This window comes from Polyodon spathula, chromosome 5 (assembly GCF_017654505.1).
Source record: "Polyodon spathula isolate WHYD16114869_AA chromosome 5, ASM1765450v1, whole genome shotgun sequence".
NCBI lineage: Eukaryota > Metazoa > Chordata > Actinopteri > Acipenseriformes > Polyodontidae > Polyodon > Polyodon spathula.
The window spans coordinates 74,648,241-74,762,784 of record NC_054538.1 but is presented as its reverse complement, the minus strand read 5'-3'; the positions used below and the strand labels follow the sequence as shown (position 1 = coordinate 74,762,784).

The 114,544-nt window shown below is 37.0% G+C and overlaps 1 protein-coding gene across 2 annotated transcripts; it reads left to right on the top strand.

Moving 5' to 3' along the window:
- The first annotated feature begins 33,323 nt into the window (after nucleotides 1-33,323).
- LOC121316309 (SPARC-related modular calcium-binding protein 2-like) lies at nucleotides 33,324-96,998 on the top strand. 2 transcript variants are annotated; one of them, XM_041251324.1, is made up of 13 exons: nucleotides 33,324-33,712; nucleotides 43,954-44,119; nucleotides 55,119-55,225; nucleotides 55,809-55,908; nucleotides 58,961-59,005; nucleotides 62,307-62,390; nucleotides 62,898-62,972; nucleotides 70,764-70,950; nucleotides 74,734-74,816; nucleotides 85,777-85,876; nucleotides 88,289-88,536; nucleotides 95,182-95,222; nucleotides 96,484-96,998. In XM_041251324.1, exons 1-13 carry the CDS (start codon nucleotides 33,635-33,637, stop codon nucleotides 96,505-96,507), a joined length of 1,338 nt encoding a protein of 445 aa, XP_041107258.1. In that variant the 5' UTR covers nucleotides 33,324-33,634; the 3' UTR covers nucleotides 96,508-96,998. The 2 variants fall into 2 exon arrangements, with proteins under 2 accessions (XP_041107258.1, XP_041107259.1); XM_041251325.1 differs by having other exon boundaries at nucleotides 33,325-33,712; nucleotides 62,340-62,390.
- Nucleotides 96,999-114,544: the final 17,546 nt, after the last annotated feature.

The window sequence follows — 114,544 nt, the reverse complement described above, 5'->3', positions numbered from 1 at the left end:
CTCCTTTACCAAGCTTGTCACTCACCACTCCACTCACAGCTCACCCTCTCAGGGAGGGCCTCTGTCGTCCAATACTAACAGCCATGTCTCTTTCATCTTCCAGCTCATCAGCACTAAATTAAAGTTGTTCAACGACAAATGAGCAACTATTCAAAGAACCACTGTACAGCATAGCACATAAATAATGGTTCTCTGTTGCCGTTGTTTGGGATTATACTGCACGCATATAAATTAATCTGTCCAACTATATCCTAAGGGACTCATGGGAAGAGTCTGTTTTTTCAATTTACTCTACCCAGAGCCAGTGTAATATAAAACCTATTCATTTTAGTCTCAAAATAATGAAATTCGTTTTTTGTGTTTGTGTAAGCAGTTGCTGTTTTTTAGCCCTTTGCAGTCCATTTATTGAGAGCTTGTCAGGCGCGTCAGGTCCAATTAATTATCACACACGATATTTATTTTACATTTTTTTTTTCTGAGTAAAACAGGTTTAAAAGGTCCAGTCCCACCCCTTGTTCACTGTATTTTTGGACTACTAAATTTGGAGCACCTACATCACCTGTACCCCTAAGCACTGCAAACCACACATTCTCAGCTCCACAGTAATAAACAAACAAACAAAAAATAAAATCACTGTAGTATGCTCTACAAAAAGTTAAATATTCTGTTTAGCAGTGGATATTATATATTATCTGAATATCGGATATTAGTTTAATTCTAAAGGCATTAAAATATTGAGAAGGTAATAAAACCCCTGCCATTTGTTTACACAGTTTGGTCTTCAATTTGCAAACTAGTGTATATGTAGAGATCCTATACTTTTCTTTCTTACTTTCGTTTCGCTTTCCCCCTGTGACAAAGTGCCCGCCCCTGTGTATATTTTCTGTTATGTTGTGTGTTTAATGTTGGTGTATAGTCATTGGTACATGGGATATAAACAGGTTTGTGTTTCACGTGTGTTTAAAATGTATATTTGTATTTAGGCACGAGGATTGCACAGCACTTCACGTGCAAGTAAAATGTAATAATATATGAGCACGGGGAATTGCACTTTATTAATTCACGTGCAGTTCTACTGAGACTCCAATTGAATGATTGATTAGCAATCGAGTCTTGGTACAGCTGCATAAAAACAACATGTTTTCACCCACTCACGGTTGGGTGTTCGGTGAGTGGAGAATGGGAGAGAGAGGAGGAGAAATCGTTTACAATTGATATTGTGTGCTGGTGGGACCAGCACGATACTTGTGTGTTCAAAACTCACTGTGTTTGTCAGTGTGTCTGTCCGTGCACCGTTTTGTTAAGTATAGCCCGTTTTTGTTTGTCTATTTACTTTGGCGTAATGTGCCGTGTCCTGTTTTCTGTTTGTTTAAACCTGTTTTATTTTTCAATAAACCGGCGCCTGCAGGCGTCCCCATCATTTAATTTCATCCGTCCTGTTTTGTGTATTTATTTCCTGGTTCTGACTCCTCCCACTTCGGCCATCTCTGTGACACCCCCCCATCTTTCTCACGCACGTTTCTCCTTCCAAACACCCACCCCTAACAGGAGAAGCTGCAGGCTTTTATCCTTGTGACCATCTCTTAATTAACACTTCATTAGTCAATTCTGGAGATGGTCACATTCTACATCAGTTTTTGTTTGCATGGCCGACAGTCAATCACAGACTGCTGACCATGCTGCATGCAAGCTATCTGGCAGAGTCAAACTATTAACACCGCCTCTGCCAGACCACATTCAAACCAAATAATAACAAAACATTGTATTTTAAATCAAAGTACAAAAATACATTGTGTTTTTACCGAAACACAACATTCCTTTCAAATAACACAAAATACTACAAAAGCTACAAGCATAAGTGTTACTTGCAAAGAACTCTGTATTAGTTTTTAAAATGTTTAAAAAAAACTGTAAGTTGAAATATTACTGCAGAAATCTGCGTTAGCCTAAATGACTCAGTGAACTATAAAACACTGACCTAATTCAATAACCTTAATGAGGCCTCTTGGAACATACATGCAGCTATATTTCTTATTAGCAGTTGCAACTTAAGACTTCTAAGAGCCTCTTATTCTTATCTTGTGGGAGTACTAGGTTTCTCATTGTACCAGAAAAAAATGTTTTAACCCTTTGCGGTCCATTTACTCAGTGCCTATCAGGCACGTCAGGTCCAATTTATTTTCGCACGCACTGTTTATTTTACATGCGCTGTTTAAAATATTTTTTTTCTGAGTAAAACTGGTTTAAAGGGCATTGCAATGCTAAGCGACATCAGTACTGCATCTCCAGCCAAGCCCCACCCCGTGTTCGCTTTATTTTTCACATACCTCTTTATGGACGTGCATACTAATAAATCCTCTCCTGATCATTCATTTTATCACCAAACTCCTCAATAATGCGATCCAAGTCATTATTTTATTATTGTAACATCTCAAAAAGCTTTGCAAATGTCTGTGATATTCTTTGAGCGCTGGATGCGGAAGCAGCTACCTCCTTTGTTTATGTTTGCTTATCTCTGTGTGGTGCAGCTGCTAGGGCTATTGTTCACACGTCCCTTTTTTCAGTTTCATTTGGCTCCTATTAGTCTCACTCGGCCATTGAATGGTTCTCTCAGATTTTTCTGGAGAAAAAACGACTAGAGACCTGTACTTTACGTCTTTTTGATGATGTTGGACAGGGTCTGACATTGGACCAGAAAGGAAAAATCGTAATGTTGGACCTGGTCAGACATAGAACCACAAAGGGTTAACAACTTAATATACCCTTCTCTTAGAAAAGTGGGAAAAGCCTGAAACTGCATGTGGCAGGGCAAAGCTCTGCCCTTTTTAAATTGGCAAGGATGGGGTTAATTTCCCCTACCTGCCTGGGATTATTATGTTCAGGTGGCTGGGGTTGATTAGGTTAATTAACGATCAATCAGCGCCCAGCCACCTGACATAAAAGGAGGCCTCTGCTTCTCATTTGGGAAGAGGGAGCTGAGGAAGTAGGTTGGTGTTTGTGGGTTTTGTATTTGTGAATCCAGTGAAGGCATTGCCCAGACTGGAAACCTTAATTTTGCAAGTTTTGTTTTTGTATTGCTTTGTTTGTGCTTAAATCCCTTTATTTTGCCCTTGTGCACGTTTATTTATAATAAAAGTATATTTGGTTGAACTGCAGTCTGTCTCTGGGCCTCTATCCACTCACCTGCCTGCCACACTGCATATTATTATTTTTTTAGGAGTAGCCTGGCACCAGAAAGTATATTATTAATTTTAGAGATAATGGCTGTCAGTATCAGTTGAGTTTGTTCACACAGACTTAGCTGGTTCATCTTTTGAAGACCTCTCTGACTGCTGGTGTTGTATTTAGAGCCTCTAGTTTGGACAACCTGTCCTTTCTTTTTTCTGTTTTATATTTTAAGACATACTTCTCTGTGGATGGTAAGAGTAATCTTAAATGTATATCTCATCTATATTCAAGCATGATGCTATAGGATACGATTATCATTAGCTTTAGAGATGTTGTTATATTGTATGCATTAGTGTAAATGGATGCCTTAGACTGCCAGAGGATGCGTAATGTAACCATATTGCTTTATATATTATTAATGCTGTTAGTTTGTAAAGACACCAGAGTGCCTGGACTGTCTATGAGCTAGGATTCGAAGTAGATCTGTGACCACTCAATCTATTTAAGCTTTAATAATCCGAAGGAGTAAATATATACTCTGATTTGTTAACACGAACAACGCACTATAGGAGTTTGTGCAATCAAATTTTCCTCCTGTTTGCCTCCCCTGATTCTATTAGAGAATAAAAGAAGTGCATGAACGTGACAGCCGGTTACTAGAATACCTGTGTAAGAAATGTAAGACGTGCAAGTAATGAACTCTTATAACCTCAAGCATTCTAACTACCTATTGTGCAGATGTTAGATCACAGCTCGTAAGAACCAAAGGATGTGTACGTTCTGAAGGATTTATAATATAAGCAAAGCTGTTTTTTTTACCATTGTTTGTCATGAAAGCAACTGGTTGATAGGAGTACCATATGTAGTGTCTATTGTGCTAAAACATTAATAACTAGGTAAGACACCTAGAGATTTTATTAATATTGCATTTCAGTTTAATCTCACAAATTGTTACTGACTAGGGCCCACATGTTTGGTCCTTGTAAAAAGGCTATTTAGGTATCTTGAAAAATGTAATATTAAGATTGTAACAATAAATCTGTGGGCAAACTTACTGGTGTGTGTTTTTAACTGATTTATTTTAGTTATAATTTGGTACTGAAAGACTGTGATACATGTCTCGCTAAGGTCTATCTGATTGTTTATTGCAGTGTATTTCATTTTATGATGTAGTGCATTGTGATCAAATTAAAAGCAATCCAGTTCCTGGGACCTTTCTTATAAGTATAACTACAGTACTATATGTTCATGTGTGATGCCAATGGAAAAATATGATCATAACATATACTATATGTTCATGTGCGGTGCCAATGGAAAAATATGATCATAACATATCCCTTTACCTCCTGATGGCTTTTGCAGTAATCTAACATTGTGTTGTAATGGAACTATATATTGTTATGGCAGTGGTTTCAAAAGATATGAACATTTGTGTAGCCTATTATAGAGAACGTTGGAAAACCTGATACAGATTTCCAAAGAGAGTGGCAGAGCTGTTGTTGTTTAAAATATCAGTCAATCTGTCGTTTTTCAAAGATTATCAACACTTTCTAAGTACAAGTGTCCCAATCTCACAGTTTCCTTGTTTCATTGTGTACCAGTGTATGTACAAGTTAGGATAATTACATCTGTTAAAGTCAATGCCTGTGGTTCTGGAGCTGCTTAGACAAGTCACAATTCCATAATGCAGCACATTCTATTTTGCCTATTGAGTTATATCAGTCTGTTAGTGTTTTTTCCGCAAACCATGGAAAACAGTCCCAGAAGACACTAGCAAATTTTTCAGTGTTACACTTTCTAGAAGGAGAGAGAGAGAGAGAGAGAGAGAGAGAGAGAGAGAGAGAGAGAGAGAGAGAGAGAGAGAGAACAGAAAAACTAGGCACATTTAGACAGGCGAGATCTGGGAGCCATTTCATGTCACTTTGAACTTTTTTGACCGAATTCCTGTGCAGTCTATCTTTCTGTGATATACTGGTGAGTTATATCCTTAAATTGGCAAGATTATCAGTGCAGTACTGCAATTCTCCAAAGAGATGAAACACATATTTGCTTAATTAGCTAACACAGTCATGTGTACATTGTAGCTCAGTTATAAGTTAATTTTTGCTGATGGCAGATGATTTAACATATAAATGATTTCATTATGTGGTCTATGTGGTCTTTTGTTAACCTGAAAAAAAAGGTACAACTACTGTTGGTTTGAGGACTGATTGATTTTGTAAAAGCAATGACCAGGTCCACAGCTTAAAGTTTCTAATGAGTAAGTAGCTTCACATTAGTTTGTCTGCCATAGACATTATGAAGCATAGGTTTGATCAGCAAAATACTCTATGCAAGCGCCAACACCCTCTAGTGGATGAGTTTATTGTCAAACAGAAGGAAACTTGATCCAATGTGACATATCATTAGATGGTGCTAAATCTTCCTTCTATAAAGACACTTTGTTACATATATCTATGGCAGGCAACTAGAATGAAAGAATAGCTCCTGAACTTTTTTTACAAACGTCTTTGTTTAGGTGCTTTGAACTAAAATTTGTATTTATTTTTAAAAAAATTGGTTATGTTTTTAAGAACAGAATCTATGTTAATATTTATCTAGATCGATATTTATGGAATACAAACCTTTTTAAAAGGTTACTTTTAGATGCATGATAAATATAGTTTTTCATTTGTAAAACAGTGTCAAGGTAGAATAGCAATGACACAAAACAATTATTTCTAACCATGGAAAACACATATCCCTTCGTGTTAGGCCATGTTATGGTTAATCAAACATTTATCTGTAGTATTCATCTTTTGTCTTTCCTTGCTTTTTGAAGAATGACAAATTTATGCAACATGTGTTGCAGATTATATTTGTTTCCTTACCAAATTTCTACATGTTAGACTAGAATACATGGTTAAAATGCCATGGTGAAGTTTCTATTTGTGTAGCATTGTTTAGCGCAATAGAATAGACTCCTTGAATCAATGTCTCTGCAGAGAGGGAGAAAACCCTCTGGGGATCCAGATTTGTTCCTGCTCCTCTTAATAGGCTTGTTCAATTTAAAATTCAAATATCTTTCAACGAACACAAAGCTCCTGCTCTCATCAATATTAGTGATGGAGACCAATATCAATATTTTGATATGATATCATTTGATAACGATAATAATTTACATATCGTGGAATTTAAAAGAAAATTCTCTTAAGGAAAGTTCGCAGAGACACAGTTTTTCTTCCTAATATTGCTAAAATACAAACACAGTTTAATCAGTTTTTTTTATTTTTTATATTAAGATACAATCCACTGTAAACATACCAACCATTGTCAGTCTCATAGGCAAAGAAGAAACACACACTGATGAATTATTTTAGCATTTTATTACATTGATTTGCATTTAGGTACCAAATCCTGTTTGCATGCTGCATTAAGTTTAACCAACCATAAAATGTTGACAGGGTCGTGCCGAGTTTTTCATCCTGCCTTATTTTAAGATATGCGTCAGCGTTTCATTTAATTTTGTCTGTGTGTTTACTTAGGCTATTATTCATTAATTCACCGCTGTGAACTTTCAGTATTATAAGCGAGATATACTTTTAGACATCAAAACACATCTCAAAATAATGCAAAATCCTGCATGACACTATACTTAATACTTAGTTTAGAGGTGTTGTGAGTCAGCATTTGCATGCAAAGCAGCTGAAGATTCAATTACCTCAGAATAGCTAGAACAACTTTGAAGTCTGTGCACAGTGAAGTGTAGAAGTATTACAATTTTGTGATGAATGATAATGGAATTATAAAAGATAACAAGACCTTGTTTTTCTCCATGGATAGTATGAAACACAGTACTGCTAAGATAAGGTAAGTTAGTACTTTTCATGTGTAAATATCTGTTAACATCTGTGTTATGTTACTGTATATTGATATTGCAAGTGTGTGATTATAACTCTGTGTTTTTCAAGACTTTGATATTATCGATATCGAAATACATGCACGATATCAATATAAAATGTTCATATCATTGCCCACCACTAATAAATGTTCACATGCTCTAAAATGTCCAACCGCTAGTTTAACATGAAAAAAGATTTTGTAGGGATTTTTTCTACAATTTGGCTGCACTCCAGTTCATTCTAAATTCATACTTTTATCTTATGTCAGCAGACTGAAAATCAATATGTTGCTCAACTAATATAAATACAGTAGCTTAGCTTATTGGGAGACACTATTTTAAAGCTGCTGCAAAAACAGTGGATGAAAGCTTCAATTCAGAGAGGCTGGAAAGGAGTATTTCATATTATAAGAGATAAACATGATTTGTTAATTATATTTTTATTAACAAATAGAGTATAATGTAAAAACAGAAAAGCATACTACTTTACATACCAGGGGTGTGAGTAATGTCATGTAAGCACACCCAGCTGTGACCCAAAACAGAAACAGCAATAATTATAACAATCCAGATCTCTTGTTCTGTATTGTTCCTGGAAAATATTTTGAGGATATAAAGGGGAAAACATTTCTAATGATTGTACATTTTGACAAAACATGCCTGTATCTGTCTTTTGTAATGTTGGTGGTGCTACGCAAGTTGCATTAAACCAACGTTTTCTAAAGTGGGGGTCACTTATTTTGAATGGTCCAGGTCAAGTCGCGATTCGACGAGATGTTAAATTGGTCAAAAAGTGGTGGAAGAAAGTGTACAGAGGAAAATTCATCGAAACGTTTAACACTAGATACTAACCCTGAAACCGCCTTTTTCTAAATCAATGTTAGTTGATTGACGAGGCAGCTTGCCTCCGCTCCACATGCCATGCAGATTCAACATGCAAGCCTATGTTCTTATGGAAATTATTCTGACAGACAGCCTTATTCTGTAAGTAGGCTACTGATTTTTATGTTTCAGTTTTAATTATGTTATTTATTTATAATTACCGTAATTAATATATAATATATATATATATATTATAATATATATATATATAGTATATATTTATATATATATATATTTACAAGAGTATATTTTCCTAATTCCCAGTGTCATTAATTAGTTGAGAGTAATTATTTTTATTTTTTCCCAATGTGACTTTAGTTTAAATTAATATCAATATGTTATCGATACCATAACACGCGTTTGTAAAAAATTCCAATTATTACAAAGTTTAAATAAGTAATACGAAGTATATGTTATCGATAGCGTGGGTTGTGACCAGGTTTTGAACACACATTCCAATGTGAACCTGGAGCCTTATGGTCACCTTTGATATCAATACCAGGCAGCAAGGGAAGTCTACTGTATAAAGAAGAGTCAATTTCATAAGCCTGACAGCAGAGATGGTCAAGTTTTCCATTTCATCAATGTCATGAGGACATTATGTTCTGAATTCTGTAGCCCATTCATTAATATACTGGGTGGGAACCTCAAGTGGGAATAGTGCCCATACAAATATCAACTGTTAAAAAAAACAAAACAAAACAAAAAACTGCAGGAATACAGCTGCTTCGTAAGTATATAAGCAGTCATGGATAAAATATTCCAGTAAGTACGTGTTGATGATTCAAAATGCAAATGGCGCTTAGCATTTATTAATGCATCCATGTCAATAAAAGTATCATACAAGCGTAACACATGTTTGGCTAAGGGCTGCACTGTTACAATTACATTTAAACCACCTGCTTTTTGTTCTGGTAATGTTATACCACTACAGTACAGTATTGTGCTGGTCAGACTAACAATGGCACAGCATTACAGTAAACTGCACAGAGTGTGAGACACAAGGAGTATTCTGGGACACACAGCTTAAGTCTATATACATTTGCAACGCATTACCCAGTTGGTTTGTTTTCAGTATTATATGGATAGCTAGTTGATTTTAGAAGTAGACTTGTTAAATGTATTCATTTTCATTGTATAAATATTTGCGAACAATAAAATCCTTATGGTATTTAAATTCTCATACTAAAACTGTTTCTAACTAAGGTAAAAGGCCAGCTGTTTTTCAAAGCCAATTGTATAGTTCTCAAAAATGATCTTCATTGAAATGCAGTCACACTGCAAGCGTATTGCAATGGATCTATTCTAAGAGCCAAATGTAAGAGTAGGTGCAGAAGCTGCCTAGCACTACTCCCTGGTTAGTTATGGATCTGGATCCAAAATCTCTTGCCTGGCACATTTCTTCAAGTAGAAAGAGCAACAGCATTAGCAATGCTGCCTAAGTGTGGAATGTAAAGACATATGAAAAGGAATCAATCATGTAATCTTATGGAGTCTGCAGTTATACCTTCATCTACATTATGTTGGGGTTTGAGTTTAAAAACTTGTGTCTGAAATGAATGTAAAAAAGTTGTTTAATACTCCAGGATATGTAATAGTAAAAATGCATTCAGACAAACATTTAGATGAATAGTGTTTGACAATGTCTTTCCTGTTAAAATTGTGTTGCAAATAAATCCTGTGGTCTTTAATTAAAATGACAATAAATTATGAAAGTGTCTGAGTGTAAACAACTTAATTATAATACTTTGTGATAACCTGAAGCAGGAAAAGCCTGTTATGACTTCCAGTTTGATTCATAATAAAAAGGGATAACAATGATAAATCCTATTCCTTCCTTCACTCTAAGGGACCCCATTATGGCAAAGGATCACGCTTGACCTTAAAAGATAAGTAATACAGTACAATACAATGCAGTTCTTTAAAAAAAAATAACATAACGTGAGTGGTCTAACAAATTATTATAGTTCTTGAGTGGTCTTTAGTTTTTGGCCAATATTGCAGTTCAAGATACTGTTTATTACTTACAATACTGAGGGTTTGTTTATTTTTAAACTGAGGTTTAATATATTACATAATTTCTAGGTGACATTTTAAACCAAATTCAGAAAGTCAATTTAGCAATGTGTTTGAGAAAACAATGAGGTACTGTAGGAACAGAATTACTACGCTTGAGTCTAGCTACCTTATTTTCTATGGTTCACTGGAATGCAGAAAGAAACTGGTAACCTTCAGCCATCTTCTCAACAGGTCTAGTGAAAGCAGTTAACTTAATAATTGTATCTAATACAGAAAATTATGTATACATGTTAGTATACAGATTAGGAAAAATAACCATCATCCTTGTTAGTCAAGGCAATACAGTATATCTTCTCATCTAGAGTAACAAAAAATTCCATTCTAAGCTCACAGACTCAAACATTGGCACAGGACAGGGCAGATGCATATGAATGTGGGCAAAATCTTTCAATGAATTTGTTAAAAAAAGCAACATATAGTTAATAAAGCAGGATTATTATAGCAATTATATCCTTATATTAGCTTTAAAGAAATATCAAATTTTAATAGCAATAAATATAACCACAATTATATTATTGTTTGTTTCATGGTAGGGCTGAAAGTTTGCATTTATCAATGATCTTCGATGCATTGACATTTTATTTTTCAAAATAAAGACCGAACATTGATAGTTTTTTTTTTTAAGAGATCTAATAATTAAAAACTCTGCTTAACTATAGTACTAAATTCATCTTCTTTTTATGTAATATTGCCATATAATCCAAACACAACATGCTTTGAAACAAAAGGAGGTAATTGGTAGATTTAATAGATTAAAAAAATATATATATTGCCTTCATTTTTAAATCAAGAAAACAGATTTTCACATGACGTCATTGGCTGCTGAGATGACATGTTGGCAGTTTTTTTTTAAATCTTTTTTATTGATGCAGTTCAGTGAAGAGACACAGAAGCACAAACTGGCTAAAAAGGTCCTGGCATTTCTTTGTCAATAGGTTAGGAAAGATTCCATTAAATTAAAATCAACATATTTTGGTTTTAATGTAATTACAGTGAGCATTTTTAGCAGCAATGTAATTGTTTCCTAATGTAATTGACTTGTTTGTAATAAGACACACAAGACTTTTGGACTTTTTCATGCATTACGTTATCTTTCAAATCCATTTCAACATCAGCACCTCTGCATGTTTGTTTTTGGCTTTCCAGTGAGGCTTCTGTGTAGTTATGTTCCTATCCCCTAGAGACCGTATTTATAAAGTGTGCTGCCTGTAAATTTCAGTTTGGTGTAAAAAAATATGTTCTAGTCTGGCTTTACATTAAAAGATAAAGAAGAATGAGGTCAACAGCCAGTTTCGTAAGGACATTTGCCAGCTACAGTTGCAGGGGAATGTGAAGCCATAAAATGGCATTTTTCCAGTGACAAGAAAGTAAAGATAAATATATAAAGTAAACATGTTCAAATCAGAGCATTGATGAAAGTAATATGGTACAGTATAATATCTCTTTGTGGTGTCTATAGAGTGCATCCTGTGCTTTTCGGGCAAGATATACTAAAACAAACAAAGATTCAACGGACAATAAAAACAGCGTCCATTTGTTTTGCTTCCAATACACACATATTTATGAACCTGGTGCATGATCATCTTGGCAGTGGATATTACCAGGAGGTACTGGAAAAGGAGGCAGCCTCCGTATAGATAGGTATAATATGCTTTACCCTAAGAGACTGTGCTGCACTCAACCTGTTTGCAAGAAGGGCATTTACTGGACAATAGAACGTGTGCAACTCTCATTTGCTATACACACGGAAGCCTCAGTTGATTGGTTAATGTATGCAGTGACATCACTTTGTATTGTGGACTCTCATTGGCTTCCAGCTATATTGAATCATTACACCAGAAATAGGGAGGGGGCATTCCTATTATACACAATGTCTGGCAGTATATGCGTTAATTAATCACACTCATGTGCACTGTAATGAACTATAAAAGAAGCTGGGCAGACTTTTGCTACATACATTGGGCATGCATTATAAATTAAAAATGTTTTCCTTGGATAAAACGTTCATTAGTTCTGAAACGTGTTGCAGATCTCTATATTCAGTTGTGTCCATTAATCATAGACTTTGACAATGAATTGTGCCTTTCACTTCCCTCTTTCACTTGAGCTGCATGCCAATATATGATTCCTCCAATACTTACAGGGCTAACTTCATCCACATATGGGTGTCCAACATGTAGCAACCCCTTTAAAATGTCATCCCAAAAGACTAACGTAGACAGCGTATGCTTCTAAATAATAAGAATTGCACTGACTACTGGGTAAATGTCCTCTTGTCCGAACAGGTAGTGTGTTTTTCAACATTTCGAAGTAGGAAACCTGGTGAGCCATGAGCACCCCTTTATCTGGACACCTGTTTATACAGACGACTTTGTGGAACAGTACAGCTAAAGTGTGCTCTATTTTGAATAAAAATAAAGATAAACTTGTTATAGAAGCACAGCATGCTGTTCCAGGTACTCATTTTTTTTTTTTTCTAAAATACACTTATGCCTTGTTTCCAATGCCTTTCCCCAGACAAAACTGAGCTGGCAGGTTTGGGAGAGGTGAAGCTAGAAGGTGTTTCCACCGATGTTCAGCTATACCTCAGGCAGTAGGGTTTCATATCTCATATTCTGAATTTTACCACAAAATTACAGGATTTTTTTTTTAACTGGGCTTCGGTTTTTACTGATTTATACCCATTTTTGTCTATTCAGTATTTTCCTGGTACTATTTTCTACGGAATACACAATATTTTGGTTAAAATGCTGTTTATTTTGACTCTAATATTGTAGTAAGCAGCTCTACACTGTATATCCTAGGATACAGCAGATATTTAGATGTCAGAGGATAAATAAGATTCAAATGTGGTTCTCTCACTTCACACATTATCACCTGATCATGTTGGCCAACCAAAGTCTGATTATTGTGGCAATTGCTGGGTATAGTAACTACTAGTTTGATCTTTGAACTAAGTTGAAATACTTTACACGAAAACATAATATTTTTAGTGGATGAGGAATGGGGAGAAAACATAAATCAGTTTATGAATATTCAAAAGAAAATGAATGTTTCGAAGTATATAAAAAGCTAAATAGCAGAAGTGGATCAGGTGAGGCAGAGGATGCACAACGCTGCAAATACTGCTGCATTGAGGTACATGTTCACACTGACAATAAAAGAACATACTGAAAAATAAGCAAAACATTAAATTAAAAGACTTGAACTGAGAGACAACAATCCATTTATGCTGCTTTTACACATGCTTTAATAAAGGAGCGCAGAGTGATTGTGTTAATGAGTTTGTCAGAGCGCTGTGCTTTGCTGGACAGCCACTGTTTATTGCAGAGAGGTATGTATTGGTGACTTTGTGCGAAAGTACTACCTCTAGTAAAACAATGCCTAATGCTGACAGTCTTAATTGTAAATATTTGACAGAAAATGATGATGCTTTAGTTGTCAATTTCCCTTTTCAGTGATTTGAAGGTGAATAAACCTGACTTGCTTTGTGCTGATGTCGTGTTCATACCTCTGTAGATACTATTTCTGTCAGCACAGCAATTGCCCAGAACATTCGCAAAGTACCAGCTAACTTGGGAAAATGTGACTTCAGCTTGCACAGATTCTGCTTCGTCATACATGCCATGGACATTATTAATCAGAAACCAGAACTGCTCCTCATCATATTCCACATGTAAACTGTTTTTCGATCTTTACCGATTTTTCAATTAAAAACTATTTTAGTTTTTTAAAAAACAATTTTTTTACGATTTTTTCCCTATTTTAATAATACGTAAAATAAACTCACTCAGAAAAATTCTTTGAATTTTTTTTTAAAGATAAAAAACGAAAACACGGAACACTACTCATACACAACGGGGCCAAACTGTGCTGTACGGAAGTAGTCCTCAAAAGGTGTGTGCTAAAGAGACAAACTGTTTTGAACGATGGTGGCTGTTGTCCACCACTTTTTGTTATTGTGTTAAAAAACCTAATTAATAAGACTACTAACAGCTATGTAAAGACCGAAAATAAAAACAGCCACAATTGTTCATTCAACTTTGTCCATCTTTGTTTGTGACCTTTTACAACATGACCTTGTACTATGATCTTTACTGCAAACAGCAATCTTTAACTACACCTCGTCCAGACCAGCCAGCTCAGCTATACCTGACAAAATGACACTGGAACACAGACAGCAATCTTTAACTACACCTCGTCCAGACCAGCCAGCTCAGCTACACCTGACAAAATTACACTGGAACACAGACAGCAATCTTTAACTACACCTTGTCCAGACCAGCCAGCTCAGCTACACCTGACAAAATTACACTAGAACACAGACAGCAATCTTTAACTACACCTCGTCCAGACCAGCCAGCTCAGCTACACCTGACAAAATTACACTGGAACACAGACAGCAATCTTTAACTACACCTTGTCCAGACCAGCCAGCTCAGCTACACCTGACAAAATTACACTAGAACACAGACAGCAATCTTTAACTACACCTCGTCCAGACCAGCCAGCTCAGCTACACCTGACAAAATTACACTGGAACACAGACAGCAATCTTTAACTACACCTCGCCCAGATCGGCCAGCTCAGCTATACCTGACACAATGACACTGGAACGCAGACAGCAATCTTTAACTACACCTCACCCAGACCAGCCAGCTCAGCTACACCTGGAAACAAGGTATAAGTCCAACCTTTAACCCTTTGCAGTCCATTTACTCAGCACTTGTCTGGCGCATCAGGTCTGTAGTGTCAGAGTGGGTCAAAGTATCATTTTGTGTATGAAATTAACAGAATTAAAATATACAAATTGGAGTCTTAAACCATTCTCTGTGTCTTCTTGGTTTCTGGTGAATAAACTCTGCCACTGACAAAGAATGCTTTTAGAAAAAGTCATAAACTAACTGGTGGACAAGTGTTTTATTAGACAGTTTTAAGTATGCTTTGACACTTCGGAAATTGAGCAGTACCCCTCAAACAGAGCCATCAGGGGTCGAAACCACTGACCAATTGAGAACAATGGACTGTCTCTGAACTAGAACAACCAATGAGAAACACCCCACGCTGACTTGGGCACAGCCCAAAATAACCAAGCTAACCAATCACAGGGTGGAAGTAAGGATAACAAAATCAGCTGAGTGGCTTTCAAAATAAGGGCTCGAAGTGTGTGTTCCGCAAACGAAAGACGTGCTTGAGGACTGTTCACCTGCTGGAAGTGGCTTGAGGCTCTGAGGAACAAAATGGAAGCTAAACTGCTCTGAAGAGAGTTGCGGAAATTGGAGCATACATACTCGAATTCACGAAAGGCAAGGAAGAAGCAATGTTCTGAAGAATGGCTAAAATCAGCTTTGAAGAGGGCCGTTGCTCTTTGCCCTAAAAGAGATTGAAATGGTAAACGGAAGCATAGCCAGCCGTACAGAAGAATTGCAACAAGAATACTTCTAAGAACTACATAACTTTTCAACTGCAACGCATTATCTGAACTGAGTTACAACTGGTCAACGGAACTACTTACAGTTGGAAAACTGCTAACAACAACTGTAATTCTTTATATGGAAATTGATAAGTAGTCAACATGTCTAATATTAAATACTTTATGACTCGAGAAAGTAAGTGGATAAACGGTTCTAAAAATAGAATACAAATGTATTTTGTTTGTTGAAATGTGCAACTCAAAGGAGTTGCCTCGTAAAAGCAAATGTTGCCTCGTCATTGTCCCATTTCTGAGTTAATTTGAAAATAGAATCAACTGAGGCTGATAACATATTATTAGTTTGGTACATCATGTCTAAACTAAGTTAACATAGTAAAACTAATTTGCTAAATTAGGTACTGGAATGTTGGATTCCGTTCTGAATGGGAAGTTGAAGTAATTCTCATGCATATTGGCATGATCAATTACAACGAGAAACGGGTATTGAAAATACTAATGCAAAGTAGACACTTTGTGTGATAAGCCATATTAAATATTAATATATTAACCATGTATGCTAATGTTGTTACCGTCATTGTAATCGTTTGACTATGGAATCAATGAACTATACATTAAGTAACCAATAGCCTTTCCTTTCTGCAATATTAGATAAGCTGTGCACCCCTTTTTATTCTTAAATAAACTATTGTTTTATATTTCTGACACGTGTTAATGTCAATTATTGTCAAGGGAATTTATATATAATTTATATATAAATAAATTGTATACCAATTAACTATAGGTCAAATTTATTTTCACAAGCACTGTTTAATTGACATGCATTTTTTTAATTTTTATTTTCAGAGTAAAACAGATTTAAAAGGCATTGAATCACAAAAGGACACTCAGTACTGTATCTCCAACCAAGCCCCACCCCTTGTTTGCAATATTTTTCACATACCTCTTTATAGACCTGCATACTGATAAATCCTCTCCTGATCACTCGTTTTATCACCAAACTCCTCAATAATGCGATCCAAGTCATTATTTTATAACTATAACATCTAAAAAACTCTGCAAATGTCCATGATATTCTTTGAACACTGGATGCTGAAGCAGCTACTGCCTTTGCTTATGTCCATGTTATCTCTGTAGTGTATTGGGCTATGAGATACACCTTTTTTTCGGCTTCATTCAGCTCCTATCGGTCTCACTCGGCCATTGAAAGGTTTTCTTGGATTTTTCTGGAGAAAAAAACAACTAGAGACCTGTGCTTTACGTGTTTTTTATGATGTCGGACCTGGTCCAACATTGGACCGCAAAGGGTTAATGGTAGCTTGCATGATAATTGAGTGGCAGATGCAAAGGCTCACATTCTTATTGGGTTAACTGGTGATTTAGTGCATTTTTAATTCAACAGCAGATGTCACAACAAGGCCATCTTTATGGTCCAGAAAGAGTTTAAAATAGAATTGTTGCAATGATTTGTGAATTGGTCCCACGAGTGCCACGACGTAATATTAGAAGTATCTTAGTCAAGATTTTTGTTTCTTTAATATGCATAAATTCTGCCAAAATGACATTTCAAAGTGCTTACTGTAATCCTCTTGACTGTAAAACAGATGGTTATGCTTTTCGCTTTCCAACCCCTGTGGCATTTGCAGTGTTCATATCGTGTCTAAATTTGAGTTTGAAAACCATATGGTAGCTAAGATCTGCCCCTTTATATATGAACATATGAACAACATGACAGGATTGTGCACGAGAAGTGGACTCCTTCTATTGTAATTAAAATGGTATGCAAATCACAGCACTGATATGGAAACCATGTGTTCCCAGTCCACAATACCAAGTCCACATGTGGATTACTTCCAGGGAACATTATTGACAATCCTGAAATGCATAATGGTAAAATGACAATTAAAACACAATCCTAGCTATAGCATGGAGAAAAGGTTTTGAAACGTAACTAATTGTTCTGTCCTACACATGCATTCATTTTGATGGGCTAGAATTGTGTAATCACTTTCCAGTAATTACTGCAATAAATAAAATAAAATAAATGTTGTTTTTACACATCTCCAATTCAAAATAATTTCTGAAGGGTAAACCTGGAGCGCTTTCATGTGACATGTGACTCCTGGATATTATTTAGAATGTGTTGGCAAAGGGAGCACATAAACTGAACCCAGTGGATCCACTCCCAAGCCTTTCATGAATGAGGAAGCAAGGTTTAACAGACAGGAGATTTATACCCTTGAGAAAACATGTAGTTTCAATATATTCCACTATTGGTCAGGCTTGATAAATGTTGATCATTTTTGTAAACAATTAGTTAATATATAGTAACCTATTTTAAACACAAAAAAATGGTCAGTTAATAAAAAGCAGACATCACGCCTCTACTTAGGGTAACAGCAATGTACTTTTCCCATATGGAAATACTTAACCAATATGGAGTGTTTAGACAGTGATACATGATACAGCTGATAAGTGAAGAGCTTTCAAAATTAAGACCCGAATCAGCAAGAACAAAATTTTCTGTGCTGTTATTTTGGGAAGAGCAGACTGACTACTGTCACAGAGTTGTAGAGAGCTAGGATTGAGAGTTTGAGCTAGACATTTGCTTAGCCTGTATAACTGATTGAATAGTTTTTATACAAATGCATTCTACAATAATCTTAATGAGTTTCATGTTTTAATACCATTAATCTTTTATCCATTTTTCTCCCCTTGTTGTTTGTTGAATGCTTGTTTTGGCTTTCTTGGCGCTCTCTGGCAGTAAAAGAAACCCATGAGGGTGAGAGTGAGGCCGAGTCCCCTAGATGTTCAGGAGTGGCATTTCAAGGCTGCCTTAGAAACTAAATGTCCAGGGCTTGGGCTTCAGGTTCATGCACACCCTATGTGCTTTATGTTAATCTATCCCGTAGAGCCAGAAAAAAAGAAAACAAAATGTCTGTCAAAGTATGCTGTGAATTACATGTTATTTTATTCTCTGGACATATAAACAGCTTCTGTATTACCACAACTCACATGATACGTGTTATTTGTTGGACATCTGCAGTAGTTACATCACTTGTTGCTATTCTCAGTATCCTGTCCCCTCGCTCGCTCAAGCATTAGGAGGGTAAAGGATGTTAAGTATAGTTTAAAAGTGGGATTTTTGCTAATCAGTGTGATATTTTCCTTTGAATTGAAAGCTAAAACATAATGATAGTTATGAAGGGTGCTCCAAGGTATTGGTGCATGGAAACCCTTAAGCCTTGTGGTGATTTTTTTCTCTGCATTTTTTATTTAATGATACTATTCTTTCCAGAACTTGTCACAACTGTTTTCCAGTGGTGGTTTTTCTTTTTCAAAAGAAAAAATAATGTAATAGTATGTAATGCGTCCAACAAGTAATAGGCAGCTGTGTGGCTAAAAACACCAATGTGCTGAAGTACTTCCATGAATTAAAATGAACCTAAAACCCCAGAATGCTCATATTACTCCGATGAACAAAACAACATCCAAACAAGTCTTTCTAATGCACAGAATGTAACTAAAGGTGGCCAATATAAAAAGCATACCAGCTTCTAACTAGGAACGAAGGGCTTCAGGCTCGAAGAGATTTTCTAGAACTGTCCTGTCTTTCTTATCTGATATCTACAGTATTTAGAAAGGCATAAAAAATAAATAAATAAATAATCATCATAATAATAATAATCATACTAACAATAGGCCTAAACACACAAAAATGCACAAACCTTTTTTTTTTCTATCTACAGCATATCTTTTTTATTTTGTTTATTTATTTATGTATTGTTTTACTTGAGTAAACATTTCAAAAAACGAGAATGACTATTCCATAGCTCAGAATAAATTGTGCTGGATATTTTAAGACTTATCTTAGTGTTACTTTATTGGGTGTTATTAGAAACATAGAAAACTGTAACAACACAATTGCAATATACTTTATAAGATCTATATATATATATATATAAATATATATATATTATATATATATATATATTATATATTATATATATATATAATACGGCAGGGAAGGGGTTAAGTTTCCCTGCCCAAAAACACGTACGAATGCACATTTGTGTTTAGTTGTTTATTTTATTGTTTAATTATCACCCTGTGGCAAAGTGCCCTTCTCCTGTGTGTATTTTGTGTTGTATGTTGTGTGTTAATGTTGGTGTATAGTCATTGGTACATGGGATATAAACGGGTCTGTGTAACAAGAGTGTTTAAAATGTATATTTGTATTTAGGCACGAGGATTGCACAGCACTTCATGTGCATGTAAAATGTAATAATATGTGAGCACAGGGAATTGCACTTTATTAATTCACATGCAGTTGTACCGCGACTCCAATTGAATGACTGACTACCAATCAAGTCTCGGTACAGCTGCATAAAAGCAACATGTTTTCACATACTCGGGGTTGTGGAGTATAACGGGTGTGGAGAGGAGAAAATAATAACGTAAAGTAAATCATAAATTCAGCTCGCTGTGTTTGTCTGTGTAGCTTGTTTATGTTTGTCTCTTTGTTTTGGCTGCCAGTGCAGTGTCCTGTTTTTGTAATAATAAACCACGCAGCAGCGCATCCATTTATTATTTCATCTCACAGTACTATATGTTTCTTCTAGTCTGACGTCCCCACTACAGCCGTCTTTGCCACATGTGGTGTCAGAACCGGGACAACAGCGCCTCAGACCAACTCAGGCCAGGAGGAGTACTGCAGAGGAATAATCTGTATTGAAGGGCAATGGCAGAAGATGCCATCAGGCTGAGGGACTGGATCCAGGACAATGCTGGGTTGTAGGCCCAGTCCATGCCCATAGTCATCTGGTCCTGTGGCTGATGGACAGGGAGTGATGGGAGGCGTATGAGAGGGAACACACCCCAAACTCCCTGGAGGAAGGTGCAGAGTTGGTCCTCTGCTACCTGGAGGCAGCTATAAACAGAACAGCAGCCCAGGTAGCAGGGTCTCCAGCGTTCAGGCGGGGGGACCGCGAGAGCCCAGCACCCAGACGGGTGGACCACGAGAGTCCAGCGCCCAGATGGGGGAACCGCAGGAATCCAAAGCCCAAGAGGGAGCTGTTCCCACTTCCACCAACAGAGGAAGAATGGCTGCTGACCCCATCTCCACCAGCAGAGGAAGAATGCCTGCTGTCCCCATCTCCACCAGCAGAGGGTGAGTGCCTGCTGGTATAACTTCCCCCACCATCACCATCTGGAGGAGATTAGCAAGTGATTCCTCTGCCTCCATCACCTTCCCCTGACAGTGAGGGAGAGCCGCACCAGTCCCCTGCCAGAGAGGGAGAGCCGCAACAGTCCCCTGCCAGAGAGGGAGAGCCTCACCAGTCCCCTGAAGTGAGGGAGAACATCACCAGTCCCCTCTACTAAGGGTAGACTACACACCGCTCCCACCTCCGCCACCAGGAGACTACATGCCTCTCCCACCTCCGCCTCCAGGAGACTACACACCACTCCCACCTCCGTCGTCAGGAGACTACATGCCTCCGCTACCACCACCACCAGGAGCAGAGCAGCAGGAGCTGCCTCTGCCTCCGACACCTCCACCACCAGGAGCAGAGCAGCAGGAGCTTCCTCTGCCTCCGCCACCTCCACCAGCAGAGGGTGAATGCCTGCTGAGTCCCTGTCCACCAGTAGAGGGTGAACACCTGCTGGGTCCCTGTCCACCAGCAGAGGGTAAATGCCTGCTGGCTCCCTTTCCACCAGCAGAGGATGAATACCTGCTGGTATCACTTCCCTCAGCATCATAAGGAGAGGAGCTGGAGCTGTCTCTGCCTCCATCACCATCAGGGGGATTGGAGCAGGAGCTGCCTCTCCCTTCACCAGAAGGACCAGGACTAGATGCTGGCAGTCCTCAGCAGCCCGTGCATAGGCTGCTGAGGGAAGTACTGGGAAGAACTGCCCGGCAGCAGTGGCAAAGAAGTGGGCTAAAACCCACACCCAAGCTTATCCTGACTCCCCACACATCTTCGCCCAAGGATGCCTGCCTCGCTTTGCCCAAGGATGCATGCCTCGCTTCGTCCAAGGATGGCTGTCTCGCTTTGTCCAAGAATACCTGCCTGGCATCACCTGGGGTTGCCAGTTGCTCCTCATCGCCTGGGGCTGCCAGTTGCTCCGCATCGCCTGGGGTTGCCTGCTGCTCTGCCTCGCCTTTGGTTGCCTGCCGCTCCACCTCATCTTTGGTTGCCTGTTGCTCCACATCACCTGGGGTTGCCTGCCGCTCCGCCTCGCCTGGGGTTGCCTGCCGCTCCACCTCATCTTTGGTTGCCTGTTGCTCCACATCACCTGGGGTTGCCTGCCGCTCCACCTCGCCTGGGGTTGCCTGCCGCTCCACCTCGCCTGGGGTTGCCTGCCGCTCCGCATCGCCTGGGGTTGCCTGCCGCTCCGCATCGCCTGGGGTTGCCTGCCGCTCCGCATCGCCTGGGGTTGCCTGCCGCTCCGCATCGCCTGGGGTTGCCTGCCGCTCCACCTCACCTTTGGTTGCCTGTCGCTCCACATCACCTGGGGTTGCCTGCCACTCCACCTCGCCTGGGGTTGCCTGCCGCTCCGCATCTCCTGGGGTTGCCAGCAGCTCCACATCGCCTTGGGTTGCTGGAACTGCTTCGCCAGGGGTCGCAGTCAGCTCTGCTTTGCCACAGGGGTCAGTGTGGCTGGAGCCCCACCAGAGGGAGCTGCCGGCAATGAAAAAGGGGGGAGAAGTCAGGAGACCACCTTTCCCCATAGCAATTTCGCTGCAGGAGTTTTGGGGGCTGGAGTCGCCCCAGAGGGAGCTGCCGGTTATGAAGGGGGGAGAGGTCAGGAGACCACCTTTCCAAGCAGCAATTTCGCTGCAGGAGTTTTGGGGGCTGGAGTCCCCCAGAGGGAGCTACCGGCTATGAAGGGGCGAGAGTAACAGGTAGAAGAGTACATCTTTCCTTAATCACTTAAATACCAATGTGTTTAGTTAAGAACCTGGAGCATGCAACATGGAAGGAATTCTTGGACCAGTCAACAAGTTCTGAAAGATTATACGGTGTAGACAGGTTTCATAATCATGTGAGAGTCATATAAAATAAACTTTACAACACATCTGTGGCACAAGCTGCTCTGTACATATAACTTGCCAGGAAAAACAAAGTGAGAGACGACCAGGGTGCATTGCAAACCAATGATCCCCCCACAACTAATTCCCCCGACTCCATCCAAGGAGATACTGCCTTCATTTTGACATTCAACAATTCACCTCAGAACTTTTTTATCTGTTTTCAGACAAGATTTTACAGAGTTTAAATGTGACTTGGTTTAATGCCACATCTTAGGATTTTCGACTGCTGGAACCTTGGTTTTATTATTGGCATCTTGCAATACAACATGTCAACAATTATAACTTCTAGTTAACGTCATGGTAATGGAACTTGTGAAGCAGTATAAAAACCTGCCTGTAGCAATTATGATTGGCATCCTGTTTAGAGGGGGTGGGAAAGGGGAGGGACATATTACAATAAATAGAAAACATAACTGCATTAAGTATAAAGTGTTCAAATCTTAAATGTGTTGTAAATGCATTTTAATTCCTCTCTAATTAGCTTTATTACTGTTGTCACTTCTGGTACTGAAGCTTATCTCTCTTAATTATTAAAAACCTTAAGAGGAATCAAATCATATAAAATACTCCCATGTGTTGCTTTTAATTACTGCCATTCTGTAATATATAGAGCATGCTTTCAGATAATTAATAGCTAAACGGGTCGACTTAATCATTAATATCAACTCAGCAGTCATTGTCTCTTAGTTAACTGCCAACGGAGGCAGTTCAAACAAGAGGATCTACTCAGAACCTGATTGGTACGGTGACCGAGAAGTGCAAAAAGGTAACAGATCTACCCGAGACATGCAGTAGCTGCAACCAGGTGACTGAAACAGGCGGTGACATCAGAGAAAGGGGTGGTATCATGAAAAAATTGGATGATGACATCAGAGAGGGGCGGTGACATCAGAGAAAGGGGTGGAGACTTCTAAAGAAACTGCAACCACATAAAAAAAGAGGCAGGTGATTCATTCATTTTTTTTGGGGGGGGGGCTTTTATTGGTAGAAATGTCATGTGAGAAATGTCAATGAGGATTGTCATTTATTTTCATAGTGAATGGGTGTCATCAGACATACTAAGAATCTACAAGGCATTAAAGTTAAAAAAAAACCAACAACAAAAAAAACATTAGGGTTAAATATCTGAGCATATCTGAGCTCTGAGACTCATAAATATATATAGATATATATATATATATAGGGAGGGTTTTGATAGTACTCCTATATATATATATATATATATATATATATATATCTATATCGACATCTAATTTAATTATCAAATATTGCAACCAATTAATCTCCTCCCAAAACTAGCATGAGGTGTCATTCACAGTCGAATGATGGAATCTCCGGGAACAGGTTTTATTTTTGGAAACCTCCATTGGACAGCTAATTCCCTTTTGTAAATTGCTGTGGCTTTTTACTGATGCATGTGAAAGCCATTATTCAGGAATGATCTGTGGTCAGACACTGACAGTTGGCTATTTCTGGAAATTTCAAGCTGGTGTGAAAACTGGCACCAGGAGATGTAATAAGTATGGATGTGCTGACAATCGCATTTTCCGAGTAACTGCCTTAAAATCGGATTAAAAACAAGAAAAGCTACACTTCCCTCACTTTTACAATTGATTACGAATCAATGGCAATTGAAGCCGTAAACTGACTTTGAAAATATGTTGCAAACCTTGCAAATGCAACTGATTGGTTGTGTAAACCTGACCTTTCCTTACACCTAACATGGGCTACTGCTGTGGAAACTGGGAATTGTATGCCTTTGTGGAGTTTAATCAAAGATAACACCTTGCCCAGGACTGCAATCCCACAATTAACTGCAGAGATGACTTATTTCTGAGGAAACAAAGGAAAGATAAAATAAAATTGCTTATAAAATAAAAAGGAGTTTTAGTTATTTTGATCACAGCAGGTTCTGTGTTAAATAACACAGTCAGATTGGTATTGATTGCTACTCAATAATTGTGTAAAAAAGGGAAACTGAGGGATAAAATTGTTTTCTGTTGAATAATGAACACGTTTTAGTCTATTTAATCAACACTGAACCACTTCAGATTGCTAAAGGCAATTACTCAGAAAGCAGGAGTATCAGTGCACCCCTAGTAATAAGAGCTTCTTTTATATATATATATATATATATATATATATATATATATATATATATATATATATATATTATATATATATATGTTAACTTTGCTGAGTTTGCACAGTAATGTTGCAGTTCATGATGCATTTGCTTTGATTATATTTGCTTCATGGGAATTATTCTGTATTCTATATGGGTGTCACAGATTCTACAGAGTTTCCACTGGGCTACATTTTAATATTTACAGTTGTTTTGGTCAAAGATTTGAACTGTTTAGGAAACTTGATTACTGTGTTTGGAATACTTGCTTATTTATTTACTTTAGTGGATGTACTTATTCCTTAAAATATATTTGCCACTCTTGTTGGGTCTATTTGTGGCTGTATTGCAGTGAATAATTGACACTTGCACTCTACCCATTTCATTTACCTGACTAATCTTGTACTTTTTTTAAACTTTTTTTTTTTTTTTTATAAAAGCCAGTTTGGCATCTGAAATATGATTAAAATTGAATTAAACTCCAAAGTAATTGGGGACTATGTCTCTATATAGATACTCTCATGGTGTTCTGGCATACGTTTGTAATTCTGGATGTATCCAAATAAACTGCAAACTGGCATTGTGTGGATAAAACTAGCCCATCTAACGACAGCAAGCACTAGCCAACTCAGCTGTCCAGCAAATGTGCTTGGGTGTCTTCCAACCTCTAATGACAGGAACTGGTGTTCTCCAGTACAGTATGCCATCATAACATCTTTCTGCAACAGCAAAGCAGAACCTATATGAAGAATACTAATGACTGTTAGTGTAGCCACTCCATCAAACTCTCTGTCCACAGCCACTCTGCATGTCGTATTCACACTTGAAGCATGCAAGGAAAAAGCAGAGCTTAGCTTGCCATATTGACATCTGGGTAATGTACTAAATTCATGCCAGCAAGCTTTGTGACTACAAGGCCCTCTAGTGGCCATGTAACAAATGATTGTCTGGTCTGAAAGGTACTGTAACCATGATAACCTGATATTTTAGACGTAAGTCAAGTGTATATTACAATAAAACACTGTTTAAGCAACACGCTGGGACTAAATTCCATTATGAGGTATAGAGCAGAGCTATGTTATAATGTTATGCATGTAAAAAAAAAGTATATGCAACAATGTATATCTAATGAGTCAAATGGATAAATCGTTTTGATTTGCACACCACGTAATTCTTCCTTAACCAGGTGAGAAATGTTAACCACAATATTATAATTTTTATATAAGAATATCTCCCAGTAATTAACTTGGGTAGCCTAAAACTTTTTTTTTTGTATATAAATACATACAACTGCTTGGTAGGTGGATTATAGTTCTTTAGTTTGTGCTCTGATGCTCTGACATTGATCCATAACTATTAAACAGTCAATAGTGCTAAAAACTAAATATTAGAAATACTAAAAGAAACTAAATAAACTTTCAATTGTTTCGGCTGGAAGTCGCTCTCAAGTCTTGCTCTGATATGTACTTTGGCCCTGGCTGTTATTTTTCTTCACAGCATTGTCTAACACCTGTATGAAAGTTTGAAAGCTGTGGCTGCCAATAGGTCTCGCCAGGGCTTCGTTTGCATCTCTCATTTTGCTCTGACAGTTACCTTCCTGTGTCTGACACCACATCTCCCCAGACTCTGCTGCTCTTGATTTAGCATTTCAGTGCTCAGTTTGTCTGGCCAACAAAAATAGAAGAGCTGGAGCAAATGGATTGCTGTAAAGTGTTTCAGCCAATCAGAGTGCTGCATTCTGTTCTGTCCTGAGTTTGACAGCACCTACACTGTCACATTATAAAACTGCAATCAAATTGCATCACTGTTTCCCTTTCTAAAAATTAATGAACACAGCGCACTGCCATCAAGACAGAACAGCAATTACACTGACAGCAGCCAAATAGAGACAACAATAAAAGGCACAAATAAACCAATCTGAAATACAGACTTAAACCAATGGTACCCATAAGAGTGTGTGCGCCAATGGGTATAATAACCAAAACAATGGCCAAGCTCTCCACTCTTCTTTGAATCAATGTGTAGTCACTAACTTAGGTGAATTCAGACAAAGTACTGGACAATACTTGTGTATATAATAGGATGGAGGCTGGGCAAGAACTAGCAACCCATCTCAGACAGGAGACATGGCAGTGTATCACACAACATCTCATAAAAATAGAAAGCAATCTGGCAAAACAAGTAAGAATAACTACTAAGCTTTTGGCCTTGAACTTTTTGTTAGACCTCTGACTGACAAGGTCATCCCTTTAGTTCTTGTTTTGGTTTCACATAAAATGCAATCCTCCTGCTATATACTAGAATTAAAGTGGTTTGTCTTCTAAAAATAAGAGAATTGAAGGTCCTCAAATGTTACAATTGTAAATTTGACTTATTAACTTTTTGTTGGAGACTGGCTGACAGGTCATAATTTACTTAATATGAAAAACACAAAAAGATGAAGCCAATGCTAACAAGCCTCTTGCCCATAGCATTTAAATCTATAAATTATTAAAGACTGTTTTCAAAGTCTGCTTTGATGAATTAAGCACAATTATATATTTTGGAAACAGTAGCTATGGTCACAAAATTTGCATCACCCATAATAATAAAAAAAACAACTACAGGAACACAGTTTAACATCATGTAATCAAAGAAACTACAAAATGATATTGCAAAAATCTATCAGAATCCTTAATAGTAGTACAGTATTTCATGTCAGATTTAATAATCTCACATTTTTTCAATGCTGTAAACCTTATCTTGGATTTTAAATCAGTACATATGTCTTCTCATTCCCAACAGTTCCAATACTCATCAGGGAAATGAAAATTATATATTGGCTATTACTAAAACTCACTGACACATTTAAATGGATAATCAGTGCTTTAAAAAAAACCTTTTAGTTTCTCCCCATTGACTGCATGGGGCAGATGCAATTTGTAGCATAGGATTGAAATGGGGTCCTAACACAGACAGTGAACAAGGTAAGGAAAGGGTTTCTTCTTGTGCAGATCTAACTTGCACTGTTGTTGAGGAAATGTGTCCGGTTTAATAAAACATTACTTTTTAAAATTAGTTTATTAAAATTAAACTTTTTTAGGGGGATTAATAGCAATATCACAAGTAACATACTTGCGTAAAGGAAAGGATACAGCACATGTAGAATCTACTTTTTTTCACAGATGAAAGTGTTTTTGTGCGTGCCATGCTTCTTTATCATTCATTATTCTGACCAAGATATTTTCTTAGACCTCCACACTGCTCTCTACATCCCTGGTAAGTGCAAGACTATATGAAAGTAGGTCAAGTTCTTTGGTATATATATATATAATTCTAATTGTATATGATCAATCACAGTGTCCTAAAAATATAATGCCTTCTTATTTTTCATTGTCTAATTAATACATTAATTTCTTTCCAAACATTCATCTTCCAAATTACCTCATCACATTTTCAGCCATGTGAAAAGTTCTAAAGTTGTATTCTTTCCCAAAACTCATAAATTACTAAAAAATTTGTCTGTTTGCTTGGTTCTTGTTTTCCAGTGATTTGGGTTGTGCAAGAAACACAAATATTTCCCATCCGTTTAAGGATAAATGTGTTCCTTCAATTGAAATTGAACAGTTAATCAAAAATGTCAAAAGTTCTTATGCTAATTACAGTACAATCTGTCTGTGTCAACAGTCGGATCAAGTGACTTGCCACCTGCTTTTGCCAGCCAGTAAAGCACAGAACCCCAGGGTGAGTTTTCAATCCAAGTGCATGAGAGTGGAACCGTCAATAAGCAACCTCCTGTCATTAGCAGCCGCCAGAGGTCAGGTGCTGTGGTGACCAGTTGATTCAGATTTCACTGCACTTTGAATGTCTTTCAATATTTGTTTATTTACTCAGGGAGGATGTGAGTAAATCTATGACTTTTCCCATTTTGGTCACGTGTTTAGTCTTCAATGTGACCATACTGTTAGAGAGGTGTTGATGATATCTGTGCTTTGATTGCCTTGGTATTTATAAACTACTGAACCTCATCAGGTGGTCTACCCCTATATACACTGTCAGCCTTTTTTCAAGTTCTATATTTTATCTCCTAGGGTAATATGAATCCATATTAACATGTATTTATACTAAATACAAAAATGACTACAAAAGATTTAGAAGTGAGTAGTTTTTCGAGATTTACGATTATACTGTAAGTTTACAGTGGACCTGTTAACAAAGTATTGGCTGCTGCCAAATCAGCCACCTACAACTACAATACATTAAGAACCACGAGAGGCCAAGAGGGAATTTGATTGTGAAGCATGGCATGGTTGTTTTTCTGTTTGATATTTTTTCTTTTTAAAAGCAATATTAAAAGGAGCACTGTATTGCAGTATATCAATTTACCAAGTAATACAGTGGATTAGTTGTTTGCCTTTGTCTTATGTAGGTATTCACTTCAGGCTACTAAGATCTCATTTTACAAAATCTCCTTTTATTTTGAAAACCCAGTGTTGACAGGTGTGTAAGCATAAAATAGTAGAAAACAACACACTAAACTTTAAACAATCTTTGGTAGCGTTATTATCCTTGACATGGAAATAATGTTGACGAGATAAAATTATGTAGTACCAAATGCCCTCTTGCTTTTTTTTGTTATGTTTTTTACTTTTTTTATTATGCCTCCTTGGTACTTACTAAAGACACTTTACAAGCACTTAAAAACAGGCTTATCAAAGAATGTAAAATACAATTGGATTTCTCAGCTGAAAGAGCAGCTGGTTTTAGTGCCACAGTGCAGTTTAAGCACATTCCCATGCTCAACACATTGTATATGTGTATATTTTTTATTGTATTACAATTATATATATATATGTGTGTGTGTGTGTGTGTGTGTGTGTGTGTGTGTGTGTGTGTGTGTGTGTGTGTGTGTTTGTGTGGGGCTGTATTTCTTCTTTTGGTTTCTTAGCACCATCAATATTCAATTTTAAATGGCAACTCAGACACCAGATATTCTATTTACTTTTAACACTGGTAAAGTTACTACAATAACTAGAATAAAAGTTCACAAAACAAACTGAAAAGACAGAGACAGCTAAGGTCCAGAACCTCACTTAAAAACACTCACAGCAACTATCTGTCAGTGGCAACTTGATGCATTTTAGTAGGCAGTTTAAAAAAAACCCAATCAGCATTCACTCTTGAGTTTAAAGATATTTTGAGAAATATACATGTTGATACATAATCTGTAATTGGTTACTTTAAACTGTAACGCCCTTCTGTACCCAGATATTTATCACATTTATATCTATGTGCACCTCAGTCCAGCTAGGATAGAATGTAGGTTTTTATCCACAAACCTTCCACAAACTGCTAATGAAATAGAAGCTGAACTAAGTACAGCTGCCATGTTTGCGTTTTGCAATCACTGCACCCTGTTTTATGGATCCCTATATCTTTAAGGGATAGATAGGAGTGGATACGAGTCCCTGGGCTTGCGCCACCCACTGTTCATAAGAGAGATAGAGAGACAGTGCATTTATATTTGCTACATATCAGAGTAGGTGAAAGCTCACGTTTTCACGTGATTTAAATGGAATAGGGAAGGATGTTCAGTCCTTGCATCTCCAGACAACCTCAAAACAGCTCAAATCCAGGTAAGGAGAGATATAGAGGCAAGATGATAATACACAATATTGGAGCTAGAAGCACTCGGGATGATTGCAAACACCATAACATAGCAAAGAAAATTAAAAATAAAAAAACCATTCAAATGACATTTGAAGCTACTTTAATATGGGCACATCTCACATTGGAGTGGGGTCTGTCATCAAGATAAGAGTGACATGCAGAATTTAGCATTTTGGAACACAAAAAACGCTTTCTGACATGATCTCTATCAAATTGGAATAAGTTAAGTGCTTAACCACCCTGTACAAGTATGAGTCCTTTTTTTAAATGACCAGCAGATGGCACTAAATACCTATAATTAAACTAAATCAGAACGTACAAATAAGCTATATATACATGACACTGACGGATAGAAATAATTTGTTGGCTACATTATGTAAGTGAATGAATGAAATTCTTACTAAAACAAACAGTTTTATGCTGATGTACGCATGTTTACGTTACCCTAATCCAGAAAAGAGATGCTTGTCTTTGTCACGCAAATAATAAGCCAAACCACAATGCTGATGTAGTCTTGTCTGTTCTGCACTATTGTATGTGTGCACTAAAATGCACAGTACAATGTCACAACATTTAATGGGTTACCATGCTTCCACATGCTTTACCATACCTTATCAATTTCTATGTTTATTACACCTTGGTATACTTTTACTGCAGTAGTTTTCATAAAGGGTGAAAACATTTTTATTTCCTAAGACAGTGATAAAAAAAATCATGTGTATGATGCACAGAGATACACACACACACACACACACACACACACACACACACACACACACACACACACACACACACACACACACAGACACACAAACGTAAAAGCAATTGTTGTCCATAGGATTGCTTTGGCTGCACAGCTTCTTATCTGAATAGTAACATTTAAGACAGAACTAAAGCCTGTCTCCGTAGAAGGACCGCCTCTCTGTTGTATCCTCTCTGAGAAATCCCAGGTATACATTGTACATGTTAAATCACCTGTAAATAAAAGCCACTGTCTCTGTATTGCGACCACTTCAGCTGCCTTCACATCGGGTTTGACTAATTCAGGTAGACAGCCCTTCTGGCTAACACCTACATCATTTTAACAGTGATGGAGCCTTTAGATTAAATGTTTTGGCATTTCACAAAGGTTTAAATAAGCCCACAGACATTTTTAGTAGTTATATATAATTGATATTAGTAACATAAACAAGCAGTTAAAGGTTCAATTCTATATTTTCCTTTTCAAGCTTCCTTCTAAAAGGGTCACCAATGTTATATTTCTGGTTATATTAGTAAAGTGAAATTTATTTTTTGTGGTCAATTTTTTGGTTTTGTGCAAAACAATTTATTGTATCATTTAAACAAACAATTACAGGAATGTTTCAATACCTTGCCATACCCATATTAAATGATTACCTTGAGGGTACTAAAAACAAATATGAGGGTCTGTTTGGGAGTAGAATTTTTTCATGTGACGCTCATTTTTATGTTGTATCGAAATCTATTAAGCTAAAGTATAGAGCCTATAACAGGGATGTCCAATCATGGTCCTGAAGGGCTATTCCACTCCAGGTTTAACAGGTACAATGATATAATTAACTACTTCAAGGTCTAGAATGGAGATTTAATGGGTTCAATTAAACAATTCCGAACAGGGTTGGAACAAAGACCAGGAGTGGAAGGCTCAGCTTTGGACAGGCATGGCCTATAGGCCTGTCTGTGGAAGTGACATGTGTTAAACTAGCCATGGATTAGGTTCATGGATATAAGGAATTGGAGACAACTACAAAAAGTTAACTTTCATTTAAATCTGCCATATCTAATACCACAACAGTTCAGAAAGAGGTTACAGATATTCATTCTACTGAAAACAAATTACTTTGTTTGCTTTGAACAAAAGCTGCATCTTTTTATAGATGATATGTCTTCAAACCGGACACTTGTTTATAGTATTTAGCCGTGAGGTAAAAGTGATTTTGATTGTTTTCGCTCGGGGGGAAAAAAATCAGATACTGTTTACCTACTGCTAGGATTCTCCATGTTGCCAATTTCACAGTTGGATAGACTGATTTGCCATGGGTCATACAGCAAGCTGGCAGTTGTGCTGGGATTTTAAACAAGAAAGCTGTATCCCAAACTTTCACCACTAGGTTACACTGCCTCCCTCTCAAACACAAGCACACAAATTGGAAAATAAAGTGTGTTCATCTTCTCTGTACATTGATAAATACAGATAAAGTTTCATTAAAGGAATGTCACCTTTGTTATTTCATACAAATAAGATGTTATGTAATATGATAGCAACAATAAATGAAACATGAGAAGTTACTATAACTTGAATTTTATATGTTAAGTACAAGTTGTCACTAGTACAGTACAAACTTTCCTGTGGATCACTTTCTCTTCTTCTTATGTTTTCTTTTTATTATTTATTATTTTCTTTATTCTTTCTAGAAGGCAGACCAGTCTTGGGTTGTATATCTTTCTCATCTTTTTTTTCTTTTTCTTTTCAGCATTTTTGGAGAGTAAATCTAGTGTCAAGAGGTTAATCAATCAATCAGCAGAGTATCAGCAAGCCTGGGAGGAGAAACGCTTTGGAGGCTGGCTGGAATGAAAGAGCTTGGAGAGAGTGAGTGAGTAGGGCAATGAAACAGAGAAAGACTTCAGTCAATGCTTGGAGATTCTGTGGCATGCACTTCATTTTTACAAAAACACATACTCAAACAAGTGCACGCCATGGAACTCTCATACCTACCTTTCCTTTTATTTTTCTTTAAAGTATATGTGTGTGTGTGAAAAAACAACCATTGCCTTTTGTAATTAATCACCACACACACACACACACACACACACACACACACACACACATACATCCTTTAAACTAGCTAACAGCAGATGAGAGATCTCTACAAAACCTACCTACCTAGAAGAGAGGGGAGAGCCAGCATCTGATAAGAGATCTGACTGACACATAGGGGGGGGGTGGGGATGGGGGGGGTGGGTGGGAGAGAAGAAGAAAGGGGTCACAGAGAAGCTCAGAAAAGTCAGAAGAGCAGAGGGTGGGGGAGCAATCTGAAGTGACACGCCAAAGAAGAAGAAGCTGGAAGAGAGAAAAAAAGAAGTTGATTTTGGCAGAGCAAGAAGGAAGAGAGCCTAATTATTTTATTTTGAGTTTCTGAGAGCTACCTACCACCAACAAAAATACTATAAAGTAGCAGCCAACGGATCTGAGGATTTAGGGACTCTCTCTGAGAAAGGAAAGCTCACAGAGGAAAACTAATCAGGGGAAAAAAAAAAAAACTAGAGAAACCAGACACGTTTAGCAGTTCTAGTGCTATCAGGATGCTACTTCAGTGTCTTTTCCTGCTAATGATTCTGCATTCCCCCACAGTATATCCACAGAAATTCTCAGCACTCACGGTAAGAAAACATACTGATATTTATTATTGCACACATGTATATGTGTTTGTTAATGTATAGTACAACTGCTTTAGTGTGGTTTTTTATGGGTGTGTGTGTGTGTGTGGGGCAGTACTATTTACACTGTTTACTTTATTCTGTGGGCTAAACAACTTGTTTGTTTGATTTTTGTGCTACTTTATGTTTCTTATATAAGATTTCTTTTAAAAGCTGACGCATTTAAAATGATACATCGAAAGAAGAGCAGGCAGAGTGAGGGATTTATGTAGAGTCTAAATCAAGAATACAATTGGAAAGCTGACACATTCTTCAGTAGAACGGAGAGAGGAGAAGGAATAGGAGGGAGATTGGTGTTGAAAAAGTCAGCCAGAAAGGATTATTCGATTATGATTTTGGGAGATTGAACTTTTTATGTATTTTATGTGATATGCAACCCCATTTTTGATATTTTTAAACTATCCCACACATATGAGATGTACAGTTTTGTCCAACACAGAAGGGTTTGGTGTTATACATTTTATATAATGATCCAATACTCAGAGAATACAGAGAATTAAGAATGAAAGATGAAGGTGAAAATAGAAAGATGTTTTGGGCTAGGCAGTTAAAACACTTCCTTATTGTCATTATTCTGCATGGCAGGGATCTTTAGGTTGTGAAAACAACATCAATAAAATACAGTTTGTCCAATGAGAAAACTGTCCTAAAACATTTGTGAATGCTCTATTTTTTGGCATAGATTTTAACACTGACAACATGATATCATGTTATATTAAATAATATCGCGAAACCATAACCTATATGGATAAAAAACAAATACAAAATACTGTAATACGGTTTGCATTTTTGGGAGGATTCATTACTATGCGTTGTGACTCTAATTTGATTTAAGTCTAGTGGTCTACCTTTATAGACCATCATTTATACTCCTAAATAAGTTATTATTTAGCTTGTGCTCCAGTTAAAAGCTCGGTGTGGAGGCTGGGGTATGTCAAATATTTTAAGAGCAGCATAAAACTTGAATACATATGCTTGTGATGATTTATTTAACCTACAATAAGGCAAAGCATAATGTCAGGTATACAAAAACAAAATGTGTTCATTTGTACCCCGGGCTAAACTCCACAGTCACTAAGCTGCAGTGACATATTTGGTTTATTCATTCCGTAGTGCTTGCTGAAGCTATAATTCCACCAAGTGCTAAATGCATCAGAAAAATAGACTAGAGGATTATAGAGCATGGTGTGGAAGCCAGTGAGTCTTGTGCACTCTCACTCTGGAAAGATCAAGTGTGCTGCACACGTCTGTCCTCCTATTTCAACTTGAATACTATTACACTGAGTCCGATTTCTTTTATTGTTTTTTTAATCATTGACATTATTCTTTTTTCGCATGCTTTTTATTAATCTATGAGTTTAAAATTGTATGTACCCATGACTGACCCACTAACAGCCAAAGTATATTTAAAAGCCTGCTGTTCAGATTATTAGTCATACAGAAGGTCTTTGGTTTTTGTTATGTGTTGTTTTTGCACTACTGTCACTACAAATTGGTGGCAAACCAACTTGTAAAGATTGTTTTGTGGAATTCAGTTTATGAGTGCCTTTGATGATTTGGTAGCGAGAGTGACAGCTGCCATAGTCATGGATGTTATTTTTGTGATGATCCAGAAGTCTTGAAACCTAAATGGGAACCAAATGCTGAAGTTGTTAACTCAAGGTGAAGGTGGTTTTTAACGCTGATGCTATGAAATGCAGGAACTATTGAAAAGAGTTACCCTAATGGCAATAGATCATATATACTTTTTTTGAGACCTCTTAATTCAGTTATGAAATAGTTGTTCTATACTATGCCTTGTTATCAAGTCCGATAACCAACTTTAAATTTCACTATACATGAATTAACTTTTTTTTTTTCTCTATATACAATAACGTGGGGAAAGACAGGACTACATATACAAACCATTGATGACTGAAACTGTTTATATTTTGTATTTTAACGGCTGTCTTTCCCCATATTACCATCACAGTCACAATAAAACTTAAAAAGTTACTGCCTGTTGGTTTTACAAAACTAAAACCAAGCAACCAAGTAATATAATCCAAGTTCTCTTAAGCACCATCAAGGTGTTTGTTTCTCATTGGTAAAATTAACATCATTTTTTTTTCTTTAAAGACCTTAGGTAATGCTTTGAAAATATTCTAGGAAGCACATTTATTCACTTTTATGTTACTTTGTTTTCAATCTAACCATGCTCTTGGTAGCAGAAAGACCATAGCCTCCATCCTGCATTTGTTAGATGACACAACTCTGATCTTGCATAAGTATGACAGGGTAATGAAGTCCAGTAGAGCAATCAACAAGTGGATCTACAGTAAGTCCTTATTTGTCTTTAAAAATAAGTGCAAGGCCTGTTCTTATCTTTAATATTTAAACTGTGACAGCATTTAGATTTACGACTGTTTAGATCCTGTGAATCAGCATATTTGTGCACATATTTGCCGTTAAATGTTTTAAACAAGCATTGGAGCATGATGTGATTTCATTGACAGTATTTGGACTTCTTCCCTTTTGGTTTCCCAGATTAAGAGTTGGGATCCGTCCTAAACTTTGGTTTACTGTACACTAACAGAGCCTCTATTCTCAAATGAGCCCACTCCACTCAATGTTTCTAAGGTAATGTGAATCTAAACATTGGTACCATGGTCTGGACGGAAATTAAATCCAACACATGGCAATACAACACAAAAAGAATTGTGTAGCACCAGCCTGTGAAACATCTCAAATATTGTCCTTTATTCATTATGCATTAGTTTGTCCTTTGGAGGAGATGTTTAAACTGTTTGCCAAGTTTAAAACATTGCTTCTAGTACTTGTAAATTAAAGTCCAGTGTATTTTCATTTAATTAATGACTGTCTGATCAAGGAAGCTGATAGCTTGAAACATAACACACATTAATATATTGGATTTTATGCTGGGCAGTAGAAATGTCTTAATTACCTCAGAAAAAACATTTCATACCAATCAGGCAATAGAAACGCTAGATGTATTATTATTTATTAGGGTGTGTTTCAAACATTCCCATCCTTCCCAAACACATTTCATTCAAGCAAGAAAAACACCATACACACTTAAAATAATAGCAGACTCCCAGACCATTAATGCTGCACCTGTTATTTCCTCACACAAATCCCAAAGTTCAGTCCCATTATGCAAAGCAATTATTCATTATGCTTCTCCCTTTGATTGAGTTAATAGCTTGGTTAAGGCCTGTCAATGTCTTCCGTGCATCAAGCTGGAAACCAACGAATCACACAGCCACAGCAGGAAATTCACGGGGTGAGAATTTCATGCTGCTTCTCGCCAGCTCCACTGGTGTGCTATTGAAAGGTTCACTATTATTCCTACCCCTATACTCATATCATGGCTTTTTCTTTGCATTTTTATAATACAACACAATATGGTCCCAGATTTTAATCAATATGGCAGAAGCTTAAAAGCTGATGTAAGAGAATTTGATTAGCATGTCTGAAAGTAACAGGCCTGTGAAAGAAGAAAGAAGGTCGTTTAATTATGCATGGCCCTGGGTCCTCTGTGAATATATTGATGCTTGAGCGAAGCTTAACAATTGTGCCATACTGTGTTGAGGCTTTATGATATAGACAATGCTTCATTAAAGGCAATGTGGTAAGTGCAGTGACTAATGACTGGCTACTGAAATTCAAGAATCATTATGTTTTATTTCTACTTTTTAGTGTCCTTCTAACTTCATTTCCATAAAAAAATATTTTCTTTGTTTACTACTTAAAAAAACAATTGCAAAATCATGGTCCTTGGATCCCAGAGAATGTACCAAAGAAATAAAAATCAAAATAAATCTGGATATTAATTTTAAAAAATCACTGACACATATTCTTAAAACATTGCTATGCATTGCAATATTCGTACATGCATGCTTTATAAATACAGAGCCTGTTTTTCTGGGATTGCTAGCCAAGTACTTAAGTCTATATACATCACCATCTAATACTTGGAAACTTTTAATGTCAACTGGTTAGTTGTTTACCTGTTAGTAGTTCCACTGAACACCTTAATCCTGATCGGATTCTGTTAGGAATTCCTTACAGTTTCCTAACACCTCAAGAATTCCATATAAAAATGGGGGTGGTACAATTAATCTCCTCAAGGAGGTTCCACATCCTTTCATAGAGTTAGTAGGCACTGATGTGGAATTGTTTAATAGCTCTTATTTAGGGTTTTCAGCTGAATCCCTGAAGGGAAGGGAAAAAGGTGATATGAAAGACAGAAGGACAGATGTCTCTTGATCAAGTTTCAATTGAAACACAGGAAGTATTGTATTGCATTGTTTTGTGCACAAGTTGTGTGTCTGAAAATGCCTCAGTGTGCAACAACTTGGGGTTCGCCGTTGAGGAATGGAATGGAATTATTTTGTGAAATCTAGGAGCTACAAACCCACTAATTGAATTTAATTCAATAATTCTTTTGAAATTTCTTCAATTCAAAGGTTGTCTCGACTTCTAATTATTTGCCACTTTGAGAGTTGAAGTAAGCCAAGTTTTAAGTTAAGGGTGAATTCTGAACCCAGATGTTGCGATTCTATTGGGAATAAACTCATTAAAGGTAATCCCCACACATTCTTCCTGAAACTTGAGTTACCATTAAAATAACAGAGTTTGTAGAGACTGACATAAGATAAAGCGAAAAGAAAGGTTGGGAGCTTAGGATAGGGCTTTAATAACAGTCCTCTACCTATCATAAAATGTAATCTGTCTTAAGACGGTCTTCAGAAACTACTAAATTGTGCTTTTTTTATCTTGTCTTTCAAATAGTACCTTATTTAGACATTTTAAAGAAGAGTAGATGTTCTCCACTCATATGTACTTAAAAAAAAACATGAATGAATAACAAACATAGTGTCTATTTTACCTTACCTGCCCCCCCCCCCTCTAAAAACCACAAACTTCAGACTTAGTATAGATAAGATAGCTTAGTATGGATTTGCTGGGCTCTGCAGCCGGTGAAGTGAATGAGTTTGGCCTGACAAGGTGGTGGCCCAGTTAGGTTGAGCTGAGCCCCAGATTTCTGATAGGTCTTTCATTCCTTTCAAAGCAAGTTGTGAATGAAGAAGGGTGTGAGCTCAGAGGTCACAGCTGCAGAAGAGGATTGCAGTCCTGTGGACTTCAGAGGACATCGGTGGCCAGTGACCCAGAACTAAGGAATTCATAGAAAATGTAACACACTTCAAAATGGTCAATTAACACAGGGTTGTGCTTCAGCTAGACCATGTCTTCATTTAACAACAGCAGTTTGGCTTTCTCTTGGATTGAAACCTTGTCATTACCACCTGCCAAATATTAATGACTAATAACTACCTTGTATTGTTTTATTGTATTACAGTCTGATACATTTTTTTTAGGAGTAGTAATAGATAAAGAACTATTGAAGCTTTCCAACACTGGATGGTCTCTTATACCAATCTATTCAACTTTGCAACTTGCATTTTGCAGTTTGTAAATTTGAAATATAGTTTATTTACAACAACAGTCTATAATATGAGAACAAAAAGCAAAACAAAACAATGTCTATTCAGGTATAAAGAATATCTAATCTGTTTAGTTGTCCTGCTGCAGCATTCTGAAAGTAAATCTTGAAATATTAAAATAAAGGAAGTAAAGTCTGAATAGTGAATAGTCTTGACATCAACACATTCTCTTTTTACTTCATACCCTTTTACCCAAAAATGTGTACTTCCTGCACGATTTTATCAGCTGCTTTACAGAGAATGCTTTCTTCTTTTGAATTATTAATATAAAGGCAGGTGTGCAATTTATGTATTCCTAAATTTTTTTGTTTATTCTAATACTGTTTTTAACAAATAAACACTGCAATTCGTTAAAAAAAAAAAAATAGATTTTTAAAAATTCAGTTTTTTATTCATTCCATAAGAAATGTTGATTATGAGAAGAGGCTATTCAGCCTATCAAGACTTGTCTCTAGCAAGCTGCCCCAGGCAGTATTTCATTGTTTTTTTGATCCCTGTTGTAGCTGTAGCAACATCACCCGTTAAACTAATCCAACTTATATTTATCACGTTATTACTGTGGATTACATGTTTTAATTACAATATAAGAGAGAGAGAGAGACAGAGAGAGAGAGAGAGAGAGAGAGAGAGAGAGAGAGAGAAAAGGATGGATAGAACATTGTTATAGCTATGTAATCTCAGAATCGTAAAATAATGCATCAAAAGTGAAACTCTAACTTGAGTATTGCATTCATAAAAAAAAAAAGATAGAGATGTAACTTGTTATGCTTAGCTTTTCTCCAGTAATTGGATTTATGCTTACTACAAGAGTTTATCATAAAAACGTGAGTTTTAAAAGGATATATCCACAGATAACACATATACAGTACTGCATTATTTTTATGGGTATGCATGAAGACAAAACCTTGAACTATACCGAATTTGGGGCTTATTCTTGGTTCAAGTGGATAGCCAAAAAAACAATGTGCCCAAGTTTATAGAATTAAATGGTAACCCCAAAATTAGTCAGACAAGATCTTTCCTTACAATTTATAGTATTATAGGTTTTAAAGACTGACTGAGATAGACCGCTAATTTTTCTTGGTACTTACTTTCTCCTACCAGGATCAATACAAATACAACAACCTTCAGGCTAATGAGAAAGCGGATATGTTCTGATGTGCTTCGTAGGAAGCTAGAGGGGTATTTCCTATAGGAAACAATTTTGTCCCCCGGGCAGAGGAGTAAAGCCTCACCGAGCTTCCATGCCCAGAAAATCCACTGTGTGAAAATATATTTCATTAGTGTTTTTACTTTAAAGTCAAATTCAAGGCCATTAGTTCAACAAATTTCCCTGCTGGCTACATCCCTTTTATATGTTCCATATTAAAGATGTATGATGAAAGTTGACAAGAAGGTTTTGTTTTGGCAGCTGATCATTTGTTTGCCTTTTAAAGACCTTTGTAATTTTGTACAATTGCTTTTCTAATTTTATACAGCAAAACATACTTTACCAGGGGAAAACACATCCATAAATGAATGCTCCTTATTATATAATAGGCTTGATGAAGTAGTATTATCATGTAATAACATACCTTAAGAAAGTACAGAACTTCAATGTTTTTCAAGCTCTAAAGTTAATTTGGAAATTTTTTGTTCATCTACTTTATTTATTATAATTCCACAAGTAATTATAATTATACATTTTTTAATTGAACAAAAATCATAAGAGTCTGTATATTACCTGAAAACTACGTGGAGCTCCCAACCTTTAGGGTATCCTAAATGGGCAACACGAAGAGTCTCTTAAAGGGGTAGCTGCAATAAACAGTACAATAAGGCTTGCTAAACATAGTTAAGGTTTACCCTTAATTCAGCCCCCGCATTTCAAATGTCGATTTATATGTTTTTATCATAAAAAAAAACCAAAACAAAAAAAAAAACCTCTGTAAATAAATAAAACCACTAATTTAGAGGGAGGGAAATAAAGATATAATTAATAGATTTAAAAAGGGACTTTCCTATTTTACTCATTTTAATTGGGTAATATACATTACCAAGTGTCTGATGTACTGCAATCCAGGTAGAGAGATAAATAATAAATGTCTTTATCCTTGTGCGTTGTAAAGCTATGTTGTAAGCATGCTATTTTGATGCTATTATACATTACCAAAAGAATGGAAACAAGGGATTGCAATGTCCGGGTCTTGAAACGATGGATGGAAATGTTTTAGATTATACAGAAATGTATTTCTTTTTTTAGAATAGGTTACACATTGTATTGTTTAAATTCTCCATAATAAACAATAGATGGAAATAGAAAGTGGTGAAATAATAGCGTTCAGGAAAATGACCAGAATGAGAATGTGTTTGGTAATACCAAATTTAACAGTTGTCATTTAGACATCTTTATTGAGATGGAGACATGTTCAGAAAGCACTGAAAACATATTTTGGCCTATATCCTGGCATGGGATCCATCTAAAAAAATGTGTTTGGTGGTATTCTAAAAGCATACTGTAGCGTGTCGATTGGTTTTTTTTTATATATTCCTTGGTTCCTAAACAAAATCTTAATGGGCCATCTCAAAGTGACTCAGGAACAAACAAATCTTTTGTAAGACTCATATCTTATAGTATGTTGAATGACTATTTAAAAAATGTAAGACTTAGTATGTTGACTTTTCTGGACTACAATGCGATGGAAAACAATTATTATAAAGAAATAATATATAGTTTTTACTCTACAGATTGCAGAATTGCCCTGTATCTCTGGTGTTTATTTTGAATGTATTAATAATAAAATCATTTGGAAATACATTTAGTGTTTTCATTTACTTCTTAGATGTCGTGGGAAGTGTCTTATCAAAGGCATATGTTTATCTCTAGTAAAAAAAAAAAAAAAAAAAAAGCCAGCTTTTGTCAGGCAAAAATCCATTCCATATGGTCACCATCTGGAAATGCCTGCTGCAGCAGTACCATTGATATTTATAATAAAAGCTAGCACTGGAGATAAAAAGACACTGATATTTGACACCAGCCTTTATTATATACTGTAATGCAAATTCCATTGAATAACCTTATTGAATGCATCGATACATAGGTAGAAAACGCTAGCAAAAATCAGGGAGAGTGGCTAGATGGTTGAAGCCCAAGACAAGGTTAAGATAAACGTTTTTTTTTTTTTTTTAATACTCTTCTAAGTTTGCTTTATGTTCTTTTGGAATGCCATTGTAATATATAACGGCACTGTCCAGAATTTAGCTTAACAATGTTATGGTACAGCAGCAGTGGCGGAGGAGGAGAAAGGTCGGCCTTATTGTAGACCCTGACCTTTATGTAATACTTTTATAAACATAAAACACACCAAGTCAAGTGTTCAGTATTTAACAGTACTTTATTCTCAGAATGTTAGCATGTATGAAACAGCATGCAACTACATTAATAAGAAGCTTTTCTACTCACCTATTTGTGTTTTGCATGCATCTTTACTTCCAATACTACACTCTTTTTAATCACAAGCTAACAGGATTTCACAGAAATTCACAAAAATGTTCTTGTACAGAAAATCATTTTTTCCAATTAGAAATACAAGCATGCTCATTTGCTTGCATTTATTTTGGTACCCAGCTGCACCTGTTGACAGCTTCTGCCTAAACTACAGGATGAATCATGCACACAGAATATAATTGCAAAAGACTGCTGAACAGCACCCCAAAACCTTCCATGAAGACAGTAGGAAATGGTTTTGCAATATTGAGAGACCACTAGACTAAAGGACAAGTGGTTTGAAAAAGAACGGCCAACGAAACATAAAACAGTGCCTCATACCAGCCTCCAAGCAAAAGCAGTTAGGAGGGAAGAAAAACAAGTTAGGAAGCTCATTTTAATTCAGTCATTTTTAAAAAAACGTAATTAATAGAATAGCAGTAATTGATGAAACGAGGGAGAATAAAAACTTAATTACTAGCGCTGGTAGGTACAATGATATGAATATAAAGGAAACAGCTGCAAATATAAATGTGAAGGATATTATCACTGTTAAGTTTTTTCTTCCAAACCTTTCGGACCCCTCTAGGGCCCACTGAGTGCATGGGACCCTGTGCAGTTGCCCTGGCTGCACTGACTATTCATCTGCCACTGTAAAGTAGTTACTATTCCAGTAGCAACTCTTTACTCATGAGCTTGACTTGTCATTCACTCCACAGAGCGAATTACATTCTTGTGGAAAATGTATATCTAGTTGAGGTTTCAGAGACAGTATAAATAATGATGTGTGTGCTTATTTTCAAATCTGTTTTTAAACAAACATGTTACTCATGTTCCAGAACACTGTTTTGATTTGCCTTGTAGACATGACCTTTATGTTATTGTGACAACAACTATTAGCCAAAATTTGTTAGACTGGTGCTTAGTAGTTGCTAAGTTTTACACTTAATGTGACTTGCTTTCCTACACAATTGAGTTGCTGGCAGAATAGATCCTGCTCCTAAAGCTACACCATCACTATAATATCATTGCAGTTTTTTTTGTTTACTTCTGTTTATGAAACAAGGGGGCAATGAAACACACCATGCTATGCATTTAACAGCTGACAAATCGTAATAAACACTGTTCGATTATGGTAGGATTATGGTTTGTTGTTTACGTTTTCAGCTTAACTCAACAAATGATTTCTCCACCTCCACCTCCCTTCACAGTTTTTACGAGTTGACCAAGATAAGGAATGCAACGTGGAGTGCACGGGCTCACCACAGAAGACACTGTGCGCCTCGGATGGGAGAACATTCATGACTCGGTGTGAATTTCAAAGAGCCAAGTGCAGAGACCCTCAGCTAGAGATAGCATATAGAGGCAGCTGCAAAGGTAAGAGTGTCTAGAGACAAGCATTTCATACATTGGATTTACTTGCAATGTATTTATTTTTCTGTTGAGGTACTGTTGTTGGTATATCTCTGTAAATTGTTGCAGCTGCCCAGTTAAGTGCTTTTTTGCAATTAGGGATTCTGACACATCATTGGTCATGACAGAAAACATAAATACAACTATAAAAGACTGATTTAAAACTGTAAAAAGTAAAATTTACTGGATTTAAAAAATAAAGTTACAGAGTTAAAAGCCTGGATAAAAGTGGAAGCCTAAAAAGGGGGAAACCCCATCCTCCACATCATTGGACTCGTTTTCTTTACTCGGACACATCCACAAGCTTGGCCAGAGAAAGCTCTGTGTTTACTAACCAACAAATGTTAAACTTTGGAATCTACACAGACAGTAAGTCATCTGTGCTTTTGTCCTCCTTTTTTTCCTTATTGGGTTTGAACGCTGCAGATCCCAGTGACAGTTAATCGCTATTTCAGTTGTATCGTTTAACTTGTCATTTCCATTTGATGTGCCTGGAGGCATGAGTGGAGCATATTTAAACTTGTCAGCTCTCAGAGATGAAGCAAAGTTGAGTCTAGTCAGTAGGTGGACTCATAACCCTCTATGGAATGAAGTGGCATTAGTGGCTATGTAGGTGTTGGGGGGGGGGGATTCCTTCGCCTATCTTAGATTGTTATGGGAGTGTTCAATGTACCTACAACTGTGGGTTACAAATATATGCCAAGAGTCAAACAAAGCTAGTTTTACCACGGAGTCTGGTGAAGGTTAATATGGTAACTTTAACCTTAACCACAGTGTTGCCAGGACCACCTTGAAATGGAAAACTATTTATTAGTTAGAAAAAAAACCAAAAACATTATGAATATTGTAATGCAATATGGAACGCTAGTGGTCTTTTTTGATATTCAGATGAAATTTCGGATAACAGATAATTGTTGGCACACTGTACATTAGTGGGATCAGCTTTTCAGTGAATACCAAACAAAACTGTCTGAAACTTTCCATTGAAAACCTTTTTAATGCATTTGAATTAATGAATACAGTGGTACCTTCTCAACACTAATGTTCCGCTTTCAACACAATAACCTCCTATGGGTGTTATTGAGCACTTCTGATCTGAAGAATTATAGGCTAAACTAATGTGTCTGAATGTTTTTTGCTTCACCTTAATAAAAGATGAATCCGAAAACACACCCATCCCGATGGCCATGAAATAGCTTTTTCATGGGCAATTAAGTAACAATTAAGCTAATTATAATACTTCTGCTGCATCTGCAATGGTACTAACAGGACTCTAAGGAGTTTTCCCTAAAAAGCTGGGATGGAAGAAGCAAGTTCTGTTTTAACCAATAAACTGCTGTTTGGTAAATACAGTTCTTCCACTTGCCAAAAAAACCTAAAGAGAATCAAAACCACAGACTTCCTCCTTTGAGTCTGATGTTTTAAATGATAATTACATATCTGTGTGGGGTCTTAAATAAACTGATAAACATTTGAGATGACAGTGGATCTTGCTGAGGTAAAGAAGTACTAGCAAACAAAAACACACTCACCACCATGGAGATACTTTTAAGTCTGCTAATGACAGACAGGAGCCCCATCCAAATACGCATTCAGAATTATTACTCCGGTTTGTCATATAAATATGAGGCACGTTTAACTGGCTGCCTGAGTAAGTCTAGAGCAGAACATTTGCATTTACCTATATAATCATTTTCCTCCACTTCTTCCCATGGCTCACTGGGTTGGCCACTGTTGTGTTTGCACTGTTTAGTTATGCACCTGTTTACGTTACTTTTATGACAGTGTGGTGAAACGTCAGGCAGTGTGTTTGAGGAAGTCAGATGTGTTAGTATTGTGACTGTTAAGAATAAAAAATAAAGAAACCTGTGGTTAAACAATATGTAACAGCCACCAGTAGCACATACACTGCAACTATACGGTAATGACTGCAGGCAGACAAAAACTAATCTCTAAAACATGAACATGAAGCACAGATTTTACCTGCCAAAGAATGTTACCAGCGCCCTGTGAGTTCAGATATAGTGACATCTATTATATTGTATTTGGTCACATAATTGTTTGTTAAATATTGGCAAGATTGAAATTGGGATCAAAAGTATCTGTTGTATCTATTGTATCTATTAAAGTATCTATTGGGATCTATGCTGATAATCTAGGAATCTTTGTCTGTCAAGCCATGCATGGATTTCACCATATTGGTAGCAATCTCCTTAATGACTGCTCTTGATATGCTGTTAATAACTGATTCCTAAAGTCCTGAAGGCTTTTAGTAACATAGGCAAGCTTTTGGAGGCTTTTGGTATAATGTTCTCACAGGGCAGCAGCCAATAACTTATTTTAATCAATGTCTCAATATTAGAAGTATCTGGAAGGCACCTGGATTGAAGTTCAGATTGAGATTAAGATTGTCTACTCTTTGCATGGACTATAAAAGGCCTACAGTATCATGGACACTAATTGTGTTGTGGAGATATGAAATAGACACGCAAAGAAATTAATCTGCAACTTTCAGTGCTGTTTGAACATCCTTCGATACAGCACAAGGATAAGTTAATTTCTTTCATATCAATAGCTTGGTCCAGTGGTTAAAGAAAAGGGCTTGAGATCCCTGGTTCAAATCCTGGCTGATTCACTGTGTGACCCTGAGCAAGTCACTTAGCCTCCTTGTGCTCTGTCTTTCGACTGAAACGTTGTTGTAAATGCCTCTGCAGCTGATACACAGTTCGCACATCCGTCTCTGTAAGTTGTCTTGGATAAAGGCATCTGCTAAATAAACAAATAGCATTTTGGAATTCAAAACAAAACCAGGGTTAGACCAAACCAAAGTTTACAGAATTTGCTTTAACCTATTTTATATTTCAGTTGCTTTTTGTTTAATCCTAAGGCAAAATACCACAAATGTGTTTTATTTCTCCTCAATGTTGTATTATACAAAATATAATGAGTGAGATCTTGTCTTTTTTTTTTTTTTGAGCTCAGGGAGGTGTTCTATGTGCTTGAGGTTTTTCTTTGTGAGGATCTCATCTGTTTTGCCTCCCACAAGTATTTATTAAATGTATGACTATAACTGAGCTATAAGAGGTAATGAGAAAGGATATAGAAACTGTTATGGTTTTCTAATGTTATGATTATGTTATTGGGGTTATGTGATTTTTAGCCAGATATATAAAATGTATGTTCTCTGAGTCTTTGTGAAAACTCACATATGTATATATATATATATATATATATATATATATATTTTGATTATATATATATATATATAATATATATCACTTTAATATATAGTATAAATATAGAACTCATATCTTTACTGAAATGACTTTTAGGGAAGTTTTTTGTTTGTGCATATGGCTTTTAGACTGGTTTGACTAAATGTTGGATTTTTATATTTGGGGCAACCCATTTGTAATACACATGCAGATTGGGTCTAAACCCAGGTTACAAGGGAATGGGATTTAATACTAGATCATTCCTCTGCGTCTTTAACGACTTTCTCAGGCGTCATATTTCATAAAGTATTTGACTATGAAGAAGGGTCAGTGTGTGTGTTAATACCACACACACACACACACACACACACACACACACACACACACACACACACACACACACATACTGTACAAATGTAATACAATGGGCCAGTGCCCAGTGTTATGACATTTCTCAGTTTTGAAATCACATACAATCTAAGTGTAAAAAGCATCCAGAAAGCCATCTCTTCTGTTGCAAACCATGATCTGTGTGTGTTCAGTTGAATTTGTGTGTGTCTTAAAGACACAGGTTTTGTGTAAAATGCTAGTGTTTCAGAGAAGACTGTTGACATAATAAAGGCACTATCTTCTGTCACTGTCAAAGTTAGGCACAGAAACGCATTTAAATATGCCAAGAATCCCACATGACAACTACTCTGTTGATTGCACACAAAAGAACTGCGTAGGACTTAATAATGTTCTGTGCAAAGAAAAATCTCTTTCTGTTTTTGCATTTATTTTCATGCTTCCAGAAATGTTCATTGTTTAATGTGGTTCATTGCTCAAGGGAGCGAGTTGGCATGACCAGTGCTTTCAGACTGTACAAAAGAAAGTTGGAAACCTTAACTTTAGTTCTTCAGTCGGCGCAATCAGAGCAAGTGAACTTTTTAATCTGTCGATATTCACTAAAAAGGCCTGCAGAAAGGCAAAAACGTCAGGGATGGGCTTTGATTCAAATAAATCCCTAGAGCCCTGGATAGCTCTCTTCATCTGATCTAAGCAGGGACAGATAAACAATCAAATGAGAGGACTTGTAACCAACATCTATAATAGTGTGTGTAGTATAATTGTGTCTTTAAAAGCAAGTACAATGCCTATTTTAATATCTAAACATCGCCGATATTTGGATCCTCCAAGACAAATTTAATAGACCCCACATTTTATTAACAATGGTTCTTAAAGGGCCACTCCCAGATTTTCAAGTCAAATGCTTTCCCCTAGCTCCCCTTATCATTGTGAACTTTCTAGTCCAGTACATTTTCTTTTCTTTGAAAAGTCCCCCATACTTTCTTTGCTGGTCATAGAGAGTACCTTTCTAACTTCATGCTTTGGCCATTATGTGATAACATGCTTTACAGGTAAATGGAGCAGAGCTCTTATACTGTATCTAGGTTGTCATCAGTGATCTAAGTCATGCTATGAGGTATGCCAGCTGTCCCAGTTGAAGGCACAGTACTAGGGAAAGAATGCAATAGCCAGTAAGTAATGGGGGCTACATACAACCTATAATTCTGCCTTTTAGCATTAGCAGCTAATTCTTCTGACCCTTTTGACTACCTGAGGCATAATTCCCACAGAACATCTGCTTTAAGCTCTATAAATCAACATACATTTTTATTATACAACATGTTGGATGACTCTAGAGACATGGCAGATTTTTCTTTTATTTCTCCATCGCTACAGCCCAGGCTTTAATGCTGGTAAATAATGATCGAAGCATAAACTAAAATTGAGAATGATAGAGAACACACATCGTAGGATAATAACCAAGTAAAACATTAACAATTTCAGATGATATAAAGAATCCCTTGAATGTTTGTCAAGTATGAATTAAAGTGCTAGTGAACAGGCTACAGGGTTTAAAACACAATGTGTTACTTTCCACAGCTCTGTGCTTTGTTGTATGTATTCCTGCAATATCTGTCTTCATGGAAAAAAAATAAAAACATATTTTTAATATATGGTAGAAAAGTATGATCCTTATATTTTTCATGTATAGAAATTGGCCCCTTTTTATATATTTAAAATATATGGGATATATTTAAAATCCATTTTAGTCTGTAATCCATATATTTATATTATATATATATATATATATATATATATATATATGTATTATATGTTGAAATATATGGTACACTATATATTTTAACATAATCAGTCTGTAATTTTATATAAAATATATACCTATGTCTGAGACTTAATAAAATTTTATATATGAAAAGGGCTAAAGATATATACGTTCTCATATATGCCTAGTATAGGAAAGATACTTATATAATATTTATATAAATAAACAAGGTATCCCTGTGGGACAATTAGTACTACAAATTGTAATTGTGCAAATAATTGTAATACAGTAAATTCAGAATTCTGTAAATACCTCTTTTGGATTGGCTTCATCATTAATAATTTTGAAAGTGTTTTTTTTTTTTTTTTTTTTTTTTTTTATTCCATCCATTGGGATTTCCCTTATAAAACACAAAATAGCCTGACTGATTTTAAAGTATGACCCTGGCTCTAATAATATATAACTAGCAGTCCTTGTTATTGCAGATAACGTCTACTGTCTTTTTTCAGACTGTAGTTCCAATTCCAATAACATTTGCAGTACTGTAAATATGAACATTTTACATGGGATTTTTTTTTTACATGGCAGAATATAGGTTTGCAATTTCACAATATGTACTATTATTATTATTATTATTATTATTATTATTATTATTATTATTATTATTATTAATATAATAATAATAATAATAATAATAATAATAATAATAATAATAATAATAATAATAAGTTTCCTCTATTAAAACCATGTGACTTTAAGCCATATGTCAAACCTAGAAGACATCCAAGTTTAAAAAAAAAAAAAAAATAGAAAGCTTTGCTGACTCTTGAAAAATTAAAATCCATCCTCTTCAAATAGTTCTGTGCCTTCAAGATTCGTGGAAAGCCCTTCACTAGGGTTCAGACCTGAACACGAAGAGCAAGTCAATGCTAAATGAATTATGCAGTGTGTTACTTTGTGTGAATTGCTTTGTCAAATAACTAAAATCTTGTTAACGACAGGCTACAGAACAGTGGACCATTGATTAAATCGTTACTTTATGCTGAGACTGTATTTGTGTACTGCTGCAGCTTAAGAAATGTCTTGGCCATGCCACCACTAAATGAGAACTTGTCCTCAATGCTTTTAATTGACTAAATAGACAAATTGATTGAAAATAGGGCAATCATATAATTAAAAAAATCTCTCACGAAAATATATATTAAATAGAATACAAATAACTTCCCTTTTGGAAGTTATTGTTTACCTTCATATTAATGTTATATTTTAGTGAATCAATTGCATAATTTCTAGTCAAACTATTATATTTAAAGGGAATATCTTGAATAGTCTCAGTACAGCTCTATTATCCAAAAGTTCCATTAGCACACCATTCCCACCCTCTACAGCCGCTGTGATTTCTACCTCACATCATTGTATTATTTACAAAAAATCCATTATTACTGCAAAACGCCATCACACATGCATTTCACACAATAGAAGGGACAATGAACAGAAGGGCTTGGGAGCTGTGAAATTGTCAACAATGTTGTCAAATTCCATCCGGCTGCTTGTTTTATATTTTTTGAAAAATGTCGACCTTGTTAATAAAGAAAGGTCAGGAAATTCAATGATTCAGGGAATTCAGTGAACCGAGACTGTTGGGAGATGCTTTGGTTTGTATCTGCCCAGAAACACCACTGAGCTCTATCACCCAGTTAACATATTGAAATATTCTTTTAAAAACAATGAATAGTTGTTCGTGAAAAATGTCTTTGGTAGAAAACTAAAATTACATGCCTTAATAAAGCACCATAGCGACAACGGAACACCCGCATGTCAGCTGGCACTTGTACTTACTAGTTCTGAAGATTCCAGCTAAGAAGCTGTAGAGGAAGGAATACAAGTTTCTTTGTCTATTGGAGGCTGCTAATCCAATAATGGATTTTGAGTGCACACACAAGTCCTCGGAAAATGGGAGTTTTGCAAGCCCTCAGTAAAATTAGTTGCAACTGTTACTGTGGTTGAAAGCATACAGAAGGTTTGTTTTGTAGTCAGCTGATCCATGAAGCTGCTTGCCTAAAAATGACAAGCAGGCATCACATTTGTTTTCTATAAGTCAGATGATTCAACTTTTTGTAACTTTTTCCACTGATGTGTGAGGATTCCGAAGGAAGTGGACACTTTTACTTTCCACTGAAGCTGGAAGTCCAGCCTTGCAATAAAAAAGACCTTGCCTATATTTTCCCCTGTGGGTAAATCATAGGCAAACGGCTCTCTCCTTAGTAAATGTATTACAAAGCAATTTGCCCACAGTGGAAAACCAGACCATAGTGTATATTGATGTTGAGTTTGCCTGAAATCCAAGATAGGATCTATGAAAGAAAGTACTTTTCCAAATATCCCACAAAGTGACAGTGGACAGTGGACATTGATTAAAGCTTTACTTTATGTGAGGTATCTATCTATAAAGGTGGTCTACAGGTAGGACTGTGGTGCAAGTTAAAAAAAAAATGAAACCAATTCAATTTAAGTATTGTGCTAAATGACAAACAACATTATTCATATTTTAGAAAAAAAGTATTCCTCTGCTCCTACATTAAAGTAGCAATCTGCTCCAAACTAAGAAGCTTGCTTCTGCCAGTATACTTAAATAAAATAAGCAAAGCTGTGGTTCTGGCAGGGAGCTCACTTTAAATGACAGCTATGGCTGCAAGTTTTGCATCACTCTATAGAATTAACAAATTTTACCTAATAAAGTCGAACGAAACCTGCTGAATAATGTCGCTTTAACATATTGACTTATATACAGCTTTGTAGTTTCCTATATACTTCATGAAAAACTGACAAGAATTGAAAAATGTGACATTTTGAAATCTAACTTGAAATACTGTACTGCTATTATGGTTTCCGGTACATGTTTATTTGATTACATGGTGTTAAGTAAAATATCTAAATTATGTTTCATATAGTTTGTTTTTTTAATTAGGTCTTAATCCTAAAATTCTAGGTGGTGCAAAACTTTTGTCCAGAGCTGTAGATCAAATTGCGTAACCGGCAAGGAAAGGATTTATATCTTACCTCAATCCATTATATCCCTGCTGTGTGCCAGAGTTTGTCTCCTCCTCCCCAGCCACCTGCTTTTTGGCTTTGTCTAACAGGGGAGGGTAACTATCTGATAGCCCTGCCCATGGCTTTCCTGCGGTCAGTCTCTCCATTTATCTGCAGGCTCATTGACGGGCAAGGCTACCTCGAAAGGCAAGGCCAAAGAATGGTGTGTTAAATAAGTACAAAGTAGTAGTGTTGTCGAGTCTGTGTTTTAATACATAATCGAGCACAAGAGTTTTGTGAATAAATATAGAAAACACCTTAAACTGCAAACCTTGACATCCAAGTGATGTCTGGGTTGTTTAGTCCAGAGATACACAATGTATCTTTTCATTTTAAGATCATGGAAATTCTAAAAAGGCAGCTCAAACTTAAGTATTAAGTAACACTAATATTTCGTCTTTAAACTAGAAATACAAGATGTATAAAAAAAATCATTAAATACAGTTATTGTAGCATAACTTAAAATGGAAATAAGGGTGAAACTATGCTTTACTGTAAGTAGTAAAAAAAAAAAAAAAAAAAAAGGTAAAACCAGAGTAATATTTTTCCAACTTTTTATGATCCAGATTTTAGTGTCTCAATCCAAACCAAATGACATGCAAAAACACATGCTACTTTGTAGTCATCTCCAGTCTTGTTTGACTTAGCAATCACAAAGGATGTGACTGTTTGCCTGTGGGAATAAGGAAAGTTGTTTTGAAAGAAATTGTTAACATGCACATGATGGGGGACATAAACGGAAAGCAAACCCATTGGTTGTTCGTTGTGTGGTGTGCAGGGTGAGTCATACAAGCAGGTTTCATCCTGGCTGGGGATTTCACTGGGTTAGGGAGACAAAATTGTCCTAAATGTGCTACAGCAGCCCCTACTGGCCAGGTTCCAAGAGAACTCAAAGCAGAGAGCTGCAGAGCTGTCTTTTATCCTTCAGAGGACAGTCGCTGTCTAAGATCTGATGTAGAGTTCCTGGGTGTAAAGAGCAGTGGTGTAGCCCTAAATCCAAAAGTAACGAAAAGCCAATTAAAATACTGATTTTCTTAGACAAAAATTCAAGTTTAATTTGAACTTTAGGTAACATTTAATAGGTTATGTCTCGCATGCAACGTTTATATTCTCCTTCCCCTTGATCAATGTTGCCAGATTGGTGGTTTTCCAGCCAAATTTGGCTTGTTTTAAAAACATCTACCAGGTAAATATTATCTTTGGTGGATTGGTTATTTGTTAGCTATTTTTATCATGCATGGGTTTTTTTTTCTATTCTGTTTGATTATGAGGTCATCACCTGGGGAGAACTTCAATCACCATGATGCCCTGTATAGTATATCAGAAACAAAAACACATTGGAAATGTGAAAAACCACCTAGATAGCAAAAGTTCCTAGCCATTTAAAGTGGAGATATCAAAAACACAAGATAAGTTTCAAGAAATCATTAGGGCAACCTTGCCCAGCACAAAGCAAATAGGCACAACTTTAAAAGCAGTGGGGGTCAAGGTTTCCCCAATTGTTTCTATTAACTTGGCTTGTGTTTTTGATGCAAGTTTGATCTGCTTTTATTGTGCCTGAAAAACACAAGCCAAGTTGGTAGAAACAACGGGGGCAACCTTGACCCCTGACCGGTTTTACAGTTGTGTCTAGTTGCTTTGTGCTTTTACATTATGCCTATTTGCTAGACATGGGGAAAAACATGGACACAAATTCCAACCCACCATTGAATCGCAAGGACAACTGACTGAATCAGACTATTGCACGGGAGATGTTTGTGACTCTTGACTCTGCAAACATTTAAAATATGCACAGGTTATCAGAGACTCCGATTCGGGGTGTACCATCAAAAGTGGCACCTGGGGAATTCATGGCAAGACACAGAAAGACTAATTTGATTTCCCCATGGAAAAGAGATCACTCCATCTGTGCCTAGGATCCTACATTAGAGTGGCCAGGAGCCATGTAAGCATGGTCATAACAAATCTGTAAATGTTCTTAGTTAATCCTTAAGTCAGGGTTCTGCCTTTAGAAAAAGTACCGGAACAATGTTCCGGCTCGACTACACTGGTGGTAAAGAGACAATTGGCTTGGTCATGGGATTAAAGGATGCCCATTGACCTTCAATTCTCCTGAGCTGTTGTAGAGATTGTTGTGGAGAGGGAATGAATAAATTGCTTGATTTGTTTTTTTGTGCCAAACATCCATCTATTACTGGTATTCTACTATAGAGCAATTGCTGGGATTTGTGTGCGTGCGTGCGCGTGCGTGTGCGTGTGTGCGTGTGCGTGTGCGCGGGTGTGTGCGTGTGCGCGCGTGCGCGTGGGTGCGTGGGTGCGTGAGTGTGTGTGTGTGTGTGTGTGTGTGTGTGTGCGTGTGCGTGTGCGTGTGTGTGTCCTAATTGTTTAATCACTCAGCAGTTAACATCATACTGCTGTTCAGTTTACTGTGCAAATAAGAACAGGGTGTTTGGGTATTTTCCACTTCCAAAACATTTTGGATTGTTCCGAGTTGTTCATAGAATATTAACCTGAGCTGCATCTTATAATTTTGTTTTGCTTTTAGAGGTTTCCAGATGTGTGGCAGAGAGGAAGTACACCCAACAGCAGGCAAGGAAAGTCTTCCCACAAGTGTTTGTCCCCGAGTGCAACGAAGATGGCACATACAGTCAGGTATCTGCATTACACATTCATTATTCGATGTAAGATGATAGCTTCTTTAAGAACGTTAAAGTTATTAACAACAATTGTTTAGATAAAAAAAAAAAGTTGTTCAATATTCTTTTCAGTTTGTTTGTTTTTGTTTTTTTAATAGATCATGCGTGCCAATAGAACTATCTTACCCCAGCTTGAACAATTTGAGAGACAGGGTGTGTTTTGTTGTATTTAGAGTAAAGGAACAGCTTATTATACAGATATTCAATTAGGATGCTGCTTTATGGTTGCTGTTTTGATTGCAATGGTATGTGTCACGTGTAATTCAAGATACCAGGTCAACTTCACAGCTGTGTGGTCTGAATCATGGGAGCATGTACTACACTGGACTATACATATATACTTACTAATCCAACAGCCACAGTCCCCAAATTAGCCTGAGCTGCCCAAAGTCAATATAGGGCGTTCGACACAGCTCTGTTTGATATGTAACTATAGTACATGTCTAACTAATGACATTTAAAAAGCTTTAGGAAATAAAACACAATTAAAACATACTTACTGTGCATGCAATGCATTTTCAAATATGTCCTTTTTCCAGGTTCAGTGCCACAGTTACACTGGTTACTGCTGGTGCGTCACTCCCAATGGAAGACCCATCAGCGGCACAGCAGTAGCCAATAAAACACCTCGATGCCCAGGTAGGGAGACCCTTTACAACCACCCCCCCTCACTAAAAACATTATATCTATATCTATATATTAGGTAGGTGTCAAAAAAATGCTGTAAAGTAAGAATGCTTCCAAAAATAGACATCTTAATAGTTTATATTTATCAATTAACTAAATGCAAAGTGAGTGAACAGAAGAAAAATCTACATCAAATCCATATTTGGTGTGACCACCCTTTGCCTTCAAAACAACATCAATTCTTCTAGGTACACTTGCACATAGTCAGGGATTTTGTAGGCATATAGTCATGTGTATGATTAAACAATTATACCTAACAGGTGCTAATGATCATCAATTCAATTATAATGAGGTTGAAATACAATCATTAACTGAAACAGAAACAGCTGTGTAGGAGGAATAAAATTGGGTGAGGAACAGTCAAACTCAGCTAACAATGTGAGGTTGCTGAAGACAGTTTACTGTCAAAAGTCATACACCATGGCAAGACTGAGCACAGCAACAAGACACAAGGTAGTTATACTGCATCAGCAAGGTCTCTCCCAGGCAGAAATTTCAAGGCAGACAGGGGTTTCCAGATGTGCTGTCCAACTCTTTTGAAGAAGCAGAAAGAAACTGGCAATGTTGAGGACCGTAGACCCAGTGGTTGGCCAAGGAAACTTACTGCAGCAGATGAAAGACACATCATGCTTACTTCCCTTCACAATAGGAAGATGTCCAGCAATGCCATCAGCTCAGAATTGGCAGAAAACATTGGGACCCTGGTACACCCATCTACTGTCTGGAGAAGTCTGGTCAGAAGTGGCCTTCATGGAAGACTTGCGGCCAAAAAGCCATACCTCCGATGTGGAAACAAGGCCAAGTAACTCAACTATGCACGAAAACGCAGGAACTGGGGTGCAGAAAAACGACAGCAGGTGCTCTAGACTGATAAGTCAAAATTTGAAATAACTGGCTGTAGCAGAAGGTAGTTTGTTCGCCGAAGGGTTGGAGAGCAGTTGAATGAGTGTCTGCAGGCAACAATGAAGCATGGTGAAGGTTCCTTGCAAGTTTGGGGCTGTATTTATGCAAATGGAGTTGGGGATTTGGTCAGAATTAATGGTCTCCTCAACGCTGAGAAGTACAGGCAGATAATTATCTATCATGCAATACCATCAGGAAGGCATCTGATTGGCCTAAAATTTATTCTGCAGCATGACAACCACCCCAAACATACAGCAAAAGTCATTAAAAACTATCTTCAGTGTAAAGAAGAACAAGGAGTCCTGGAAGTGATTGTGTTGCCCCCACAGAGCCCTGATCTCAACATCATCGAGTCTGTCTGGGATTACATGAAAAGAGAGAAGCAACAAAGGCTGCCTAAATCCACAGAAGAACTATGGTTAGTTCTCCAAGATGTTTGGGCCAACCTACCTGCCGAGTTCCTTCAAAAACTGTGTGCAAGTGTACATAGAAGAATTGATGCTGTTTTGAAGGCAAAGGGTTGTCACACCAAATATTGATTTGATGTAGATTTTTCTTCTGTTCACTCACTTTGCATTTTGTTAATTGATAAATATAAACTATTAACATGTCTGTTTTTGAAAGCATTCTTCCTTTACAGCATTTTTTCACACCTGCCTAAAACTTTTGCACAGTACTGTATATATTTTTCCTGTAACAGATTTATCCTAGTATGTCCAATCTGAGAACACAGACGTGTTTGATGTAATGAACATCAGCTTAGAGAATCCTATCTGTTCAAACAGTGGTCCAAAAAATAATATCACAAGTTGAGGCATTTTTCAAACATAAACTGGAGAAAATGATTATGCTGATTGTGGAGGATCACAGGCCTGCTATAAATACAAATGTATTCCTAGTTGCGTAAACTTGTGGGAACACAATACTGTAAATCCATAAATATTTGCAAGCCTTTTATTATGTTTTTTGTGTAAGAAAAAAAAGTAAATATTTTTGGCATGAATATCAAATTCCAATAACAATACATACTTTGTATACAGGTCAGCAACTTTTCATGAAGAAAATGGGAGTATTTCGCCAAATATTTTGGTCACAAATATTTATAGATTTGCATATTATAATAATTGCTCAAACTCTCCTATAGTTCAGATTCTTTTTTTTTTTTTTTTTTTTTTTTTTTCAAATTGCAGGTGTTAACTGTTTATTTTATTTTATTGTTTGGGTTAGCACAACTTTACAACATGCAAATTAGAATACATACAGAAGTGATGGCTGAATGTCTTTGTTCAGTTGTGTAGTTCTAAATGGAAACTGTAGACTACAGTATATTAACTAAAAACACATCGCCAGATCTACCAAAGAAAATTATACATATATAAACAATCGGTAACACTTTGCATTGTGTCACTAATTACTGTGTATTTACATAGTAGTTACTTAGTAAATAAATGTGTACTTACACATACGTACAATGCTATTATGCATTGCATAATATTTTTCTGATACAATTGTATACTTGCATATATTGTGCAAAAAGATGTACACATTAAGTACATTGTAACTAGGCATAATACCATTGTAATTATGTTTAAATACACACGTATTTACCAAGTAACTACTATGTAAATACACAGTAATTAGAGACACTTAATGTAAAGTGCTACCAGACAATCTACCTTTTGGAAAATATGAACGTTTCAGTGCAAGTGTTAGTCCAGCGCTTGTCTATTGTTTGCATTCTGAAACATGAAGCTAAACTAACTAACAACTTTATTTACAACTTTGCTTTTAAGACTGAGAGTTGCCCAGAGTAAGCCTTGCTTTAATAGCACACCCCTGCAGGTCTGTGCACATACTTGTCATGTACAGAATTGCTGTTTGCTGTGTTTTCCCTTATTCGATAACCTTGATGTAGGTGTTACACATTATTGATGGACAGTGGATCCTGGCATATTCACTGCTGTAATAAAGACAAATAATAAAGAAATGTAAGTTAATTTGTGGCTGTGCATTACTTTTTATTTTTCTCATTCTGCAAGTGACAAAAGTCTTATGTACTAGTTTCTGTTCCTATACAGTTCTGAATTATTTTTTTCTTCAGGGGCAATACCTGAAAAGTTACCCCGCAGAGAAGCTGGAAAAACAGGTAAATATGTAAATCATGCATATTTTTCCTTTTTTTCTTTTTTTTTAAAAGTAAGATCATCTGTTTGGACCTTTTCTTTCGTCAATAGTTACATACAGTACAGAGTCAATTATTTCTAATGTGTGTTAGATGTTATTTGGGATTTTGCAGACCACAGGCGTTCATAGCTAGCAGTGTTCTGCTTTTAAAATACTCAAAGCTAGCTGCTTAGGTCTGGTAGTTACAAGGAAAGTATGTTAAAATATAATTATTTATTAATGATTATAAATAATGTGTAGCAAAACTTATAAGAAATGTATAGTTTGTAAATAACCATTGATCCCTAAACTAAAGCCTGCTGCTGTGACATGAAGTGTTCATGTAATCACCCATTGCCCATCCATTCTGAAATGAAAATTACAGATCAAACCTGACTTATCACAAAAAAGAGATTAAAATAGGACAAAACAATAGTGATATTTTCTTAATACTTCCAACAAAGCATGGTAAGTAATATGTTTTGTAGTAAACTATATAGCCTGTTCATTAGTAATTAAACATAGAATGTTCAATGTTTAAAAAATAAACGGTTTATTGTTTTAGCATTTAACAAAATTGTGTGGACAGAAACTTTTCAATTGCTGCCAATATTCATCTAGAGTGTCTATGCTTGTTTGATTGCTTTGTTGCATGGTGTTTGCAAGAATTGTAAAGTGATGTGTCTTGCCTTGGGAAGGTACTGTGAGTACCATATTCCTTCCAATTTAAGACACACTTTTTAAACATATTTGTTTTTCTTAATTCGAGTATAGTGATGTGTATATTAAAATCAGCAACAAAAGATGTGAATACCCGAGTACACAAACAGCAATGTGACTGGCTGCCAAGAAAAGACAACAAAGACATGACTGCCGGATTTTGAATCATCCATGACATAGAAGCAGCCATTTTCAAAAAAGCATCATTAGCTTTCTGAGGAAATCGAAGAGAAATTTTTACAATTTCAGAGTTTCGTTATTAGGCTCCATTCTAACAAACAGTACCAGCTTGGACAGATCTGAAATGCTGACCAGACCCCCGTGTTTTTTCGACATGTCAAGAAATACCACAGTTCACAAATTGGGAGAAAAGCAGGTGTGAGTAATCCCGACTGGGAATGAGAAGCAGCTCTTAACTGTAATGCTCTGTGTGACAGCAGACTGCTGCAAACTGCCTCCTATACGTTTTCTTATATGTATAATTGAGGTTGTATCTTTGTTAATTCAGCTTTATTTTATGTTTTTTTTTTTTTTTTTCTCAAATTGTGGATATGAAATTTGGACTGCATCTTAAATTCTTGGGTGGCTTAAATTTGAAGGAATACGGTAAATATTCCTGATTAAAAAAAACAAACAAATAAAACAGTCAATTGCTATGGGGTTCTGACAAATCACACGACTGACAGTTCAGTATTGCAGGTTGGTATCCATACGTTGTCAATAGTCCCAAATTTGGGCAAAGTAAAAAAAAAAATTAATAAAAAAGAGAATGGGTATATTGTATTTCTTGATAAAATTCCATTTAAATGTGGTTTTGCTTGCAACATTCTTTTTCTCTTATTGAATTATATCCATAGTTACCAGATATGTTATGTTGCTGCACATAGCAACAGCTACAATACAAAATCCAATTAAGCAGATTTATCTATTTTGGTACTGTGTAAAGGGGCATTTTTACAGCGTTGTCTTTTTTCTTTTCTTTGAAATTTAGAAACTTGTTGACCATGTGCGGGATTCCTTTTCTTCAGACAATTAAACTTTATCACATCTTTATTTCTTGAAGATTTCCTTAAAAACTCTGATCTGTTTCTTGGTGCCTTTTCACATATGAAAGAGATTCCTGTGATTCATCCGTCTGAGAGCAATGCTGTCCTTTTTTTTTATAGATACTTCCTGGGGACAAACTTGTGTTTGAACATTTCAGATTGCAGCCAATTACTCCTAAGTGAAGTTATTTATATTCAATCTTAAAGTAACACTGAAGCACACACGCAATGTTATTACAAATAAAGTACCATTTTATATTTATGCAACTGTTCTTTTCTTTTCTTTGTTTGTTTAAATTACCTTGGCATGACGGATTCAAATAAAATACATTTGCAGGCCCTTTCTTGATAATACTGAAGCAAAATTGAATTATTTTTCCAAGAAAACATTCTCTTAGCGTCTTTCTTTTTCAGGTACTGTTAATTTTCTCTTTTACCTTTTTTCCCCCTCTCATCTAGGTTTCTCTTTTATTTTTAAACCACTGATTTCTATTGTTTCAGAATAAGCTTTCCTTTTTCTCACCTTCCCCAAAGCTGCAAGCTGGAGAAGCAGAAAACTTTTTTACTGCTTAGTAAAGCATGAAAACTCATGGAAGACTTTGGGTGTACTTGATTTACCTCTCATATGTTTCCAATCATTTAATCTCTAACCATGGTTTATATAATAATCTATACATCTTAATATAGCCTTGTAAGTATAGTTAAAGTAGCTCAATATATGTAAATAGAGTAGTTTGTAAATGGTATTAGAACAACTCAAAATTTGTCATTTATATCCTTTATATACCAACCTACATGAAAACCCGTGGGTGAGAGAATTTCAATTGTTCGGTCAGAGATCAGCGATATAGAAACAGTAGGCACTAATGTGTGAACATGTTAGACCACTATATGCTTTAATTAGCCATTTTAAACAACTTCTAAGAAGTCTCCATTTGTTACCATTTGTGGCTCTGTGTTCCTTTTCAATTGCTATCAGAAACGAATTGCATGTTTAGCCTAATAAAGTCATCAATTAAATTACACAATCATTAATTTGCCTATTTTGACAATTTTCCAAGATGTTCAGTTACAGGTGTTTGCTTTCATGTACACAACAAATCAAAACTACAGAAGCAGCGGGGTGTTCTAATAAATGTATAATGTTTGTGCTTATCACCATATTCAGAATGGCAAACACACCACAGTGCTACCTCAGTATAATATCAGTCTGCCTCTGTCTGTTCAAGAGAGGGCAGATGCCAGCAGAGTCCTACTGAGTTAATGAAGCAGACCTTGGCACATCCAGCCGCTACCAGCGGCGCAAATCAAGTATACCCTTTGACTCAGATGCCTCATTCTTTCGAAAGCACTGTTTCACCATCTGACATGGAAACAAGTAAACTCCCAGTGCCACAGTGCACTGTATTACCACTATACTCATTTATTTCTTCTTCTTTCCTATTGGCCGGGCAATGTGCAAATGACCAGTAATTCACTATAAGTGTAGAAATATCTAGCTTACTTTTATAATTGTAGTCTCCTTGCAAATCTTTTCCATTCTGAATTCAGATGATTCAACCGCTGCGGCATTGGACCCACAACCACAGGGGGATGAAGAAGGTAAGATCATATATATATATATTAGGGCTGCCACTCAAAGTTTTCATTGATTAATTTATGGGCATTAGTTGATTAATCGGTAGGTTAATCCATGCACATTTGTAATAAAGGTAGCAATCTTATAGTGGCCGTCCTGCATAGCAATACTAAAAAAAATAGTAGAATAAAAATAAATAAATAAAATAAGCCCAATGGGAATTTGGTATTTTTAAAAACAGTATTATTATTATTATTATTATTATATTATTATTATTATTATTATTATTACTACTAGTAGTAGTAGTATTATTTATTTATTTATTTAATGCAATTTAACTGACTGCAATAGTATTGTTTAGTAAGGTTATACATATGCTATGTTTATACCAACAACAAAGGGACATTGTAATGTTTGTTAAAAAGAACTAAAATACAAAAAAAAAAAAAAAAAAATACAATGTATATGTAGTGTTAGAATTACATAATTGCACAGTGTGTAGTCTTAATTATTGTTTCTTCATTTTTTAGACATAACCTCTCATTATCCATCACTGTGGACGGAACGAGTCAGAAGCAGACAGACAAACAGAACTAGGAATCCAGGTATGAAATTATTTTAAGTTTGATTTTAAAACCTTGGTTAGCTTTATTTTAAAGTTAGTCAAAATATATATTTTCCATGAAAAAATAAAAACTGCAGGTGTTTATTGGTAGAGCCTGAAGAAACAACAGCACTGGGTTTGAATTTATTTTCAGGTCCTTTTCTTTGTCTGTGTCTCTTTTTCTCTAGTTTCTTTCCTATCTGAATGCCTGGTTTCTCCTATTTTGAATCAACATTCTTTCTCATATTGCCAAAGGCTGAATGACAAAGTAGGAAGCACCTTATTCATTTACTCGATACCAAGTGCAGAGATGGGTACTGAGGGTGGACAAATGAGGACAGATTCACAAAGAAATAACTTTTTTTAGTCTGTTCGTAAAATAAACAAAACTGGCATGATGGATTACCCAGTCAAATCAAAGTGATAACCTCATTTAAAAATGTCTATATTCATGGTAAAAAAAAAAATCAATCAAAAAATGATTTTGACCTTTCTGTTGGCACACAACTAAGACAAATTAAGATTTTTAAAGAGCCAGCCTGTCTTATCTTCAGACCTCATATGAAGTCCAGGAAACAACATCAGGGTCGACGGACATTGCGAAAACAATGCTTCTGTGGTATATAGCTTCAAGTCCTTTATATGTACTTAGAAAGCACGGCACACAGTAAAATACCAAAGTAAGCTATGCAAACGTGAGGTTATTTACCATAACCCTGGTTCCCTGAAAGAAAAGAACATATTTATGGGATATGCCTGCCTATTGGTAGGTATTCACTGAGCTCTTTATATAGGCCCCTTCCTGGGGTGATGTCCTCAGTCCCGCCCACTGAGGGATTAAACAATCAACTCACGGAAGCCATGATCTCTTTTGCATTGAGCCCATGATGGTGACCGATGCGTCCTCACTGGGTGGTGGTCATCTTCTCTTTCAGGGAACCATGGTTACGGTAAGTAACCTAACATTCCTTTTCAATTCGAAGACAACCACCACAACATACTTATGGGAAAGTATACCAGAGCAATTGCGAGGGAGATGGAACAGCAGCATATGAGGGACGCATCATGACCTCATAACCCAAGGGTTAGCGGTGCAAGCTTGCAACCTCGTTGTTGTTTAAATGGATTTTTCTTCATTGCTTTCTCAGCTAGGCATCTGTACTTTTTCACTTTTAGGATCTTCATTGCTTTCTCAGCTAGGCATCTGTACTTTTTCACTTTATTCTCATATATATATATATATATATATATATATATATATATATATATATATATTATATAATATATATATATTAAACATCTCAAACCATCAGTAGTTGCAGAAACTTTGGAGATATAATCCGTTATACCTAGAACTACCGCAGGCACAAAAGATGTAGCCAACCTGTGGTAGAGTGCACGGCTTCCCTCCCAGGTGGGGGCAAGCAGGCACTATCATACGCTGTCAAGACTGTGTCCACAATCCAGTACGACAGTCGCTGCTTCGAGAGGGGCTGTCCTGGGGTCCATATCCCATGACAGACAAATGTCTGAATGTGTGTCGGAATAACGCAGAGCTCTTGTCCTATGCACATAACACCTCAAAGCCTGCACCAGGCAGAGGAAGTTCAATCTCCTATCCTCCTCTGAAGAAAACAGAGGTGGATGGAAAGACTTTAGTTCTACAGACTGGTTCATGTGGAAGGCTGTGATCACCTTAGGGAGGAAAGCAGGGTTTGTACGCAGTGACACCCTGCTGCCATTGTCCCAAATATGCATAAAGGAGCTATGCTCTGACAGCGCCTGTAGATCACTGACCCACTTTGCGGAGGTGATAGCCAAAAGAAAGACTGTCTTCATAGACAGATACTTCAACACTAGGGAGAGTATGGGCTCAAATGGGGCCTTTGTGAGAGCCTCCAGTACAATATCAAGGCTCCAATTTGGGAGAACTACCTTCCTTGGAGGGTATAACCGCCGAACACCCTTCAAAAAATGGGTCGCTAGTATATGAGCGCCCGGGAGACTGAGTCAATATTGACATGGCATGCAGGTATGGCTGCTAGGTACACTTCGCTCAGGTGAGACGCTTGCCTCCACCAACGTAGAGCTTCCCAGCATAGGCAAGACACGGTCAGCCGAAGGTGTCTGTCGCGGTTCAGATGTAGCCAAAAAGCACTGAGCCACACTTGGATTGGGTGCATGTGGAGTAATCCTAGTTGGGTGGCTGATGAAGCCGCGGCCATCAGACCCAATAGTTTTTAACACAACACCAATTGTACTGTGAACCCTTACTGAACAGTGCCAAAGTTGTGAATGGCAGCTACTTTGTCGTCTGACAGGTAGGCTCGCATTGTAAGGGAATCCAGCCGGAGACCCAAGCAGACCGTTCTTTGCACCGGTATTAATTGGCTCTGGAATCGTTGCGGCTACCTGCCCAGACACCTTGCATTCTCGGTGAGAGCGCTGCAGCAATTCCACTACCGCTGGTCCAAATAAATGTTCAGGGGATGTAGGGGCTGCTTCTGAAGGAAGGTTGTGATCGAAATCGCATCATGATCCTCCTCAGCAATACTGACATCCGGTTCTGTAACATCCGGGGTGACCACTGGTGCAAGCGAGGTCAGCTCCAGGGCTGGAGTTATTGGCTGAGCTGGGGCCAGAGCAAGGGCTTGAGCCTGGGGCCAGGCCATGGGCTACCAACACTGCGTTTGCAGAACGTGCAGGCATGGAATTTAGCCATGTTTGATGTCTGTATGGCCCTAAGGTTATTGTTTAAACACCGGAGGGTGTGAACCTATGTATTGAAGCACTCAGGCACCAAGGGTGCAGAGACACAGAGGACACTGAATGAGGTAGAACACAGTACTGGTGCACCAAAGAATTGGGGCACCGAGTGAGTGCAGGTGTTATTGACATGCTGGGACACTTAGCACCGAGGCATGGAGCATCTAAGCACCGAGGGCACCAAAGCACCTAGAGGCATGTAGCACCTAGCCTTAGCCGCGTGTAGTCAACACAGTCTGAGGTACCACATAACATATACCGGGGTGGATACACAGGCTCGAGTGACTGCGGTAGGCAATCAGGAGAGCAGTACAGGGAAGCTCACGCTGCTGCACTCCTGGTTCTGGACCGAGTGCAGTCACACAACAGTGCAGCGCGCAGCGCATACCTGAGTGAAACACAAGCTCAAGGAGCTCCGGTGCAGACAGGAAGAAAAATTGTACTGCTTTATTTATTTTTATAATTTATTTTTTTAACCACAAAGGCAGTAATAGGAAAAAATATATAGATTGTGTCCCGGTTGAGGAATCGCATATTTTTTATTTTTTTTTAAACTGCTAGGCAGTAAGAGAAAACAACAGATACACGCACAACAGCAAAGCTGTGAGGGTAAATACAACAGACCAGTGCAATGCGGATTAACTGAATTTTTAAGCGCACCAAGAGGGCAGACAAAAACAATCCAGTAAAACAAGAGCCTAGCCCTGGTGGAGGAACTGTGTTCTCCCCAAGAGTGTAGGCTAGAAAAGACAACACATGCACTCCTTTAAACCAATACTGCACAGACAGTTACTCACACACTACAGAGAGTAAGAAAATGCAGCCTGCAACACAAATGATCAGGCTGACAAAGAAAGGAAAAAAAGAGACACTGAATTGGAGCCGTTGATTCCATAAAAGCGGTGCAACAGCTTTCAGCATGAATGCAGGGGAGCTGCAGTCGACTCGGAAAAGCTCTTTCAAAACACACTCATTTAAACACAGAAGTCTTACCTTATCGTAGGTGAGAGGCAAAAGAGATCATGGCTTCTGTTAGTTGATTGTTTAATCCCTTGGTGGGTGGGACCAAGGGTGTCACTCCAGGAAGGCGGCTATTGGCAGCTCTGATATAAAGAGCTCAGTGACTACCTAGCAATAGGCAGGCATAATCCATAAGTATGTTGTGATGGTCACCTTCGAATTGAAAGGGAACTTGGTTTCACATTCAAGCAACCTTATAATATACCATATATTGATGTAAAACAAACACACAATTCAATTTGTAGAAGCTGTACCATAAACAAACTTCTTGGTAAGACATGAATGAATACTCTTTTGCCTGTGACTTTCTGGTGGTTAGTAGCTTCTTTCACAGCAGCAAAAGAGCATCTTGTGTTAGCTAATAATAATTAGGAATTCAGAAAAAAAGTGTTTTTAAAGCAATAACTGAGCTGATGTTACCATGGCTGGCTCAAGTTGAGTGACGGACACAAATGTTTATTTATTTATTTTTTTTTTTTCAACAGCGTCAGACTTACTGTGGATTGATAAAAAAAAAAAAAAAAAAAAAAAACCTGTGACCTGTGACAAAGATAAAGCACCAGAGCCTCTCTTCAAATTGTTGCCTTATTGGGAGGCTCATTTATTCCTGTGCGGTGCGAGTTATCAGCAGAAATTCACATATTTCCAATTCCAATTCGCCCACGTTGGACTTCCAATATGGTTATGTGAAGGACTCCCAAGTAAACAAGCAGTGCTGAGAATCTACTAGGCAGGGTGACATTGTCATTGTTAGGTAGATTGACGCACGCAAAAACATTACACTTTTTAAATATTTATTTTACTTTGGCATGTCAGGCACTAAAAAGTATTTTGTAACATCTTTAATTAATGTAAACACTTCTATGAGGATGATAATACAAGCCAAACTTAATTACTTGATGTTTATACACTGTTAGTAATTATTTAAAAATGTGTGTCGAAGGCTCTGGTTTCGAAATAAAATGTAATCCTCTGTTTCAAAAGACCCTCAAATTACAAAATCCCCAAAGTTTCACACAACTGTTTTTCCTTTGAAACTATACTGTAGTCACCAAAATACTATGGTTGATATTTTCAGCCAAAACGGACTAATTCAGTATTTGACCCTGAAATGTTTTTTTTTTTTTTTATTTGCATTAATCCTTTCAGACATTTTTTGTGAAAGTAATCCAATGTAAGTGCTATACTACAGTTACCACCTTTTCCACAGACCAAACCCAGACATATTTCTCAGTCAACCTAGCTCTGTCGAAACTGCAGTATTTTGGAGGAGATACTTAGGTCGACCAGGGTATCCTTGGCTCACTGCACACCAGCAACCCCTGTAGTCTGGCCAGGCACCTACGGGCTTGCATGTAAGCTGCCCAGAGCTGCGTTGTCCTCTGGCGCTCTAGCTCTGAACAACTCACTCAGACTTACTGGTGTCTTTTCAACTGATTTAAATGTTGGCAGATCTAAATACTGCTGTTGGTTAAGCCATTTTATAAATTTGTATTACCATATATACACTGAAGAGACGTACATGCATAGTTACAGTTGATGTTTGGTTTTTAGAGCCTTTACACACAAAGGACCCTGTATTAATGATCTCAAAACAGTGGTAGTATTCAGTCCTAACATTGTTAAGTTCAATTGAATAGACCCCATTCTGTGTTCTTTTCAAGGATTTGAATCTGGGAAATTGCACAGAAATGCAGACTGGTTAATCAGTTGCACAAAGTCCTTCTAACACAGCAGAGCTGAATTATTATTATTATTATTATTATTATTATTTTTTTGCCAAGATATGTCCTGGGAAAACTCCATGCACAAGACAAACAAAACAATATAAATGTGCTCATATCACTGGACTTTTTACTGGATATGACTATGAACCACCTTCAAGGTCACATAGTACTGCGAAAATGCCAAAGAGGGGCCTTTGATACTGATGTTAAAAGAAAAACGTTTCTTTCTTTCTATTCTGTTTGTAGTCATTAATAATAATAATAAATAATAATCCAAATACCAGAACTTATTATAATACATCCAAAGATTGTTAAAGATTCTACCCATGGGCAGGAATTACAGATTTACAATCTAAATGTAGAGCTGAGCCAAAGGATAATTCATGTTTGGGCTACAAAAACGTATTCTCCACGGTACATTGATTCCATTACTTTACACAAAGGAGAAGCTCTAATTCTGTTTTGACAATATTGGCAAATGAGGTATCTTCTTTTTAGGGTCTTTTACCTAAGTGACAGAACGAGTGATGTGTGTGTGTGTGTGTGTGTGTGTGTGTGTGAGTACCCTATTATTCAATGTCTTTCTCAATATTATTATTGAATAGGCTGGTTAGTTCTAAAACAAAACCTTTTGATCACAAGGGTTTTATATCAATGGATTTGTATATCACAAGGCTTCTTATTAAAACATTTGCCAAAATTTAGAACCATATTTTTTTTGAGTACTACTACAACAGTAGTGTTTAAACGTACGGACTAAATGCACTTTATGTTCACTGGGCCAGAATTAACAAGACTTACAGATAAGTTAATAATAAATGACTTGTCTATCGGTTTCTCAGTTTCCAATAATAATAACTTATAATAAGCATGAGATTTAGGGTTTAGGTAATAAATGACACAAACCTAATTATATGCAAACATTTTATTGCAGTCATAATAACTGGTGATTCTTAGCCAGTTAACAGACAATCGCATGCACATTAGTAATATAATTTAAGACAGCTACTAGCATTTTTTTTAGCACTGTATACCAGTTTTTTCTCATGCCCATTTGTCCACTTGGCACATGCAGTGTCAGCATGAGCTTCCCTACATTACCCTACAAGCATCCAGTGGAATCTGTTCAGCCTCAAGACCTAATTTCTATTCTTCCTTTGACCTCTGTGTGCCAACTGTGCTGAATTGTGTTGCGGTTTTGTTAATGAAACCCCCCCCAACCCCCTCCTGCAAAGCTTTCCAGTTGGCCTACAGTTAGTCTGCCTTTATATTACATGATCTAATTGATTGTTTAAGTATGGATGGAGAAGTAAGTGCTCGGATTGCACACATTTGCATTTTTTTGTCAAATGAAGCAATCTTTTTACAGAAACAAACAACAAAAAAGGCAAAAAGCCATACTTGAGATCAAAGAAATGCAGGATTTTCATAGTTTCATAGTTTCTTCACAAACCTGAGTCATTCCTAATCTGGTCAGTACGTGTTATTTGAAATGTGGTGATGGAAAAAAACAAAGATTTTGCCAACAGTAGTCACTAGAGAGACTATGCAGGAGAGATGGGGCGGGGGTGAAGAAATTGCAAAACGTTTAAATCAAATAGAGTATATAGCCTTTTTACTATCGTTATCAAACAGATGGTAAAGCAGGCGCTAAGTGCAAACCTAAGGAAGCAATGTATTTCTCCTGTGTGCACCAGCTTGAAAGATAATCAGTATGTTCCCCTGGAGAATGCAATGCCCTTTTTCCAGGCACAATGTGCGAATGGTATTTTTTCGGATACTCATGCAATATTTGTATAGGCCTGCATGGTTACCTTGTGTTTTGATGGAGTGAGAGCTAAAGAAGCACAAAGTAAAGATGCAATGCTGAAGATGAATTCATGTTTAATGATTGTTATGAAAATGATTGTTCTTTCTTTTCTTCCTGGAAACAAAACCAGCACCCTCTTAGACTATGTAACTGCTCAATAGTGCATAATAGTGAATGGGGTCTATTTTATTGTTCTAAACAGTCACTAATTCTAGTTCTAGTTCTAATGCAGACACCTGAAAGAAAACCACTCCTGCTTTATCGCAGACCTCTCTGTATTTGTATTGTATTTATTGAATTACACTAATGAGGGATTCAACAAATTGCCATAAGGGGAAAACATACATTTATACAGAGTTACAACAGTAGACCATAAAAACAAATTTCAGTGCAATCCCATTGCCTGCAAGTATACTGGTGCCACACATTGACACTAATGTTGGTGTCTCTTTCAACGTCCTTTTTTCAGCTTCCTCATGTGATCAGGAGCACCAGTCGGCTCAGGAGGATGCACGGCAGCACAAAAACGAGGCCATCTTCATTCCCGAATGCGCCAACGGTGGCCTGTACAAGCCTGTGCAGTGCCACCCCTCCACCAGTTACTGCTGGTGCGTGCTGGTAGACACGGGGCGCCCCATCCCTGGCACGTCCACGAGGTAACAACGACCCCTGCTGTACATTTACAAGCCATCAAACATCTGCTTTTTACTTGCATTTCCTCCCACTCTGCTTCCCAACAGCCTCTCGTTTTACCTATCAGCTGCTTCTGATTCCCAGCGATCGCAGGGCTCTGCCCTGACACTGAAAAGAGGCACGCTCAGGATTCCCAAGAAACCTGCCTTTAATAATAAAGAGTTCAGCTGCAGTTATAAATCAAACTGTTGCAGATATGATAGGGTTCTCAGGAAGATTTGAAGCCCCCTCGAGCTTTGTGGTGTATTTCACATAAGGCTTCATGCTGTCAGAAGCTGTGTTCTTCATGCTGTTTGTGCATTACTCTGTTCAAAATGTATGTCCCCTTCTTGCCGGCCTAATCTACTTGTGCTCTATGCTTGACCTGCGTTCCCATACATGTCCAAGTCAGATGGAAGTGTTTCTGAGGAACAAGCAGCCATCAGTAATGGTGCTGAGTAAATCTAGTAATCAGAGATGCGTAGCAAGGGCACTATGCCTTTGTTTCAACCATTTCCTGAGTAATCTATTTGAGTCAATTACATTTTTTACAAATATTTGTGACGGTTTTCTCTTTCACTGGGATGTAATCATATCCCAGTAATTCAGATACATTGTAGCTGAGACTCTCATAATGCACAAAAGAACAATGTTTTATATGTTTATGGCATTTGTCAGCATTTTGGTTAGATTTGGTTTCTGGATTCTTTTGTTGTTGTTTATGTGGAAGTATTGTTTTAGTTACTCACTGCACTATAACATACTCTTAACATAGTCTTAAAATGTTCCAGAACCCCTGCAGTGTGTACATGAAACACATTACCGTGGGGTCCGTATTGCAGCATTCACGATAGTTTTGCTTTTTTTCTTTTTTACTCACACATCATAAAAAAGTAAGTAAAACATGGGATTACTTTTTTCAACGTTCACCATTAGAAAGATTTCTTTCTCTTCTAAGCATTGCAGTGTGTCTGGTTCATGCTCCCTGCTGTAGAAATGCTGGTGGTCTGATTGAAATGAATGGCTTATTTTAGGAAGTTTGCAGGAGACAGAGCACGATCTGAATACACTGTGAACCTTAGAAGACATTGGGGGACATGTATCAAGCGTTTGCGATGGAGTTCAGGCCATATCACAGAGTTTACACCAGCCTTAAAATGGCCCTGTATGTATCATGACACTTTTGGCAAGTTAGCACCAGCAAAATGCTCTCTGGGTGCAATGCACTCATCCTCTCATTAGCCATGCATTTGAAAGAATATCAAGCCTTAATTATAAGCACGTGCAAACTGAAGGTGGGTCTCATTTGTAAATGAAGTCTGATATTAAAATTAGATTATAAAACGGAAGAACAGCAGCACCTGTCCTAAAAGGATCCACAAATAAGATCGATTTCAAATTGGTCTTATTTGGATGCAAAGAAAAAGTCGGAAAGCAGCTGATAGGAAAGAGTGTTATAGCAGAGGTTATACAGTGCCTTACAAGAGTATTCAGACCCTGTCACAGTTTTCACATTTTGTTGCTTTAAAGCTTGCAGTCATGACTCTTTGAAGTAGGGATTAATATGTGTTATATACACAACCTGCTCCACTCATTCAAAGAAAAAACAAAAAGAAAAAATTAAATAGATAATTAATATGAAATAAAAATGGAAAAGTCATGATTGTATAAGTATTCAAACCATTTGCTGTGGCAAACCTAAATTAATTCAGGTGCACAAAATGACCTTAACGAGACACACAATTAGTTGAATGCCCTCTGTCTGTGTGCAATATTAGTGGTTCTCATTATTTTAGAATAAAAACACCTGTCTCTGTGAGGTTCCTTGGTCAGGTAGTGAATTTCAAGCAAAGACTCAACCATGAAGACCAAGGAGCTTTCAAAGCAAGTCAGGGATAAAGTCATTGAAAAGCACAGATCAGGAGAAAGGTACAAAAAAATATCGAAGTCTCTGAATATCCCTATGAGCACAGCCTACTCAATCATCAAGCAATGGAAGGCGCATTGTACCATCCAGTCACTATCTAGATCAGGCCATCCCTCCAAACTGAGCAGCCAGGCAAGGATGTAACTGGTGAGGGATGCCACTGTGAGGCCAACGACAACTTTGAAAGAACTACAGAGTTCAATGGCTGAGATGGGAGATACATGTCCCCCATTGTTTGTTTTTTTGTTTGTTTTTTTGATCCTGGCAAAAGCACCTGCATATGTTGAGAAATGTATTGCCTAGTTGATCTGTGATTACAAATGTAAAAATAGTCTGCAATATGCTTACAAATATCGTGGGAACAGACAATGGTAATGTAATGTGTTTCTTTAAACTTTGCAGGTTGTTCTGTAATAGTTTAAAATGTAAGTACCTCTTGCCTCTGTTTAAAAGGATGAGCTAAAGTAAAGTATTACACAGTATTAATAATGGCTTTGCATGTTTAATTTGACACTCCCTCCTGTCAACGTTTTATATAATTTTAAATATTTAATGAATAAATGCATTTATTAAAAAATGTCCTTTTTAATGCAAAAAAAGCATGACATGGTTTTAGCTCTGCACATTACATAGTCCATCCTTACTGTAGACAGAATGTCATTGTAATATCCATCAATGTCTGGATCACAAGTGCATACTGTAGGCATCCAATAAATTGTACTATTAGCACAAGAATGTGCTAGGCATGAGATCAGCTACCAAGTTAACAAGCTAGTACACAGTGTATGCCAGGGGGACTGGGCAGAAGAAGCATAGCCAAAGGGAAAGAGTATGAGCAGAACAATTATTAATGAGTGAAAGAACTGTAGAGTGGGGTATCAGATTAATCAGAGATCAGGCAGGGTGCCAGATGCTACATTAGTGCATGCAGTGCCGAGATTTCTCTTTCACTCTTTTCTTGGCTGATTTAAGAGGTCATCCATCAGCTATCAGAATCCAGTCCTTTCTAAACTGGGTATCAAAGCAGCTTCTATCCTCCCTGCTCCAAAGGGTGCCTTTCCCACTACCTGGACCAAACCAACATGAGCATGAAGTTCATTACATATCTGGTGGTCTCATAGCAATCAAGAAGGTCTGTAATTTGTTCCAATATTGGACAAAACAAAAGCATTTTTCCCCCTACAAAATCATTTAGCACTAGCTCTCATGTGATTTATTGCCAGGAAACTTTATTATTATCAATCAGATACAAAAGAGGCCGGTCATGCCTACTGTGCAATGAGTGACATCAGACTCCTATTGCCAATGCATTGGAAGAAGAGATTGGAAGAAGAGATTGGGGAGCTTGCTTGTATTCAAGGTTTTTTTTTTTTGTTTGTTTTTTTACCTGAGCCAAGATTATCTGAATTTCAGAGGACCTGAGTTTATTCAAGTCAGAGAAATCAGATGTTAAGCTTTTTAAGTCTGACTGTCACATATTGAAATATTTATCTTTTCCTTTTAGGTGTCTTACATCTGATGTATACTAAAATCATGGAAAATATTGCATGTACCCAGTTTCCAAACACCACATACAGTGCAATGGTTCTAAACATACAGTATATGTTTATATATTGAAATGGTCCATTCGTATATTGTACCAAGGTTGTTTAAATCAGTACAAAGGGTGTTTCATGTGTAAAGGTAATTATCATTGGAAGGAAGATTGTGTGGTTTGAACCCACAGTTCAGACCTACATAACTGAGTATTATTCTCAATTGTACCAAGTAAATTGAAGACTTTGATATATTTGACATCTTAACTTAGTATAATAATCAATAACGTTTTGGTTTTTTGTAGATACGAACAACCAAAATGTGATGGGAATGCAAGAGCGCATCCTACAAAACCAAAAGATCATTACACAAGCCGACCTCTTCAAGGTAAGTGCAACACAAGAGGGTGTAAATGAGTACTTGGTACATGACTTTTTTTTTTTTTTTTGCGTGCAGTGCAGAACGGATACAAAAAACAGACAGACAGTGATTTCCAGGTGCAAGGGTGTTTATTGAATTAATTAGCAATGTCCAGAGCCTTATGGCGAACACCTGTAAATAATAAATGTTGTAAAGTGATACAGCAGCGTGTATCACTTTGTTTGTAATCCCCAGGTTTGACCCGTAACTAAAAGTCTGACACCGACATGTAACACAAAACACAGACACAGGTACTTCGGTGAATGAATTAGTGCTTGTGGTGAAAATACAGTTCTCTGTGAAACTGCTGAAAATTGCTGGTGTCCGGGTTTGGTGCTGGCCTTTGGCTACCGCTTCGGATTGTGTTAGTAGTATAGCATTGTAGGTGGTGTTTAATAGAGGACTAGACGAGGCTGTTTGGTCCTTGAACACTTCTCTGGTTTATTTGAATCAGATCCATACACATAACTGACCAACAGGAACAGTCACATATTCTGTCTGTCTCCCGCTCCTCCAGACTTAACTAACCAGTCCCTGTGGCAATCACACAGGCATGGAAAATCAAACATCGCAATACCCCAAACATTTCCCATAACAATTCTTACAGTAGTCTAAATAACAAACAACAGTTTTTACTAGACAAACAAAACAAACACAATACTCAAGTTTCTCGTAACACAGGTTCTCCTTCTAGGTTGTTTCTAACCATTTAAAAAGTAAAAGATCACTTACACTACGCCCCGTATTTATACCCTCACCCGTGACCGCTAGGATAACGAGCGCACCTGCTCCTCCAATCCTCGGATGCCACGCTGTCTCCAGTCCGAGTCATTGAGCTTGGGTGCTGTAGCTCAGCCCCCTTCCTAAATGACCGACTTCCACCTACCCTAAGGAATAAATTGTCATGCCATTTGATTAAGGGTACTCTGATTCTTTTACACAGTGCCCTCACAGGTCAGGAGGGAGACCTAACACCAAGAATCATTCGATCTCTGTCACACAGATATATTGGACACAGAAATGTACAGGATGCCTAACAGTGCACCTGTCAATGGACACCTTGGCATGCATTACTACTTACATGAAACACGTGTTATTACTGCGATCTATTAGTAAGCTTGTCTTTAACAGTTACTGAACTAAAAAAAGAAAGACCAGAAAATGTAACCTATATAATAAAATGTATATATATATATATATATATATATATATATATATATAATATATAAAAGAATAGAATATTTACAGTGGCAAGTTACAACAAATGGCTGTTATTATGGTTTTTGAAATGCAGTTGAATGGAACTTGATTGACAAGAGAATTGAAGGGTAATTGCTCAATATCCTGTACATACAGTCACATTTTCTTCCATGCTTTGAGTATTTAAATTAAATTACCCTGTTCTTTTTATACTTTTCAACATTTTGGTTCTCTATTCCCTTAAATGCAGCTTTGACTATTGCCTCTGCAACATGAACTCATAATTGGCCAGGAGTACACTACTCCTTGATCCTAGTGCTCATTAAAATATTTTGTTTTGTAATACAGTTTGAGAAAGATGCTTTTGCAAGCACTGCCATTTGTCACTAGCTGTTACGGAATGGGCTTTCAGTAAATTATTAAGCAAATTATAAGTAAATTATTATAGAAAATAGTAATTGTTTTGATGTCCACCTAATTTGTAAACTTTACAGATTATGTTAAATTTTAATTGCAAGGCTTCACTAAATTATTATTCTATTCTAGAATAATTCTATAATAATGAATTTTTAAAAAAAGAGTAAAACTACTGCTAAGCCCCCAACTGAAATGTCTGGGTTGTTTATTTCTGGTTTGGTAAGTTTATTGGGTGTGTTTTTCGTTTCTGAAAAATTATTTTAAAAAACTCATGTTAATGACAATTTTGGATAAAATAGCTTTTAAAAAAAATCAGCCCATATTGTTGTAGTGCATATACAAAAGTGGTGGGCATTCCTGGGGATAAGGTCCTCTGTAATTATCTGAAAAAAAATAAATACTTAAAACATACCAAAGAGTGAGCCACAACAAATAGTCACCCCCAGCAGTAAGAAGAGACAGGACCTGCTGTTGCACCCCAAGGTCTTTCCCAGCAGGAAGACAGGATAAAAAGTGTAGTTTCTAACAAAAAGTAGAGGAGATGAAAGAGTGGAGAAGTTACCTTCATTAACTTCACCGAATGCATGTGGTCCATACTGTTATTTATCTCTGTCCGGACGTTGTGAAATTTGATATATTTGCCTTGGAACCTAAATTAGGACGTTATGGAAAGCGCACAATTCTGTGTTTAATAATAAAATAAGAATGATAGTTAAATATGCAATGTGTGTGGGATCTTGGCCCTCATAAGTGGTTCTGAATGAGAAATTATTTTATACAGAAGATCTGTTTTTTATCAAAAATTACCACCGCGGTGCAGAACCGCTTTATTGAGGAGTGACTCATGTTAGTAATGCAGGGGGCACTCCAGTTCATGAAGAAGGTAAAGGAAACCGATATGTCCTTTATCAAGCTTCAAGCAAGCTTCATTAAATAAACTGACACCCCAAAATCAAAACGACCAACCCAGGACAACCTACACTGTGTTGAAGAATTAACCATAAATCTTAGATATTAATCGCAATTGTGTCAAAGAACACTGATGGCATATGCTGTAAGGGTCATTACATTGCTTTAATGTAATGAGGGGACAATAATAATACTACTAATAATAATAATTAACTACTGTCATTTGTGGTTTCCAAAGACCTTTGTTTGGGATAGAGTTTTGTGAAGGAAAGTTTCTATTTAAAGGGCTACAGAGGCTTGTGTAAGGATTTTTTTTTTTTTTCCCCAATCGTGGTTACATTACAATACGTTTGCTAATGTAAGTGGTGATTAATGATGCACTGGTATAATTAACTGGTAAATTCCTACTGGCAGACTAGTATATTATAAATGGGATTAGCCTCTTCTGAAAGCAGTTTATATGTTTGTTTTATTTTACAGTTTAGTTGAACAATGGCTAGTTTGATTGACTTGGCACTTTAACCCTTGGGTGAATGTCTGTATTTATACTTTGTAGACCATAAAGGTTCAATCGTACTTTTGTTACTTTGATTGCACTTGCATCCGCACAGCATTGCTCAATAAAACTGCATTCTTCCATCCTAACAAAAAACAGGGATCGTGTTGCAAAAACACTTTTAAAAGGTCATGTGTCTAAAAATCGTGCAAAAAATGAGGCAGTGGATATTTATAAATAATTTTGCCTTGGGGATATTCTGATATACTTATTTTTATGTACAGTAGTCTCTTTAGGGGTTAATTAGGCATCTGTTAACAAAGCAAAAAATAACGAGAGACAAAAATGTTGATATAATACATTTCTTGAATAGCTCAGATAAAAAAAAAAAAAAAGCATGCATGCAAGCCAAATGCAACAAGACAGGAGACTATCAAGGAGGAAAGGGGATCTTCAATCAGCTCCAACTTTTTTTCCCACTAACTTTTAGCAGAGAGAGAGAAAGAGAGAGAGAGAGAGAGAGAGAGAGAGAGAGAGAGAGAGAGAGAGAGAGAGAGAGAGAGAGAGAGAGAGAGAGAGAGAGAGAGAGGAGGGCTTTCCAGTTCTTGAGATGGTCTAGATCTTAGATGGTCTAGATCTAATTATAGTATATATATATATATAATATATATATATATATATATATATATATATATATATATATATATATATATATAATATTATTAATTATATATATATTTATTTATTATTATATTAATTCATATATCGTCGTACTTGTCCTCATAATTTGGACCTCTCCGTACTGTTACTGTGTTACCTTATGGAATTGGGAAGGGGTAAGGCGGAGGGGTTCCGACATAGGCTTCTTGTCCAGACCTGTGTGTCATTGATTCTCAACTTCCTAACTAGTCTGTGGTCGAGACCCTCTGGAAAGCAACAGGTCTTTTACAGTGAATAGTGAAGAGAAAAACTAAAAGCAACATGCTGAACTATCGATTCCTCTATATAAGTTGATGTATAAAACTAAAATCTGAAAAGAAGGTAACCGTTTAGCTTGTCATTTCAAGCCACTTGAGTTGGATGTGATTCTCAGCTAGAACACTTGATTAACAATGCTATACAATGACATGCACCCAGCCTTCTCAAAATGTATTTGTTCTAATACTTAAACCTTTTCGATACAGACAAAAGCAACTGTCTCAGATGTAAGCACCTGTCGGTTCAGCATTGTAGTGTATTAAACCTTGGGGAACCAGAGTGCTTAAAAAAATCTGCAGCATGAAATAAACATGCACCTTGCAGATTCTCTGGGCATTTGGGGTTAAAATTAAACTAGTTTGGAACCTTTCAAACTGAATTAAAAAGCAAAATCAAAATTCCAGATCCCAGATTCTCAGATATAGAAGGGACTACCAAATAGCATAATGTATGGGTGTTGCACAAATACTTCCAAACACAACATAATAAATTGTAACATCTCTGCCAAGACTCATTTCAGTCCATTTACTTTCTAACTCAGGAGAGTCCTAACCCTGTCAGAAAAGCTTCACTCCTTTATAATTGCCCTGCTATTGTGGTTTATGAGCAAAGTAACTTTTGTTTTAGTAGTTTGCCTTCTATGGACGTCTGACCGTATATATTTATATTTCCTTGGATAACCCTCCTTGTTAATTTACTTTAACTTTCTTTAGCGAAGTACATTTAGATTATAGAATAAAAATGTGCTTTCAGCCTATAAATCAAGATTGCTATCAGTTACATGTCACAAACATTGTGCCAACTTTGCTCTATGTTATATATTTAGAAATGATGTTCCTTGTAACCATGCTGCAGGATCGGTTTAACTGTCTCTCTTGTCAAGTTTGAGAAAAAGCACAGTCCTTATGTGGCTGAGAAACCCTTTTCTTATTGCATATAGTTCACATAAACATTATGGTCAGTGTAGAGAAAAAACAAACAGAAAAACAGCAAGAGAACAGAGTGAAGCATGCAGCGCAACTGCTTTATGTTTACTTAGTGGTCTTTTATGGCCTGTAAACATTTTAATAGCACTGTAAACATGTACAGAGTTAATGAACACAGGGTCTACTGTTGCCAGTAATATTTATCTAACTGCCTCGTTATTTAGTCTGACAGACACAGGTGTCTGCTGAAACCCAGTCCAACCAGGAGGTGTTGATTTATTAGGGGAATGTAGAATTAATACTTTAAAAAAAAAAAAAAATTAAAAAACCCTTTTTAAAACCCTCTCTGTGTACAGAAAAAAAGCAGGCTGAATAATATCTTGTGTTTTCATAATAAACCACTTGTTGAGCATTTCTCGAATCTTTTTATTTTATTTTTTATTTTTATTTTTTTTGCCAAGAGAGCCATTAACAACTTATGTAGTTGGACCATCTTGAAGGTTTGAAAATTTTTTTTTTTTTTTTGCTGTTCAGCTGTTCAATGTAAATAAGACAGAGAGTCGAAATGACTGAGATTTAATATTAAAAATAATGAATGACACTAATGAAATTTAGCTATTTGGCATCCAAATGCCTTCAGGAACTCTTGGCCAATTATTTTGTTCTCATAAATTGGTCCAATCAATGAAATACATTGAAAGCCAGGAAGCTTTTATGTTGACAGCTCTTCCTTTGCAAATTGATTTTGTTCTGATGTTCACTTATTAAGCTCCTTATTAAGACCTTAGCTGATAGTATGTTGTTAATTCTCTTATTTTCTTCATTTAAAAAGTGTGTATTTCTATATAGTGTTATCTGTGGTATTACCTGCTGGCATTTGCTCCCTTCCAGCAATATCTGGAAGCTTTGACGTTGTTACAGTTGTAGGCATTGTGTTACAAAGCACTTCTGGGAACTTGAGGGCATTGGTTAGCTTTTTTATTTTCTGTGGTTAGCACACCAGTCTTTGGGGGCTTGTGTCAGTTGGTGGCGAACCAGTGACCAAACATACCGCAAGTGAACATCTTAACTACAGTGTGAAAGAGACAAGCTCCTCTGATGTGTGCGTATAGAGCTTTGAACTCATTTCAACTAATGTAATGTCAGAGCATTCTACGTCATTGCCTGTTACACCTGGTTGGAATGTGTTACCAATGGTATGTGAATTACAGAGTATGTCAATGTATAGATAATAATGAGTATATTGCATGTAATATACACACTCTCTCTTTAAATATTTTCTAATGTGCTAGACATGTTTATCACATTACACACCATGGCACTGAACTACATGGCAATCACCCAAAACTTCCAACACATATTTTACACATGAAAGTTATTTTTTTTACCTCTTCTTATATGATGGCCTGATATGCCAATCACCTCAGTTAGGATTAACTGAGGTTTTTAGTTTAATGAAGACCAATTTGAATAAAAATGTGCAGGTGCATTTAAACACTTGCATGCGTCTATATTATAAATTAGCATTCACAGCTCTTTTACCAACATGTTCATTACCTTCTATTATCTCTGTAACATGGCTGATTCACTTTTAATGTGGATGACTGCAAGAGTGGTGTGCTCTCTTGTGGGTTCTGGGGAGATTAAAAGACAATAAAAACAAGTTTGGTAGGCAGATTATGTTTATGTCTGTCACATGGTTCGTGGTAGAGATTTATCATCTGAAAATTAGTATGTAAATACCCATAAAAGAATATACCTTTTGGTTTTAATTTCCATTATAGTCATGCCATTTCCACAACTGGGACATTATCTTCATTAATTACATTGTCATTATCTGATAGAAACATAGACACACCTGTGTTTACTTTTTAGCAGATAGTAATGTAGCCAGGCACCCCGGCCTACTCTCACAAAGCCTGTAACAAGGCATTTTCTCCACATCTAATGATGCTTTGTTTACTGACCTGGGAAAGCTGAAATCATACTTTTAAGGGCAAGATTTACTAAACGAGACCCTTGTTGAGACAAGAAACTGGTTACTCTAGTCCAAAAATATTTGCACTGTAAATTAAAGGAGTAATAACCAAGACTTTGAAATACATTTTACTATCTTTTATGAACAACATTATCATCCCCTTATCTTTGTGCTTTGAGCTTGCTGTGCTAGTTTTTTTTATATACATAGTTTATTTTAATTGGGGATCTGCTTTTTTATATACAAGTTCAACTTGAAGGTCCAATATATATATATATATATATATATATATATATATATATATATATATATATATATAATATATATATATATATCAGTCAGTGCACGAACCATACTGGCCTGGACACTGGTTAATTTTGGAGTAGTATCGTGTTTTTATTATCTAAATTGATAACGGGCTTGAAGGAATGTGGTGGTCCGTTGTCAGGGAGGTGACAGTGCGTGATTGGTTCACATTACTGTTCTGTGTAGGATCTCTAGGAATTTCTAAGCTTGTGTCTGTGAACACCCTCTAGTTGCACGCCTAGCTTTCATCGAAAATCCACATTTACTACTTATATATCAGAGAAAGGTTCTTTATCCAGGATATAGACATATAGACCTTAGTTTTCCAAATTCAAGTGAAAACAAAACAAGAGAAGGACAAAAGATGTTCAGCGCAGAGTTAAGTGGACCAGTGATGTTGCTAAAACTAATAAGAGGTACCTAATAAGAGGTACCTAATAAGAGGACACAGTTAGCACTCATCTGAGTGAAATCTAAGTGAAGCACTAATAAATTATACAGTGTCCATCCATACTATACAATCCATGCATTGTCAGGATTCCAGGAATTATAATTGCACTTTGTGCTGAAAAACAGAAGATTTACTTGCATCTTGGCTCTGAACCCACACTTTTTAAGGGCTGTGACGTAACTATTAAAGCATCTGTAAGTGTGCATATACTTCACATATTGTACCTGCTGTACCTGTGTGTGTTTATCAGCAGATATGTCTACGGTAGGTCTCAGAAATAAAACAAGGTGTTGGTATACATTTCCACATGCCATGTGTGCAACACTATGTATTGCTGTAAGGACATACTTGTGGGTAAAACTATGTCTAAAATAAATACTAACTTCTTGTTACAGCTCAAAAACTGCCAGGTAATGCAGTGCGGTTTCAACTTCAGCTCTTTAACAACAAATTACTTATATGGGCTGTCAAAGCCACACAATATAGGCAGCTGTACAAAAAAAGAAGGGGGGGGGGGGGTTGAAGCAAGCATGGCATGGTGAGAACTATAAGCCCTTCATAACGGTCCAAGCTTCTCCAAGGTACACATGCTCCTTGGAGTGAATTATTCATTACAACCAAACTTAAACTCCCTAGCTCTGCCACTTGATCCTGGGACTGAGTGAAATTACAGTGTAGAAGAAACCAAACCAAGGGGACCGCTCCAAGCTATCAATCTGACAGACTTCTTTCTACATTATTTATGGTGAGGCAGTACAGGTCTTAAATGCATCTTGATAGCAGAGTGGCACAATGGCAAGCATACAGAGGAGCTGACATGGGCACTGGATGGCTTTGGTGTTGGTTTGATGCCTGGCTGGCAGTCATTCAGTCTAGTCTGTCTCAAACAAGTACTCAGAGCGGGGTGGAAGCTGGCCAGCTGTCTGTGCAAAGGGTCAGAATCCAAGGCTCCATCCTGATAATTAGGCAGCCACTATGTACTACTACTACTTCATTTCAATGCAGTGCTGCATGCATACTGGAGACGGCATAGGTATCAAGATGTTGCTCCAGAGATTTTTGGGAATGTAATAGGTTTTAACTCAACACTATGTATAAATGTTTTGATTTGTAGTGTAAAAGATAACAGGTATTAATGAAAGGTATGTGTCTCATTCTGCCTTGCATTAAAATTGTTTTATTGTTGTGAAATACTGGTATATAAAATATTAAGAGAAAACTATATGAGCTGAGATACTGTGTGACAAACAAAATACCGCCTACACCCATATTCTGTAACTATCAATATCTGTCACTACTGATGTATGCTGTAATGTCCTTCCTTGTCCAGAAATACCACTTTCATCGTTTGTTCACATGTAAAGAAAATATCAAGGTAATGGCAGACATATGAGATTACGAGCCCTTGGATTATATAGTTTCCTCCAATATAAACATAATTCTTATACTCTCAATAGTACATGTTGTATATACACATGTCTATGTGATAACTCATGCTTTTTGTGTTTGCAAACAAGGAATCTTTGTGACCTCTAAGGTTATAATGAGCTTTTCTGCCTTTTTTCCCCTTAACAGTATATATGTATTCAGGGTTTCTTGAAGCTATTGGTCAACACCTGTTTATTTCGTTCAAGAAAGTAAACGTGTCATTATGTTAGCAACAGCAGTAATCTTTCCTTTAGGCATCTCCATACAGACAGGAAGGAGTAACTACTTTGTAATGCTTTTACAAGAGCAGAATTAGATAAGCCCTTCCATTGCCTTGTTTTTTTTTCACAATCCCTAGCTGCTTTCTGTTAAGTTTGAATAATCCATGAAGCCCTGTGGTTTATAGAGAAATTTCCATTTAAATGTGTTGGTATCCAAAGTATGTGTGAGTGTGTTTGTGCGTGGATCACGGTACCTTGTGTAATTTTAAGCTGCAGTCATTGGAGTAAAGTACCTGCCTGTACCTATGGTTTTTTAAAAGTATAATCACATGCCTGTGGAACAGTAAACCCTGGAAACTGAGAGAAATAATTCATTACAGCTCAGATATTCCAAAACTGAGGACAAGTAAATAAAAACCATTCACTCTAAGCTTATATGGGTAATGGGCCCTTCATGCTTGCCCAAAATAATCTTGAAAGATTACTTAATAAATAGTTTTTTTTTTTTTTAAATCTATAAAATTCTGTAAAAATGCAACAGTCTAAACATAGACTAGTTTTGATTTGTTTTGTTTTTAAGATAACCTTCTGTAACTTTGCCAATTTACCACAAAATATTCTTTAAATTTACAAAGCTTACACTCATGCAAATTGTGTAATTTTATAGAATTGTACGTTCTCCTTAACAACTCCTCAGGTCTGTTGTAAACATTTCAAGCAGATATGTGCATCTTGCTGTTTTGTTTAGCCATTTGTGAGGCCTTGAAATATTTAATTGAAATATTTAGTGAATTACCACATGAATAGGATGACTTATTGAAGTTGTCAAGGAAATGTGAACAAATTAAGTGTTTTCACTTCTTGGGTTGGCTCCACCATATATTTCATAGCTCCTGAACTTTCCTACAGAGATACAGCTAGTGCCGTTCTCACGGTGAATATCCATTGAGTGAATGATAAAAATCTGTGTGTGTGTGTGTGTGTGTGTGTGGATTATTAACAATGTTCAGTGTTTCATGTTGGGTTTCTGGCTCCTATCATACACGACTCTCCGCCTTGTCAGATTGTTTCCCTGCATAGGTGGACCTATTAAGTGATAATTTCCCAGACAGGCCTTTCAGTCTCCTCTTATCCCTCCCTCTGCCCACAGGGGCCATCGTAAAGTGTAATAGGATAATGGAGCCTTACTGATTGACAAATTCTCCCTTTACCTGAAGGGCTGGGGAGGTCTCTGACTGAACGACTGAAAAAGAAAGGCTCGGAGAGCCGCAGGGTTTGTGAAAGATGCCTTCTCATATTATATGGTGCTTTAAACTTCATCCCTTAATGTTCACCAAAGCCGAGCTGTCAGCTTGGTAGTTGTTTGCAGAATCCCTACAACCATGCTTATTTATTGAGTAACAATAGAAGGAATTTAAAACCAAAGTCGTGCTCTTCATTTTGCAACCCGTGGCCATAAACCAATGTGTTTGATGTGTTAACATGAAAGGATTATCTTCCTCTTCTTTTTTCCCTACCTCAATGACTTTTGATGCAGAAATCGGATTTGATAACTGGCCAAGGTGTTAAAGAAGCAAAATTATTTTCTAACACCTACTTTTCTCTTTTCCTATTCAGGCTGCCCAGGAGAAAAAAAGAACGAGTTTCTTACCAGCGTCTTGGATGCTCTGTCAACAGACATGGTGCACGCAGTCTCTGATCCATCGTCAGCAAGCAGGTGGGTAATCAGCTTTCTGGAATGAGCCCACTACACCCGCAGGCAAAATACAAGACAAGTGCTTGTTCGGTAAAACAAAAAAAATTCCCAAGGATCTAAATATAAACAGAGAGACATGGAGAGTCAAGTTAGCTTTGGCAGTTCACTGACTTCCTAAGCGTCAAACTAGCTAAATGGTTAATTACTCTTTCCTTAACCCAGTATGTGGTAGATCCATGCTGTTTCACAATTAGCAGTGCTGTCATTTACTATTAGAATCCTTTGCTGATAACGACATGTTTTTTTTTTTTTTTTTTTTTTTTTGCAAAGGTTGACTTCACCCAAACTTTTGTTTTAAAGCATTGAATCACAAATGAGATGCAGCATCCAATTTTGCTCAAATAAAAATGTTTGATTATCTCAGCTATTGGGGTGCAGAGAGCAGAAACTCAGGAAAGGAAAAGATTTTTAAAAATAAGATAAAGCTGGGACAGAGATTTTGAGAAATACTATTGAACAATTGTTTTATTATGTGTGAGAGCTTGCAATGCACATACTTCAGGCTGTACATCAGTAATAGTCTTGAAGTCCAGCTGTTAAATCTGGAAGAAAAAAACAATGCAGAATAAATATGGGTCAGAATAATAGTCACAAATTCAAAGGGCATAATAATAGGGACATGCTACAGACCGCCAAATTCAGATACTGAGCAAAATAATCTGTTATACAATGACATTAGAAATGCATGTAGCAAAGGAGAAGCAATACTAATGGGGGATTTCAACTTGACCCATATAAAATGGGAACACCCGGCTGGAAGCACGACAGCCAAAATTGAAATGGTAGACAGGACAAATGACTGCTTCCTAATGCAATTTGTCAATACACCGACTAGAGAGGAGGCATACCCTGATTTAGTCTTTTCAAATAATGGAGACAGAATAACTAAAACAGAAGTCAGAGAACCATTGGCAAACTCAGGTCATAACATGGTCTCGTTTGAAGTGCTTTTTAAAAAACCCAAAAAGTAATGACTAAAGCTAAGGTTTACAATTTAAAAAAGGCAAACTATGAAGGAATGAAACAGAGACTATCAGAAATAGATTGGAGAAAATAGAGAAAACATCCACAGAAAAAGGATGGCTATTTTTCAAAAATGTAGTATTACATCCCAAAAGTAGACAAATTAAAATCTAAAACAAAATGGCCAACATGGTTTAACAGATCAATTAAAAAAAAATTAGAGAAAAAAAGACACTTTACAGAGTGTTTAAAAGGGACCAAGAACACAGAAAGAGTACTTGGAATTGCAAACACAGTCAAAAAAGAAGTTAGAAAGGCCAAGAGAGATAGAAATGAACGCTGCTAAGGGGGCTAATACCAATTCCAAAATGTTTTTCCACATTCAAGGAGGAAGTAAAATGTCTAAGAGATACAAATGGCAAAATCATAGATTAAGAGAAAAACATAGCAAATATATTAAAAGTTATTTACAAACCGCTAACCAAGATCATGCAATACTGATCCACAAAAAGGGAGACAAAACCGAACCAGGTAACTGCAGACCAATAAGCCAGACTTCTATTATATGTAAACTTATGGAAACTATAATAAATCCAAAATGGAAAATTACATATATGGGGCTTTTGCTTTTTATTTACTGTATGAAATTATTGTTTTTGGTTCATTTCTAAAATGCTTGGGTGTTTTTTTTTTTTTTTTTTTGTCACAATGTAACTCAACAGCACTTGCACACATAATATGTACCTTCTTTCCTTTGCTTTCCTCAATGAAATCCTCATGGTCATGGGCACATTCTTCTGGGGTTTTTGTGTGTCTCAGATTTTTTTACATTTCACTACAATTTGCAATGTAATGTAGCTTTAACTCCCGCGAACTCATTTTGAATCTCGCACTCTCTCCAATAGAAAGGTAGGAATTTGCTGCCACTCAGTAGTTGGGGTGTGTTTGAAGTATTCAAATCGAATCAATGATAGATACGAGTCAGGAAGGAGGGACATTGCCCAACTGCACTAGGAAAGGTAGTTTGTTTTAGTTTTTTGTAGTTTTTTTTTTTTTTTTTTTTTAAATGGGAAAGGGGTGAAGTCAATGTGAATTGCGTAACACTTTCCAGTGTTTTTCCAGTGTTTATTGGATAAGCACCGATTTCATTTTTGTTTTTGTATTGGGGGTGTTTTATTGGGTTTTACCGGTTAAAACCGAAAATCAGAAGCTTATTAACATCCATTGCTTAGTTTTGGTGGGTGAAAAGATGTTTGAATCAGACATTTCAAAGTGGGTAGAAAAAGGGATAAAAAAAATTAAATAAATAAAAAAAGAAAAGATATTTGCTGTGCATGGTGACAGGTTATTCCTGATCCTGTTCATGTCTTGTAATGCCCTCATATCAATTGGAATAACTTTGAACTCCAGGATCTCAGAGCCGGACCCTAACCACACGCTGGAAGAGCGGGTGGTCTACTGGTACTTCAACCAGCTGGACAAGAACTCCAGCGGGGATATCGGCAAGAAAGAGATCAAGCCCTTCAAAAGATTCCTGCGCAAGAAATCCAAACCCAAGAAATGTGTGAAAAAGTTTGTGGAGTACTGCGACATGAACAACGACAAAACGCTGTCGGTGCAGGAGCTCATGGGGTGCCTAGGAGTGACTAAAGAAGAAGGTACAAGCATTTTCATTTCTACTAACAAGAGAAGTGTTTCAAGCAGGGACAAAATAAACTGGAGTTCAGCAAAGACCCATTTACTAATGCACATGATTTAGTAGCAATTGCCTCGAAGCGCTGACTGTTACAATATCCCATAAATAATTTACAAAAGACTTGTCAGAAAACACTGAAGATGTGCACCCTTACAGTGTGAGTCTATACACCCTAAAAGTATTACATTCTTGCGTCTTGATGCCCAGGACAATGTTAGATCCCATTTTTTTGGCTCAATTTTTTTTTCCATAACACAGCTCCCATAGCACTTCACAATAGAACATTTCACAGTCCATATACTAATGGAGTGTAATAGCAATAATCACTTAAACCTCATCACCTGACAATTACAATTATAAATAACTATACTATAGCCGATCAACTGTAGATATATTTGTCTAACAGTATGTTACAAACATTATAATGACACATTATTTATTAACAGTTAACATGCTGAAAAAGAACAATTGATTTGTATTAAAATGAAACTTCATCTATTACTTGTTTTGGGCCCAACCTTCAAAGTTTTAACTCATGAGTAATCTAAAGAAGGTTTTGATTAATTAAACTGTTCCACACAATGAAAGTTCCATCTATTAAAAAAACTTTTATTATCTAAAAAAAATGTAATAATGCCGGACTTTAAGCTTTGTGAATCAAGTTTTAGGCTTGTGGCAGAGCAAAGCTCTGCCCTTTTTAAATTGGCAGGGATGGAGTTAATTTCCCCTACCTGCCTGGGTTTATTATGTTCAGGTGGCTGGGGTTGATTAGTTGATTAGGTTAATTAACGATCAATCAGCGCCCAGCCACCTGACATAAAAGGAGGCCTCTGCTTCTCATTTGGGAGGAGGGAGCTGAGGAAGCAGGTTGGTGTTTTGTTAGTTGTGATTTTTCAATTTTCTAAATCCAGTGAAGGCATTGCCCAGCCTGGAAACCTTTATTTTGTACATTTTGCTTTTTGTCTTTTGTTTTTGTGTTTCAATCCCTTTGTTTTGGCCCTTGTGCCTTTTTATTTTTGTATCTATTTATAATAAAAGTATATTTTTTTTGAAATGCTGTCTGTCTCTGGGCCTCTATCCACTCGCCAGCCTGCCACATTTGGTGTCAGAAGTGGGGTAGCGCCACCTAGAGGCTCAGAGCAGTATTTATTTTTTATTTTTTTTAATTTTTGGGGGAATTATTTTTTATTTTTTTGGATTATGGGAAAGAAGAGCAGACAGCGGCAAAGGCAGGAAAAGCAGCAGCTGAAGAAATGTAAGCTGCTTCAGCCACCGCTGGCAGAACCGGCCAGCCTCTTCCCCTGGTGTTCCTGGTGCAGGAAGGAAGACCATCGTTGGCGGTCCTGCCCAGACGTGCCACCGGCAAACTGGTGTGGCCGGTGTGAGGAGGACGGCCACAACTGGGCAGGATGCCCCTACAACCAGGCCCAGGAAGAGGTGCAGTGTTCACCCCGGGCATCAGGGGCCACCCCACTACCTCCAACAACACCACCTTCACCACCGTCCCAGGAGATCTGGGACTGGTTGATGCACCCTGAGGCAGACATCGTCCACGATCTCCCCATAGTTATCAACACACTGTGGCGTTGAGATGGGGAGAGGTGGGAACAGTGGGAGGAACAACACCACCCGGCGTCCTTCCCAGAGGTTGCCCTCATGGTGGTTAATTACCTGGCAGTAGACATGGGAGATGCCCCAGTCACTCCAATAAAGAGGGGTGAGCCGCCTTCCCGGGAGCCAGAGAGGGGTGAGCCACCTTCCCGAGAGGAAGGAGGAGCCACCTTCCCGAGAGCCAGAGAGGGAGGAGGAGCCACCTTCCCAAGAGCCAGAGAGAGAGGAGGAGCCGCCTTCCCAAGAGCCAGAGAGGGAGGAGGAGCTGCCGTCCCCAGAGCCAGAGAGGGAGGAGGAGCTGCCGTCCCCAGAGCCAGAGAGGGAGGAGGAGCTGCCGTCCCGAAAGCCAGAGAGGGAGGAGGAGAAGCTGCCGCTGCTCCCAGAGCCAGAGAGGGAGGAGCCGCCGCTCCCAGAGCCAGAGAGGGAGGGGCTATGGCCCAAGGATGCCTGCCTTGCACCGCCCAGGGATGCCTCACCTGCTCCGCTCAGGGATGACTCATTTGCATTGCCTGGGGTTGCCTGCTGCTCCGCATCGCCTGGGGTTGCCTGCTGCTCCACATCGCTTGGGACTGCTCGTGTCTCCTTTTTGTTTTCTAGGGTTGCCAAGGGTCCGCCGCCTCCGCCACTAGAGGGAGCCGGGCCGCCGCCACCACCTCCGCCACTAGAGGGAGCAGGGCCGCCATCGCCGCCTCTGCCACCAGAGGGAGCCGGGTCACCGTCGCCGTACTACCTTGGAGATCTGGGGCCCCCTCAACCAAAGAAGGCTAGGGGGCTCCGACATCAACCCCGCCCACCACCACCCATCATAACAGCCCACCCAAGGGATATAATTGGACTCTTGGGTGGGGGGAAGGGGGGAGTTGGCCGATTGAGGCCGGTGTACGTTGTACATGGGGGGGAGGTGTGTGGCAGAGCAAAGCTCTGCCCTTTTTAAATTGGCAGGAATGGGGTTAATTTCCCCTACTTGCCTGGGTTTATTATGTTCAGGTGACTGAGGTTGATTAGTTGATTAGGTTAATAAACAATCAATCAGTGCCCAGCCACTTGACATAAAAGTACAATGCACTAGTAAGACCTCATCTTGAATTTTGTGTGCAGTTCTGGTCACCTTGCTATAAAAAAGATATTGCTGCTCTAGAAAGAGTGCAAAGAAGAGCGACCAGAATTATTCCGGGCTTAAAAGGCATGTCATATGCAGACAGGCTAAAAGAATTGAATCTGTTCAGTCTTGAACAAAGAAGACTACGTGGTGACCTAATTCAAGCATTCAAAATTCTAAAAGGTATTGACAGTGTCGACCCAAGGGACTTTTTCAGCCTGAAAAAAGAAACAAGGACCAGGGGTCACAAATGGAGTTTAGACAAAGGGGCATTCAGAACAGAAAATAGGAGACACTTTTTTACACAGAGAATTGTGAGGGTCTGGAATCAACTCCCCAGTAATGTTGTTGAAGCTGACACCCTGGGATCCTTCAAGAAGCTGCTTGATGAGATTTTGGGATCAATAAGCTACTAACAATCAAACGAGCAAGATGGGACGAATGGCCTCCTCTCGTTTGTAAACTTTCTTATGTTCTTAAAAGGAGGCCTCTGCTTCTCATTTGGGAGGAGGGAGCTGAGGAAGCAGGTTGGTGTTTTGTTAGTTGTGATTTTTCAATTTTCTAAATCCAGTGAAGGCATTGCCCAGCCTGGAAACCTTTATTTTGTACATTTTGCTTTTTGTCTTTTGTTTTTGTGTTTCAATCCCTTTGTTTTGGCCCTTGTGCCTTTTTATTTTTGTATCTATTTATAATAAAAGTATATTTTTTTTGAAATGCTGTCTGTCTCTGGGCCTCTATCCACTCGCCAGCCTGCCACAAGGCTATAAAACCATATAGCTAAAACCAGCATATTAGAGTGTACGATGTCAAGGGCTTTTGTGACCACCAATTGGTCTCCCAATTGATTTTAACAAGTGGCAACAACCTTCAATGAATACATGTCAGATATCCTGAGCAGGTGTTAATTACTGGAATCTGGAATTTTAAGTCACTGTTCAGAAAACCTTAGTATAAAAGCCATAATTACAAGATTGTTCCCAAATTCCAGCAAAGAACCACTGTATCAGTAATGACAGATCTATAAAGCAAATGTATCGTTAACATAAAAGGCTCTTATCAAAAATAGAAATTGCTGGTTCTGAATATCGACAGTAACTCCAAGATTATCACAGCTATTTAATAAGAATAGGTGGCTGAATGGTGTTTCTGAGGGAGCTTTTTCTAAGTATTTCTGAAAATAAAAAAAAAAGTTTAAAGTTGTGTAGCATAGTAAAGCACAGCTGGGCCTGTTATTTGCCAAAATCTATAAATAATACAGCACATCAGAGGATTTTTCTGAAGTGCTTTACAAATAAATACATTTATAGTACTGTTGATATTTTATGGATTATATACAAGCTGCAAATAATTAATTTAGCAGTATAAAGCTAACTAATATGGTAGTATTTGTTTTAAATGAATAATACATTTATATTAATAAACCACAATGTCTTATACAAATAGTTCGACAGTAGTTTCCAGGTGCATATAAGTCATCCAAGATACATAATTATAGATTTTTAAAAAATGAAATCCGAAGAAAAGATTCAATTTTCAGAGATATGGCTTTCTTTGACAGTTCTCCATTCATCAGAAGGACACTATGGTTGAAACTGTTTACATTTTTTACTCTAAGCCTTTTTGTTGCTAAGGATTAGATGGCAAATCAGGACAAGAATTTTCTAAAGTACAAGGCAACATCCCTCCCACCCACAGACTATAATCAAATTTCCACTACCTTTTCCCAGCTATAGCTGACCTGGCCGGTCTGGGCGAGCTGTAGTTAAAGATTGCTGTCTGCGTTCCAGTGTCATTGTGTCAGGTGTAGCTGAGCTGGCTGGTCTGGGTGAGGTGTAGTTAAAGATTGCTGTCTGCGTTCCAGTGTAATTTTGTCAGGTATAGCTGAGCTGGCCGGTCTGGGCGAGGTGTAGTTAAAGATTGCTGTCTGTGTTCCAGTGTCATTGTGTCAGGTGTAGCTGAGCTGGCTGGTCTGGGTGAGGTGTAGTTAAAGATTGCTGTCTGCGTTCCAGTGTAATTTTGTCAGGTATAGCTGAGCTGGCCGGTCTGGGCGAGGTGTAGTTAAAGATTGCTGTCTGTGTTCCAGTGTCATTGTGTCAGGTGTAGCTGAGCTGGCTGGTCTGGGTGAGGTGTAGTTAAAGATTGCTGTCTGCGTTCCAGTGTCATTGTGTTAGGTATAGCTGAGCTTGTCGGTCTGGGTGAGATGTAGTTAAAGATTGCTGTCTGCGTTCCAGTGTCATTGTGTCAGGTATAGCTGAGCTTGATGGTCTGGGTGAGGTGTAGTTAAAGATTGCTGTCTGTGTTCCAGTGTCATTGTGTCAGGTATAGCTGAGCTGGATGGTCTGGGTGAGGTGTAGTTAAAGATTGCTGTCTGCGTTCCAGTGTCATTGTGTCAGGTATAGCTGAGCTTGATGGTCTGGGTGAGGTGTAGTTAAAGATTGCTGTCTGTGTTCCAGTGTCATTGTGTCAGGTATAGCTGAGCTTGCCGGTCTGGATGAGGTGTATTTAAAGATTGCTGTCTGCGTTCCAGTGTCATTGTGTCAGGTATAGCTGAGCTGGATGCTCTGGTCGAGGTGTAGTTAAAGATTGCTGTCTGTGTTCCAGTGTCATTGTGTCAGGTGTAGCTGAGCTGGATGGTCTGGGTGAGGTGTAGTTAAAGATTGCTGTCTGCGTTCCAGTGTCATTGTGTCAGGTATAGCTGAGCTGGATGGTCTGGGTGAGGTGTATTTAAAGATTGCTGTCTGCGTTCCAGTGTCATTGTGTCAGGTATAGCTGAGCTTGATGGTCTGGGTGAGGTGTAGTTAAAGATTGCTGTCTGTGTTCCTGTGTCATTGTGTCAGGTGTAGCTGAGCTGGCTGGTCTGGACGAGGTGTAGTTAAAGATTGCTGTCTGCGTTCTAGTGTCATTGTGTCAGGTGTAGCTGAGCTTGATGGTCTGGGTGAGGTGTAGTTAAAGATTGCTGTCTGCGTTCTAGTGTCATTGTGTCAGGTGTAGCTGAGCTTGATGGTCTGGGTGAGGTGTAGTTAAAGATTGCTGTCTGTGTTCCAGTGTCATTGTGTCAGGTATAGCTGAGCTGGATGGTCTGGGTGAGGTGTAGTTAAAGATTATTAAAACAGGATTTCAGTGTTTGCCTAAATACCTGCTGAGGACTATCTTTAGGGGGTATGTGACAATTTAGAACCATTTAGAACCTCTGAGAGCATGCATCTACCTAACTGCAATATGATTTTACATTGATATGTAAATTCTTGCAACACCACTGATTTGCAGATGAATTGGTCAATTATATTTTGACTGCAGGAAGCAGAGATTGTCTGAGCTAAAGATTTGACTATCCATATGCATTCCAGAGGTAGTCAGCAGAATTAAAAATAAATGTATGATTAAATCAGAAAAACCGAGACTGCACATTGCAGACAGGTCTATAAACTAACCATATAAATCAGCATTAAGGCTGGCGGTACTGCAGAGGGGCATGCAGAATAATACCAAGTGGGATGACAAAGGACAAGACTGTTTCTGAGCATCGTTGTCATGCTGTGATGGAGACCTACACTTTGCACTGATTTGCTTATGGCACTTCTGAAATCAATGGGCCCTATTCACAAAAGGAATATTTTGTTAATTAATTCAACATATTCAGAGTGTTCGAAGATCATTTTTAAAACCACTGTTTATTCCAAAAGATATAAATCTTTTTTTTAAGCAATCCTTTTAAAACAGTCTTTAAGTTATTACATATTTTTTTAATAGGGTCTTATATTGTTATATAAGTTCATTCACACTATCACATTTCAAGCGTGTTTTTGGCTTGATTCTGTTCCATTCAGGCGTCTGCACGAGTTTTGAGTCTGTACGGTTTTGATTTAAATGCGGTTTTCATTTCCTTTTGTTTTTCAGCACCTAAAAACACTGGAGAAAGCACTTCAACAAACAAACAGGTAAGTGCCAGTCTTCTTTTAATTAGCTTTATAATGAGTTCACTGCATCCAACCCCACTTTCAGAACAGTAAAGCATTCGGAACCCACCCAGGTTATGCTTTCATCTCGTGGAGAAAGGGTATAAGCTGGTGTTAATTGTTAAAGAAAGGATAGTGTTTCGATAACAAATGTCTAGCTGTTAATACCCATAGTCCAGACATTGCCTTTTCATCATTGTTGATAGACTGTAAATGGATGAGCTCTGTGTTTGATGTTGTGAATTTACTTCCTAAGGCAAACAGCATCTGCTGTGGCTTTTAAAAAATAACATATAACGTCTCATTTCATTACATTAATTACACTCAGTTTTAACAAGCAGTGTGTTCACTATTAAATTAAACCTTACAAATCACTTGTAGTTTAAGAATGTGATTGAGTCATAAACAACCACTAAAAATACCTCAGCTGAATTAAAAAAAAATGTCTTCAGCAAACAAAGCATTTACTAAATTGTACGTCTTAATAAAGGTATGCTTGAGTGCGTTCTTTCTAATCAAAATCATTTTAATACCTCTATTCATAGCCAGTCTACACGTCTGATGTAAGCATTTTATTTGGCTTAATGTTTTCAACAGCTTTCTATTTTCTTGCTTGATCTATTGTTGCACAAACAGGAAACCAGAACATGATTTTAAAATTACAATAAGACCAAACACCGTAGGAATTACATGGGATTAAATACTAGTTTTGCAAGTAAAGTAAAGGTGAGAGCCTGGGAAGCTAAACTGGTTTGTAATACCTAACTCTTTCCAATGTGGTGTTTTGTTGCTATTATGAACCAGTGAACACAGGCAATATGTATGTATTTATTTATCATACTCTAAGTAAGAATTTTCCTGAGGTAAAATAGGAAATATTTCCGAAACAACAATGAATGAATAAAGCCTGCTGTTACTCTGTGAAGAAAGCCAAAAGGAAGCATGTCAACATCTCTTTTTGGCAATTCATCAGCTATTATCTGATTTACTGTAGCCTTCTTTTCTGACACACTGATTGATCAGATCTGGAATTAAATACATTAGCCTCTTTGGGGGTGGTGGGTTGTGATCAATAAGGGTTTGAGGAAGAGTTTGGATTCAAGTAAATAGTACCCCTAACAAAATAAAATTCAAGTTACTTTTTGACAGGATTTGTAAATTTCTTTTTTTTTTTTTTTAATTAGATAAAAGAGTTAAAGCTTGATATATATTGTATATTTAAACAATTTTTTCTTAATTTCAGCATGCCTCAAAGAAGCAAGGCTGAAATGATGAACTGCTCGTGGCAAGTCTTTCGTTTCGGGGAGAATTCCTCACCAAATGGCAATGAAAATCTAGTATTTGCACTTTGTACTTTAAATGTAAATTCACTTTGTAGAAACGAGATATTTAAACAGATTTTTTAATCTGTGAAAGACGTAGGTAACTTGTTGTTGTCATTTTTTTTTTTAAAGAAAATTATCACATACAATGTATGTGTCCTTTTTGTCTAAAAGCTATACTTTTCTGAGTTGTACAAGTTTTCATTTAAAGTAAGTTTTTTTGTTTGTTTGTTTGTTTTATGGTTGGTTAAAAATTGCTTGCAAAAATACTAAATCTTGACACCAGATTTTGACCGTTTCAGAAGCAATCATGAGAATGATCTGCTGTGGTGATTTACGATTTGAACACATTTCAGAGCTTGAGGTATAGTGTTTTTAAAGTGTGAATGAAATATGTGAAATGTTGCAAACACAATTTTGCTATTAAAAAAGAATAAATGGATTAAAAGTGTTGTGTGTAATTCTTTAATGAGTTAAACAAAATAATAATAATTGAGCCTGCAGCATTGACTATTCAAAGATTAATTTCTATTCCTCACCTGAATATGTTTTATAAGGGCCTTTTATTTATAAGCTTGGCTTTTATTTCCTTACAGCAGGATTAGTCACGCACAAACAGAGAGTGAATGGTATGCATCACTCTGTCAGTCAGTATGTATTGTGCCAAGCCCCAGAGCGTGTTTTTGCAGTCAGGGAAAAGCTGTTACAGACAGTTTTGTTCAGCATTTGTAAATCTAATTACTGAGAAGGCTGAGGAAGGCTAAACAGAGTTGTCTGCCTGTCTCTTGCTTACACCTGGCAGAGGCTACTCTCTCCCCCAGGACATGCTTAGGGGCCGATGGCATGCTAAAGCTAGGTCACTTTCATGGACTGGGTGCAGTTGCTTAAAAGAGGAGTCTTCTGTCAGTGTGTGAAACCCCTGCCCCAGGCCGCTTCCCTTAACTCGAGGAGCCGTTTGTACAGGTTTTAAGACCTTCTCAGTCATTCCTGTCAGAGTGCCTTTAGGACAAAAAAGCAAAAAGGAATAAGCAGATGTGAGCACCGGAGATGAGAATGCACAGGCAAGGGGATGTCTGAGCAAACAATTAGGAAGGGTGATCAGTGCATTCAAATGCTGCTTATTTTTCTGTATATAAAACAGTGGTTCAAAAGGGAGCTGGAGTGGCTAGGTTTCACTTTGTTGTGTTTATCCTGGCCTATTACCAGCTAAGGTTTTTTTTTTTTTTTATGCTGTCATCTTTACATGCATTCACAAAACATAGCGTAGGTGCTAACAATGTGCTTCATTTTCTAGTTTTATTTATTTTATTTTTTTCACTTGCAGGTGACTGGCAACATCATTTTAACAACTTGTAATTATTTAATTTTAATTTTAAAGCTATTTTGCTAAGCATGGTGTAAAAAAAAATATGTTGCTAAAATCGTTTAATGAGTCCCCTGCAGTTTTAAAGATTTGAGAAAGTTTCTTATAATTTGACGGACTGCTGAAACAGACGTTTATGAATACAGCCTAAGGTGGGTTAGCCTTTTCATTCCAGAAAGTGAAACAAGGCCCCTATTCTCAAAGCCCAAGAACTTTGCTAGTGGACAAATTCACTGAGACAATCATCCATCACTGCTAATTCTGAAGTTGTAAAATGCTGGTACTTATGAAAGTGAATCTTTCAACATATTTTTTAAATATATGAATTAAAAATGTGACGCTATATGTAGAGCAAACATTGCAACTGTCATTGTGTATTATCCCCTACTGGCAATAAGTATCTGTTTCAGTTAACGTTAATTGGAAATTAAGGAATTATCAAATACTAGATTTAAAGGGTGTTTAGAGTTGGGGGTTTTATATGAAGGATTAACTTTATAAAGTCTTTAGCAACTAGCAGGAGACAGTTGCTGTAGGTACAGTCAAGGTAGAAACACTAACTGTATATTGGCATTCTTAATTCCAATCTTAGAACATGTGTTGCCTTTTTTCTGCAAAAAAAAAAAAAAATTAAAAGCTTTGAAAATTAGCCTTGTTCTCGCGATAGCTTTCACAGGAAAACTGAAGCAGGTGAAGAATGAATGCAGTAGGGAGACTTTGTTGTGGCACCCTTTCGCCTTCTTTACCTTGTTTATCAGGAAGCAACTTAAATGATAAGCTTACCCATAATAATCACTCTCTGGGCAGGATTTTCGAAAGTTCTTAAATGATAACTCCAATGTTAATCAACAAATCGTTATGCAGTATTGACTTTGGCATTTACAAGAAGTTGGTATGCCTATCTCGTTATCAAATAATCATGCTAACGTGACTTACGAAATTATGTTGATTTTACGAAATAATGTTAATATCTTAATGAGCAGTGCTTCTTGCAGCTATATGTTTGTGTGGTAATTTAAAAGCATTTGTTCACTTGTTTTAACAATTTGTAACCTTAAGCCAGAACACACTGCTTGATGACATCGCAGGAAGGGATGCATGGATGTATAAATACAGTGGCAATGGGGTGAATCAATAGGCAAAAAGATAAGACTATGGCAGTAATAAATATCTTCAGTTTTGGCTAGAACTTAATGCAACGTGATCATGAAAACCACATATGACTGGAGACATGCAAGTATTCTTTCTATTAAACACACACACACACACACACACATACACACACACATACAGTATATACATACATTCTGTGAAAGATTTCACTAATTTTCATATCCCCTTAAAATCAGACCCAGACACAAGAATTTGAAGTAGCACTTTTGTGCCGTTTTATTAATTACAGTAATAACAGACAAATGAACAAAACAAAACCTAACTTTGGAGTGCTAACTAAACTTTTCAGGAAAAATCCTAACTGTAAACCGGATGGCTACACCGTTTACCGATAAAACAAAATAGTTTTTTAAACACACACAAACCAAAAGGTCCACACAGTACATTTAAGTTAAACCACCCAGGTTTCTTCATGGTGACAGCCTGCCTTCACCCAGACTGGAAACTGTCTCAAACAAAGATTTTGGCTCCTTAATAGACCTGCCTGCTAATCACAGGCTGGTGATATTCATTATAGGTTGGAACCAGGTGAATCCCACCCTGGCTCCCTCCCATGGCATTCTGGGGGATGTAGTTGTTAGCCCCTCCTTAACTACATGTATGTTTCTTCTTCCCCCAGTCTGTCACAATACATACATATATACATACATGAACACATACCTACATACATACACAAACAGTATTCCATTGGTTTGTGTAGTTAAAAAGTACAATATGGGGGTTGCTTTCAAAAGATATCGCCACGGACATGAATAGAATACCTAATGTGATGAGATCATTGACGTGGATTTTGCCTAACGTATTTGTAATGTTGTCAGACTTCCTCCACACTGTATGCACACTGTACACTCTCACCTTCACACATCTGTATGCACATATTATAACATCTTCTTATAATACTGTAAGTGTTCAGTCTCAACTCTATTCATGTTGAGTTTATTATCCTGGAGGCAAGCAAACAGTACTAAAGAAAATGCATGATTAGAGGAATTCACCAACAATTAAATATAAACAAATTGTGTATTGGGTTGGGGAGTTCTATCATAATTCTAAAAGCTTAATAAATGTATAATGAAGTGTTGCACACATGGTATGCATGTATAATAACTAACAGCTACAAACACCAATGACATACTAAAATACATACAAAAGTTATTTGTATGTCAACATAAGGAAACAAAATCTAACAAATATAGATAGATGGCTTACCCCCGTCTCGCCATCCAAAAAATAAATAAAAACAAGTTTAGTTTTTTTTTTTAAATCCGTGCCGTCGTATTTTGACCCACACGCCAGATAATCGTAAATTAGCATTTTACATGCAAAATGTTCTAAATAAATGTACATTCTGCATGATAAAATGCGCAATTTTAAATGAAGTTTACAAATGATACACAAAATAGATATTCCCATTTTTTTTTATTTCCATTTGGCTGCTGCTCACTGGTGGGAGAGCTATCTCCTTGTATGCTTATAGTTTCCATAATAGAGAATTATGCTTCCATTCATTTTTCTTGATCTTGTTAACATGCATTTTGAGTAACAAGTTCCCCTTATTTAGTCGTTGAGACAGGAAGTGATGTACATGACCTGCGCAAATTAAGATTTTGAATAATAATAATAAGAATAATAATAATAATAATAATAATAATAATAATAAACCTTTATTTATATAGCGCTATTCATGTACAAGACAATTCAAAGCGCTTTAAATACAGAAAAAAAATTAAAAATACAATAATAAACAGTAAGAAAAGAGTACAGTTATTAAAAACAGAAGTAACAATAAAATTCAGAATAAAACATAAAAATGTTGCGGAAAAGCTATATTAAAAAGGTATGTTTTTAATTAAGATTTGAGGATTGCAATTGAAGTTGAATCTCTGATAAAAGGGGGTAAGGAGTTCAAGAGTGTGGGGGTATTAAAACAGAAAGCAGCCTCTTCCATCCTTCTACCATTCACCCTCGGAATATATAACAGGCCAGCATTTAAGAACATAAGAACATAAGAAAGTTTACAAACGAGAGGAGGCCATTCGGCCCATCTTGCTCGTTTGGTTGTTAGTAGCTTATTGATCCCAAAATCTCATCAAGCAGCTTCTTGAAGGATCCCAGGGTGTCAGCTTCAACAACATTACTGGGGAGTTGATTCCAGACCCTCACAATTCTCTGTGTAAAAAAGTGTCTCCTATTTTCTGTTCTGAATGCCCCTTTTTCTAAACTCCATTTGTGACCCCTGGTCCTTGTTTCTTTTTTCAGGCTGAAAAAGTCTCTTGCGTCGACACTGTCAATACCTTTTAGAATTTTGAATGCTTGAATTAGGTCGCCACGTAGTCTTCTTTGTTCAAGACTGAACAGATTCAATTCTTTTAGCCTGTCTGCATATGACATGCCTTTTAAGCCCGGAATAATTCTGGTCGCTCTTCTTTGCACTCTTTCTAGAGCAGCAATATCTTTTTTATAGCGAGGTGACCAGAACTGCACACAATATTCAAGATGAGGTCTTACAAGTGCATTGTACAGTTTTAACATTACTTCCCTTGATTTAAATTCAACACTTTTCACAATGTATCCGAGTATCTTGTTAGCCTTTTTTATAGCTTCCCCACATTGCCTAGATGAAGACATTTCTGAGTCAACAAAAACTCCTAGGTCTTTTTCATAGATTCCTTCTCCAATTTCAATATCTCCCATATGATATTTATAATGTACATTTTTATTTCCTGCGTGCAGTACCTTACACTTTTCTCTATTAAATGTCATTTGCCATGTGTCTGCCCAGTTCTGAATCTTGTCTAGATCATTTTGAATGACCTTTGCTGCTGCAACAGTGTTTGCCACTCCTCCTACTTTTGTGTCGTCTGCAAATTTAACAAGTTTGCTTACTATACCAGAATCTAAATCATTAATGTAGATTAGGAATAGCAGAGGACCTAATACTGATCCCTGTGGTACACCGCTGGTTACCACACTCCATTCTGAGGTTTTTCCTCTAATCAGTACTTTCTGTTTTCTACATGTTAACCACTCCCTAATCCATGTACATGTGTTTCCTTGAATCCCAACTGCGTTCAGTTTGAGAATTAATCTTTTGTGGGGGACTTTGTCAAAAGCTTTCTGGAAATCTAAATAAACCATATCATATGCTTTGCAATTATCCATTATCGATGTTGCATCCTCAAAAAAATCAAGCAAGTTAGTTAGGCACGATCTCCCTTTCCTAAAACCATGTTGACTGTCTCCCAGTACTCTGTTACCATATAGGTAATTTTCCATTTTGGCTCTTATTATAGTTTCCATAAGTTTACATATAATAGAAGTCAGGCTTACTGGTCTGTAGTTACCTGGATCAGTTTTGTTTCCCTTTTTGTGGATCGGTATTACGTTTGCAATTTTCCAGTCTGTCGGTACCACCCCTGTGTCAAGAGACTGCTGCATGATCTTGGTTAGCGGTTTGTAAATTACTTCTTTCATTTCTTTGAGTACTACTGGGAGGATCTCATCCGGCCCAGGGGATTTGTTTATTTTAAGAGCTCCTAGTCCCTTTAACACTTCTGCCTCAGTTATGCTAAAGTTATTTAAAACTGGATAGGAACTGGATGACATGTGGGGCATGTTGTCAGTATCTTCCTTTGTAAAAACTTGTGAAAAGTAATCATTTAACATATTTGCTATTTTTTTTTCTTCCTCTACGATTTTGCCATTTGTATCTCTTAAACATTTAATCTCCTCTTTGAATGTTCTCTTGCTGTTGTAATATTGGAAAAACATTTTGGAATTGGTTTTAGCTCCCTTAGCAATGTTCATTTCTATTTCTCTCTTGGCCTTTCTAACTTCCTTTTTGACTTGCATTTGCAGTTCTGTGTACTCTTTCTGTGTACTTTCTTTTTGGTCCTTTTTTAATGCTCTGTAAAGTGCCTTTTTTCGCTGAATATTTTTTTTAATTGATCTATTAAACCATTTTGGCAATTTAGTTTTACATTTAGATTTGTCTACTTTAGGGATATAATTGTTTTGCGCCTCTAGTACTACGTTTTTGAAGAACAACCATCCTTCTTCTGTGGGTGTTTTCTCTATTTTACTCCAATCTACTTCTGTTAGTCTCTGTTTCATGCCTTCATAGTTTGCTTTTCTAAAATTGTAAACCTTAGCTTTAGTCTTTACTTTTGAGGATTTAAAAAACACTTCAAATGAGACCATGTTGTGGTCTGAGTTTGCCAGTGGTTCTCTGACCTCTGTTTTAGTTATTCTGTCTTCGTTATTTGAAAAGACTAAATCAAGGCATGCCTCCCCTCTAGTGGGTGCCTTCACAAATTGTGTTAGGAAGCAGTCATTTGTCATTTCCACCATTTCTATTTCGTCCTTCGCGCTACCCACCGGGTTTTCCCATTTTATATGGGGGAAGTTGAAATCCCCCATTAGTATGGCTTCTCCTTTGCTACACACATTTCTAATGTCATTGTATAACAGATTATTGTGCTCACCGTCTGAATCTGGCGGTCTATAGCATGCTCCTATTATTATGCCTTTTGAATTTTTGTCTGTTATTCTGACCCATATTGATTCGGTTTTATTTTCTTTGTCCAGGTTTAACACCTGGGCTTCAAGACTGTTTCTTATGTATAGCGCTACCCCTCCTCCTCTTCTGTCCTGCCTGTCTTTCCTATACAGTGTATACCCACAAATATTATATTCGTCCCCATCACTCTCAGACAACCACGTTTCTGTAACACCTATCACATCATAGTTACCTGTTAGTGCAGTAGCTTCAAGTTCTAGAATTTTGTTTCTGATACTTCTAGCATTTAGATAAACACATTTAATGGTTGTCTTACCTGAGTTGTTGTTCTTGTTTTGATGCGGTCTCCCTTCTGTTTTTTTGTTGATTTCTCCCCCCTTCCTTTCTAGTTTAAATGCTTCCGAACCTGCTCGAGGATCTTTTCTCCAAGTAGACTAGTTCCCTTGTTATTTAAATGCAGTCCATCCCGTCTATACAGATAGTCCTCGTTGTAGAAAGTGGTCCAATGATCAAGATAGGTGAAGCCTTCCCGTGTGCACCACGTCTTCAACCATTGGTTTTGATTTATTATTTCCAGCTGTCCATATGGTCCTTTGCAAGGTGCGGGTAGTATACCAGAAAATACCACAGTTTTGGTTTTCTCTTTTAATTTCCTTCCTAGCTCTCTGAATTTGTTTTGCAGGGATTTTGGTCTGTCTCTTCCAATGTTGTTTGTACCGATGTGGACGACTACTACCGGGTCGTCTCCTGTTCGTTCTAGGAGCCTGTCCACGTTTTCAGTGATGTGCTTGACCGAGGCTCCCGGAAGGCAGCACACTGTTGTAGTAAGGGGGTCCAAACTGCGAATTGAACTTGCTGTGTTTCTCAATATGGAGTCCCCAACAATCATGACCTCCCTTCTTTTTGCTGTCTGGTCACCACTGTCAATGGGGTCCTGGATGTTGTTCCTTTCATTCTCTTGTTGTTGGTTCTGCTCATCACAATTCTGAAGTGACTCAAATCTGTTGGTTGTTTTGATTTCTGGTGGTTGTGTTTGACGAAGTTTCTTTTTTTCCCTGCTTCTGCCTACCTGAACCCAGCTGTTCTGACCTTCTATCTCCCTGGTGGCTTTCAGTCTGTTAGGGGTGATGCAGACTTCCATGAATTGTGGGTGTGCCAGTTCCTCAAGATCTTGTTGCTGTCTCACTTCTTCCAGCTCCATTTCTAGCATACTTACTAGTTTATGCAAATCCTGGATCGCGCGGCACTTTACGCACACTTGGTTTAGCTCCGCTGGGTTTTCTCGGATTTCCCACATCAAGCAGGTGTCACAGATTACTGGCTTGAAGACCATGTTGAGGGTTTTTTTTTTTTTTTTGAGTTTAGTTTCTTCTGCAGCCGTCAACCTGCTTTCAAACTGCTTCTAAACTGCTCTGTACTTTTCCACGCCTGTACTTCTCCCACTCGCTGTCGCTTCCACTCGCTGTCGCTGGGAAGACTGCCTCGTTTAACTGCGTTGTTCTGCTGTGCTGTCGGCTCCTCCCCTCGCCCGTGTCTCAAAACGGCGCTGAATTTGAATCAGCTGCTCCGAGTTTCAGCTTGTTTGTTATCAGAAAAACACACGCGGCTGTGTTTCCCCAATGTCCTCTGTTTTCTGATTAAAGCAATTCAAGATGCAATTTCTCCTTTCTGCTTCGAAACTGCTCTGTACTTTTCCACGCTGTACTTCTCCCACTTGCAGATCTCAGAGTGGCTTCAGGTTGATAAGGAATTAGCATATCATTTAGATATTGTGGAGATAGTCCATTCAGTGCTTTAAAAACTAGTAATAGAATTTTAAAATCAATTCTGTAATGCACAAGAAGCCAATGCCAACACAGGCATAATGTGAGCCCTTTTTTTGTTCTAGTTAGCATTCTAGCAGCAGCATTTTGCACTAGCTGTAGGCGTGATATAGCATGACTAGAAAATAAAGTGTTACAGAAATCTAACCTAGAAAAAATAAAAGCATGTACTAATTTCTTTGCATCATCCAATGACAAGAATGATTTTACTTTTGCAATGTTACTTAAATGATAGAAGGAAACTCTAGTAATGTATTTTATATGTGGTTCAAAGGAAAGTGCATAATCAAAAATAACCCCAAGGTTTTTCACTTCAGATTTTACATTTGATTTAGCATACCTAAATCAATATTTGTCGAGTCCATCTCTTGATTAGAGTGTAAAAGTAAGACTTCTGTCTTATCGGAATTTAACTATAAGAATATTCTGAGACATCCAGCTTTTAATATCAGCTAGGCATTTGAAAAGGGCATTGATAGCTGTTGTGTCACCTGGTTTAACAGATATATAAATCTGTGTGTCATCTGCATAGCTGTGGAAATTCACTGCATGTTTACGAATAACCTCCCTGAGTGGCAGCATGGATAAAGAAAATGACATGGGACCAAGAATGGAGCCCTAAGGCAACAAAATACTGTCTACTCATTAATAGGATAAGAACCAGTTTAGGACACTAACAGAAAGGCCCACCCATTCGCTAAGATGATTAATTAAAATCTTGTGATCCACAGTATCAAAAGCAGCACTCTGATCTAAAAGGATCAGTACAGATAAACAATTAGAATCTGTACTTATACGTAGATCATTTACCACTTTGACAAGTGCAGTCTCAGTGCTATGGTTAATGTAAAATCCTGATTTAAATTTCTTGAATATATTATTTAACGAGAAATGTGTTCTTAATGACCTCATTGACTCGATTTCAAAGCATTAATGGATTGATTTAATTAACACATTTAGTTTTGAAAATCACTTGCTACTAAAGCTGTCGTTACTATACCTCGAGTTCGATATAATAACACTGTTTTTTGAAAATCCTGCCCCATATGTCTTAAAAGCAGACAGTAAGATGGCATTGGGTGGCTGATGTTGTTGTCCTTTAACTGCCTGTGTTTTTTTTAAGTTGGGGTCTCTTTCTGTGGTCAATAATATTGCAAGCAAATTAAGAGGTAGTGATTTGAATGTGGTTGTGGGTTGAAGCAATACTGGATGCTGAACTAGGTTCCTTATTTCTGTAACTTTCCTTCATAACAAAGATACCCAATTCTTTGGTATTAAAGGCATTTTGCAACTTCTTCAACATAGGGTGTCATTTAACAGGGCATAAAAACATACATACAGCTATGGCCAAAGGTTTAGCATCACCCCATAGAATTCATTCACCTGGCTTCATAAAGTCGAATGAAACCTGTTGAATAATGTTGCGTTAATATATTGAATTACACACCGCTTTGTAGTTTTCCATATACTTAACGAAAAACTAATAGAAACTGATGGAAAAAAATTGACATTTCAAAATCTAACATGAAATACTACACTACTATTTTTGTTTCCGGTAGACTTTTGCAATATAATTTTGTAGTTTCTTTGATTACATGATGTGAAATAAAAGATCTAAATTATGTTCATATGTTGTTGTTTTTTTGTTTGTTTTTTTTTAATTATGTCTCAATCTTAAAATTGTAGGTGATGCAAAACTTTTGGCCATATATATAACTCGTCAAACACAACCTGTACATAACGGTGCTAAGCAAACAATATGTTGAGGAGGCATTCAGTGGGGTAAATCCTGAAATGGTTATTGATGGTGTAGGTGATGGCTGGTCATTGCTGACTTTAAGAAAATATTTACGTCTGTGTTTATACGATATGTTCAATTAATTTTAACAGACTGTTATAGCAATGAAAACTGGCTTTTTTTCAGCTATAAAACAGGTCTTGCACAGTGGGCCCCTCAGTTCCACTGACATAGTGAATAGAGTTTAAAACTGCAGAATAAAAAAAGCAGTGTGGACTAACTGTTAACTGTTGAAACAAAAACAAACAGCACTTGGATGAGGGAAATGGCTTCATGGCAGACCTACATGACGAAATTCTTCACTAAGTACCCAGAATTTCAACACATGTGAGAAATAAATATATAACCATAGACTAGAAAGTAGGCCCAACCCCAAGTTTCAATCTAGATGCCCCCCCCCCCCCAACTGGGCTTTCGTGTCAACTGGCTTTCCAAAATTCTTTAGTTTACTGCAGAACAGGAAAATGATTCAAATGATGAAAGGCTGTATACAAAAAGCATACTTGCCAACATTTAGAAACTGTTCAGCGGGACACTCATCCCAAGGATAAATATCGGGACTTTCTTCCTATGCATCGGGACGAGGGACTTTAGCTAGGAAATCAGGACTGTCCCAACCATATGGGGACTGTCGACATGTATGAATAAGATACCCCGAAAGAAAGAAAAAAATGTAATTATCAGAATTCTACTGATTACACACATTTATACTTTATTGAGCAACATGATTTTTATTTATTTTTTAATACAGAACTGCAGTTAATTAGGTTTTGGGTAAGCGAGAGTCACCTGTAATTTAGTAGCTGGTTAGCAATTGTTTATTGTAATAAATAAATAAAAAAGACGTGGAATGTGTTAAAGCAAATTTTTGAAAACTAACAATGTGTAATTTTCTGGAAATTAGCATATGTAACTTGGCTCTATAGCAATGTATAAACAAATACATAAAATGGGTCTTTGCATGTTACGTGCTTCAGGATGAGTGATATCTCACTTCTGATACTGGCAAATAGTTATTCTTGCTTGCTGCAATTCCAAGTAATAATTAATACAATATGTGTAGAAAATAATTAAAAAATGTGGCCCAATCCCCAAAACATGATCTTATCAGAGATTGACTACAATATACAGCAACAGGGCAACAGTGACACAAAGGAAAGTTTAGCAATTCAATTTCTGAGACCTAAATCCATTTTTGCAGTGGAACGGCATAATGATCATAATAATACAAGTCATATGTGCATTTATACTTTATACTGTTGCAAAGGGTCATTAGATTCTGTTACAGGCATGTTGTGGTAGTTTTGGTATAAAGTGGGATAAAAGTATGAAAATACTGTTATGTCATTTCTTCAATTATCTAGATGCTGATTTAAATGGCTTAATCTATTTGTACAGTGTGGTATTCATTACAAGATCTAGGGAAGTTTATTAGCTGAAGCAAATTGTATTTGAATGAAATCATATGTGTAACAATTATATTTTATTAGAACAAGCCACACTGGCTATACCATTGCATTTAAAGTGGCACGTCTGATTATGTCACAGAGGAAAGACGTCACCCAAGTAATTTAAAATGCTTAAAACGATAAATACTTTTAAAATGTATACAGATTTACTGTGCATACAGAGAGATACAGTGTATAATCAACACTTAAGAAACATGTATTTTGAATACTAAAGAAGACTTTATCCAAACTACTCACCAGGATAAACTATCCAGAAGAACAGTGGGTTCAGTCTGGAAACTATGCATGCTATGGATAATTTATTAAAACACTGAAAAGACAACACTACCACAATGCACATATTTTACACTACATTCTTTGGCCTTTGGCCACGCCTTTCAAGGTATCCTTGCCCACAAATTAGCTTGCAGATAAGTGGAGAACTTGACTGTAGGGAATCCATGGGCAGGGGCACCGGCTAGCTGCTGGCACACAGCAGGGGAGTAAAGGATTCAGGTGAGATATGTATCCTTTCCTTGTTGATTGTATTGTTTATCAAAGGACAACTAAAACAATGCTTTGTTGAAGCAGTTTTAGCATAACAGCCATAGAGATTTTTTTTTTTTTTTAATTAAAAAATAACATCAAAATATACCATGATCAGCTAACGGCATTCTAGTGTTCTCGTAATCAACAGTTTTATAGATGCTCTTGACTTAAATTAACAGAAATAGATATGTGACTATTTATCCATTGGCAGGTCACATAATAAAAAAAAGTCCTAAAAGGAATACGAACTACCTTACTTGGGTTTACAAGAACCCAAATTAACTGTCTGAGTGGTTCTGGGTTGTCTTTCAGACAGTTTATTTCAATAACAGAAATTAAAATTATACTATTTCATAGGGCCACAAATTAGTATGAAATATATGTTTAATATTTAAAGTACATGAAACTATAATATACTAGTGTCGGTGGTATTTTAAATTGCTGGAATACCCTTCTGTAGATTTCTAACTTTGATAACTATTTAAACCCTATTTAACTCATTTTAAGAACATATTAGAACCTCACTGTAGAGCTAATTGTCAGGATTTGTGAAATGTGCAACGGCTGGGCAGCATTGTCTGGAATACTAATTGAAATAAACTCCTAATTGTCTTAATCACTTAGAATGCAAGGAATGCTATTTAAGTGCCCTTTGAACTTAATAAGCATTATCTCGTTATCAGGGCCTCGTTACAAATTATGAGGACTCATTACAAAAAAGTTAGACAGGAAACACAGACAGTAAACTATGACTTAAACAATGCCTAATGCCGTATAACTCAAATATAACTTGCTGTTCAATACAATAATCTTCCGACTACCTACAATACGTCGTACTTAACGCAACCAGGTAGGTTCTGAGTTTGAATCAGCATGCAGATATAATCCCTGTTTTTAAGCATGCAAACTTTGATCTCCCGTGATGAAGTATTCAAAACTGTGAAGCAACATAATAGCCATTCTTTTAAGATACCTAACAATTGAAATATAAATCACATTGTTAAAAGAGTTCACTCATAGTCTTTTTGGAATAAGTAAAATATATTTACAAGTTTATTCAAGTGGAGTTATGCCTTTATAACTTCATCCATCTGGCTTACACTTTTTGGTTAAGCACAGAGGGGTACCGATTTCCCTTGTGCATGTTGTGTTTTTCTAAGGTATTTGCAATGTGAAACAGAGCATTAATATGAAAGTTGAGAATCTTGGCAGCGATCGATTCATCTTGAAATCGTAGGTATTCAATATCATACATTGCCGTCAAAGGTCCCATAATTCCAGCTGTTGCTTGCTTTTAAATCTCTGATATCAAGCAATTAAAGAAATGCAAACAAAAACGAACTATCTGGATGTTTTGAGACTCTTCTTGATAGAGGAAATGCCCTCAGCAATTCCAAGAGCACAGCTTCTCATTAACTTTCCATTACTTTGTAATGACATTTCCAGAGTACATGCATAGATAGGAATATAGGAAGCAGAGTGCTGTATTTGTATACTGCCAGTAAGGGCTAGATTCTAAAAGCTATTTAAATAAGAACGAAGGGGTAAAAAACTAATATTCAAAGAATAGACATGTTAGAGGATATACGTTGGTTATACGTCCAATTTCACACGTTTTCTTCCCCCAAAGAACAAAAGTGCCTTGTAATTTATGGTAATTATACAGATATCGCAATAGTAAAAAGCCTATGCATATTGTATAAATGTCTATCTGTATGTGTGTGTATGTGTGTGTGTGTGTGCATATATATATATATATATATATATATATATATATATATATATATATATATATAGTAAATATGGACTGGAGAAGAGGGCTATAGTGGAAAATTATTGACCTGAAGGAAGACTATTGTTACTGACAGGGGGCTATAATGCCCAAAGCCGCAGGCTGGAGGTAACAATAGTCTTCCTGAGGGGCATTTAATTTTCCACTATGGCTGAGTCTGCAGTACATATTTAATATATGAATCAGTCAAGAAAATAAGTGAGGCAAGGTTGGATAGTAAAATACAATATATATATATATATATATATATATATATATATATATATATATATATATATAGTTTTATAGAAGAGATTACAGCATACATAAATAAATTCAAATGTATATATTTTGTTTAAATTAGCTGCTACAGCATAAGTAAATACATAAACAACAGAACATGTTTTTGAATTTTATACCTTGTAGTTATCTAAGTTTTTCTGCATCTCAGTCTAGGTTTTCCAACTGCTGCATAATTCAGTTTATATATAGTTTCCGTCATATTTGTTTTCACTGAGTTGAATTTGTTTGAATTTCAAAAAGTCAGAAAAAAGTGACAGTGACGTTTTAATCAACATGTTAGTGTTTGAAGCATATTTCTTATGTAGTATGTTTTGTATTTTGTTTTCTGTTAAGTCACAAAATCGGTGTTCAGCCATTTTCTCTTGTGAAGAGTGCAGGGGAGAAAGCTGTTCCATTGAAAAGGGGCAGGACTAACAGTGATGTGAGCCAATCATATTACAAAACAAGGCTACTGACAAGTGGTGTAAGGCTGTTAGGGCAATAGTGCAATTTATTTTTCCTCCTATTATATATATATATATATATATATATATATAGAGAGAGAGAGAGAGAGAGAGAGAGAGAGAGAGAGAGATAGGTATCTGTTGTTTCAGAGAGAAGAAAGTGAGATTATTTTTATACTTTGTTTTAACATTATTATAAAGATATTAAATAAGCATAAAAAGAATACCAGTACAGAAAAATGTATATAATAGTGGTAGTCTTAATAATACCATCTCACCATTATTGTAGATCGACCTGATTTCCTGTCAGCTTGCTTTATGTTTGAAATGTGTTATTTCAGAGCAGCTTGCTGTTCAGTTGGCCAATTTTGTGTACTTCTACTACTGCCTTGATGATGGTTTAATACTGTTGTTTGACAGATTTTTATTTTGGCTGCTTTTTTATTTTTTTTTTTAAATGGAATAATTCATATGTGATTCAGTATTCTCACTTATTCAATGCTCTATTCAGTTTGTCAGTTTTTCTGCCATTCCCTTTTATGTTAAGTCACTATGGCAAAGTGGTTAACAGTGTGCAGGTGCAGGAATACAGCGGTGCTCAATAAACAGACAGATAACGATAATTCAGGTGCAATGATAACTTATTTGTATTCCAATGGTCTAATGACAAAAAGACAGTGATTAATAATGATAACAAGAAATACAGCGGCGTCTATTGCTGTTTTAATCCACGGGTTGGTCCCGAAATGATAATAGTCCCGATCTTAAACATCCACACATAATACAAAACACAAACACAAGTCCACAGTGAGTGCTATAGTCCTCGTGGTGTAACTACAGTTATTCCTGAACAATGGTGCAGTGAAGTCTGGGTAAGTGCTGGCCTTTGGCGACAGCTCTGGATCGTGTTTAGTCGTCTAATAACAACAAACAGTGTTTCTTTAGACACGACAAAAACAAACAAAACACCCACGATAACAACACAGGTTATCCTTCCGGTTCAGCTTTTAACCATACAAAGGAACAGATCGCTTTGCTATGTCCCTTTTTGTACTGTCAATCATGATCCCTCAGTTATCAAGTGCACGTTTACGCATATATATATATATATATATATATATATATATATATATATATATATATATATATATATATATATATATATATATATATATATTAGCTTAACTCAGGCTCCACCAATTTGCAAATTGTATCATTTTTATTTTTAAGTTATTACACATGGTTTTGATCAGAAACTGTAATTTATGCTGAATTCTAGTTATTAATTATGATGAAAGTTTCATGCACTGCTCTGAACTGAATGACTCACCGAATCTGCCAGAAACAGTTCAATTGAAGGTGGTGTGCTAAATACATTTCAAAATAAATTCGGAAAAACCTTCAGCCTACATCAAATTCCATAGCGCAGCTTGATAATCATTTCTCACTTTACTGAATATAACAGTTCAAATATTGACAAGAGTACCATGTTGATTGTTATCCAATTAAAAAAAAATACTTCTAGGAGGGTGCTCAAACTTTTATCACTAACTGTAGGTCTAGGGTGCTCAAAATAGGTAACTGACATAGTCCCCTATATGTATTTAAATATAATTATAGATATATTATATATATATATATATATATATATATATATATATATATATATATATACCTAAATAACCAGTTCTTGTCGTGTAGTCAAATTGTCGTGTAGTCAAATCAGGGGGTTGCCAACCTTGTCATTTTGTTTTTACTGACATACAGATTTACAGTGGGTTTTTTCTTCTTCTTTTTTTTTTATTGACACTTTTTTTAAAATGACATCATTTAAAAAAATAGAAACAATAAATAAAATACATTATAAAATAGACTAATTTTAAAATCAGTATTTAAAGGATGTGTTGCAGTAAGAATACATCTGTTAAAAAAGGGGTACAAGACTAAAAGGCTAAAATATGCACAAGAACACAGAAATTGGACAGTGGAACAATGGTCAAAGGTGCTTTGGACTGTTAATGGATGGAGAACGACACATGTACCTTCTGCCAGTTGTATTGTCAATTCAATGCTTGTCTTCATTCAATTCCTTAAGCATATTATCTTCAAGTATTGCTCATCCTTGTTAGACAGCTTTTTGGGTCTGCCAGTCCTTGTTTTTTCAATTACAGATGATGTTTCTCTGCACTTGTTGATTATGCATGGGATACCACACCTTGAAAATCAAGTGATGCGAGCTATTTCACTCAATGTTTTTCCTTCTTTATGCAAGTCAAGGTTGTTATAATGGAGTGGAGGCTTTGAGTAAACTATTGATGCTCATAATGCATCAGAGCAGAAAAATGCTTTTGCACAGCAGTGTGTGTGTGTGTGTGTGTGTGTGTGTATGTGTGTGTGTGATTTCTTTTAAAATGTTTAAAATGTGGGGCTTTGTAGTCACTTCAAAATGTGATCCACAATCTTACAGTTGGAAATGTGCCTCTGTATTCACTTGGATTACAGTTATTATGGACTATGATCCTGAAGAATCTATTTTTACGGTATTGTAAAACTGAGCTACCGCTTTCAACGCGAAACAATTCTGAATAGAAGGTTTTGTCCTCACCCATTAAAGGTTCCTACTGAAATCTAAGTGATCACTGATCCAAGCATGAAGGCATAGTATTCAATTAGCTGAGCCAGACTTACAACCTCCAACCGAAACCTATCAGACATAATGTCAGTGTTGTGACAGATCCTGGGCTGCACAGCCTTCAGCATGTAATAGTCTGACATCCAGAAAGACTTGGCTC

Coding starts and splice junctions, on each gene's coding strand:
- LOC121316309 (XM_041251324.1), top strand. CDS start 33,635: ATGCTACTTCAGTGTCTTTTCCTGCTAATGATTCTGCATTCCCCCACA. Junction 33,713..43,953: donor AGAAATTCTCAGCACTCACG/GTAAGAAAACAT, acceptor CTCCCTTCACAG/TTTTTACGAGTTGACCAAGA. Junction 44,120..55,118: donor ATATAGAGGCAGCTGCAAAG/GTAAGAGTGTCT, acceptor TTTTGCTTTTAG/AGGTTTCCAGATGTGTGGCA.